This window comes from Heteronotia binoei, chromosome 7 (assembly GCF_032191835.1).
Source record: "Heteronotia binoei isolate CCM8104 ecotype False Entrance Well chromosome 7, APGP_CSIRO_Hbin_v1, whole genome shotgun sequence".
NCBI lineage: Eukaryota > Metazoa > Chordata > Lepidosauria > Squamata > Gekkonidae > Heteronotia > Heteronotia binoei.
In genome coordinates, this window is record NC_083229.1 from 126,682,612 (window position 1) to 126,826,790 (window position 144,179).

Sequence of the window (144,179 nt, forward strand, 5' to 3'; positions counted from 1 at the left end):
CAGCTGCTGTGAGAGTCCTCTCAGCCCCGCCCACTTCACAGGGTGTCTGTTGTGGGGAAGGAAGATAAAGGAGATTGTGAGCCGCTCTGAGACTCTGATTCAGAAAGAAGGGCTGAGTATAAATCCGTAGTCTTCTTCTGGCAGTCCGACCTCCAAGAAAAGGATCCAGCATTAGGACTTGCAAACAAAGAGACAGCTGATAGTAATTTCCACTGGGATCTTAAAATGGTCCAAAAATGGGGAGGCTACTTTAAGAAGTTATGCCATAGAGTTTGGGGCCAATTCTATAGCATTACCCACGACACAATGGTATCGCTTCCCAGTCATGCCAGAAGTGATGTCACAGCACCTCTGGTGACATCGCTGGCAAGGCTCTCCTCTCCAGGCTAAACATCCTCAGATCCTTCAACCTTTCCTCATGGGACTTGGTCTCCAGACCCCTCACCATCTTCGTCACCCTCCTCTGGACCCGTTCCAGCTTGTCTATATCCTTCTTAAAATGTGGTGCCCAAAACTGAACACAATACTTCAGGTGAGGTCTTACCAGAGCAGAGTAAAGCGATACCATCGCATCACGTGATCTGGACGCTATACTTCTGTTGATACAGCCCAAAATTGCATTTGCCTTTTTAGCCACCGCATCACACTGTTGACTCAGGTTCAGCATATGATCTACTAAAACCCCTAGATCCTTTTCCCACATACCGCTGCTAAGACAAGTCTCTCCCATCCTATAACTATGCATGGGATTTTTCCTACCGAACTGTAGAACTTTACATTGTTGAACTTTACATTACATTGTAGAACTTTACATTACATTGTAGAAACTGTACAACTTTACATTACATTGTGTCATTACAATGTTAAGACTGTGTCTTTAAATGATTGCATTTATGTCCTTCTGATGCACGTAGTTTGGGTCTTTTGTACATCAGAGTATGTTTATTGAATATATTTTGTATATGGAAGTGTTTTATTGTTAATATTCCCATTATTTGTTTAAGAATTTCTCTTTCTGAGGCTGGTTGTCACAGAACTTTACTGTTTTCTCCAGTCACACCACGAGGAGATTAGCTACCCCATCCCCAACAGGCAGCTACCATGTGTCTTTGTGGGAGGGGCACAGATGAGCTAATGGGCAGGCTGGATTGGCTTGGGGGGCAGACAGAACCACAAAATGAGAGTACTCTTTGTGGCTAAAAAAGAAAGAAAGAAAATTCCAGAAAGAGATGAGGTAGGCTGATTCATGAATGGTACAGTCATCGTACCATCATATGACAAATTGCACGACCCTTTTCCATCTGCCTCACTTCTGCTTTCAATTTCAACTGAAGATTAGTTTAGAGAACCAAAAGGTGATGACTGAATTTCTTCTTCCCTTCCCCCTTTTTGATCGGTTAACACAGTGGCTTCCAGAGCCACCCTTGCCGGGAATGTAAAAGAAGAGGAGGAGGAGGACCGATTTCCCACTAGCCTTACGCTGCCCTCATGCTCCTCTTCTCCATGAAGCTTCTGTCGGATTTCACACTATCTGCTCTGGGGCTACAACTCGCTTCACCTTTTTCATGCGGCAAACAGAAACCGGTTTCTAGAGGATCTTGTTTGCTGTGCGAAAGAGATGGAGCAAATTGCAGCCCCGGGGCAGATAGTGTGAAATCCGACAGAAGCCCCGCGGAGAAGAGGACAGTGAGAGCGGCATAAGGCTAGTGGGGAATTGGCCTAGGTTTCTATGTTGGAATGTCTGGTGTACAAAGAAAAGAAGAAGATTCTGGAGGCAGCAAGAAAACAATGGGCGTTTTCGCACAGACCTTAATCATCAGCGATGCCCCTCTTCACCGCGCAGTTTCGGCGCGGATTTTGCACTAATTGCCGCGGAGCACCCGGAAGAGCCGGAAAGTCCCGCGGCTTTTGCGGCGCAAATGGAAACCGCCCAAAACCAGTTTCCATTTGCGCCGCAAAAGCCGCGGGACTTTTCGGCTCTTCCGGGTGCTCCGCGGCAATTAGTGCGAAATCCGCGCCGATCCTGCGCAGTAAAGAGGGGCGTCGCTGCTGATTAAGGTCTGTGCGAAAACGCCCAATGAGATACGATAGTGAGGTCAGCACCTTCTCTCCTTTTTAGTGTCGTCCCTCATCTGTCTCCAGATTGCTACACTTAGGACAATTTACTGCTTCTTCTCAGAAGTTTCTACCCTCTCTCTCAGCTAGTGATGTAGTTTGACCCCTATCTATCTTTCTTCTCTTTACTATCAAGTATATTAATTCCTAAATAAACCTTTGTCTACACTTTAATCGAGCTGTGCATTGTTGTTGCGTTAATTACTCCGCCAGCATTTTATACCCTGCCTTATCTACCTCAAAGAGTTTCAAAAAAGATAACAATCACCTTCCCTTCAACTCTTCACAACTGACACCTTGTGGAGTAGGTAGGGCTAAGAGAGTTCAAAGAGACCTTTGACTGGCCCAAGGTCACCCACTTGGCTTCAAGTGGAAGAGAGCGGAAGCAAACAGAGATGGGCACAAACTGGAAAAATGCAGTTTGGTTCATGAAACACAAAGGGTGGTTCCAACTGTGAAATTGACATATCCCATTGCCAGAAAGCCCCATTTGAGTTTGATTCATTTAGGAGGGATCAGACAGCCGCCGTTGAAGCGTCAGGATCCCAGCAGCGGTCCACGATTGCCCATTCACACTACTAACAAACCTCAACCACAGACCCACTGAGGAAAGGGTGTTTTTTTATATTTAAGTCCCCTGGTGTGTGCGCTTGAGCAGAGAAGCACACAAGTGCTCCTCGGAGAGGGATTAAAAAAACAACCATGCAGGAAATGGCTTGGCGCGATCACACAGTTCTTTCACTTATGAGTCATGCCCAGGTGTTCAGATGGCTGCCAATTATGCAACCTAAATGCGATTCAGAGGGAAACTACCTGGAAAATCCAGGTGGCTTTTAAATCCAGATGGGAGGCATCTGGAGACGGGGTGTGAACAGGGGTGGCTCAGAGGGGAGATGTGCTCGTGTGATCATGCACATTTAATCTAGGCAGGGCTAGGTTGGGCCAAATCTCTTGTGTGAAATCACCCAAACTATCATGAACTTTCAAAGGCCAAATGGATTGGTTTGTGAGGTTCATGGTTTGCTAGAATGGCCCCTTGGCATGCTAGAGACACCAAACTCACAGGGCATCTCTGGTTAACTCATCTCTACCTGTCTTCCAGGTCTGGTGAAGACTGGATGTGCAGGGTCTAAGTTAAACCCCCTCCAAAGAAGGTGGACCCAAGAAAGTGCTTTCTGAGGAAAGGGCAGCATGTCATTTCTCCAGAAAGCACATTCCTGGGAGCACCTTTTTTTTTTGGGGGGGGGGGGGTGGGACTCTGCCCCTACAAATCCAATCCGCCCCAATCATGGAATGCAGGTATAGGAGAGTCAGCTGGAGATTCCCTGTGAGTTTGGTGTCTCTAGCTTGCACAAGATCCATTCTGAATACTTCTGAATCTCCTGGATCTGCACCTATCAAAATGACAACCTTTCATTGACTGGCAGTCATTTTGACAAGCACAGGTTCAGGAGAGTATAGAACGTATACTGTGCAAGCTAGAGACATCAGAGCTACAGGGGACCTCTCCTGGATGCTCCTCAATGTGCCCTCCAAGTCATCCTTACCATTGCTTTGAAGTTCCGTAAGAACATTTAGATTGAGCAGAGACAGTCTGTCTGGAAAAGTATCCATTCACAAACCAGCACAAACCTCCATGAACAGTTTGAAAGTTTGTGGAAAGTCCATGTTGGTTCACCTGCCACTAACTTCATGAACAGTGAACCAGCCAAAATTCATCAGTAACAGAAGAAGAAGAAGAAGAAGAAGAAGAAGAAGAAGAAGAAGAAGGAGAAGAAGGAGAAGAGTTGATGATATTGGATTTATATCCCACCCTCCACTCCAATCTCAGAGTGCCTCACAATCTCCTTTATCTTCCTTCCCCACAACAGACACTCTGTGAGGTGGGTGGGGCTGAGAGATCTCTCACAGAAGCTGCATTTTCAAGGACAACTCCTGAGATAGCTATGGCTAACCCAAGGCCTTTCCAGCAGGTGCAAGTGAAGGAGTGGGGAATCAAACCTGGTTCTCTCAGATAAGAGTCCGCGCACTTAACCACTACATCAAATTGGCTTATCTGAGGGAACTGATCTCTGTAGTTTGGAGATGAGCTGTAATTCTGGGAGATCTCCAGCTGGCATTCTTGAGGCAAAAGGTGAAGCTCACTGGATGGATCACTTAGCCACTACACCAAACTGGCTCACTTTAGTTTGTGAGCCAGTTCCTACCCATCCCTAGAATCACACACAGCTCTCCTCTCCTGACTAAAGTCTGCCACTCTTAACAACTACACCTGGCAGAAGCTTTTGCAAAACCTGGCATGCACAAGCTAAGGTTGGCACAGGGGGTGTTATTGGAGACCTACAACAGAATTATGACTCGCTATACAATTTATGTACCTAAAGATGTCACAACATCCATGTGGAGAAACACGATGCTTTATACCTCCTTTCCAGACATGTGAAAAAAGAATTTGTCCTAAAGCTACGGTGGGAGTGAAGGATCACGCTATATGGCAAACCTGCATGCCAAAATGTGCTGCATTGTTTTCAATGCCAGAAATCTCCCATCTCTTCCTTCATCTCAGATGCTTCATGCTGTCATTCCAAGTTGGCAGCAAGTCCCATATCCCACCCACCTTCTGCTAATGCCGGAGCCTCCCACTTCCTCTTGACAATTGCGGGAACACAGTCGGTAGCAAAAAAAATCATTGCTACAACGTTCGCAGCAATAAGGTTCCATTTCAACGGAAAGTATACAACAAAAATCACTCTAAGGCTGATTCCTCACTCACCTTGCTCCGGGGCAGCCTTCCATTTCTGTGCAGAGCAAGCTGACGATTTCGCACCAGTCGCTCCGTGCCACCGTGTTGTGCGGGGCAAACCTGCAGTTTGCCGCGCCACAGTGTAAACCTGTTTTCTCAGGTTTACACTGCGACAAGGCAAAACCTGCAGTTTGCCGTGCCACAGTGTAAACCTGTTTTCCTCAGGTTTTGAACATATGAACATATGAAGCTGCCTTACACTGAATCAGACCCTTGGTCCATCAAAGTCAGACTGGCAGCGGCTCTCCAGGGTCTCAAGCTGAGGTTTTTCACCTATTTGCCTGGACCCTTTTTCGGAGATGCCAGGGATTGAACCTGGGACCTTCTGCTTCCCAAGCAGATGCTCTACCACTGAGCCACCGTCCCTCCCCACACTGCGACGAGGCAAATTGCGGGTTTGCCCCGCTCAAAATGGCGCCGCGGAGCAACTGGTGCGAAATCGCCAGTTTGCTCCAGACAGAAACGGAAGGCTGCCAGGTGAGAGCGGAATCACCCTAAGAGAAGGCAATTGTGTTGATTTCAACATTCCCCTAATGAATGCAACAAATATGCCATCGACTGGATCGTTCGTTTGAATATTCCGTTGATTGAAACTGGGCATGTTCCTATCATCACATTGCATCTACTCAACAAAATCACAGGTTAACACAATGAAGCGTAGAGCTGTCATCCTTGATGCTTTGAAAAAAATATATATACATCCTGAGCAAATTTTCTTTGTCAGGTTGATGCAGTGGTGCTCTGTTCTCATTAGGCCCTGAAGTCATTTTCTTTCTCCAAGGTATGTCGTTTATTAATAATGCAGGCACGGAAAAGCCACATATTTTTTGCTTAACTAGTAGCACTGCAGTTCTTATGTGTTGGGAAAGGAGGGATGATGAGTGTTTGGGTGGGATTTGGTTGGCTAACCAGCTGCATGGAGGATATATTTATAGAAAGCCTACGGAGTTGGTGCGAAAGGTCACTGAGGTCCAGGAACGAAGGATGCCGGTGATTTCATGCCACACATATTCAGCATTCTAATGCACCATCTTCTGCTGTGATGAACAGATGTGAGCCTATCGCTAGGACGACTCAGTTTGATGCCAATCAGGTTTGCATTGGCTATGTTCAAAACCGCCTTCATGGAAATGCATCCACGCCAAAGAGATTGGCGGTCATTAATGTTTCTAAGAACGGCTTTGATGAACCCTGAATAGTAGAATTCCCCCCCCCAAAAAACACAACATTTATTGATGACCGTAAAGCTGCGGTACTGCAGTCGGAGCCCTCTGCTCATGACCAGAGTTTGATCCCAGTGGAAGCTGGTTCAGGTAGCCAGCTCCAGGTTGACTCAGCCTTCCATCCTTCCCAGGTCTGTCAAATGAGTACCCAGCTTGCTGGGGGGAAAGCGTAGATTACTGTGGAAGGCAATGGCAAACCACTCCTTAAAAAAGTCTGCTGTGAAAACATTGTGAAAGCAACTTCACCCCAGAGTCGAAAACGACTGGTGCTTGCACAGGGGACGACCTTTACCTTTTATACCATTTGAGACTGATTTAACTATTTAAACAGTTGCCTGTTTAGCAGAATAGTGATGCAACAAGGGAGGGAGGTAAGGGTTCTATTGAAAGTGACATCATCCCACTCTAGGAATTGTTGTAATGGTAAAACCATAGAGCGCCTGGCAATTTTTAGAGTGGACTAACATCTGTGTTTCCCCGCAAAGTAATGATGATATTTCACTTATTTATTTTCCTTCCACCAGTTGCTAGAGGAACAACACCAGAAGAAGGTCAGAAGATCAGAAGGGATTCTTTATTTATTTGGAACGTCTTTCTATCTTACAGGAACATAAGAACATAAGAGAAGCCATGTTGGATCAGGCCAATGGCCTATCCAGTCCAACACTCTGTGTCACACAGTGGCCAATATATGTGTGCATGTACACACACACATAAGAACATAAGAGAAGCCATGTTAGATCAGGCCAATGGCCCATCCAGTCCAACACTCTATGTCACGTAAGAACATAAGAGAAGCCATGTTGGATCAGGCCAATGGCCCATCCAGTCCAACACTCTGTGTCACATAAGGACATAAGAGAAGCCATGTTGGATCAGGCCAATGGCCCATCCAGTCCAACACTCTGTGTCACATAAGGACATAAGAGAAGCCATGTTGGATCAGGCCAATGGCCCATCCAGTCCAACACTCTGTGTCACATAAGGACATAAGAGAAGCCATGTTGGATCAGGCCAATGGCCCATCCAGTCCAACACTCTGTGTCACATAAGGACATAAGAGAAGCCATGTTGGATCAGGCCAATGGCCTATCCAGTCCAACACTGTGTCACACAGTGGCCAATATATGTGTGCATGTACACACACACATAAGAACATAAGAGAAGCCATGTTAGATCAGGCCAATGGCCCATCCAGTCCAACACTCTATCTCACGTAAGAACATAAAAGAAGCCATGTTGGATCAGGCCAATGGCCCATCCAGTCCAACACTCTGTGTCACATAAGGACATAAGAGAAGCCATGTTGGATCAGGCCAATGGCCCATCCAGTCCAACACTCTGTGTCACATAAGGACATAAGAGAAGCCATGTTGGATCAGGCCAATGGCCCATCCAGTCCAACACTCTGTGTCACATAAGGGCATAAGAGAAGCCATGTTGGATCAGGCCAATGGCCTATCCAGTCCAACACTCTGTGTCACACAGTGGCCAATATATGTGTGCATGTACACACACACATAAGAACATAAGAGAAGCCATGTTAGATCAGGCCAATGGCCCATCCAGTCCAACACTCTATGTCACGTAAGAACATAAGAGAAGCCATGTTGGATCAGGCCAATGGCCCATCCAGTCCAACACTCTGTGTCACATAAGGACATAAGAGAAGCCATGTTGGATCAGGCCAATGGCCCATCCAGTCCAACACTCTGTGTCACATAAGGACATAAGAGAAGCCATGTTGGATCAGGCCAATGGCCCATCCAGTCCAACACTCTGTGTCACACAATGGCCAATATATATATATGCTCAGCAATTTCATCGAATGCCCACGAGTTCTTGTATTGTGAGAAAGGGAGAAAAGTACTTCTTTCTCTACTTTCTCCATCCCATGCATTATCTTTACCCAAGATGTCTTACAATGTAAACAACAAAAAAACACAATAAAATGTATAGAATGTGGAAAAACCATTAGTTTAAGATCAATAATTAAAATGGCTGATAAGCAGAAGAACTGAAGCAAATCAAATGTCATCATTCAGCTGCCTTTTGAAGGTCAAAACTAAGGGTGTTCCAAAATCATGGGGCTGCCACTTAAAAGGCCCTTTCTTGTGTACCCATCAGACAAGTTGATGTACAATTTGGGGAGGGATGGTGGCTCAGTGGTAGAGCATCTGCTTGGTAAGCAGAAGGTCCCAGGTTCAATCCCCGGCATCTCCCACTAAAAAGGGTCCAGGCAAGTAGACGTAAAAAAACCTCAGTTGGAGACCCTAGAGAGCCACTGCCAGACTGAGTAGACAATACTGACTTTGATGGACCGATGGTCTGATTCAGTAGAAAGCAGCTTCATATGTTCATATGTTCAAGTTTCTTTGGTCAATAAGGCAATCATAAGGGTGCTTTTATTCCCAGGCAGGAACATATGGGAGAAGATGGTCCTTTAAATACCCTGGCCTCAAGCCATGAAGGACTTTAAAGCCCAAAACTAACACATGGAAAAATGAATATTTTCTTGGGAGGTTTGAAATGAGCAAAACTTTCATTGAGTTTTAAAAGATTCCTACCCCCTCTTTGGACAGAGAATAGACAGGAAGGGGGGGGGGGAGTCAGTTCAATTGCTTTCCAGATGTATCTCTGACCACCTTCATACATAACATAGAGGAGGGGACCTAATAGATCTAGCAAGAGAGATAATGGATGGGACCAGTTCTCCCCCCTCCTGAAACAGGGAACAGATATTTTTTAACAGGGATAAAAGTAAAGTTCTGCATTTAGGTAGGAAAAATCCAATGCATGGTTATAGGGAGGGGGAGACTTGTCTTACAAGAAGTATGTGTGAAAAGGATCCAGGGGTCTTAGTGGATCATATGCTGAACATGAGTTAGCAGTGTGGTGTGGTGGCTAAAAAGGCAAATGCAATTTTGGGCTGCATCAACAGAAGTATAGTGTCCCAATCATGTGATGTGATGGTATCGCTTTACTCTGCTCTGGTAAGGCCTTACCTGGAGTATTGTGTTCAGTTTTGGGCACCACATTTTAAGAAGGATATAGACGAGCTGGAACAGGTCCAGAGGAGGGCAATGAAGAGGGTGAGGGGTCTGGAGACCAAGTCCTATGAAGAAAGGTTGAAGGAGCTGGGGATGTTTAGCCTGGAGAGGAGGCAGCTGAGAGGTGATGTGATCACCATCTTCAAGTGCTTGAAGGGCTGTCATCTAGAGGATGGTGTGGAACTGTTTTCTGTGGCCCCAGAAGGTAGGACCAGAACCAATGGGTTGAAATCAAATCAAAAGAGTTTCTGACTCTACATTAGGAAGAACTTCCTGACCATTAGAGCAATTCCTCAGTGGAACAGGCTTCCTTGGGAGGTGGTGGGCTCTCCTTCCTTGGAGGTTTTTAGATGGCGATTTGACAGCAATGAAGATCCTGTGAATTTAGCAGGAGGTATTTGTGAGTTTCCTGCATTGTGAAGGGGGTTGGACAAGATGACCCTGAAGGTCCCTTCCAACTCTATGATTCTATGATCTGGAGGAATTAAACACTAGAGAGACATCTGGAAGGAGATTTCTGGAGTCCTCAGGAAAAACTTCCATGATCCTGCTCAGTGGGTGAGGAAAGGAAGAAGAAGAATTGCAGATTTATACTCCGTCCTTCTTTCTGGATTAGAGACTCAGAGCAGTTTACAATCTCCTATATCTTCTCCCTCCCCCTGTGAAGTGGGTGGGACTGAGAGGGCTCTCACAGCAGTTGCCCTTTCAAGGACAACCTCTGCGAGAGCTATGGCTGACCCAAGGCCATGCTAGCAGGTGCAAGTGGAGGAGTTGGGGAATCAAACCCAGTTCTCCCAGATAAGAATCCACACAATTAACCACTACACCACTGGCTCTCTGGAAAGGCGATAAAACTCAGGGAAGTAAGGAGGAAGGGCTTTTCCATGCTGAGCCTATCAGAGCAGACAGAACTCTTAACCGAGGTCTGCAGGAGGTAGCCACCATCTGACCACGCCAAGGTGCCCCTCGTGCAATACATGCGTGCATTGTGCAGGAGCATCTGACCTGGATTCAGCCACTCCGTTTTGGGGTGGCACAGTTTGGGGGCACCTCTGGTGCGTGCAGAACTGCCTGTCTGTACCCAGTTCAGGGTTGGGAAAAACTTGAAGGGGAGGGTGGAAGAGGGCCCGCTGGAAACCGCATTTCGCCACACTTTGAATTGGGCTTAGGATCACATTGGAAGTCCGCATGATTATGGCAATATTGGGCTCACATGATCCCAATAACTAGAAGAGGGATTGTTTAAAAAGGGAGGGAGTTTTTAAAACAGAACCAATTGAAACAGAATGGACCGATGGCTCAAGAGAGCCAGTTTGGTGTAGTGGTTAAGTGTGCGGACTCTTATCTGGGAGAACCGGGTTTGATTTCCCACTCCTCCACTTGCACCTGCTGGCATGGCCTTGGGTCAGCCATAGCTCTGGCAGAGGTTGTCCTTGAAAGGGCAGCTGCTGTGAGAGCCCTCTCCAGCCCCACCCACCTCACAGGTTGTGGGGGAGGAAGGTAAAGGAGATTGTGAGCTGCTCTAAGACTCTGCGGAGTGGAGGGCAGGGTATAAATCCAATATCTTCTTCTTCTCAAGGACTTTCGGAATGGAAGTGTTTTAAACAGGCCTTTTAAAATAACCTCTTCACCCTTTCATCTTCGCTGTTGTCAATATATAAGCCACAACCTAATGGGCGTACACTCTGGTACATCTAATGAAGTCAGATGAGGCTGACAGAAGCTGATGCTGCTGGAATCAGTTTTGTTGGTCTTTAACACTGAAATCCTAAAAACGCTTTCCTGGGAATAAGCTCTATTTAGTAGGATTTTGAGGAGGCCTGCACACAGGGCTTTTATTTTATTTTTATTTTTTTAGCAGGAATGCACAGGAACACCGTTCTGACTGGCTTGGCGGCAGGGGTGTGTGGCCTAATATGCAAATGAGTTCCTGCTGGGCTTTTCCCACAAAAACCCTGTGTGAAACAACGATGATATCAGGGGTGTGTGGCCTACTATGCAAATGAGTTCCTGCCGGGCTTTTTCTACAAAAGCCCTGTATGAAACAATGATGATAGCAGGGGGTGTGACCAAATATGCAAATGAGTTCCCACTGGGCTTTTTCTACAAAAGCCCTGTGTGAAACAACAGTGATGTCAGGGTGTGTGGCCTACTATGCAATTGAATTTCTGCTGTTTTTTTTTCCACAAAAGCCCTGCGTGAAACGATGATGATGTCAGGGGGTGTGGCCTAATATGCAAATGAGTTCCCACTGGGCTTTTTTCCCCTAAAAAAGCCCTGTGAGAAACAATGATGATATCAGAGGGTGTCATCTACTATGCAATTGAATTCCTGCTGGGTTTTTCCAACAAAAGCCCTGTGTAAAATGATGACAATGTCAGGGGGTGTGGCCTAATATGCAAATGAGTTCCTGCTGGGCTTTTCCCCTACAAAAGCCCTGCGTGAGACAGCATTGATGCCAGGGGATGTGGCCTAATATGCAAATGAGTTCCCACTGGGCCTTTTCTATAAAAGCCTTGTGTGACATGATGTCAGAGGGTGTGGCCTAATATGCAAATAAGTTCCTGCTGGGCTTTTTCTACAAAAACCCCCCTGCCTGCACAGAACAGCACTGTCAGGTGCCACTGGTCTCCTATTTTATATCACAGCATATTTAAGATAAAGGCAGTAAATAAAAAGGCTATTAAATAGGAAGTACTTGGGTGAGGGGGAGGGGGGAAGGGGAACATCCTAGTCTTCTTCTAAGGGTTGACTCATCCCTAGATGGGCATTCTTGACACTTCAAACCCTTGACTCTATGAAATAGAAAAGCAGATTGAGGGCAAAGCAAAAATAGACCAATATGAAAAGCTATACGAGAGGCAGTTGCACAGCATCCTGTATTTTAGAAAACTCTTTAAAAAAAAAAATTAAACTCTCTACAAACATTCTTGTAGCTGGCAAATTTGGTTAGCAAGGGCATCTATTTCTGTCCCCGAGTCTCTAGGCTCTATTAAATATGTTTTTCTTTACTTTGGCTGACAAGATGATTGAATGTACAATTTGTGTTTGCGGAATATTGTGTCACAGTAAAACGCCTAGGTTATTTATATAAGTTAATGTTACATGATTGCATTGAGAGTGTGCTGTTTTAAAAGCCTGAAAAAAAAAAAAGAATTCTGCCCAAATCATGGATGTAGAATCCAGGGCCCTTTTGCCTCTCTGTTCATTCTAGATGCTGCAGGCTTTTCACAGCTGCAGGGCTAAGGAACGTGAGTCGTACAATGTGGTCAAGGTACGAGATTCACGGCATTCACGGGACACAGACAGTTTGCCTTTAATCTCCTGAGACAGAAAGCAAGAAGTTCAAAATAAGTGGGCAAACCAGTGGGAAATGAAGAAGGCAACAAATATATACTGTAGGTTGGTCTTGAATGGGTTTCAGGCTTGAAAGCAAGTCTTCTTTTCTGCAGTTTATGAAAGGGGAACATTAATTCCTGCATTATTTACTGAAATTCAAGACTAGGTCCCCCCCCCCACCTCACACCCCCACACAGGTATGCTATCAAGAGAGAGGTCATCTTAAATTGGAATACAAGTTGGTTATGTCCAATAATAATCGTTATGTTTGTATTTAAAGGGTTAAATTCGGGATTGTCTACCTTTCAGGATACAGTGGGAGTTCCCAGAAGGCATTTCCCTCCCCCCGCTTTCTGATAACCCTGAAACAGGGGGCTGGCCTCCAAACCAGGGGACACCCTTCCCTCAACTGGGGATTGACAACACTAGACAGTGACTGGAGGCAGAGGCCTTTGGCATGAACTGGAGGACAAGAAACAAAGGGCTTCAGACCCCTCACTCTTTGCCCGTGGCCAGTTTGGTGTAGTGGTTAAGTGTGCAGACTCTTATCTGGGAGAACCGGGTTTGATTCCCCACGTCTCCACTTGCAGCTGCTGGAATGGCCTTGGGTCAGCCAGAGCTCTCTTATCTGGGAGAACCGGGTTTGATTCCCCACGCCTCCACTTGCAGCTGCTGGAATGGCCTTGGGTCAGCCAGAGCTCTCTTATCTGGGAGAACCGGGTTTGATTCCCCACACCTCCACTTGCAGCTGCTGGAATGGCCTTGGGTCAGCCAGAGCTCTCTTATCTGGGAGAACCGGGTTTGATTCCCCACGCCTCCACTTGCAGCTGCTGAAATGGCCTTGGGTCAGCCAGAGCTCTCTTATCTGGGAGAACCGGGTTTGATTCCCCACTCCTCCACTTGCAGCTGCTGGAATGGCCTTGGGTCAGCCAGAGCTCTCTTATCTGGGAGAACCGGGTTTGATTCCCCATGCCTCCACTTGCAGCTGCTGGAATGGCCTTGGGTCAGCGAGAGCTCTCTTATCTGGGAGAACCGGGTTTGATTCCCCATGCCTCCACTTGCAGCTGCTGAAATGGCCTTGGGTCAGCCAGAGCTCTCTTATCTGGGAGAACCGGGTTTGATTCCCCACGCCTCCACTTGCAGCTGCTGGAATGGCCTGGGTCAGCCAGAGCTCTCTTATCTGGGAGAACTGGGTTTGATTCCCCACACCTCCACTTGCAGCTGCTGGAATGGCCTTGGGTCAGCCACAGCTCTCTTATCTGGGAGAACCGGGTTTGATTCCCCACGCCTCCACTTGCAGCTGCTGAAATGGCCTTGGGTCAGCCATAGCTCTCGCAGAGCAATTCTTGAAAGGGTAGCTTCTGTGAGAGCTCTCTCAGCTGAGACTGAGATTCAGAATGAAGGGCAGGATATGAATCCAATATCCAGGGCTGGCCCTAGACTATCTTGCACCCTAGGCAAGGTTAACTTCTGGTGCCCCCCCCAACACTAACCAATTTTCAAAAACAGATGAATTGTAGTGCCCAATTCAGCACCCCCAGGAAGCCAGCGCCCTAGGCAACTGCTTAGTTTGCCTGCCAATTGGCCCTGCCAATATCTTCTTGTTGTTGCCTGACTCAGTAGATCCAAGATTAACTTGGGACACACACTCCCCTCCTCTACACTTGTTAATTTAAATTGCAATATCGAAAGCCACTTTTCATCCCCACTGGGGGGGGGGGGAGCAGAGTAAACATGCTTAATAAATCCACAGGTGGACAAAATGCTTCTTTAAAAAACGGCATATCTCTTTTTCCGCATAATATATTTTACCGTGGCCGTAATCTTTCCTCCACTTTATTATTTAGCGATGTGCTTATTTTCTCTCCACCCACCCCCCCGCACCTCATTTTGATGGACCACTTCAGAATCACATCTGCTAGGCATATGGAATTATGGAGGTTCACGTATCTTTAAAAAATCTGGAAGAGGGAGAAACAAACTCGCTTTCAAATGAGAAAGCCAAAGGGAAAGAAAAAAAGACAAAGGCCCGGGGAGAGCGATTTGTAAAATAAAAGAAAGCATCAAGATAAACAAAAGGAAGCCAGGCTCGGAAGAAAGAAAGGATCAAATCCAAAGTATGGAGGCAACCCGATAACATGCAAATCAAAAGCAAAATAAAAAGGGATTGCTGAAAAGGCTCGGGATTGAATGGGATGAAATACAAAAGGAAACCCAGAGACGGCAGGAAAACGAACAAATAGAAATTAGACTGATTGAAACAAACAGCATGTTTTATAATACAAAAACAGGGGGGAGCTAAAATATATCCACCCCCCTCCTGAAAAAAACACACACACATCCTTTTCGAAAGTCTGATTCTCAGTTTTAACACTTTAAAAGTTGACATTAGTATCACTGTCATATCGTTTCCACCTTTTCAAAGCATGCACAGTGTTAAAAAACATTTTAACATTTTTCTCCCCCTCCTCTCTTGGGACATTATGTCCTAGTTGCGGCCATTAAAGCAAGAATGAAAGATGGGGTTATAGGTACAAGGAAGCTCTCGTACGTTGAGGGAAGTCTGTGTTTTTGTTTAACCTTTTTATTATATTTTCCATAATCCTATTACACTACAGGGACAAAACAGCCTGTAAGAGAGGAATGATAAAAACAGAAGTGAAACACTAGAGAAAATTAACTGGAGACATCACGAGTGCTTATTTGCTATTGTTTCAATGTGATTCAACAAGCGTGTCCAAGGCTTCATTGCCAATCTTTGTCTGAATTTTGTTATTTTGATTTCATTATGCTTTTTAATGTCCCAGATATTAGTCAGACAATGACGAATAAAAGGTGTATCCAAAACTTTGCAATTGATAGTTTTTGTCACTGTAATACAGACACATTGTTTCCTTTTCCAGACTCTTATCTGGGAGAACTGGGTTTGACTCCCCACTCCTCCACTTGCACCTGCTGGAATGGCCTTGGGTTAGCCATAGTTCTTGCAGAGGAGCTGTCCTTGAACGGGCAGCTTCTATGAGAGTTCTCTCAGCTCCACCCACCTCACAGGGTGTCTGTTGTCAGGGAAGAAGATAAAGGAGATTGTAAAAGGAGATTGGGTGCTTCCAAGGTCTAGTTTTATGGTATGGTGAGAAAAAAAGGTCTTTCTATCTGCTTTCTCCACCCCCCATTCATGATTATATTTATGTATATATTTGTTCCCTTTCAGTCATCTTTTTCCTAAATGGAAAAGTCCCAGATAATTTAGCCTTTCCTCTCAGGAAAGGTGCTTCAACTGCTTAATTAAGTTGGTTGCTGTCTTCGATGCTTTTTCTTCTTGTTCTGCAAGCTCTTATGTGAAATGCGGTGGCCAGAACAGTGCAGAGTGTTCCAAATGAGGCCATGTTATTGATCTATGCCAGGGAGTTACAATATTGGCTGTATTATCTGCAGTTCTTTTCCTGATAATCTCTTGCGCAGAGCTTGCCTGTTTTTTCCACCGCTGTCTCACACTCAGGGTACATTTCCACGGATCCTTATCGAGACGGTGGTGGGGGAGAGGAGGAGAGCCCGAACCTCCAGTGTTTGGGTTCCTGAAGCAGGCAAACAGAAGAGAGTCTCCCCCCACATACAACAACAACCACAACCTTTAATGGCAATGTACGCTAAGAAGTACACAGGAGATAAGGAGTACTTAATACAATTAAAGCAAATCACGCCTTTTTGAAGGCAGATATAAGAAAATTGCCAACATTTCAATAGTTACAGTGTTTTGGGGGGAAAGAAGAAAAAGGGACTTATCGTTATCAGAGTAGCCTATTAAATCCACCAACGCCTGATCTAAATACTTAACACGAATGTAATCACAATACAAGAAGAAGATAGAAGATATTGGATTTATATCCCGCCCTCCCCTCCGAAGAGTCTCAGAGCGGCTCACAATCTCCTTTACCTTCCTCCCCCACAACAGACACCCTGTGAGGTGGGTGGGGCTGGAGAGGGCTCTCACAGCAGCTGCCCTTTCAAGGACAACTCCTACCAGAGCTATGGCTGACCCAAGGTCATGCTAGCAGGTGCAAGTGGAGGAGTGGGGAATCAAACCCGTCTCTCCCAGATAAGAGTCCGCACACTTAACCACTACACCAAACTGGCTCTCCAGATGAACACGTTCAATACTTTCTACTTCCTTTCTTCCACAATCACATAGCCTCTGCTTTCCATGTAGATAGATCCCCGAATAAAACTTAGTTGGTCTTAAAGGTGCACTTGTCTTCGACCGCTTTGTTCTATAGCCTCTGCATGTAAGGGATCTTCGGAAACCTCCCATGAAGTACCACAGAGGGCAGTACGTTTCAGTTAAGAACTCAACTGCATCAACTGTATACATCTAAGCAACTGGCCTTTACACAAAAACGATGGGGACCTCTTCTCCAGGCTGCACGAAGTAATGACACTAGCAAATTTTGGGCAGTGGTATCTGGGCCCTTGGGTCGCAAGCATATCTCCTACAGTCTGATTTCACCTCATGACTGGTTTGACCATTTTTCTTTAGGGAGACTTCTGACCCTAATTTGGCCAATTGCCCAAGGTGGTTACCAGTTCCCCCCGCAGACACACCATAGTCCTTATCAAGCTCAGGTCCTTGTGGCGTTTCTAAGCAGAGGGAATGTCACGCCTCAGATGGTGGCGGCATTGTCAGGCTCTGTTCATTTATGATATTAAGTCTCGACTTGACTTCGCGAACGAAGATTTAAGAAGGGTGCAGTAGTCCATGTCTGCTGCAGGCTCGCTGGTGGCTGACAAGACCAATGCGGGACAGGCAGGTCCGGCCACAGTGGCTGCAGGGAAAAGTCTGATTTGGGGTTGGTGCTGTAGCAGTGCGATTCTTCCTCAATCTCCTTTTGTCCTCAAGACCAGCTATGCGTGCGTTCTCAAAAGAAGAGACAGCCTGGTGGATGGTGTGCCTCCATGCTTTGCGATCTGAGGCTAGGTCAGACCACTGGTGATGGTTGATGCGACAGGTGCCAAGGGATTTCTTCAAGGAGTCCTTGCAACTCTTCTTTGGTGCCCCTCTGTTTCGATGGCCGGTGGAAAGTTCGCCAAACAGAGCAATCTTGGGAAGGCAGTGGTTTTCCATCCTAGAAATATGCCCTGCCCAGCGCAGCTGCGTCTTCAACAGCAGTGCTTCTATGCTTGTAACCTCCGCCCTCTTGAGGACTTCAATGTTGGTCACAAAGTCACTCCAGTGGATGTTGAGGATGGTGCGAAAGCAGCGCTGATGAAATCTACGGCTCCGAATCGTGGGTTTTATACCGTCATCACCTGCGACTCCTTGAGCGCTTTCATCAGCGATATTAAGTAATGCTGTTACTAACCATATTCAATGCTGCATAGAAATGCTAACTAACCTAGAAGCTGGGAGCAACCAGGAGGGAGGGGGGAAGAGTAGAGGCCGCTTCCCATGAATATCAAAGGTTGCCAAGATCCCTTTGAAGCATACCGTATGTGCCAAATTCTCACCTCCTCTCCGGAGGCCCAAGGACATTGCCTCTGGGAATTGTAACCACCAACGGACAAGTTAAGGGGGGGGGGAAGCGTTGGGAAAAGTCTCACATGCAAAGCAACCTTTTGTTTTGGGAATCAGGGCGTAGAAACCATTGCTTTGATGTAGAAGGTTAAATGCCAATCGTTCGAGCTGATCTCCATCAGTTCCAATACCTGCCTTGCTGGAGTAACTCTGAAGTATCCAATAAAGACAACTTTGTTTCAAAATACTAAGTCTGCTTACTTGTGAGCTTCAATGAACCCACGCCTGACAGGCATCCCCACAGTGGACTCAGGGATGCTGCCATGTCACGTCATGTCTAACAGATAGGGTTACCAATCCCCAGGTGGGAGTAGGGGATCCCCTAGTTTTGAGGCCTTCCCCTCTCTTCAGGGTCATCAGAAAGTATGTGTGGGGGGGAGGGAAATGTCTGCTGGGCAGAAGAAGAAGATATTGGATTTATATCCCACCCTCCACTCCGAAGAGTCTCAGAGCGGCTCACAATCTCCTTTACCTTCCTCCCCCACAACAGACACCCTGTGAGGTGGGTGAGGCTGGAGAGGGCTCTCACAGCAGCTGCCCTTTCAAGGACAGAGTCTCAGAGTGGCGCACAATCTCCTTTACCTTCCTCCCCCACAACAGACACCCTGTGAGGTGGGTGGGGCTGGAGAGGGCTCTCACAGCATCTGCCCTTTCAAGGAAAACCTCTGCCAGAGCTATGGCTGACCCAAGGCCATCCCAGCAGATGCAAGTGGAGGAGTGGGGAATCAAACCCGGTTCTCCCAGATAAGAGTCCGCACACTTAACCACTACACCAAACTGGCTCTCCATTATTCCCTATAGAGACCAATTCCTATAGGGTATAATGAGGAATTGATCTATGGGTATCTCAGGGAGCTGTTTTTTTTTTTTTTTTAAGTAGAGACACCAAATTTGCCAAAAAAGATTGGACCAAGGGGTCCAACTCCATGAGCCCCAAAAGAAGGTGCCCCTATTCTTCATTATTTCCAATGGAGGGAAGGCATTTAAAGGCGTGCGGTCCCTTTGAATGTGATGGGCAGAACTCCCTTTGGAGTTCAGCTATGCTAGTCACAATCTTGCTCCTGGCAAAATTTCCAAAAGAAGATAGGACTGTAATTTGGTACTTGCTCTCAGCCGCTAGGACATTGTATGTGCAGTTGTGGAAGCAAGAAAAAATACCAGAGAAATGGGATTGGATTATAAAAGTTATGACATGGAGTGAAAGGGCCACATTAACAAGAATATTAAGAGACTACGATTTAGAAGTTTTTAAGAAAAAGTTTAGAAGATATGTAGAAAAAGAGTGGAAAACAAAAGACATTGGGCAATTTTTGATAAGGATTAAGTTTTAGAAAGAAGAAGAATATAAATTTTTGTTTTAATAGTGAAGGGTACTTTTAAATATTAGCATTTTAAGTAAATAACACCGGCGGGTGTCAAGTAACGGGGGGAGGGGTGGGTAGAAAGTAATATATGGGCTAGATAAAAGAAGTTATTAAGGTGTAAGAAATAGATTTGTTACCATATGTTACCAATAAAATTGTTTTAACAGTACAATCTTCTCCTAGCTCCACCCCCAAAGTCTGATTTTGTGGAATTGCACCCATGATTAAGAAAACATTATCCACCCACCCTCCATACTTAGAGATACTTTTGCCCAGCGCATGAGACCCTTCACAAATGAGGCAGTGAAATGTGCTGAGGGCATATTTTTTTTTAAAAAAAGTTTTTAGTGTTCTTTTATTGGACAGAGATTTTTCTTGCTATATGAAATTTTCATGTACTCGGTAAAGTCTGAAAAGTTCATGAACTCAGTAGTCGTTATAGTTCATTATTCAGAAAATGCCAGGTATTTTATTAATGAAGTAAATTTATTTTGCATTCCAAAAGGCAGACAAATGTATTGCTGTTCTCATGTATGAAGCAGGGGATTACACCGTCCACAAATTATTCAGTGGTGTTGTCTAATTAATGTATGAGATATAGTTTACTTATATCATGAGTGAAGTTGTGACAGACAAGGTAGGTTCTACCTCTTCCTAAGATCAATGAAACATGATGGAATGTTGGGGGAAAGACAGCTGGAAAAACAGAAGTTAAGTGAGCAGTTGGGAGCTAGGGAGTTAAGAAAGAAAATAAGATGTCTGATTGAGTGAAGCTGAGGCAAAGATCAGCTTTAAGCTAGCTGACTAAAAAGAGTCAGTTTGTAACACAAGATCCAAGATACAGGAACAGGGAAATCATTCAAAAGTTCAAGGGGAAAAAAAGTGTTGTTATCTCTAATTTATTTTCTTCCATGTTATGTTTATGTCCATAAATAAAAACTAACTCTTTGTTTCTTTAATCCCATGGCCTTTGTGTCTCAGGGAAAGAAATGCGCATATACACAAGTTAATCTCTCTCTCTCTCTCATCATTATCACCATCACCAATTACCATCATTCAATGTCGCCTATACTGTACTGATGCAGCACCACAGAATGGTTTTAAAAATTGAAATATGTCTTAAAAATTGAAATATGTAAACTATGGTTTTATATGTTTTATTGATTTAATTGTATTGATATGACGTTGTGAGCCGCCCTGAGTCCACTTGCGGAGAGGGCGGGGTATAAGTTGAATGTAATAAATAAATAATAAGTAAATCATCAACATTATAGGATATGAATAAATGTTTGAGCCTCCAACCCCAATACCTCTGTCAAATATTTGAGTGATGGCCTGTTATTAAAGGAGACTGCTGATGTCTTTGTGAGTGAGGGAGAGGACCTGAGAGGTGAAATGGTCATGGCTCTCTGCTGATCTTTAAAAGAGATGAGAAGGGTAGTGATGTGTGGTGGTCTGACTTAGCTGTAATTTGGAATCTGAGAAAGAGTCGTGTAGAAGGTGCTAGACACCCTTTGTGAGTGGAGAAGTAGTTCTTTCAAAAATTTGTATATGAGACGCATTGTGGTGCAATGACTAGAATTTAGGACTTGGAAGACAGTGCTCTAATCTGTAAGTCATCAGGTTCACTCCCTGCCTCAAGTCCACAGTGTGCTAAACCGCGGTTCTGAGTTATTTAGATTAATGGTGATATCTATATGGTAATGATTAATATTGGTTTAATATTGAAAAAGTAATCAAAGGCTGATTTCTAAGAACTGTGAGGAGAAGTCCACTCATGGACTTGCATTTCCCTTTTTGCTGTAGGGATTTTCCTCCAACCATTCCTGAGGGCCAGAGTCATCTTGGAATGATGCACAAACCACCACAGGAGGCTAAAGCTGGAACTGTGAATAGAAGTCCATTCATGGCCTTGCATTTTCCTTCTTGTTGTAGAATTTCTCCTCCAACCACTCCTGAGAGCAAGAGACATCTTGGAATGATGCACAATCCACCACGGGAGGCTAGAGCTGGAACAAAGGGAATCTGCAAAAATCACAGTTCTCTTCCTACGTTGTATTAAGTACCTTCTACTCAAGAGGGAAGGAAGATTTGGGCCCAATCCTATATGTTTCATTTGGAGTGGAAATTAACTTGATGTGTGCCTAACTGGGGAGAAGAATATACGATGCATGTATTCATTTCATTCTATTTTTATGATATTGTTCGCAATGTAGGAGGTTCATGCCCAGTGACAGTTTAATCAAACAGCAATTAATTCAGACAATAATAATAGTAAACCATTAGAGCAGCATAAAAACTAATATAGAATAAAGCATCCAGAAAGCATAATTTCTTTTAAAAAATAGTTTCAAGTTCTAAAATCAAGCCTCTGGAGGGTAGAAGAAGAAGAAGAAGATAGAAGATATTGGATTTCTATCCCGCCCTCCACTCCGAAGAGTCTCAGAGCGGCTCACAATCTCCTTTACCTTCCTCCCCCACAACAGACACCCTGTGAGGTGGGTGGGGCTGGAGAGGGCTCTCACAGCAGCTGCCCTTTCAAGGACAACCTCTGCCAGAGCTATGGCTGACCCAAGGCCATGCCAGCAGGTGCAAGTGGAGGAGTGGGGAATCAAACCTGGTTCTCCCAGATAAGAGTCCGCACACTTAACCACTACACCAAACTGGCTACACCAAAGTTTTGACAAAGGTGAACCATCACAAAAAGGCCCCCTGCATTTACAGGGAGCACTCTTACTTCAGAAAGAGGTGATATACGGACAGCTGGATTGAGAAGGAGAAACAGCCATAGAAAAGGGCCCCACCTACAGCCTGCCCTGCCTCTCCCCCCCCCCCTCAGAAGGTAGGCAGAACCTGCCTAGCTGGTCCAAAGCAGAAGGTTCTTGCCCAATCTGGGTGGTGGGGCAGAACTGTCCAACAGGGATAGGCTGAGCCTCAGTCTGGCGTATGTATCCAGTACCTTTGTGAAGGTGGTCTGTGTGAACACCTCCCGCTCATGTCTGCCCCTCTTTCTAGACTGGGGTGGCCTTAGCGGGAAGGTGGTCTATGGGTTGTGGTGCCTCCATTCTTTCTGTTGGCTTTAATGGCCAAGGTCAAAGTAGGTCTTATCCAGAAGATTTACAGATGTATGGAGACTCACTGAAGAATGCATTTTTTTGAGCAAAGAAATGCATACTTAACTATGCTGGATGGGTGTAGACTGGAGTAAGTCTTTAAAGAACGGTACTGCAAGAAGAATCTTGAGAATCCCTCGGACTGCAAGAAAATCAAATCAGTCAGGCCTAAAGGAAATCAACCCTGACTGTTCCCTGGAAGGTCAGATGCTGAAGCTGAAGCTCAAATACTTTGGCCACCAAATGAGAAGGGAGCACTCCCTGGAGAAGATCCTGATGCTGGGAAAGACAGAAGGCAAAAGAAGAAGGGGACGGCAAACGATGAGATGGCTGGACAGCATTACTGATGTAACAAACACAAATTTGAGCAGACTTCAGAGGATGGTGGAAGACAGGAGGGCCTGGCGTGAGTTGGTCCACGGGGTCGCGAAGAGGAGGACTCGACTGTGCGACTGAACAACAACACTACGGGCGTTTTCGCGCTCACCTTCAGCCGGCGCGACCCCCCTCTTCAACGCGCAGGATCTGCGCGGATTTCGCACTAAACGCCGCGGAGCAGCCGGAAGAGCCGGAAACTCCCGGCGCAAAAGCTGCTCAAACGGAAACTGCTTTTTGGCGGTTTCCGTTTGAGCGGCTTTTGCGCCGGGAGTTTCCGGCTCTTCCGGCTGCTCCGCGGCGTTTAGTGCGAAATCCGCGCAGATCCTGCGTGGTGAAGAGGGGGGTCGCGCCGGCTGAAGGTGAGTGCGAAAACGCCCTACAAGAAGTAAAAAAACAGTTATTTATTCTTCGCCTGTGTCTCTTAGCTGTGCATTAATGTTCAGGGAGAGTCCTTGGTTGAGTCACCCCTTTTAAATCACTGCTCTTGGTTAATTGCAAAGTCCTCTGTCGGCGAGACATTATCCAGATACTGCTCGAATAAGATGCTACGGGGGGCCCATTCTTTAGAGGTCAACATTCTCCCTTTGATCTCTGGATGTTAAAGCTGAGAAGTAGTGGATACATCTTGCTTTTAGTGCACATGCATACAAAGGGATACCTAGGGATAGGGCACAGACTGACACAATGGAGGATGTTTGTATAACAAGATTCAAGAAGCATCGTAAAAAAGCAACAGGATTTTCCAACTTGTGAGCTCACTTTTGTCAGCTGCAAATGAGAATGAAGCTCCATCAGTCCTTCTATGCACATCGGAAGATGGGAGGAGCGCTACAAAGAAGACCCGGTTGGCATCAAGATGCAGAGATGCAATGCAAATTGCAATCAGCTTGGTTAGAGACAGGAGAGATGTACCAAAGTGGGAAACGCAGAAAAAAATATCATCCGTAGTGAGATAAGAATCCTGTGTCCCAATTCAGCCCTGGGAGAGCCACTGTCCTAAACTTGTGAATGAATTCTATCAGTCTCACATTGTAATCTCCCTTTAAAGCTTCTCTTTAGGAGAACTGGCCCTCCTAGATCAGCAACAGAATATCCTGGAAGATCAAAGTACTCTTTGTACTCAGTTTGGCGTAGTGGTTAAGCGTGTGGACTCTTATCTGGGAGAACCGGGTTTGATTCCTCACTCCTCCACGTACAGCTGCTGGAATGACCTTGGGTTAGCCATAGCTATCGCAGGAGTTGTCCTTGAAAGGGCAGCTGCTGTGAGAGCCCTCTCAGCCCCACCCACCTCACAGATTGTCTGTTGTGGGGGGAGAAGATATAGGAGATTGTAAACTGCTCTGAGTCTCTGATTCAGAGAGAAGGGCAGGGTATAAATCTGTAGTCTTCTTCTCTTCTGCTGATCTTCGAGTATTGCGATTTTTAATGGCATATTGGTATTAATTTATTATTTTGTATATGGATTGGCCTCCTGTCCAGTGTCCAATATAAGATGTTTGTGTCATTCCAATATATCTAAATAAAAGAACAATTGCTAGCTTGGGCTTTTTTTGTAGCAGGAACTCCTTTGCATATTAGGCCACACACCCCCGAAGCAGCCAATCCTCCTAGAGCTTACAGTAGGCCCTGTACTAAGAGTCCTGTAAGCTCTAGAAGGAGTGGCTACATCAGGGGGTGTGGTCTAATATGCAAAGGCGTTCCTGTCACCCCCCAAAAAATTCCTGCATGGCACAATTCAAACAGAAGTGTTTCAGGAAATCTGCTAAGCTAATTTTACTTGCATGGATTTTTTTCCCCCCACAACAGAGTTCAAAAATGCAATCCTTGCATCTTCAGTCTCCAATGGCACAATCTCTTCTATCATTTCAAGACTATCCCATCCTCATTCTGTAAATTAAGCCTCATTTGCATGCATACAAAGAGTAATGTGAAGACTTTGCTTTTCCAGCGCTCTCTGAAACATAAAAAAGACCCTTGGTATGTAGTCAATAAAGAGAGTACAATATATGGCCGATGGTTGGGGAACGAAGATTTTACTCCATTAATTCCAGGGCAATCTCCAAACAAATCCTCGGGCCATAGATAAAGCCATTAAACATCTGCTACCCAGACCCTTGAAGCAACTTCGAGGGTTCTACCTGACATATTTCTTTCTTGTTAACTCAATACATTTGACAATTGGTGACATTGTAACAACGTGCCTTACCCAATATATCAACCGTAATGTGGACTGGAAAGCAGAACGGATCTGCCCGTGGGTTGGAATGCAATATAAGTGGTGCATTCAAGTCTATCAATACTGTACATGCTTGGAAAATGGCATGATTTGCCCCTTTATACACAACAAGATGGCCACACATACTGAGAGGATATTGGAACCATGCGTCCAAGGCACAGAAGGATTTTGTGCATTCTTATTTTTGTCACTTTGTTTCATTGTTGCTCCCCACTTGAGTTTGCTCCCTCTAGAGGTTGATTCAATAGTGCATTGCTGTATGTCTGGCATATTGCTCTGCAGATTTAGACTGCCAGTTTTTATGCTAGATATAAATCAAGGTAATATTGAACTGATGAGGAGCCCCGTGGGACAGAGAGGTAAGCTGAAGTACAGCAGTCCAAGCTCTGTTCACGACCTGAGTTCGATCCCGGCGAAAAGTGGGTTCAAATAGCCGACTTAAGGTTGACTCAGCCTTCCATCCTTCTGAGGTCAGTAGAATGAGGACCCAGCTTGCTGGAGGGAAAGTGGAGATGACTGAGGAAGGCAATGGCAAACCACCCCGTAAAAAGTCTATGAAAACATCATGACGTGACATGGGTCAGTAATAGGTTTGCCAGGTCCAATCCAAGAAATATCTGGGGACTTTGGGAGGAGCTAGGAGATTTTGGAGGTGGAGCCAGGAGCAAGGTTATGACAAGTATAATTGAACTCCAAAGGCCATCACATTTAAAAGAACTGCATACCTTTTAAATGCCTTCCCTCCACTGGAAATAATGGAGGATGGGGCACCTTCTTTGGGAGCTCATAGAACTGGACTCCACAGTCCAACTCTTTTGAAACTTGGAGGGTCTTTTGGGGAGAGGCACTGGATGCTGTGCTGCAAATACAGTGCCTCTACCTCAAAAATAGCTCTCCCAGAGACCCAGATACTGGCAGATCAATTCTCCAATATACCCTATGGGAATTGGTCTCCATAGGGAATAATGGAGTGCCCATCAGACATTTCCCTCCCTCCCTCCGCTTTCTGATGACTCTGAAGCGGGGGGAGGGCCTCCAAACCAGGGGATCCCCTGCCCCCACCTGTGGATTGGCAACCCTAGTCTTTGTGGTAACATATCAGTGTTTAATAAACAGTAAATAAGCTGTTCCAATTGTATTTTTCCACTTATTTGGACATTGTGCCTTGATAGCTTTCTCCCTGTGGGAACTGGGAGTGCCAGACGACATAATTTCTTGATACAAGAGATGTCTAATCGTTTTTTGGAAGCAATGTTTTAAAAACCTGCACTTGTGTTAAAAAAAAAAATAGATTTTTTTTTAAATGAGATTTTAATTGTGCACTGGAGAGGTGATTTTATATGCCAGTATAAAGATTTTATTTTTGTATTTAAAAATTCATTACTTCTGCTTGCCATTAGGCTTCAGCCTGCACGGTACGCATTAATGAATTATTAGAACTAAAAAGAAGGATTATGAACTGGAGGACTCGTTCTTAGTTAATCAAAAAGAAAATAGCCCGAGCGCAAGAGTTCTAGAGAGAAGTCATCTCGAAAGAATGCAGTGAACCCACCCTGATCAAACTGGGCCCTTCCAATTAAAAAAAAAAAAAAGTAGCCAGGACAACACAGAAGAAACTGCACTCATTTGGTATGACCCAACTTAAATCTGCCTCATGACAAGAGATCATAGAATCATAGAGTTGGAAAAGACCTCCAGGATCATCTAGTCCAACACCCCTGCACAATGCAGGAAACTCACAAATACCTCCCCCTAAATTCACAGGACCTTCGTTGTTGTCAGGTGGCCATCTAGACTCCGTTTAAAAACCTCCAAGGAAGGAGAGCCCACCACCTCCCGAGGAAGCCTGTTCCACTGAGGATCCACTCTAATGGTCAGGAAGTTCTTCCTAATGTTGAGCCAGAAACTCTTTTGATTTAATTTGAACCCATTGGTTCAGGTCCTACCTTCTGGGACCACAGAAAACAATTCCACACCATCCTCTAGATGACAGCCCTTCAAGTACTTGAAGATGGTGATCCTATCACCTCTCAGCCACCTCCTCTCCAGGCTAAATATCCCCAGCTTAAACTCGTTAAGATTCCTTTTTTGTAAAATACAAAATGAGAGTTTTCAGATTTTTCTGCCCTTTCGGAACAGTTCCCATACATCTCGAAAATCCAGTGGCACCTTACAGACATAACATTTAATCATGGCTTTTTTTTTTTTGTAGGAGGAGGAGGAACTTCTTTTGCATATTTTTTGGCCACACACCCCTGATGTAGCCAATCCTCTAAGCTCTTACAGGATTCTTAGTCCAGGGCCTACTGTAAGCTCCAGGAGGATTGGCTACATCAGGTGTGTGTGGCCTTATATGCAAAGGAGTTCCTGTTACAAAAAGTCCTACATTTATTTCAATGTGAGCTTTTGTTGAATCTTCAAGTTTCCACTGGCAGGGCCGGCACATGGGAGTCAGCGGGGTAGAGGGTGGCCGGGGGCGCTACTCTACTAGGTGCCCCCTTACCCACGCACAGAGCTCCTCAGAGCCTGCATTGAAGGCAGGACCAGAGGAGTGCTGCACAGTGCACTAAGCACTGTTTTAGTGGTGCACTGTTTTAGTAGCGCCAGTCGCTTTCGGGTTGAAAGTGGGCGAGCAACGCCTTCGGAACCAGCTTAGTGCAGGGCGAAAGCAGTGATGTGGTAGCACTCTTGTGCACTGCCCATCGTTCTCTCATCCCCCACTGTCCTGCACAATGAAGTCACTTCTCTACCTCAAAGAACACCTCCCCCCCAGACCACCAGACACCCGTGGATCAATTTCCCATTTGTCCCTATGGGAATCGTTCTCCATAGGGAATAATAGAGTTCCCAGTAGACATTTCCCTCCCTCCCTCGCTTTCTAAAGTGGGGGGGAGGACCTCCAAACTGGGGAATCCCCTGCCCCCACCTGGGGATTGATAACCCTCCCTCTCTCACACACACACTTACTGGATCTGAGCCCACTTCGGTGGGGTAGGGCAGGATATAAATCGAAATAAATAAATCTGGTTACTTGCTCTGAAAATGAAACCATAACAAATTGAATCTGCTCCTGACCCTTCCCCATGAAGTGCTTCCTGTTTCCTGCTTCCTGCTCAACTCTAAAGGCACACTAACAACAGAAACACACACAGTTTAAAATGGGACCTGTTTGCAGGTTTCTAAACCTGCCAGAGCTCTAGAGGTACATGGTAGCTATGGGGGCAGGGCTTCCCCCCACTGGCCAGCTGGCTGGGGGCAGGGGGAAGCCTGTAGAACTGGGGGATCCCCCACTGGGACCTGGGGATTGGGAAGCCTAGACCAGATCCACTTTAAGAAACTCTGTCCAAATTCTCTGTGCCTGTGAATTGGCCTTCCAGTATAGCTAAGGGAATGGAATTTAACTAGGCAAGCATAATTGCTCTTCTATAATGAGGGATTGTTATGTCTTTTATATAGCTCAGGATAGCACAAAGGGAAGGGATGCCAAAGAACACTGGTGAACATACAAGCCATCCCCTGAATAAGGTAAAACGGATAAAAGGAAGTACTTCTTCACCCAAAGGGTGATTAACATGTGGAATTCACTGCCACAGGAGGTGGTGGCGGCCACAAATATAGCCACCTTCAAGAAGGGTTTAGATAAATATATGGAGCACAGGTCCATCAGTGGCTATTAGCCACAGTGTATGTGTGTATATAAAATTTTTTGCCACTGTGTGACACAGAGTGTTGGACTTGATGGGCCGTTGGCCTGATCCAACATGGCTTCTCTTATGTTCTTATGTTCTTAAGGTACTTGTTCTAGCTAAATTCAGTACTGAATGCTATATTTGTTTTATGATGTTCACAATCCTTGCCAGGGCAATTTTGGTGGAAAAAAAGCCCAGCATGAACTCCTTTGCATATTAGGCCACACACCCTTGACCTCACCATTGCTTCACACAGGGCTTTTTTTGTAGAGAAAGCCCAGCAAGAACTCATTGGCATATACTATGCCGCTGAGTACTACCATCCAGCTAGAAGAAGAAGAAGAATTGCAGATTTATACCTCGCCCTTCTCTCTGAATCAGAAACTCAAAGAGGCTTACAATCTCCTATATCTTCTCCCCCCACAACAAACACCTTGTGAGGTGGGTGGGGATGAGAGGGCTCTCACAGCAGCTGCCTCTTCAAGGACAACCTCTGCCAGAGCTATGGCTGACCCAAGGCCATTCCAGCAGCTGCAAGTGGAGGAGTGGGGAATCAAACTCGGTTCTCCCAGAGAAGAGTCCGCACACTTCACCACTATGCCAAACTGGCACCTAATAGAGCAATTAATGTAAGACACCCAATAGAGCAATCACGGAGGATTTAGAACTAAAATGAAACTGGACCGCCTATGTAGGAAATGTTATAGCACCATTTTTAAGTTTAAATTTTCAATTGTTTATATGTGTTTTGATTTTATAATTATAAGGTATTGTTATTGTTGCATTATGACTGTGAGCCACCCAGAATCCGCATGTGGAGTGGGCGCCATATAAATTTAAAGTAAATAAATAAATACAATCAGGCCACACCCCCTGACAGCAAGCCAGCCAGAACTCTTTCTCTGCGTGTTCCTGCTAACAAAAAAAAGCCATATACACATAATGGCTGTGAGAGTTGGACCATAAGGAAGGCCAAGCGCAGAAGAGATGCTTTCGAATTGTGGTGCTGGAGAAGACTCTCGAGAGTTCCTTGGACTGTAAGAAGATCAAATCAGTCAGCCCTAAGGGAAATCAACCCTGACTGTTCCCTGGAAGGCCAGATGCTGAAACTGAAGCTGAAGCTGAGATCCTTTGGCCACCAAATGAGAAGGGAGCACTCCTTGGAGAAGACCCTGATGCTGGGAAAGACAGAAGGCAAAAGAAGAAGGGGACGGCAAAAGATGCAATGGCTGGACAGTGTTACTGATATAACTAACGTGAATCTGAGCAGACTCTGGAGGGTGGTAGAAGACAGGAGGGCCTGGCATGACTTGGCCCACGGGGTCTCAAAGAGTCGGACTTGACTATGTGACTGAACAACAACACATACACATAAATACATATGCACATACATATATTGAGAGAGAGAGAGAGAGAGAGCACACTGCTGCATGTCACCGTCATTTCCATCTAGCAAACCAAGGAAAGCATTAATCCATTTGCTTTGCAGGTGCAGCTATCAAGTTTTATATTGGAGAGATTTGAAGCGGAACCACATTTAAGCTCAAGGACGAGGGCTCCTGATTTACAGAACTGTCGTGCGGTGCTTCAGGCGATGCCTTTCCTCGTGCTGCCCCGCCGCTGCGCGTTCATTACTCACATCATTATGTTGCATTCCCAGCGTGCCCACATATCCTTCCAGTGCATTGATTGGAGGGCTGAAACGGAACAGACTCGTTCAGCAACGATCAGCCCTGGCAGCTGCCCTCTGCTTCAGCGTATTGTCTTCTCTTGAGGGGGAAAAAAAACAACAAATGCATGAGCCTGTGAGAACGGATATCTGACTTATTCAACACAATATTCACCTAAAGGCAAGACATAATGATCACACGCCCGGCTCAACGTCAGTTGTAGTTGGCTGGATTTTAGGAGCACTCAGGTAAAAGTAAGGCAGACTGGAGGCATAAAAGTGAGGCTTTTGTTGTAGCAGGAGCTCCTTTGCATATGAGGCTCCACCCCCCCAATGCAGCCAATCCTCCAAGAGCTTACAGGGCTTTTCTTACAGAGCCTACTATAAACTCTTGGAGGATCGGCTGCATTGGGGGGTGGGGGTGGAGCCTAATATGCAAAGGAGTTCCTGCTACAGAAGAAAAGCCCTGCATAAAAGCAAAACATCCCTAAGAGTGTGGAGAAGGAGAAAGTTGATTATGTGGATAAATGGCTGGAGGAAGGTCAGACAGAGCATAGGCCTTTGTCCTGCTTCCATGAAAAGACCACTGCCTCTTCTGAAGCAGGCGGCCGCATTTGCCAGCCCCACCGCCCATCTCCTCAAAGGAAGCACAAGGCTGGGGACAACCAATTGGAGCTCAGCGCGGGAGTGCTGGCCAATGAGATGTTGGCTCGCCAGCCATGTCTGGCGTCAGCCACCCCTTCAGCATCAGTTTGGTGCAGCACAAGCTCCCCACCCACCCACCCTCTTTTTAGACCATGCGGGATCAGCTAGTTGCTGGTTTAGGGGCTGAGCAGGAATTTTTTGAGCCTCACACAGATTGGCTGGGAGGGAGGTCTTTTTTCGCCTGCTCCGCATGGTCAGAAGGGGTGAGGGATAAATAGGCCTGGCAAAGCTGGAGAGGCCCTAATTGGGAAGGCGGGAAAAGCACGGATTGAAGGGATTTTGAGTTGGCAAGCATCCCGAGATATCAGCAATAAGGGGGGGGGGGGTTCCTCAAACTGGTTACCTATGGGCTTGGCAGTCAGGGTGTCTCAGTTGGGGGCCTCTTCGGGGTTGGGGGAGCATATCACGAGCCTTAAGGCTTGGCAGTCGTGGGCTGGAATGTGCACTCCCTCCCCTCTATGCACTATTGTGCGGGCTGTGTTGGATAAAGTCCAGAGGGATCCTGGACTTGGCTCTGAGCCGGGGTGGGTTTGCCCTGTTAGGTCGCTTGCTCTGCAAGCACAATACAACCTGTGCTTTAATGCATTGCAGATCAGCTTATGTTTAAATAAAACCCCCAGTTTAATCCATAACGTGTTGTGTTTCATTCAAGGGGTGGGTGGGCAATGAAGATTCTCTAGGTACGGGGGTAGGAAACGTTGGCTCTCCAGATGTTTTTTTTGCCTACAACTCCCATCAGCCCCAGCCATTGGCCATGCTGGCTGGGGCTGATGGGAGTTGTAGTCAAAAAACATCTGGAGAGCCAACGTTCCCTATTCCTGCTCTAGGAAGTCTGCTGGATGGCTGAGAAACTCCATGTGCTGGAACAGCAAATAACTTCAGACTGCAAAAGGAAGCTACTCCTTCGGGATGCCACAGCAGAGCCGTGCCCATGGCAGGGTTGCCAATCCCTAGGTGGGGGCAGAGGATCCCCCTGTTTGGAGGCCCTCCCCTTGCTTCAGGGTCATCAGAAAGTGGGTGTGGGGGGAAATGGCTGCTGGGCACGCCATCATTCCCTATGGAGACCGATTCCCATAGGGTATAATGGAGAATTGATCCATGAGTATCTGGGGCCACGAGGGGACTGGTTTTTTCTAGGTAGAGGCACCAGATTTGTAGCATAGCATCCAGTGCCTCTCCCCAAAAGACCCTCCAGGTTTCAAAAGGTTTGGACCAGGGGGTCCAATTCTATGAGCCCCCCCAAAGAAGGTGCCCCATCCATTATTTCCAATGGAGGGAAGGCAATTAAAAGGTGTGCTGTCCCTTTAAATGTGATGGCCGGAACTCCCTTTGGAGTTCAATTATGCTTGTCACAAACTTGCTTCTGGTTCCATCCCCGAAGTCCCCTGGTTCCACCCTCAAAGTCCCCAGATGTTTCTTGAATTAGACTTGGCAACCTTAACAAAGACTTCGCCTTGCATCCTGTCTTAGGCTGGAGGACGTTCTATGGAGGAAGAGCTGCTTAAGTTGGAAAAAGGCTTTAATTCTCACTCAGTGGAGTGGTTGGGTACCTGCCATTGTCCCAGCTAGGGCCATCCTTTCCACTGGGCAAATTAGGCATTTGTCTAGAGCGCTGGCCTTGGGGGGGGTGCCACATTGGGTGCCCCCGCTTGACTCGCAGAGGCCTTCCCCACTCTCGTGCTGGCTTTCTCACTTTCACGCAGCCTCCCCTGCTCTCCAGCTGTCTTCCCCACCTCCATCTCTCCTCCCTTGCTGTGGGGCATGGTGCTGTGGGACACTGCCACAGAGGGGGGCAGCACCAAAGAGGAGAGGGGTGGGCCTGCCTTGGACACCAGAAGCCCTAGGGCAGACCCTGGTCCCAGCACAGACATTCCATGAAATCAAGATTTATTTTAATTATGGTTTTTTTTAGAATTACCAACTCTGGGTTGGGGAATTCTTGGAGATTTTGGGTTGGAGCCTGGGGTCAATGGGATTTGGAAAGGGGAGGGACCACAAAGGGTATAGTACCATAGAATCTACTCTCCAAAGCAGCCATTTTATAATGAGGGACAGATCAGTGTTATCTGAACATAAAAAATGGGAAGATCCCTGGTGGATCAGACCAATAGTCCACCTAGTCTGGCATCCTGTCTCACAAAGTGACCAACCTGTTCCTCTAGATGGCCAACAACAGGGCATAGAGTCTGAGTTCTTCCCCTGATGTTGTCTCCTGGCTGTGGAATTCAGAGTGTTGTGTCTGGCGTTCGTCCCGGAAAGTACAGCACAGTGCACCTGTGGGCGGTGCCTGGAAGGGGCGAACACAGCCCCCCTATGACGATCAGTGGCGGGAAGTTTAACTGGCCAGGATTGGACCTGACTAGGAAGAAGGTTGTTCCGGGAAATGTATATAACAGGGCACCTGGCTGTTTGTTGTCTTTGTGATGTACTTGCTAATAAAGCATGTAGCCATCCGAATGTCTCCGACTTCAGTACATTACACTGGAGACGAAGGTGGGATACCGGTGAGCAGAGAGCAGCCTACAGCATCCAGCGCCCTGAGCTCTTGTGCTTCCACAGCCAAGGCCATGGCTACTGCTCCCAGACAAACCCTGCCGACATTCGACATCACCCGGCCCAATTTATGGGAATCATGGGTGGACCAAATCAACTACTATATAGAGCTGCACAAAATGGAGGCAGCGGCTGAGAAGAAGGCGCTTCTCCTGAGCTTGTGCGGGGTGGAGACCATCCAGCTGATGAAGTGAGTCATCACGCTGACCACCCTCACAAGGGCCACCTACGACCAACTGGTCAAGGCAATGATGAATCACATGGCACCACAGTCATCCCGTCTCACACGCAGGCACGTGTTTGACACGAGACAGCAGAGACAAGCTGAGTCCACCGCTGAGTATCTTGCAGAGCTCAGTGGATTAGCCCTGAGATGCAATTTCATGGAAGACCTGGAAGACATCCTGCTGGACAAATTCGCGGTTAGTGTCCGGGAGGAGAAAATGCACTGAAGGCTGCTAGCATATGAGGACAAAGACATTGACCTTGCAAAAGCACTCTGACAGGCAACCGCCTTTGAACAAACACACACCAGCCCTTCCACGAGGCCAGCAATGCCTCAATGTCGGACAGTTCTGACAATGAAGGGGCACACCAGCTTCATCGCCAGCCACGCAGCAGGCTGAAAACACCAAACTGACCACGGGCAGCGGAGAAGCCAAGCAACAAGGGCTCTAGCTGTGGGGAACCACACGAGCGCCAAGACTGCCCCTACCATAACGCAGACTGCAGAAGCTGTGGAAAAGTGGGCCACATCACCTGAGCTTGCAGGGCCAGAACCAATGACGCGACAGATGCACACACGGCCGCAAACAACATCCAGGTAATGAACTTGCCCCAGAACACCCGCGACAAGGTCAAAGTGCAGGTCTTGATCAAGGGGGGTCCCTGGCTGATGGAATTGGACATGGGATCCTCCATCTCCATTATTTTGGAGGAGACCCTCAGGAAACTCTGCCCCCACAACTGGCTGGCCCTGAGGCCCGCAGAGTTCATATTGCGGGACTTTCAAAAGAATCCAGTGCAGATCATGGGGTGGGCCAGAGTTAGGGTGGAGTTCAAAAATTTTAAAGGGGCCCTGGGCATACTTTTGGTAAAGCACCGGCTCACCACCTTATTGGGATTGGCTTGGTTTAATCCCCTAGGCATCAAAATTGTAGGGGCGGACCACATACAGGCCCACAATTTTGACCAAGAAGTATTCAATGGGGCTCTGGGAAGTATTTCCCAGAAGAACTCAATGGGGCTCTGGGAACATGCAAGGGGCCACCTATCACATTGCAGCTCGACCACATGGTTAGACCCTTAAGGCTGAAGGCTCAGCGGGTTCCATTTGCACTTAAGTCAAAAATCGAAGTTGAACTGGACCGCCTCGTGGCCCAGGGGGTGCTAGAACCTGTCTCTCATGCCAGTTGGGAAACCCCCATAGTCACCCCAGTCAAACCAAATGGGGACGTGCACATCTGTGCAGACTACAAATGCACAATTAATAAAGCACTACAGGACCATACCCTATCCTGGTGGTCAGCCATGTCCTCGCCTCCCTGGCCAATTCAAAGATTTTCGGGAAGCTGGATTTGGCCCAAGCATTCCAACAACTTCTGGTGGATGAGCAAATGACTGAGGCCAAGACCGTCATTATGCACCGGGGTGCTTTCAAGGTGTGGAGGCTACAATTTGGGGTCAGCGTGGCTCCAGGAATTTTCCAAAGCTAAATGGACTCTCTCCTTAAAGGGATTCCCGAAGTACAACTCTTTTTCGATGACGTTTTGATAGCGGCACCCAATGAGTTCTGCCACCACCTTCGAGAGGTGCTCTGCCGTTTCCAGAATGCGAGTCCCAAGGTGAAGCAGGAGAAGTGCTCACTTGGGGTGCCAAGGGTGGAGTTTCTGGGGTTTGCGGTGGACACCGCAGGAATTCACCCAATGGCCGACAAGACCAGGTCGATAGTACAGGCCCTGGCTCCCACATATAAGGCGGAGCTACAAAGTTTTTGGGGGCTCCTGAACTTTTACCACTCATTCTTGCCCCGCAAAGAGCACTGGCCGAACGCCTACACAAACTGCTAGATAAGAGCGCCCCATGGATCTGGAGAAAAAAGCAGGCTGCAGCTTTCCAGGGGGTCAAGGACATCTTGGTTTCAAATGAGGTACTCTACCATTTTGACGAGTCCCTCACCATGTTTTTAGCATGCGATGCTTCCCCTTATGGAGTGGGCGCCATCCTGGGCCACCAACGCTTGGACGGGAGAGAGTTCCCCATGGCTTATTACTCTTTCAGCTTTCTCTTTCAGCTTGCTTTTAAGTTAGAACCTGGCTAAACCGACTTGTAGCCATCTAGCCATCTTATGCATGATTGTGATTTATAGCACCTTATAGTACCTGTTTTATCTATTTTAATTAACTTATGTAGTTGAATTGTATTTTTAAAACTCCTGTTTACATTGTATTTTATCCAACTCATGGTATTCCATGTCTGTGGGCCGCCCTGAGCCCGCCTTTGGCGGGGGAGGGCGGGATAGAAAAATAAATTTACTTACTTACTTACTCTCGTACTTTGACCCAGGCTGAGCGCAACTACGCCCAAACAGATAAGGAGGCATTGGCAATCGTGGTGGGCATATACAAATTCAACGACTACCTGTATGGTAGGTGATTCACAATTGCCACAGACCACAAGCCATTGCTTGGCCTACTCGCCCCAGACCTCCAGACACTGCAGATCCTGTCTCAACAGGTCCTGCGGTGGAACGAGTTCCTCAACTCATACACCTACAAGCTCATCTACCACCCCAGCAAAGCAATGGGCCATGCAGATGCCCTCAGCAGCCTTCCGCTAATGGAGATGGACCCAGATCTGTCCCCAACCCACCACGTGATGCTCCTGGAGTCTCTACCGGAGCAGCCCCTCCATGCAGCGGAGGAAGTCAGGTCCATGGGCAGAGATTGCATCTTTGCACACATTTCAGACTGGGTGGGGAGGGGTTGGCCCATGGGCAAATTGGACGCTGAATTCAGAACGTTTGTTTCCCGCCGGGAAGAACTCTCCTTACACAAAGGGTGTATTCTTTGGGGCAGCAGGGTGGTGGTCCCTCCCCCACTCTGGAAGCAAGTGCTCGAAGCCTTACACGAGACACACCTGGAGGTAGTGTGTTTGAAAGCTCTGGTGCAGAGCTATGTATGGTGGCCGGGAATGGATGAAGAGATAGAGGGGTGGGTTAGGAGGTCCCCGCCCTGCCAAGAGTCCCGGCCAAATCCGCCCTGAGCCCCCGTTCACCGCTGGGTAAGTATTCTTTATCTTGGTGGATGCTTACACGGAGTTGCTGGAGGTCATCCCAGTTGCTTCCACCTCCACCACGGACACAGTCAGAGCCTTACGGAGGGGTTTTTGCACCCACGGAATCCCGGAAACCATAGTGACGGACAACAGCACTGTGTTTACCTCCCGGGAATTCCAGGAATTCCTGAATAGGTACCTCATCCACCACATACGGTCCGCTCCCTTTCACCCGGCCACTAACAGCCAAGCGGAGCACATGGTTCGCACAACCAAGGAGGCCCTGGGTCACATAGGCCATGGGGATTGGGACCACCGACTGTCCGCCTTCCTGTTTGGGAGCAGGATCAACCCCAACCCGGCTACGGGTGTAAGCCCTGCCAAGTTACTCATGGGCAGGCAGTTAAACACCCGGCTCGATAGGTTACATCTCAACCGGGCCCCGGACCTCCACAGCTCCCCTAAGACCAGGGAGGCCACTAGGGGGTTCGTTCCAGGGGGATCTGGTCTGTGCCAAGAACTTTGCGAGTGGGCAGGAGTGGATACCAGCTCGGGTGCTGCTGCTCACCAGGTCCCACTCATACAAGGTCTCATCAGAAGGGGGGGGCAGCTCCTCTGCAGACACATAGACCAACTCTGCTACCACACCCTGCTGGAGGAACCGACAGGGCCAGGGGGAGTGGGGAATGGGGAAAGCACAGGGCCGTCACAAGAAGCAACCCTGCCGAGCTCGCCGCGTTCGCTGACAGAGGAGCAGTACAGGACAGGGGAGATACCTCTGCAGGCTTGAGACAACACTCTGCCAACTGCGGCCCAAAGCGAGGAACCAGCGGTTACAGAACCCCAGACAGAAGCCCCAGCTCCTCAAATCAAACCTCGGCGGTCACTCAGAGAGTAGCGGTCGTCCGCTCATTTGAAAGACTATGTATCTTGAGCTGGGGGGGGGGGGAGGAGTGTTGTGTCTGGCGTTCATCCTGGAAAGTACAGCACATCACACCTGTGGGTGGCGCCTGGAAGGGACGAATGCAGCCCGCCTATGACAATCAGCGACGGGAATTTTAACTGGCCAGGATTGGACTTGACTAGGAAGAAGGTTGTTACGGGAAATGTATATAACAGGGGACCCGGCCCCACCATGTTGTCTTTGTGATGTACTCGCTGATAAAGCATGTTGCCATCTGAACGTCTCTGACTTCAGTACATTACACAGAGTATGAGTATTTCTGAATGTGAATGTACCCCTCAGTCAACATGGCTAGTAGCCATTGATAGACTTATCCTCTATGGATCTAACTTTGTTGTTCAGTCGCACAGTCAAGTCCAACTCTTTGTGACCCCATACACCAAGTCATGCCAGGCCCTCCTATCTTTCACCATCTTCCAAAGTCTGCTCAAATTAATGTTGGTTATATCAGTAACACTGTCCAGCCATCACATCTTTTGCTGTCCCCTTCTTCTTTTGCCTTCTGTCTTTCCCAGCATCAGAGTCTTCTCCAGTGAGTGCTCCCTTCTCATTTGGTGACCAAAGTATTTGAGCTTCAGCTTCAGTATGTGGCCTTCCAGGGAACCGTTTGGGTTGATTTCCCTTAGGACTGACTGATTGGATCTTCTTGCAGTCCAAGGGACTCTCAAGAGTCTTCTCCAGCACCACCATTTGAAAGCATCTTTCCATCTAGTCCCTTTTTAAAGGTTTTTTTTTCCCTGTGGCCATCTCTACACCCTCTGACAGCAAATTCCACATTGTAATCACTCTCTGAGTAAGGTAGTATTTCCTTTTGTCTGTCGTGAAACTACTTTCCCATCAGTTTCATTGGAGGTCTTCCAGTTCCAGTGTTTTGGGAGAGGGACAAAAAACTCTCTTTGTCAAGTTTCTCCATCTCATGCATCATTTTATAAACCTCCATCATGTCCCTTTTAGTTGGCTCTTTTCTAAAATGAAAAGTCCCAGACTCTTCAGCCTTTTCTTATTGCGAAAGTGCTCCAAACTGCTCATCCTCTTGGTTGCCCTTCTCTGAATTTTTTCCAGCTCTGTCAGGGGTGGAATTCTATCGGGAGCTCCTTTGCATATTAGGCCACACACCCCTCATTTAGTCAATCCTCTGAGAGCTTACAGGGCTCTTTTTTGTAAGCTCTTGGAGGATTGGCTACATCAAAAGGGTGTGGCCTAATATGCAAAGGAGCTCCTGCTAGAATTCCACCCCTGAGCCCTGCAATGTCCTTTTTGAAATACAGTGACCAGAACTGTACACTGTATTCCAAACGAGTCTGCACCATATATCTGTACAGGGACACTATAATATCAGCTATTTTATTCTCAGTTCCTTTCCTAATAATCCCTAACATAGAACCTGGAGATCAGTTGTAATACTGGGAGATCTCCAGGCCTCGTATGGAGGTGAAAACCCCTGTGTTGGTTTGTGAAGCCAAGATTCAGCTCTCCGATGACCAGATCAGTCCTGGTTTGCTTCATGAAAGCATTGTCTTTTCACCAGGGAGAAGATTCAGATTAAAACAGGATTAAGCCTGAATGTCTCTGTTCACACTTCCCAAAAAGATGTAATTACATTTAACTGTGGTTAAAAAGGGATGGGCACCAACCAAAACAAAGCAGTTCATTTCAGTTTGGAGTTTGGGGTAGCCCCCAAACCAAACCCTAAACCAACCTAAAAGTGCCCCACCCAAATCAAGCCGGTTCTCTGAGCTCGGTTCCCCCATTCTCCCGGCCACAGCAAGCCACCACCAGGAGAGAGGGGTGGGGACCAGTGTTCCCTCAAAGCTGAGTTAACGTGAACTAGCTCACAGATTTTCAGCCACCAGCTCACACATTTTTTGCCTTGACTCAGGAAGGATGACCCTAGAGCACGCTAATTTATGCAGCAGCTCACAACTATAATGCCAGTAGCTCACCAAGTAGAATTTTTGCTCACGAGACTCTGCAGCTTAGAGGGAACATTGGTGGAGACCACCCTGGAAGGGACTTCCCTTTCTCCTTTCTCCCATCCATGGCTCACCAGTGCCAGAAGAAAGGGAGAGAAATGCCCAGGAAGAGATAAACGTTTGCCAGCCATTTAATCTGTCAGTTTCACTTCCCCCGTTTTGATGGGGGAGAGAAACCATGGAGTTTAATGGCTCTCAGCCATTTTAGCCTAACATTTGTGTGGGTCTGCTGGTCAATAATTAGGTTTAAATGGCTGTGAACCATTTAACCTATCATTTTCACTTATTGTTTTGGGTGGTGGGGGGGACAAAACTGAAGAGTTTAATGGCTTGTTGCCATTTGAACCAAACAGCTTGTGGACCAACCAGTCAGCTGTTAGTTTTAAATGGCTGGCAGGCATTTAACTGTCTGGCCTCCTTCCCCACTTTTGAAGCAAAACCAAAGGGTTAAATGGCTGCCAGTCAGCCATTTAAATCTAACAGCTGACCAATGGACCCTACGCTGCTCAGTTTGTCAGGTTGAAATGATTGGTTCTGAACGGTCAAACTGAACTAGCTGCAAGTCTGGGACATGTTTGAGGAAGGTGCCTTCCCTGACCATCAGTTTGTAAACTCGGAACCGACCCCTGTTCAGACCAGCTTCCGTTTGTGAATCGGTTATTGCCCATCCCTAGAGGTTCATAATCTTTCACACCCTTCTTTCAGAACCTGGTATGATAACTTCTGACAAACCCTACTTAGTGATGTAGCCCACATTTAGTCAATCAACTAAGCAATAGTCCCTCTAAGCTGTGTAGTCTTGTGAGCAAAAATTCTGCTTTGAGTCTTGTGAGCAAAAATTCTAGCATTAAAGTTGTGAGCTACTGCATAAATTGGTTTGCTGTGGGGCCATTTTCCTTGAGCTAAGACAAAAATGAGTGAGCCAGAGGCTAAAAAATGGTGAGCTAGCTCACACTAACTCAGCTTAGAGGGAACACTGCAACTAAGCATGGTTAGTTTAATTAAGCTACGATGTCATGTGACAATCTGAACTGAGCCACCAAATGAAAACACCCTGCCATAAAAAGGAGAAGATTGTCTACCTTTTATCTCTTGGCTGGCAAAACCCACAGAATAACAAGAAACATGAATCAAGACTTCAAGAGGCAAACACTAATTAGAATATTGCTGAAAATGTGTTTCTTTTTTTTAGTTTGGTCCCCCCCCCCCACCAATTTCTGCTTATATAGAATAGTACAGGTAGAAGGAGAGAAACAGGCAAGCATCCAGCCAGTGTTTCATCCTAAACAGCATCTGTCCCTAAAAACAACAGCTTTTCTGCAAACTGCAGGGGAAAGGGGAAAAAAAAGATTTATTTTCCTTCTTTTTCCTAGATTCCAAATGACTACCATGTTTCCTTTCCTTCTGCACGCAGAGCCAAAACGGAATAATTGTCTAACTCTCTAGCAAGGACTTTGACCCTCAATCCTGATTCTAAAAATGCCAAGTAGTCATCATTTAGCATCTACCTCCAGCTGTACATAAATGCCTACAGGCACGGCTGCCTTCTCACTTGGTACCAGGGAAGAATGAGTTCCATTTCTCAGCTTGAGCATTCAGGGAGGCCCCTTTCACATCACCAGACCTCAGATTCAGCAGGAGCTCACAGGAGCACAGCTCCTGAACCTTTCTGAGGGTTCCCCCTCCTCCTCCTCCTCCCCACCTACCTTGTCCATTGAATAGTAGTAGGGTTGCCAAGTCCAATTAAAGAAAAATCTGGGGACTTTGGGGGTGGAGCCAGGAGACTTTGGGGGTGGAGCCAGGAGACTTTGGGGGTGGAGCCAGGAACATTGGGGGTGGAGCCAAGAACAAGGGTGTGACAAGCATAATTGAACTCCAAGGGAGTTCTGGCCATCACATTTAAAGGGACAGCACACCTTTTTAAATGCCTGTCTTCCATAGGAAATGATGGATAGGGGCACCATATTTTGGGGCTCATAGAATTGGACCCTCTGGTCCAATCGTTTTGAAACTTGGGGGGTATTTTTGGGAGAGGCACTAGATGCTATACTAAAAAATTGGTGCCTCTACCTCAAAAAATAGCCTCCCCAGAGCCCCCAATACCCACGGATCAATTCCCTATTATTCCTTAAGGGAATCGTTCTCCATACGGAATAATAGAGTGCCCAGTAGACATTTCCCTCCCCCCCACACTTTCTAAAGGGGGGGAGGGCCTCCAAAGCAGGGAATCCCCTGCCCCCTCCCTCTCTCTCACACGCAATTACTTACTAGATCTTCCTGCAGAACTTTCCTTGCTGTGAAAATGAAAGCAAAAGAAAGGGAGGGGCCGTTCTCCATGGAAACTATTACTGACCCTTTCCAATGAAGCCCTTCCTGTTTCCTGCGCAGCCTTAAGGGTACACTTTTTACAAAGGATCAGGAGCTCTACAACTACATGGTGCCTACACACATGTTCTCCCCCCTCCCCCCCTTCCGGATTTTTGGAGAGCGGGGGAAAAGGCCACAAATTCGGGGGTCCCCCACCAGGGCAGGGGGGGAGAAGCCTAAATAGTAGGTGCAGCTGCATAACAGTCCCTGGATTAGAAGAGTGGGCAGCCAGCCAGCCAGACACCAGGGGCTTTGCCAGATCACCCCTGGAGAAGTCCACACTACCCTTTCTCCACTTCTTATATGATTTTGGGCAGCAGGTTCCTTGCTGGCCTTTTGACTGGGGGGAGAGGGTGGGCCCAGGAGAGCCCTAGGCGAGTGAGGCCTGCTTGGGCTGGCTGGATCTCTAGCCAGCCCAATCAGGCCTTGTTTGCCCGAGGCTCTCCTTTCTTGCAACAGGTTGCTTTTGGCTGGGGGGGGGGCAGCATATGCTAATGAGTTATGCTGATGAGCTCCACCAGCTATTTTTCTACAAAATGGCCCCTGCACATCACTATGCTCAACTGGACATTATCCACTTTTGGTCTGATTCTGGGTAAAGAGACATAGGAGAAGAGGTTTCATACAGAGAACGTCATTCCGTTAATGAGCCATCTCTGAAGCGATTCAGCCATTTTAACCCTGCTCAGGGCTTTTTTTTTTTTGAGCAGGAACACACAGGAATGCTGTTCCAGCTGGCTTGGTGTCAGGGGGTGTGGCCTAATGTGCAAATGAGTTCCTGCTGGGCTTTTTGTACAAAAAAGCCCTGTGTGAAATAATGGTGATGTTAGGGGTGTGGCCTAATATGCAAATGAGTAACTGCTGGGTTTCTACAAAAAAGCTCTGCCCTGCCACCCTTTTTTGCCACACAATTTTCCTCACACTTTTTTTGAATGTTCTAAGTTGAGCGCTATAGGCACTAGACCAATATAGGGGCGCCAAGGCATCCCAATGGTACCTCTGCAGCACTGAAGTGCCATATTGATCTAGTGCTATATTGGTCAACTTAGAACATTTTTTAAAAAAAGTTTGAGGAAGGTCATGCAGTGAAAAAGAGCAGGGGGGAAGCACGGCACTTTTGGAAGCACAGCACCCTCCAGCGATTTAGAAGCACAAAGAAGTGGCAAAAATGGAGGGAAGCCGTTTACCTCAAGAACAGGACGGCCATGCTTTGCTAAATGGACACAAATGGCTTTGCATGAAAAGGTAAATAAAATCTGTTAGCAGCCGGTCGCTAAGATGGTTGTGTCTGAAATGACACGCACACAAAAAATCCATTAGCAACTAGCTATCAAAACAGATTACAAAAGGCTGCCTGAAACGGCACCCACATTCTTGCCTAGTTGTCAAGGACTCGAACGCCTGTTTTTCAGTGCTCCCCGTTCTGTTGACAGATGCATAGGTATCTACAAGACTATGTTGCTCACAAATCAAGGCGCTATTATTATGAAAGAAAGGAGTAAAAACCTCGGGGAAAGACTGGCATAGTGTTGCTGCCGTGGCCTGTGCGCCCCTAGTCTGGTGGCTCAGCAAGGGGGGAACTCATGAAGGAGCTCAAAAAAGTTTCTTACGTATAAGTATGTGTCGCTGGCAACCAAGATCAAATTAATTCATGTCTTACTACGCCTCTTTACTATGTATGGGTGTGAAAGCTGAAACTTGTTTATCTTTGAATTGTGGTGTTGGAGGAGAGATAACTGTCAGGACCTCGAGGCAAGGAATAGCACAGGCCAATATTCCAGCAGTTTATTCCATAAGCATCATAAGGCAGTACACCGTCTTTGCTAAGACTGACGTCTTAGCCCAGTGACTCTCCTTTTAACCGCTTGCCCCAACCGTTACATTTCAAGTGCAAGTGTGGCAAAGTAGAGCAGGAACTGGGGTTTTGGTGAGACCTCCTCCCACCTCAAGTTTTAGAATCCAGGTGTCTAATCTATACTTCACTAGCGCCTGACCTTGAGGCTGGCAGAAACAGCTTGAATAATAAGTTCCCAAGATAAGCATGCAGGAGGATGAGCTAAGCATTAATGCGCCCGGGCAAAACGGTTACATTATAAAAAAAAAGCATGGCAAGAGGAATACAGAGGGGATGACACTTGGCCACCAAAACAAAGAGGTGGTTTTAGATCGAATCAAGCTTGAACTCTCCTTAGAAGTTGAAATGACAAAACTGAGGCTACCATACTTGGGTCACATTGTAAGACAAGACTCACCAGAAAAGACAATAGCACTAGGAAAGTGGAAGTCAGCAGGAAAAGGCCAAATGTGAGATGGGATTAACTCCACAGAAGGAGGAGAAGAAAAAGGAGGAGGAGACTGCAGATTTATACCCTGCCCTTCTCTCTGAATCAGAGACTCAGAGCGGCTTACAATCTCCTATATCTTCTCCCCCCACAACAGACACCCTGTGAGGTGGGTGGGGCTGGAGAGGGCTCTCACAGCAGCTGCCCTTTCAAGGACAGAGTTTCAGAGTGGCCTACAATCTCCTTTACCTTCCTCCCCCACAACAGACACCCTGTGAGGTGAGTGGGGCTGGAGAGGGCTCTCACAGCAGCTGCCCTTTCAAGGACAGAATCTCAGAGCGGCTCACAATCTCCTTTCTCTTCCTCCCCCACAACAGACACCATGTGAGGTGGGTGGGGCTGAGAGGGCTCTCACAGCAGCAGCCCTTTCAAGGACAACTCCTATGAGAGCTATGGCTGACCCAAGGCCATTCCAGCAGCTGCAAGCGGAGGAGTGGGGAATCAAACCCGATTCTCCCAGATAAGAGTCTGTGCACTTAATCACTACGCCAAACTAGCTCAAAAGGATAAAAACTTATAAGCAGTATCCAACGTTAGAGGCAGAGCTGAGCACCAGCTGTAGAATGTCCTTAAAACCCATGGGCAGTTAGAACTGCATCAATAGAAACGTGGCAATATATGCACAGCTTGCTTTGCACAATGACGTTTAAGCCAGTTCTGAAGTGCCGTTCTCTCTTATTGGGTTGTGCCCCTGGAAAGGATCTATATTGTTGCCCGAGGCTCCCTGGTTTTCTTGTTTTATTTATTTATTTTTGTTCACTTCTCTAAAACTGCATAGGCCTCTCTAGCATCTGAGGGCTAAAAGAATGAATTGATTTGACCCTGCGTCCCAGTTACAATGTGCATTTCCTTCCTTAATGGCCATGCTTAGTCTCGGTTGGACAATAAAAGTGTCGTCTCTTTCTTCTGTCCTCTCTGCTTCTCTCCTTCACTGAGTCTATAAATGTCAACTGTGGTGACCCCTGTTCACCCCGCGGTTTCCAGATGCTGTTCAGTCGAATTCAATGGAGGCTGTTTTATGGCTAACCTTGGTTTGCAGCCTGTAACTGGAGTGATGGAATGCACTATTTAGAGACATTTCCTCATATTTTACAGGTGAGAGGAACTGGTAATTTGAGGACTTGCCCTAAGATCACATGGCCTTAAATTGTCCTAGGGCAGCGGTGGCCAAACTTGCTTAATGTAAGAGCCACATAGAAAAAAATGTCAAATGCTTGAGAGCCGCAAGACATGAACATGAGATGTTGAGATGTTTGAGAACAGGAAGGAAGGAAGGAGAAGAAGACCCCAGATTTATACCCCGCCCTTCTCTCTGAATCAGAGACTCAGAGCGGCTTACAATCTCCTATATCTTCTCCCCCAAAAACAGACACCCTGTGAGGTGGGTGGGGCTGGAGAGGGCTCTCACAGCAACTGCCCTTTCAAGGACAACCTCATTGATAGCTATGGCTAACCCAAGGCCATTCCAGCAGGTGCAAGTGGAGAAGTGGGGAACCAAACCCGGTTCTCCCAGATAAGAGTCTGCACACTTAACCACTACACCAAACTGGAAGGAAGGAAGGAAAATGGGGGAGAGGCGAAAAGAAAGCAACTTTAAATGCATTCTCCAAGCTGCCTGCTGGCTTGGCGAAGTGGTTTAAAGAGATAAATGCCTTCTCCAAGCCAACTGATGGGATGGTGTGGACTTTTAGAGTCACACAATATGTGTGAAAGAGTCACATGTGGCTCCTGAGTGACAGATTGGCCACCCCTGTCCTAGGATTTGGTTTCAAGAATGCTGTGGAGCAGGGGTATCAAACATGCGGCGCAAGGGCTGAACCAGGCCCCTGGAGGGCTCCTATCAGCCCCCTGAGCAACTGGCTGTTATCTGCTTCCTTTTCTCTCTGTCTCTCTCTTGCTTCCTTCTACATCACAGCATGCTTTACTAGACTTGCTCAATCGCACAGGAGCTACAGAACAAAGCTTCTGTTTTTTCTCCATTGGCTGAGGCTCCTCCCCTGGGGAGGAAGTGGAGGAGGAGGAATAGCATTTTTGCCAGGCTCTCTCAGTCACACAGCAGAGCTACTGAGCCAAGTCTCTCTTCCGTCTTTGACCACGTCATTATGTCTCCGGAAACAAGGCTCATAGCATTATAAGGAAATCAATTCCAACATTTACACAGGCAAAATGGTTCTCCATTTTGCCTGTGTAAATGTTGGGATTGATTTCCTTATAATGCTATGCGCCTTGGTTCCAGAGACATAACCACGTGGTCAAAGAAGAAGACAAGCGAAACACGCGCATATAAGAAAACCTAGGAAGCGTGTTACCACATTATTGAATCCATGCACATGAATAATCAACAGACAAAACAGTCTTGATTCATTCTTCCAAGCCCACGCTTAATTCATGAACTGTTGTCTTTATTGGTTGAGTATATTGCAAACTTTGCTCGTTGCACACAGAAGTAATTGCTGTTTAAATCTAGCAAACTCTGTATGCTTTCTTCAGAAGTATTGTCGTTAAAAAGTTGACTGTGGTACTTTCCCTTTAAACGCCATTAACATAAATACTAAATATATAGCAGAGTGTGATTAAGCACTGATATAATATTGTGGAGAGTGTGTAATTCTTGTATTAAGCTGTGTTAAAAAGGTAAATGTAGTCCCCCTGTGCAAGCACCAGTCATTTCCATCTCTGGGGTGACGTTGCTTTTGCAACATTTTCACAGCATTTTACGGGGTGATTTGCCATCGCCTTCCCCAGTCCTCCACACTTTCCCCCCCAGCAAGTTGGAGACTCATTTTATTGACCTCGGAAGGATAGAAGGCTGAAACAACCTGGAGCCGGCTACCTGAACCAGCTTCCACAGGGATCAAACTCAGGTTGTGAGCAGAGGGCTCCGACTGCAGGGCTGCAGCTTTACCATTCTGCACCACGGGGCTCTTAATTAATTAAGCTGTGTTGCACTAGCTGTAATTACTGTTTGCATAGTTGTTTTTGAACATATGAAGCTGCCTTCTACTGAATCAGACCTTTGGTCCATCAAAGTCAGTATTGCCTTCTCAGACTGGCAGCGGCTCTCCAAGGTCTCAAGCTGACCCTTTTTTGGAGATGCCAGGGATTGAACCTGGGACCTTCTGCTTCCCAAGCAGATGCTCTACCACTGAGCCACCGTCCCATTTTCACAGCCTCCTACATTTTTTCTCAACCTTGGCTGTGCTTCACTTGTTTCGTTGCCCACCTGGAAGGTGGCAACTCAAGTTACAAGTGGTAGAACTCACAGAAGAACGCCAGATCAAATTGAATGACTACCTTAAATCCTCAAGAGTGAGGCTTGTTCTGTAAGGATGAGATGCACGGCTGCCAGCCAGGGTGGGAAAACACCTGGAGATTTTGGGGGTGGAGCCTGGGGCAGGGGCGGTTTGTGGGGGGGAAGGACTGCAACTGGGTATAATGCCATAAGTCCACCTTCCAGACCAGCCATTTTCTCCAGAGGATACAATATAAATAACTGGTGCCAGTGTATAAATAGGAAAATAATCAAATCACTGGTCAATGGTAAATATTCACATTCTCATTGTGTGTACATGCTATTGATTTAGTGCAAATATAAGACAAAATGAGGAACAAAGAAACAAGGGAGGGACGGTGGCTCAGTGGTAGAGCATCTGCTTGTGAAAGCAGAGGGTCCCAGGTTCAATCCCCGGCATCTCCAACTAAAAAGGGTCCAGGCAAATAGGCATGAAAAAGCTCAGCTTGAAACCCTGGAGAGCCGCTGCCAGTCTGAGTAGACAATACTGACTTTGAAGGAACCAGGGTCTGATTCAGTATAAGGCAGTTTCATATATGTTCATATATAACAATAAGGTATTTGTACTCCCCCAAATTATACACTTAAACATTTCTTCATAGGAACCAGCCTTAACCAAGTCCATAAGTAAGTGTGTTAGGGTGGAGTCCTTAAACATTCCGCTGTGACGTTGCAATAGGGAGAAAAAGGAGGGACTGTATAGAAAGGAGTCCTCACGGTTTCGCCCGTCTCACACTTTGTTAGCTTCTTTTCTCAATGTTTTATGTTACAGACATGGATCAGCGCACACTTTTCTCAGTGTTTTATGTTACGGACATGGATCTGCCGGCAGCAGAGGTTTAAAGCATGCGTTGATCCGTGTCTGTAACATAATTATTGTGGCTCCGAAAAACACTGAGAAAAGAGGCTGAAGAAGAATGAGATGGGTGAAACCGTGAGGACTCCTTTTTATACAGTCCCTCCTTTTTTTTCTCTCTCTCTATTGCAATTTCACAGCGGAATGTTTAAGGACCCCACCCTAAAACACTTACTCATGGACTTGGTTACGGCTGGTTCCTATGTAGAAACATTTAAGTGTATAATTTGGGGGAGTTCAAATACCTTATTGTTCCTTTGTTCTTCATTTTGCCTTATATTTGCACTAAATCAATAGCATGTACGCACAATGAGATTGTGATTATTTATTGTTGACTGGTGATTTGATTATTTTCCTATTTTCTCCAGAGGAACTGTTCTTGTTCATCTGGATATCAGTTATAACATTGGCAAATCTCCAGGTGCTACCCGAAGGTTGGCAACCCTAGATGAGAAAGAGTAGACTCTCACAAACTATGGGACTCAAGGAACACATTTTATGGCTATCGTCTGAGGTGGAGGAGTTGAGTTCTTGCATTCTGAGAGCAATGGGGGAGTGCATTGGCATATCCTCTTCTCCGAGCCTGCCTTCCCTAAGAAGGGAAGGCATGCTCAGAGGAGAGCATGCCCCGCCCCACTGCTCTTGGCTTCCAGGGTCTGTGCAGACCAGGGAGCCAGAGAGCACCAGGGCAGTGCGTCAGTGTGTGCTCTCCTCCAAATCTGTCTTCCTTTTGGTCTGCAGGATGGACTTACGGCATTATACCCAGCTGAGAGTCAGTCTGGTATAGTGGTTAAGTGTGCGGACTCTTATCTGGGAGAACCGGGTTTGATTCCCCACTCCTCCACTTGCAGCTGCTGGAATGGCCTTGGGTCAGCCATAGCTCTAGCAGAGGTTGTCTTTGAAAGGGCAGCTGCTGTGAGAGCTCTCTCAGCCCCACCCCACATCACAGGTTGTGGGGGAAGAAGATAAAGGAGATTGTGAGCTGCTTTGAGACTCTGAGATTCGGAGTGGAGGGCGGGAAATAAATCCAATATCTTCTTCTTTCCTTGCAAGGGAAGGCAGGCTCAGAAGAGAGTACGCCCTGCCCCACCACTCTGCACAGTCCCAGGAAGCCAGGAGCAGGGCGGTGGAGGTGGTGTGTGCACTCCTCGAAGCCCGTCTTCAGTGGGCTCCAAGGAGTGCACAGGACTCCACCCTGCCCTCACCTTCCCAGGTCTGCCTGGGGTGGGGGCAGGGTCTAGGGCACCAAGAACTCTGGTGCCAGCCCTGCCTCCACATGCAACTGCTGGAGTGACCTTGGTTCAGTCATAACTCTCCCAGAGTTGTTCCTCTCAAGAGCAGTTTCTGTCAGAGCTCTCTGAGCCCCACCTACTTCACAGGGTGTCTGTTGTGGGGAGGGGAAAGGAAATGAGATTGTCAGCCACTCTGAGACTCCTTTGGGCAGTGAAGGGCAGGGTACAGATCCAATCTCGTCTTCTTCTTCACAACCTCTTTGAAGCGAGTCCTCCAGAAGTTCAAGAGGTGCTTCAGATGTCCCCAGGAGGGGTAAGACCTTCGGGCCTGCCAGGAGCACTCATTTGGAAAGAGGTGCCCTCATCAGAGGAGGACTTTGAACTGCCCAAAAAATTGTATCTGTGCCACATAAGAGTTATACTGTGATCAATACTCCCTCTAAGGTGTCTTGTGAGCAAAAATTCTACTTTGTGAGCTACTGGCAGGTCCGTAGCTACAGTGGGGCCTGGGTGGGACCAGGCCCATCCTTTCAACCCCTCCTTCTAACTATATGGCCCCTCCGTTGGAGGGTCCCCAATCTCTCTCCTCTGCTCGCTGGCTCAACCAACAGGCTCAACCATACCGAGGACCCCTTTTTTAGAAACATCTCTCTGTCATATGAACATATATGAACATATGAAGCTGCCTTATACTGAATCAGACCTTTGGTCCATCAAAGTCAGTATTGTCTACTCAGACCGGCAGCGGCTCTCCAGGGTCTCAAGCTGAGGTTTTTCACACCTATTTGCCTGGACCCTTTTTTGTAGATGCCAGGGATTGAGCCTGGGACCTTCTGCTTCCCAAGCAGATGCTCTACCACTGAGCCACTGTCCCTCCCTAAATGATGATGATCATCATCATCATCATGAACAAGTAGTAGGTCTTGACCTTTAAAGCCCTTCATGGTCGGGGCCTGTCTATCTACAGGACCGCCTTTCTCCGCATGTTCCCCAGAGAGCACTGCATTCAGAGAGACAAAATATATTGCCCATTCCCGGACCTAAGGAAGCCAGGCTGTGCTCTACACGGGCTAGGGCTTTCTCGGTGGCAGCATCAGAAATGTGAAATGCCCTCCTGGAGGCCATAAGGGCCCTGTGGGACCTTTTGCAATTCCGCAGGGCCTGCAAAATTGAGCTTTTCTGACAGGCCATCAACATCTCACCGGGAGGGAACTGCCACCTCACACCGCTGAGGAGCTATGAACATTATAGGATCGCCAACAGAAAGAGAAAAAGAAGATCCCGCCATATTGAAGTTGCAGGGCACCATATAATGCTTTAAATTGTATTGTATTGGTTTTGAAGTGTTTTATAGAACTGATTGTCAGCTGCCCTGAGTCCACTTGCGGAGAGGGCGGGATAGAAATTTAAAGTAATGAATGAATAAATAAATAAATAAATAAACAAGCAAACAAACGGATAAATGAATAAATAGGTCTTTTTGCTTTTTTTCTCTTCCCTTCCCTAACACACTTTGAAGAGCAAAGGTGGGAAGGATAGTGTCAAGAGGTCTCTGTCTCTCCAAGAGAGGCACACATAAGAAAGGGGTTGTGGGGGGACCAGAGCGCCTGTGACTGCCAAGGCAAAAGGGGCTTAGCTTGTGGAACTCAAGGCAGCTTACGGTTCCAAGAGCTCTGGGCTGCCAAACTGGGTGCCCCCCCAGCCCTCCCCCCCCAACAACAAATCCTGCTGCGGACCCCACCAAACATGAAATCCTGGCTACAGCCTTGGCTACTGGCAATAAAATTGTGAGCTACTGTGCAAATTAGCTTGCTCGGGGGGGCATTTTTCCTGGGCTAAATCAAAAATATGTCATCCGGAGGCTAAAAAAACCTGTGAGCTAGCTCACACTAACTCAGCTTAGAGGGAACATTGACTGGGATGATTGCCTCTGTCCTTTCTCAAAATCCCCAAAAGTACCAACAGGCTCAACCATGCCGAGGACCCCTTTTTTAGAAGCATCTCTCCACCACCACCACCACCACCACCACCACCACCACCATCATCATCATCATCATCATCATCATCATCATCATCATCATCATCATCTTGTTGTTTGTTGTTGTTATTGTTGTTTTTGTTGTTATTATTATTATAGATAGATAGATAGGCAGACATAGATAGATAGATAGATAGATAGATAGATAGATAGATAGATAGATAGATAGATAGATAGATAGATAGATAGATGATAGATAGATGATAGATAGATAGATAGATTTATTGTCATTGTTCTCAAAAAAAGAAAATGAGAGCAACGAAATGAGGTGCTCTTCCACAAACATACCAACACATCAACACCCCCCAAAAAGGACATATACATAGACCATTTAAATGCATCTAAAAACAAATAACCATTCATAACCCTGCATTTAGCCTAACCATGGCCCTTGGATAGAAGCTGCCCTTGAATCTATTTGTCTTAGCCTTCAACACTTAGCCTTCAACACTTATTATTATTCCTCTTCTTCTTCACAGATAGGTACAGCTATGGTAGCTTAAGGGTACGTAGGTACACTAAAGCAAAACAGTAGACAAGTTGCACCTTCATCATACCTGACGAAGTCTGCTTAGAGCATATGAAAGCTTACATTCTGAATAAAACTTAGTTGGTCTTAAAGGTGCCCTTGTCTACTGCTTTGTTTTATTGCTTCAGACCAACATGGCTGCCTACTTGGACCTATAGGTTCACTAAGAGCGGCATGCTCAGGCATTCCAGTTGGGCAGGTCAAGCAAGAAGGAAGGAGCCCCACGATTACCATTTGACAGCAACATAAAGCATTGTAAAGCCGGAGTTGTTTTCGCTGCTTGGCTCAGTTGCCAACGGCATCCCAATCTATCCCCACACACGCTTCAAATACGTGTTTTGGCCCATCAACACCAATCACCTGCGGCCATTCATATTGACATCTCGACAAACTGCAAACAGCGAGTGATTCATCATGCCTCAAAGAAGGGAGTTCAGAATAAGTTCACATGTAGCTCTGCCCATAAACATCTGGGAAGTTTATGTTCATATAACCACTAAACCAGGACCTCTGGGGTTTCTTGTACATTTTTTACCTTCTTGAATTGCAAATGAAATAGCGGCGTGCGAATTGATTCCAGTTTCTGCAACCATACCTTGATAGCTTGAGAATGTATGACTTATCGTCAACTCTACGTTTTCTTCAAACGGCACATTACGCTAATAGTTCCAATGGATAAAAAATGGGAGCACTCAATCCACCAGTCGAGACTGAAATGTGCGGCCTCCTGGGTCTCCTCAAAGAAGGAGATTCATAAACATCCTTGCACAGACCTCAAACTCTGCTCCAGTTTTTAATAGACTTTCTAAGACAGGGGTGGCCAACGGTAGCTCTCCAGATGTCTTTTGCCTACAACTCCCATCAGCCCCAGCCAGCATGGCCAATGGCTGGAGCTGTTGGGAGTTGTAGGCAAAAAAAAACATATAGAGAGCTACTGTTGGCCACCCCTGTTCTAAGATGGTAAGAAAGGATAGACAATTGAGAGGATGCCCCCGGCAATCTATCAAAAGGTGTCACCCTTTTGTTTCCCACCTCCTGAAAGGACTTCTCAACTCAACAACTAACTCAATTATGGCGATGAAATAGCGATGGCTACTGGCATGGACAGCTCTAAAAAGGGATCAGATGGATTTATGGAGAAAGGATTAAAGAGGGATTAGGTAGATTTATGGAGGAGCAGGCCATTAATGGTGACTACCCATGGTGACATTACGGAACTGGCACATTTGGAGACAGGAAGTCTAGTTGTAGGATGTAGGATAAAGGTTTTGATTTCTGTGCCCTGTGTGCTGACCTTCCAGGGAATTGGTTGGCTATGGTGCGCAACCAAATGCTGGACTAGATGGTTGTAGCAGGAACTCCAAACCAGCAGGACTCTTACATTCTTAAAATGAGAGGGGGAAATTCAGCAGTGTGAAGGAGGACAAGAAAGACAGATTAGCAGACAGGGAGGGAGGCTGATGAGCTAGTGTATGGAGAGTGGGGAGGTCGTCTGATTCACAAGATCAGTCGCTGCAATTTAGAACCCAGGCCAAAGTCACAGGCCAAGTTGAACCCCACTGGCTTGTCAGGTAACTTGATGCCTGCTGAACTAGTGGCTGCAGTGTGACCTTTTGGCCAACTGAAATGGTGGTATCTCAGTATGGTTGCCAGCCTCCAGTTGGCAGAGAACAGCTCCCCTGGAGAAAATGACTGCTTTGAAGTGTGGACTCTATGGCCATCATCATCGTCATCATCATCAGCCTTTATTGGCATAAAAGAAAGCTGCTATACAGAATAAAAGGATTAGCCATGAAATACAAAAGGTACAGTTAAAATTTAGAAACATGGTTATCGATTAAAACTACGGCTACAAAATCCTTTGGTGTATCAAGGTGGCCAGAAAAAATGAACTCGGCTACTATTTCAGTGCCTTTCGGGGAGCAACCAGTCAGGAGCCTAAAGACTTTTAAGGCATGCGAACAGCCTCCTGATTTCTCCAAAATGGGACGCAGTGGCGAGTTACGAAGCTGCGAATGTAACAAACAGTGGAGCAAAACGTGAGGGACTGCTTCAACGGCTGTATGGTCACAAGGACAGAACCGAAGAGAGTAGGTCGTCTTGTTAAACCTGCCGGGAAGTATGACAGAGGACAGAGCAAGAGAGAAAGCTCTTCGGTGCCGGGGTGTCAATAAAAGGGGAAAGTATGAAGACTCTACGGCATTGTACCATGCTGAGCACTCTCCCCTCCCCAAACCCCGCCTTATCCCAGCTCCACCCCCCAAAGTCTCCAGGCATTTGCCAACACAGACCTGGCAACCTTATAACTCAGCACAGCAAAGAACAGTATTCTTTTGGTAAAAAGTGCCAGCTAGGGGGTTGACCAGTAGAGACCCCTGTTAGAGATCCCCGTTGGTATTTTACACTCTATGGTATAACAAAGCAGGAGTCAAGTTGTACCTTTAAGACCAAGCAATTTTTATTTAGAACGTCAACTTTCGTGTGCTCTTAAGCACACTTCATCAGATGAGGAATCCAGCACAGTGAGCAAAGCCATACATAGCTGAGCAGAGCCATACATAGCCACTGCCTACCAGCTATGTATGGCTTTGCTCACTGTGCTGGATTCCTCATCTGATGAAGTGTGCTTAAGAGCACCCGAAAGCTTACGTTCTAAATAAAATTGGTTGGTCTTAAAGGTGCCACTTGACTCCTGCTTTGTTCAACCGCTTCAGACCAACACAGCTGCCCGCTTGAATCTAACTCTATGGTATAGTAGGTTAAAGAAAGAAAAAAAACAGTCAAAATTCACACTCTGCTTGGAAATATTAACTTGCCCAGACTGTGACTGTGAAGAAGATAAGAAGATGATATGGAATTTATATCCCACCCTATACTCTGAATCTCAGAGTCTCAGAGCGGTCACAATCTCCTTTACCTCCTCCCACCTCCAACAGACACCCTGTGAGATAGGTGGGGCTGACTTTCAAGGACAACTCCTACAAGAGGTGTGGAGGAGTGGGAAATCAAACCCGGTTCTCCCAGATACTCTCTCTCTATACCAGGGGTGGCCAAACTTGCTTAACATAAGAGGCACGTAGTATAAACATCAGATGGTACACAGCCAGAAGACACAAACATCAGATGTTTGAGAGCTGGGAAGGAAGGAAGGAAGGAAGGAAGGAAGGAAGGAAGGAAGGAAGGAAGGAAGGAAGGAAGGAAGGAAGGAAGGAAGGAAGGAAGGAAGGAAGGGAGGAAGGAAGGAAGGGAGGGAGGGAGGGAGGGAGGGAGGGAGGGAGGGAGGGAGGAAGGAAGGAAGGAAGGAAGGAAGGAAGGAAGGAAGGAAGGAAGGAAGGAAGGGAGGAAGGGAGGGAGGGAGGGAGGGAGGGAGGGAGGGAGGGAGGGAGGAAGGAAAGAAGGAAGGAATTAAGGAAGGAAGGAAGGAAGGAAGGAAGGAAGGAAGGAAGGAAGGAAGGAAGGAAGGAAGGAAGGAAGGAAGGAAGGAAGGAAAATAGATGGGGGAGGGAGCTGTGGAAAGAAAGCAACTTTAACTTTAAATGCATTCTCCAAGTCACCGGTTGGTTTTGCTTAGAGAAGTGATTCAAAGAGACAAGTGCCTTCTCCATGCCAGCTGATGGGGGGGGGGAGAGATGGGGGCTTCAAGAGCCACACAATGGATGATAACAGACGGGCAGTTTGGATTGACTCAGAGATGCCTCTGAAACCGACATGAAAAATCCTTCCAAAGGCTAACACCTGCTGCCCGTCCCTATCCCGTACTCACCCCGTACCCCGGGGTCCTCAGAGCAGCTCAAAAAGCTACCACTTTAGAAGAGGTAGTGAATTTTTGAGCCGCACTCCAGTCGTCTCTTTGGCATCTGGACACAGAAGTGCACAAGCGAGGCGCCTTGGCTTTGTGAACCTGCCAAGCCACCCCAAGCCACTTCTGAACATACGAATATATGAAGCTGCCTTATACCGAATCAGACCCTCTGTCCATCAGAGTCAGGATTGTCTACTCAGATTGGCAGCAGCTCCCCGGGGTCTCAAGCTGAGGTTTTTCACACCTGCTTGCCTGGACCCTTTTTAGTTGGAGATGCCAGGGATTGAACCTGGGACCTTCTGCTTCCCAAGCAGATGCTCTATCACTGAGCCACTGTCCCTCCCCTGACTGGCAGCAGCTCTCTGGGGTCTCAAGCTGAGGTTTTTCACACCTATTTGCCTGGACCCTTTTTAGTTGGAGATGCCAGGGATTGAACCTGGGACCTTCTGCTTCCCAAGCAGATGCTCTACCACCGAGCCACTGTCCCTCCCCTGACTGGCAGCAGCTCTCTGGGGTCTCAAGCTGAGGTTTTTCACACCTATTTGCCTGGACCCTTTTTAGTTGGAGATGCCAGGGATTGAACCTGGGACCTTCTGCTTCCCAAGCAGATGCTCTATCACTGAGCCACTGTCCCTCCCCTGACTGGCAGCAGCTCTCTGGGGTCTCAAGCTGAGGTTTTTCACACCTATTTGCCTGGACCCTTTTTAGTTGGAGATGCCAGGGATTGAACCTGGGACCTTCTGCTTACCAAGCAGATGCTCCACCACTAAGCCACCACCCCATCCCTTCTGGCTTTTTTTTTTTTTTTAAACAAACTTCCCAAAGCACATGAGCGCATGTGCGCATGCCTGCTAAAAATGTGTGGGGAAAAAAGAAAACCAAGGGAATGATGCACTACAGCCGTTGGAACGTGCCAAGGGAATGATGCACTACAGCCGTTGGAACGTGCCAAGGTGCCCTGTGGGTGGGAGAGGGGCACGTTGCGCTCGAGCGTGTGGATGGTTCGGGATGGTTTTTTTCTGAGTCAGCCTGATTTGGGACGCCTCCCATCCGCCTCCCATCGCCCATCTGTTATCAGCCGATATGTAGAGCCACAGTTTGGCCACCTTTGCTCTAGACTCTGGCACTTCTGAATAATGAAGTGATACTCTGTAACTTTTTTTGTATGTGAAATGAAAGGAAAATAAGGGCTGTTAAGTGAACTCATTGTGTGAAGTTCCTCTGGAGACCTCTTGTAGATCTTGAATAGATAACAAGGGAGGGTATTGCTACTCAGACCAGCCAACCTGTCACCATTCATAAGTAATTAACTTCGAGCCAATTTTTCTTTTAAAAAAAAATAATCTCCTCTGGGAAAACTGATGTAAAAAGAAAGTGGCATTTTTCTTCTCCTTGACAGGATTCTCATTAATTGCTGAAGAAGCTTAGAAAAAAGATTGAAGGAAAAAAAAAAGCTATCTGGACTCAGTTTTTTTTATGGTGGAGAGTTAGTGTAGTATAGGCTGACAAAGCACTCTAAAATTTTACCTTTTAACTCCACAATCCCATGGCTTTTTTTAATAGCAGGAACTCCTTTACATATTTGGCCACACACCCCTGATGTAGCCAATCCTTCTGGAGCTTACAATAGGCCCTGTACTAAGAGCCCTGTAAGCTCTTGGAGGATTGGCTACATCAGGGGTGTGTGGCCTAATATGCAAAGGAGTTCCTGCTACAAAAAAAAAAAGCCCTGCACAATTCTATTGCATTTACTCCAAGCCCTGTTCAGCAGTGTATACATGGGCAATCTAGACTGTATATACTTGATCTCTTTATATGCAACTCAAGGACTTTTCATGTTTCATTGAATGGACATGCCACTGACATGCAAGTCATCACTTTAAGTTAGAGTTGGCCTGATGTAACATAGAATCATAGAATCATAAAATCATAGAATCATAGAGTTGGAAGAGGCCTCCAGGATCATCGAGCCCAACCCCCTGCACAATGCAGGAAACTCACAAATACCTCCCCCTAAATTCAAAGGATCTTCATTGCTGTCAGATGGCCATCTAGCCTCTGTTTGAAAACCTCCAAGGAAGGAGAGCCCACCGTTTCCCAAGGAAGCCTGTTCCACTGAGGAACCGCTCTAACGGTCAGGAAGTTCTTCCTAATGTTAAGCAGGAAACTCTTTTGATTTAATTTCAACACATTGGTTCTGGTCTTGCCTACAGCAAACTACAGAGAGGATTGTGAGGAACTCCAAAGGGATCTGTTGAGGCTGGGTGAGTGGGCGTCAATGTGGCAGATGCGGTTCAATGTGGCCAAGTGCAAAGTAATGCACATTGGGGCCAAGAATCCCAGCTACAAATACAAGTTGATGGGGTGTGAACTGGCAGAGACTGACCAAGAGAGAGATCTTGGGGTCATGGTAGATAACTCACTGAAAATGTCAAGACAGTGTGCGTTTGCAATAAAAAAGGCCAACGCCATGCTGGGAATTATTAGGAAGGGAATTGAAAAAAAATCAGCCAGTATCATAATGCCCCTGTATAAATCGATGGTGCGGTCCCATTTGGAGTACTGTGTGCAGTTCTGGTCGCCACACCTCAAAAAGGATATTATAGCATTGGAGAAAGTCCAGAAAAGGGCAACTAGAATGATTAAAGGGCTGGAGCACTTTCCCTATGAAGAAAGGTTGAAACGCTTGGGGCTCTTTAGCTTGGAGAAATGTCGACTGCGGGGTGACATTATAGAGGTTTACAAGATAATGCATGGGATGGAGAAAGTAGAGAAAGAAGTACTTTTCTCCCTTTCTCACAATACAAGAACTCGTGGGCATTCGATGAAATTGCTGAGCAGACAGGTTAAAACGGATAAAAGGAAGTCCTTCTTCACCCCAAGGGTGATTAACATGTGGAATTCACTGCCACAGGAGGTGGTGGCAGCCACAAGTATAGCCACCTTCAAGAGGGGTTTAGATAAAAATATGGAGCACAGGTCCATCAGTGGCTATTAGCCACAGTGTGTGTATATATAAAAATTTTTGCCACTGTGTGACACAGTTGTTGGACTTGATGGGCCATTGGCCTGATCCAACATGGCTTCTCTTATGTTCTTATGTTCTTACAACAAACTGGGCTGGGGTTACAGCAAACAATTTCACACCATCCTCCAGATGACAGCCCTTCAAGTACTTGGAGATGGTGATCCTATCACCTCTCAGCCGCCTCCTCTCCAGGATAAACATGCCTGGCTCCTTCAACCTTTCTTCATAGGACATGGCTTCTCTTATGTTCTTAAAACTTTTCCCAGTACAATTTCCCTGACCTGATATGACCCTGGAGAGCTACATGGCCTGATGACAAAACATATGCACATCTTTTCAATGCATGTGTCCACACAATGGGGCAAGTAGTAGCTCCCTGAAGAATGCCGAGTCGGAAAGATAAGCTCAGGAAACCCCCAATAAATAACATATAAAAGCTTCACAAAATATACATGGTATTCTTTACCATGTAGTAGTATATGGTATTATGTAGTCCAATATCAAACCGACCACTTTCGTAAAGTGGCAGAGCCAGTTTGGTTAGTGGTTAAGTGTGAGGACTCTTATCTGGGAGAACCGGGTTTGATTCCCCACTCCTCCACTTGCACCTGCTAGCATGGCCTTGGGTCAGCCATAGCTCTGGCAGAGGTTGTCCTTGAAATGGCAGCTGCTGGGAGAGCCCTCTCCAGCCCCACCCACCTCACAGGTTGTCTGTTGTGGTGGAGGAAGGTAAAGGAGATTGTGAGCCACTCTGAGACTCTGTCCTTGAATGGGCCACTGCTGTGAGAGCCCTCTCCAGCCCCACCCACCTCACAAGGTGTCTGTTGTGGGGGAGGAAGGGAAAGGAGATTGTGAGCCGCTCTGAGACTCTGTCCTTGAAAGGGCAGCTGCTGTGAGAGCCCTCTCCAGCCCCACCCACCTCACAGGGTGTCTGTTGTGGGGGAGGAAGGGAAAGGAGATTGTGAGCTGCTCTGAGACTCTTCGGAGTGGAGGGCGGGATATAAATCCAATATCTTATTATTATTATAATTATTAAAATATCAAAATACACAGTAAGCAATGAAAATAATGAAATAATCCTTTTTCTTGTAGTAAACTGATATGTTAAGAGGATATTGCTCTATGTGAGAAGTTCAGCTTTGGATCAAGATTCCATAACCGGACCTTTTTTATGGATTACCGGTCAGCTGAATGGATAGTTTTATCATCATGAGTAGCACCACCTGAGACTTTTTAATGTAGCTACCTGGAGAATTTGTAACAGAATTTTGGAGAGCAGTTTTGACTCATGGAAGTACAGATTTGAGAGTATGCTTTGTATGAATCTTGCGTGTAATTTCTGCTTGTGCGATTGAATGTTTTTCATTGCTTTCTGCATATTATGATATTGTATGAGAAGTGTCTGATATTACTATATATTCTCTCTCTCTCTCGGCTTGACTTCGCGAACGAAGATTTAAGAAAGGTGCAGTAGTCCACGTCTGCTGCAGGCTCGCTGGTGGCTGACAAGACCAATGCGGGACAGGCAGGTCCGGCCACAGTGGCTGCAGGGAAAAGTCTGATTTGGGGTTGGTGCTGTAGCAGTGCGATTCTTCCTCAATCTCCTTTTGTCCTCAAGACCAGCTATGCGTGCGTTCTCAAAGGAAGAGACAGCCTGGTGGATGGTGTGCCTCCATGCTTTGCAATCTGAGGCTAGGTCAGACCACTGGTGAGCTATATATTACTACATGGTAAATAGTATTATTTACTAGGGGTTTCCTTAGCTTGTTTTTGATTATCCCCAGGATCCCGTGTGTTTGCTTGGTCAGAAAGATGGCAGAGGTGAGAACTTTAAGTCCCCTCTTCCCATGCTCTGTGGACTCAATCTAAATTGCACCCCCCCACACACACACACCCTATTGTGTTTCACCTCAGAATTTTCAGTGCACATCTGGTTGACCCCACATATCCAGAACCCGGAAACAGAATATAGTGGGTGCAAAATTACCTGGTCTTTCCCCCAAAGAGAACTAATGAGTTTGGGATATTCTACTGTTATTTATTTTATTTTTTTTGTAATCTACCAACATTTACGCAGAACCTACAGCTTTAAAACAGCTCTTAGTATATATGCATCTTTCTTCCCTTGGTTTTACCAATTTGCATGTGCTTGTTAATAAACGGTGCCCATCAGAACGCATGCTGAAATCACACACAAAGAAATTAAGATGACTTCTACCAAGTGTTCCCTCTAAGCTGGGTTAGGGTAAGCAAGCTCATGCTTTTTAAGCCTCCGGTTCACACAGTTTTGTCTTAGCTCAGGCAAAATGGCTCCGGAGCGAACTAATTGATGCAGCAGCTTACAACTTTAATACTGGTTGCTCAGAAAGCAGAATTTTTGCTCACAGAGACTCCACAGCTCAGAGTGAGTATTGTCTCCACCTGATTTTTTGAGAAGTTCAGCTATTGGCTTCCCGATGTTTGTTTAAAAGTTCTTTGTGGCAATTGAACTTTAATCAAAATTTTGGCCCAGCCTGTAAGTTAAAGACTTGGTGAAAGCTGTGAATATACTCGATGGCCCTTACTACAACATCTTGAAGAATCTGGAAAACTTTGCTTTTAGGGTGCTCAGATACCAAACAAGCGAAAACGTGGCCATTGTGTTAACCTAGCAAAAATACCCTGCAATGGTGGATTACAAGAATGCTGGGAGTACTTTTGTCCAAGTGGCTTTTGCTTTTATGAGCAAAATCATTTAAAAACCACATGGGGGGAAATGTATAATAATGTTAAAAGTTCATTAGCATTCTACATCTATGAGAAAAAGACCACTTAGGAGCCAGACAGAAACAAAAGTATCAAAATATATAGTACTGTCGCCACATCAGAACATTAAGCATATGTGATTGACATAATGCCTATATTGTACTAAAACATTATTCATCTATGGTAAGGTGCATTACCAAGAACATTAGTAATGCTTCCTTACCCTTTTTGGGGGGTGGCTGGAAGAAATTAGCTCCCTCGGCATATGATCAATTCCATTATTCCTTTAGCTTTCCCATTCAGTTTTCTTTTATAGTGTATCGTTTTGAAAGCCTTTGTCATTCAAAGCAAAGGAACAATTACCCAAACTATTTTCTAATGCAGTACCTACATGGAGATGGTAAACTGTAAGAACAGAAGCACAGTTTCTTTCCATCTGATTCTTCTTGCTATCTCCGGTCTCTAAAAGCTAGTCCAAATGGAAATTCTTTTTGCTGTTTGAAGATACTCTGAATAAGTGATATAATAGGGCATGTCCATTGTGTTATTGCATTGGACAGGATACCAATATTCTTTAAAGATGTCTCCATGTAAACATGGCCTGCCTCCTTGAATAGAGCCCATATTCGCAGAATCGTTTTGGAGAACCAGAGTAGGGAAAATATCTTCCTTCTGAATCTTTTCATCCTGTTCTGAAGAAGAAGAAGAATTTTTGATATTGGATTTATATCCTACCCTATACTCTGAATCTCAGAGCAGTCACAATCTCCTTTTACCTCCCCCCCACCCTCACAACAGACACCCTGTGAGGCAGGTAAGGCTGAGAGAACTCTTACAGCAGCTGCCCTGTCAAGGACAACACCTACGTGAGCTATGGCTGACCCAAGGCCATTCCAGCATCTGCAAGTGGAGAAGTGGGGATTCAAACTCTGTTCTCCTAGATAAGAGTCCATGCACTTGACCACTACACCAAACTGGCTCTCAAATGGAAAGTCCTTCGGCCCTAGATGTTGGTGTTGGATCAGGGTTGCCAAGTCCCTCTGCCATTGCGGCAGGGGACTTCTTCCTCGTGTGCCCTTTGTGTGCGCAGCATGATGACATCACCCCAAAGCGTGTTTAGCATGAGTCCTAGAGTGCCACAGAGTTTTTAGCACAAGTCCTAGAGTGTTCCCAGAACGATGTCCCCGGCATGATGACATCACTTCTGGGTGACTTCATCGCACCGGGAATGGTGTGCGCCAACGGGGCTCTTTGGGGGCGGGGATCCCCCCAGTGACCTGCTCCCTGCTGGCAGGTTGGGGCCCTCCTGGGCAGGGGATTCCCCACCCGTGGCGGGAACTTGGCAGCCCTTTGCTGGATCAGCTGTTTGAAGGGCACCTGGTGTAATTAGTAGACTGATCAAAGCCACCAAGGAGTACACCGTCTTTCAGTTTGCAAAAAATATATATTACAAGAATTGTGTATAACGCATAATAAACAATACAATAATGGTAAAGGTTGTCGGTGCTAGGACCTTAAAGGAACAGAAACCCCCATCCCCAAATGAATAGATATAAGTCCAAACTTGGAAACAGTCCAACTGTCATTCACAAAGTGGGTGCTCCTTCAGTGTAGCCGCTTTCTTAAAAAGACGTCTCTCTAGATTTTGATGACATTTCACTTCTTCCTTCAGTTTAAAGGCTCAATTATGTAGTTACCCCGTTCTGCATTCTATAGTCACAGCATCAAGCTTCTCATTTCAGTGTGAACATCGGGCTCTTTCCCGAATTGAATTGAAATGTCATCAAAATCTAGAGAGACGTCTTTTTAAGAAAGCACCCTTCTCCCTTCTCATTTGGTGGCCAGAGTCTTTGAGCTTCAGCTTTAGCATCCGACCTTCCAGGGAACAGTCAGGGTTGATTTCTGTTAGGACTGACTGATTGGATCTTCTTGCAGTCCAAGGGACTCTCAAGAGTCTTCTCCAGCACCACAGCTCAAAAGCATCTATTCTTCTGCACTCAGCCTTCCTTATGGTCCAACTCTCACAGCCATACATTACTACCTCTGCATATAACCACTGAATTGGTCAGTGACATTACGTGCTCTGCAGAGAGGATTCCATAGAAACATAAGACGTGTTGTTGTTCAGTCGCACAGTCAAGTCCGACTCTTTGTGACCCCATGAACAAAGTCATGCCAGGCCCTCCTGCTTCCACCATCCTCCGAAGTCTGCTCAAATTCGTGTTTGTTACATTAGAAACGTTGTCCAGCCATCTCATCTTTTGCCGTCCCCTTCTTCTTTTGCCTTCTGTCTTCCCCAGCATCAGGATCTTCTCCAGTGAGTTCTCCCTTCTCATTTGGTGGCCAAAGGATTTGAGCTTCAGCTTCAGCATCTCACCTTCACAGTCTGGGTTGATTTCCCTTAGGACTGACTGATTGGATCTTCTTGCAGTCCAAGGGACTCTCAAGAGTCTTCTCCAGCACCACAGCTCAAAAGCATCTATTCTTCTGCGCTTGGCCTTCCTTATGGTCCAGCTCTCACAGCCATACATTACTACTGGGAATTTTATTTATTTTTATTTGTTTATTTTATTTGATTTATGTCCCACCCTCCCCGCCAAAGCAGGCTCAGGGCGGCTTGCAACATAAAATCCCAGAAACAATAAAATTAATAGGTATTAAAAATTCGGCAATAAAATAACAATGATTAAAACAGCTAAAACAATTAAAACAGAAAAACAAACTATTAAGTTGATGCTATTCCGATGGTGACGGCCTTCTTCCACAGCTCTTAAATACCGGTGCCAGTCAATTGTATGCCAACCGGAAGAGGACAGTCTTGCAAAAGCCTTGAGGAACTGCACCAGGTTCCGCAAGGCCCTCGCCTCATCTGGTTGGTTCCACCAGCAGGGGGCTATGATTGAGAAGGCCCTGTCTCTAGTTGGTTTCAATCGGGCCTCCTTCAGCCCGAAATATCCCCCGAAATACCATCGTTTTGACTATACAGAGTTTTGTTGGCCGGGTGATGTCTCTACTTTTTATTATACTGCCCAGGTTCGCCATAGCTCAGTTTGCTGAGGGGAAATTAATGAAGAGAAATAGGAGGCAAGGGAGCTAACCTTTCTGCAGGCCCAAAGCTACAGTGGAGCCTGGTGGGCCAGTCCAGTCCATTCAAACCTCCCTTACATCTGTATGTCCCCTCCCCTTCCAATCTGCCCCCTTAGCTCACTCCCACTCACCACTGCTGTGATCAAATGCAGCATCGCTACTGCAGCATTGCTGCTGGTCTCCTCTCTGCCACATCACTCAAAACAAGCAGCCACCGCCGCTGCTCAGACCAAGCAGCATTTTCTTCCTGGCTTGTGCTCTGGATATTCTCCAACCAGGCCCTGCAGCTGCTACAGTAGCTGGCCCTCCCCACCGCTCATGCCCCAGTAGGGTTGTCAATCCCCAGGTGGTTACAGGTATACAGCCAAAGGCATCCACGTCAAGAGAAACCTCAATAATTTCAATGATTTCTATAACGAAAAATTATTTGTAGTCAAAACACACATACAGAGAGCATCAATAACGTGCAAGTAGAGACCACTCCCATATACGATTCAAGTACTCATAGCCAATAGTCCATTCTTGCAATTTCAAAATCCAGGATGTGGTATAAAGAGCCTTAGAGCAGAACAGAGTCCAACGCTCCAAGTCCTCTTTTAGCAGTGGGAAGGATGAAAGCAGCAAGGCAAAGGTGCGCAAAAGGGATGTACTATATGCCCTGTTTCACATAAGGCTTCGTCGAGCTTCAAATAATGCTTAACAATTCATAATAGAGACCAACGTTCCTACCATTCTGCAGACAAGAAGCGGCTCTTTATACCACATCCCGGATTTTGAAATTGAAAGAATGGACTATCGGCTATGAGTGCTTGAATCGTACATGGAGGCGGTCTCTACTTGCACTTTATTGATGCTCTTTGTATATATGCTTTGACTACAAAGAATTTTTCATTATAGAAATCATTTAAATGACTGAGGTTTCTCTTGACGTGGATGCCTTTGGCTGCACACCTGTGCTTCATTTCACGCTACTCTTTTTGGGTTGCAATCCCCAGGTGGGTGGCAGGGAACAAACCACACGGGTTCCGTGATGTCCAGCCTCCCAATTGGAACAAAGAAACATCATTTAGACAAAAAAAATGTTATTCTTAATCGCTCTCATACAAAACACTCAAACCAAACATACCCTGACAATAGAACACTCTATGATACAAAAATAAGGACCGAAATTCCCAATATCTCAGTTACAACTCAATGTCCGTAACAGTTACAACTCAGTGTCAGGTGCAGTTTGAGGATACTTACAGGCACGGTGCTACGGATGATGGCAAGAAGTGTTTATTTTTTTTTCTTCCTTTCTGTGCATTGAACAAAGCATGACTTAATTATGTTTTTTTTTTAATTTTTATTCAACACCACAGAAAGACGAACATAAAATAGAATTATATACATACAAAATAGTCAAAAGAATCATTCTTAAATATATGTATGCATACATCCTCAGAAACCGATAAGACAAATTATAACCAAATATTTCAAATTACAACCAAAAGGCCTGCCCCAAACTAACCATATTTACAATAGTAACAGAAATTTATAACTCTCACATTTCAAGAGCGAATTTACATAGTGAGGATCGTTGTCTAACTTCTCAATTATCGGAAACCATTTTGCAATAAACTTTTCATGGGCCATGGAAGGATCTATAGAATTAAGACCTGATGCTATTTTTTGCCGTGGCCATATGGTCCCAAATTTTGGAAAACCATTGATCAACACTTAAATAATCAAGGCTTTTCCATGTGGTAGCTATGACGAATTTCGCTGCTGTCAGCAAAGTTACCATTATTTAATTAGAACAAGGATAGCAGGCATTTGGGGAAGATCTCTGCACACGGTAGACTTTCTGGTCCTTTTCACACTTACCATTCTAAACTGGAAGGGAATCATTTGTGGGTTGTCAAAGAGTAATGCGGAACAGGGATAGACATTTTAGACAGTGGTTTTACTTCTGGCAGGGATCCTGCATGCCATTTCACACAGTTCCACTTTCCTTTCGCTTCCGGGAGTGAGGGTTGTTTTTGTGCCCTTTTTTGCTGGGCAGCATGTGACTTGTGGCATTCCAGATTCATTTCAAGGAGCTATTTATAACCTTTAAAGCTCTATAAGGCCTGGGACCTGTCTACTGGACTGCCTTTCCCCATACATAACCCAGAGAGCACTATACTCAGGGTCCCAAATTTTCCTTAAGATCCCCAGAGTGAAAGAAGTTCAATTATCCACCACCAGAGCCAGAGCATTTTTGACAATAGCCCCCACTCTGTGAAATGCCCTCCTTGAAAACATCAGGGCCCTGTGGGACCTGCCACAGTTCAGCTGGGCCTATAAGACCGAACTGTTTAAACTTGCTTTCAAAGGTTAAGGAGAGGTGGCTATTATTCCACAGCACCGACAATCTCACCAAACTAATAGAACTGAAACCAGAAGCATCGGAATAATCAGAATATCAATGTGCATCTTGGACTTTAATGATTGCAAAATGTATGGAAATGGTTTTATTGCATATTCTGTTTTTAATATTTTATGTTTGTTCCTAACTGTTGTTAGCCACCCTGGGCCCGTCAGGGGAAAGCAAGATATAAATTTAATAAAATAAAAAAAACCCTCTGCTTTAAAAAAAATGTTTAAGAGCAGTAGGATGCTGAAATGGGACAGCAAAACAGTGCCACCGTTGGGATGCCTGGACCCCAATGAGATACATGCCCTGTTGCAGTGTCATAGTGCAATTAAATGAACCTCACCGGGAGTCTTGTGTTCAGTTTTGGGCACCACATTTTAAGAAGGATATAGACAAGCTGGAATGGGTCCAGAGGAGGGTGACGAAGATGGTGAGGGATCTGGAGACCAAGTCCTATGAGGAAAGGTTGAAGGAGCTGGGGATGTTTAGCCTAGAGAGGAGGCGGCTGAGAGGTGATAGGATCACCATCTTCAGGTACTTGAAGGGCTGTCATCTAGAGGATGGGGTGGAATTGTTTTCTGTGGCCCCAGAAGGTAGGAACAGAACCAATAGGTTGGAATTAAGTGAAAAGAGTTTCCGGCTCAACATTAGGAAGAACTTCCTGACCATTAGAGTGATTCCTCAGTGGAACAGGTTTCCTCGGGAGGTGGTGGGCTCTCCTTCCTTGAAGGTTTTTAAAGAGAGGCTAGGTGCCCATCTGACAGCAGTGAGGATCCTGTGAATTTAGGGGGAGGTATTTGTGAGTTTCCTGCATTGTGCAGGGAGTTGGACTAGATGACCCTAGAGGTCCCTTCCAACTTTATGATTCCATGATTCTATAATTCTGTTCTATGATTTTTTAAAAAGTAGCCCTTTCAAGAGAAGCCCAGGACAATAGAAGTGTGGAGCCAGGTTAGATCCACTGGAGATTCAGAGCAGTGCCAGTTGAAATACTTTATCCCTTGGTGAACTTCCTGAGGAAGGATTGATTCCAAAAGTGGATGCAAACAGCGGTCTGGTTGCAGCCACACCTGTTTGGGAATTGCAGCCACACCTACTTGGGAATTATTGGACTTCAAGAAGTCCTACGAACAACGAAAGAAGATTGCACATCATCTTTAAAATGGACTGTGAAATACTTCTTGATTAATATTGAGATATTGGATTAACATCCCGCCTTATACTCTGAATCTCAGAGCGGTCACAATCTCCTTTACCTTCCCCCACTCCCACAGCAGACACCCTGTGAGGTAGGTAGGGCTAAGAGAGGTCTCACAGAAGCTGCCCTTTCAAGGACAACTCTGCGAGAGCTACGACCAATCCAAGACCATTCCAGTAGTTGCAAGTGGAGGAGTGGGGAATCAAACCCGGTTCTCCCTGAGAAGAGTACACACACTTAACCACAACACCAAACTGGCTCTCACTACACCAGACTACATATTGTGGTTAAACATTGTTTTTCAATATAAGTATTAGTAAAAACTCTCATGGAGTGTTTAATAGTCATAATACCTGTGGCCTTGTGCTGAAAGCATTACATTGGTTGCCTGAGACATTCCGGATTTGCTTCAAGATGCTGGTTATAACCTTTAAAACCCTATATGGCCAGGGACCTGTCCACCTTCGGGACCGCCTTTCCCCATATGTACCCCAGAGAGCACTATGCTCAGGGTCTCAAAACCTCCTTAAGATCCCTGGACCGAAAGAAGCTCAGTTGACCAGCACTAGAGCCAGAGCGCTCTTAGTAATAGCACCCACTTTGTGGAATGCCCTCCCCGAAAACATCAGGGCCCTGTGGGACCTACCACAGTTCCACAGGGCCTGTAAGAATGAACTTCCCTTTAATGGTTAGGGGGAGGTGGCTTTTACCTTCAGCATTGACAATCTCACTGAATTAATCTAATGGAAATCAGAAGCTTGCCATCTCAGATTTTTAATATGTATGGAAATGTTTTTATATATCTAATTTTAATATGTTTGTAAATTGCTAATGTTTTTAAACTGTTGTTAGCCGCACTGAGCCTGTCGGGGAAGGGCGGGATAGATAGATAGATAGATAGATAGATAGATAGATAGATAGATAGATAGATAGATAGATAGATAGATAGATAGATAGATAGATAGATAGATAGATAGGCAAGCAAGCAAGCAAGCCAATAGTGATTAGATTCTGATCCGGAAGGAGGAGTTGAAAACTGGATGGAATCAGCAATGCCTCAGGCACGTCTCACCATCAGGACAGCTTTGGGATTGTTTGAAAGGGTAAAAGATGCTGACAGCAGCCAATTACTAAAGCAGTAGAAAATATCAACAGGTTCCAATGTTAGTGAATATTTAGACAAACATCACCGGATAACAATAGCACCTTTACACAAACAGTGTGTATGCAAACTACATTTATCTAAAAATCATGCATAACAACAAACATCACTTATTACTGATAATCACTCATAATTCATAATTCAACAAACACAGCTAGAAATGGATTTCTGTTCATTCCCCCAAACAGTCTGCTGTATAAAGATTACTATGGTCATTTTCACACTTACCTTATTCTGGAGCAACGTCCCTCTTTACCGCGCAGCATCTGCGCGGATTTCGCACTACTTGCTCCGCAGAAGCCGGAAGTCCCGCGGCTTTTGCATCGCAAATGTAAACCGCCAAAAACCAGTTTACATTCGCGACGCAAAAGCCACGGGACTTCCGGCTTCTGCGGAGCAAGTAGTGCGAAATCCGCACAGCCGCTGCACAGTGAAGAGGGACGTCGCTCCGGAATAAGGTAAGTGCGAAAACGACCTATGTATAGTTCCTCAGAGGCAAAAGCCTTCCCATTGTTCCAGCTTGTGTCCAGTGACTTGGGTGAAGTCCTCCCATTTCCAGCAAAGCTTGTCTCCAAGATAGTAAGGGACCTTTTGCCTGCGTTTCCTCACAGTTTCGCAGTTCCGATCCTTCGTCAGCCTTTTCTCTCAATAATTTATCCCTGAGCCTCAGTACAAATTTTACAAACTTGGATCAATGCATGTCAGTTGGTCTTTCTTTTCCTGGTTCTCCTAAAGGTCTGTCTGAAATGACAGAAGAAACCCATTTCTGGCCAGTTGCCATATCACAATATTTACGTTGTGTGAAAAAGACCTCTGTGTCTTCTTCAGGTCTCTGAATGAGCCACTTCCCAGAGTTGAAGGAGAATCATGTGGCCTCTTTGATACACTAGAAGGACCTGCCGTCAAAAGAAGAGGGGCAAAGTCTTGGTTCATCCTCTCAGGAGTGATTGTACTGAGACTGATTTGGCTTTTGGTTTTAACAGAAGTACTTCAAAAGAATGGCATTAAATGACGAACCAAAAGAAGAATTCGGCACAGACTGTTTACCGTCATGAATTTTGCAACTTGAATCTTTATTTGCTGCAAATAATTTCTGTGAAGCCTCTCCAACTGCACCTGTATCTTGTTCTGTTTGTGTCTGTTTCTCAGGAGGAAAAAAAAAGCTTGGGCTAGAGAAATGTGTGTTTGAAGAGCCTTATTGTATGCAAAATGTACTTCACTGAAATGCGGGTTTGGAACGGGTGCAATGACAGATTGCTTGGTGAATAATTAACGAGAGATACGTAGCAAGATAGCAAGTCTGCATTGTCTCCAATTAAAAGCATTTTTCCACAAACAAATCCCATTCCATCTTGACAAGCTTACGCGAGGAGCAAATATATTTTAATTCCCTTTATGATTAATTCCCCTCTTAATTCATCATTGCTAGAGTGGCACCAACATGCACGGCCATCACCCTCGTTCCAAGTAACTATAGGATCTGCTCAGATGCAAAACAGGATTATGTTTCTTAAGCAAAACAGATAATGCACAATAAATTGCACTATGTAAAAAAATAAAAGGAACTGCTGTCCAATAGTATGTGCATTCCACTTCTTGACTCACACACCTTGCCCAACCAAAATTTTAAGTACTAAGTGTAGGAAGAAACCATGCCATGGAACCTACCCAGTGGTAGTTTGGAACGAGAGCAGTGACAGATTGCTTGGTGAATATTTAACAAGAGATACATAGCAAAACAGTGAGTTGGCATAGTCCCCCACCCAACCCCGCCAAATATAAGGAGCCCTGGTGAATCAGACCAGAGGTCCATCTAGTCCATCTAGTCCAGCATCCTGTCTCACGCATTGGCCAGCCAGCTCCTCTGGAGGGCCAACAATGAGGCACAGGGACTGAGGCCTTCCCCTGACATTGCCTCCCATCTGTGGGGCTCAGAGGTTTAGTGCCTCACAAGGCTGAGGTTCCCTGCAGTCACCATGACATAAAAATATATGAACATGACCCCTGAAGCCAGTTTTAAAACACAAAGAAAATAAGTTGCACAAACCCTGCAGCACCATTAGTGGAGCTTTTATGCATATTGTTTTTACTGCCCTTAACTTTGACCTCTAAATACACATATCCTTGTTTTTAGTTCACTGGAAAACAAGAAGTAATTATTTAATCCAATATCCAGTTGTTTTCATATATCTCTGTCATTATGTTCTAATTTAAGTCCTTTGAACTTTGCTCCTCTCTCTCTCTCTTCCCTCCCCCTCACATTCCACAAAACAGGAAGATGTTCAGAATATTGCCTTTGCAATATCCTTGTCTAGCGAATTAATAACTGGAAATTTTATCAATGCAAAAGAAAATGTATCATTTCAGGATATCTCACCGAACACAATATTTTATAAAGTCATAAGTGTAAGCAAATTCCCTGCATACCATGATCCACACTAATTTTTACTTCTGTTTTATTTAGGGTTCTCCAGTGGGGGACATTCACGCGCACGCAACATAATGACATCACCCAGAATTGACATCATCGCACTGGCGATGTCACGTGTGGCTGCTCTAGGCGTTTCCGGGAAAACTCTATGGTTTTCCCAAATGCTCTAGCCATTTGGGAAGGAAAAACTCCATGGTACCTATTGTACCATAAAGTTTTCCCTTCCAAATGGCTAGAGCATCCGGGAAAACCATAGAGTTTTCCTGGAAACACCTAGAGTGGCTGCCGCATGATATCGCCGGTGTGATGATGTCTCTTCCAGGTGACATTATCGCAGCAGTGACATAGGGGGAGGTTCCCCCTGCCAGCCCAATGTGGGAACCTCCCGGGCGGGGGAATCCCCACCCAGAACAGGGGCTTGGCAGCCCTAGTTTTATTATACATTTCCCACCAGAAAATTAGCTTGTGTGAAGTATCAGCTACCTTTGAAGGTCCATTTCTAAAAAGATTAGGAGAAAACTCTCAGTCAGTATGAAACTGATTACTATTTGAGTAGTTGGTGTTCAGAAGACATTGCAAAATTATTAGTTTGCTCCTCATATTTCACAATGCTTCTGAATACAGACCACTCATGCAAGATGATGAAGAAGAAGATGATATTGGATTTATATCCCGCCCTCCACTCGGAAGAGTCTCAGAGCGGCTCATAATCTCCTTTACCTTCCTCCCCCACAACAGACACTTTGTGAGGTGGGTGGGGCTGGAGAGGGCTCTCACAGCAGCTGCCCTTTCAAGGACAACCTCTGCCAGAGCTATGGCTGACCCAAGGCCATTCCAGCAGGTGCAAGTGGAGGAGTGGGGGATCAAACCCGCTTCTCCCAGATAAGAGTCTGCACACTTAACCACTACACCAAACTGGCTCTCCAAGCCAGATGTTATCAAGAGAATCAAGATGTTAAATTCACAGTAGTCATTTCCAAATGTTGCAGTAGTGTGTACCAAAAGTCTATCAACCGTACACATCAGGAGTGCATGTGAGGAAGGAAGGAAGGAAGGAAGGAAGGAAGAATGCACGAAGATGACTCCTATAGTCAAAAGAAATGAAAAGCCTCAATTAAACTCTTTTAAAAGATAGCCAAGAAGCAAAAGTAAAAGGTAGCAGAAATAGAATCAGAAGTCTAAATGCAACATTCCAGCAACTTGTACTTAGAGACAAAGAACTAGTCCAGGGCTCATTTTGTAGCACACCTTGATGTAGCCAATTCTCCAAGAGGTTACAGTAAGAACATAAGAGAAGCCATGTTGGATCAGGCCAATGGCCCATCCAGTCCAACACTCTGTATCACACAGTGGCCAATAATTTATATATATACACACACACACACACACACATATACACACTGTGGCTAATAGCCAACACTGGCAAGTGAAAATAATGCAAAGGAAAACTCAGCAAAGGAATGAAGATCACTTGCTCTCGGTTACATTGCCAGTACCCATAACCTGCTCTCACTGGCTAAGTGATCATGTTTTCCCTGGAAAAGGATTGTGTGTGGGTGTGAAAATGGTACCACTCTGAGGGGACACCAGTCACCTGAGGAGATGGGGTTAGGGGTGTGCATTCGGTTCGGCTGGACCGAATATACCCCAGAAAAACAGCTGCTTTGACTGTATTTATTCTGTATAGAGCCGAATCAGATTCTCTGATCTGATTCAGGAGCTGTATACAGCAGGCATGAATTTTGGCAGCAATTTGGCCCCATTATACCCTATGGGCCATTGAAGACAATGGCAAAATAGGGTATAATGAAGTGCAACTGGGAGGCAGGCAGTTTGAGGTAGAGACTCCAACTTTGCAGGGACGTTTCAGGAGCCTCTCCCTCACAGAACCCCCAAGTTTCAAAAAAGATTGAACCAAGAGGTCTAATTCTAGGGGCACCTAAATAGGGTGCCCCTATCCCTCCATCATACCCTATGGGCTGTTGAAGTCAATGGCAAAATAGGGTATTATGAAGTGCAGCTGGTGGGGGCAGGGGGTTTGAGATAGAGGCTCCAAATTTTCAGGGAAGCTTCAGGATCCTCTCCCCCACAGAACCTCCAAGTTTCAAAAAGAGAGCCACCTCTAGTCAGAACAGGCAATACAGCCCCTCATTCTCTGATTCAGTGTAAGGCAGCTTCATGTGCTGAAAATGTTGGATATTGTAACTCTTCATGCAAGAGAATCTGAGAGGGGAAAAATTAAGGAAATTCTCGCACTGGGGTACATTTGGCAGTTGGCTTCACCTCTCTTCAGTTAGACGTTGAGCCTTTTTGACCTTGCTTGCCTTTTGTTTCATCTTATATAGGGCTACTTTTCTCTCTCTTCATGGGCTTGGAGTAGGGCTGCTGAGTTTCCAGGCTGGGCAAGGGAATCCACATTGGGTCGGCGAGGAGATCCTCCCCGATGTCAGCAGCACAATGACATCACTTGGAAGGGACACCATCATGCCGGTGACATCGCGTATCAGCCACTCTAGGAGTGTCCGGGATAACTCTATGGTTTTCCCGGAAGCTCTAGAAATTTGGGAGGAAAACACTATGGTGCCCTCCCAAATTGCTAGAGCATCCGGGAAAACCATAGAGTTTTCCCAGACACTCCTAGAGTGACCACAACATTGCCAGCATGATGATGTCACTTCCGAGTGATGTCATTGCACCGGCGATGTCAGGGGAGGATCCGGAGACCATGGGGGACTTGGCAACCCTAGTTTAGAGTTGTAGTTCCTTTTTTTAAAAAAGATAATCAGTTCACAATAAGTTAAATGTTCCTACATGAATATGCCATGTTTTTTGTAAGAAGAATTCCGTTATCTTGTTACCATTGGAGTCAAGTCATTTTTGTCACTGTTTCTGAACAGCATTTTTCTCCTTACCTGGGAAATGCGGAGAATCAGGGTTTCTGCATAAAGCTTTTGTTCTTCCAAGTGAAATGGTGTTTTTTTTTCTTTTTTCCCTTAACCCAATGGAAAAGAAATGGCATGGATACTAGGAAAGTGGTGATGCAGCATTCAGTGGTAAACTAATACAGACCAGGGGAGAGAGCATCGAGGAAGCTGTAGTGGGATATTCATTGCTATTATGCCTCTGATACCTTTCCAGAAGGCGCCCTTTTGCTGATTTTGTGAATCTGGGCTTCAGCTTCATTACGGCATTTGGTACTTATCTCAGAAGATAGCGTTTGCAATTAAGAACCACATCGTAGCTGTGAGATATACGGAGACGAGTGTAATGCCAAGGATCCAGGCATTAACCTCTAGAAACCCAGACAGGAGGCCCTCAAACCATCGAGGGGAGGGGGGGGGGGGTGCTCGCTCAGAAAATAAGATCAGAATGTTCAGCAGTATCCTGGAGCACATTCAAATGTGCTTTCAAGATGGAAGGCTGTTTTTCAGGAGAACAATGCTATCCTAGAGGAATAACTGTAAAAAAAAAATAATAAAAAATAGCCGACGCGGCAATAAACTGTTAGAAGTTAGCTGTAAAGGATGCTCTCCTTCGGATGGCAGGACGTCTGCAGGGGCTTATGTTCCGGGAGCATTCGTTCAAAATGAATGGAAATCTATATTACGAAGCGCAGCTTGTTTGGTGTTCTTACCCGTAATCATCTGTTTTGTGCAAAATATTACCTGGGCTTGAGAGCCTAGAGCTTATGTATTCAGCACCTGCCTCGCTCCCTACTCATAAATAACCATGCACCGGAGAAAGAAATTGTATTGTCGAATGTCCACATGCGAGCATCGTTATGTGCGCTTGGGAAAGCAGCGGCAATAGAGGTGTTAGGATCCGCTCCTATGAAAACCAGCTTTTGGGTATTCTGTCACACTGCAGTGGGACCTAGATATGAGATCCCGGATGGAGATATGTGTTGGAGTGAGCAACTCAGCATGCTTGAATATTGGGAGTGGCTACATCTCTCTCTGTAAGTGTTATCTCCTTGAATGGGATGCCTCTCTTTGGCTTAACCTGCCGAGAGCCAACCACTGACCCCTCCTCTCTCTCACTTTGTCCTCTCACTCCATCCACATGGCCTTCCATTGAGACACATGTTAACGCAGGTCTCTCCTGTAGAGACAATGACCTCATAGTCCCATGATTCAATTTTAATTTAATTTAATTTTTAGATTTATACCCCGCCCTATCCCACAAGCGGGCTCAGGGAGGCTCACAACAATAAAACAGCAGAGTTAAAACAATGCCATAAAAACAGACATTACAGAACTGGAGCAGCACAGTAAACAATCTTATAGACCTAGGCAGTAAACAGCTAATGCCTGGTAGCATAACTTAACACCATAATGGTGAGATGCTGGGGGAAGTGATGACTTTCAGAGGACGGCCACTGGATTAATTAAAAGCTCCATCTTACGGGCCCTGCAAAACCTTGATAAGTCTTGCAGGGCCCGGATCTCCAGTGGGAGCTCATTCCACCAGACAGGGGCCTGGACCAAAAAGACCCTGGCCCTTTTTGAAATCAGCCGGGCATCCTTATGAGAAGGGACTATGAGATGTTGAGGAGCAGACCTCAGAGCCCGGTGGAGGGGGTTCATATGGAAAGAGGCGGTCCTGAAGGTATGCAGGCCCCTGGCCGTAAGGGGCCTTAAAGGTAAGGACCGACACATTGAGCCGGATCTGGTACTTGAGAGGTAGCCAGTGCAGTTGGCACAGCACCGGATGTATCTGGGCCTGCATAGGCCTTGATGCCAACAACTGTGCTGGACTAGTGATGCTGGACTAGCTGTCCATTTGTGGTAGGGAAAGTACTCTTTAGATTAGACTTCTCTCTGTCCTCTTGACTGCATATGAACTAGAATAGATGTTGGTTTGGAAAGGAAAGGTCCCCTGTGCAAGCACCAGCCATTTCTGACTCTGGGGTGATGTCGCTTTCACAACGTTTTCACGGCAGACTTTTTATGGGGTGGTTTGCCGTTGCCTTCCCCAGTCATCTACACTTCCCCGCCCTACCCCAGCAAGCTGGGTACTCATTTTACCGCCCTCGGAAAGGGTGGAAGGCTGAGTCAACCTCGAGCTGGCTATCTGAAAGCCCAGCTTCCGCCAGGGATCGAACTGCTTAGGACTGCAGTACTGCAGCTTTAACACTCTGCGCCACAGGGCTCTTTTAGTTTTACCTTTTTCTATAATAAATTTCTTGGGAGATTTATTTACTGTACTCCGTATCACACTTCTATGACAGGGCAAAACTCTGTTGTATTAACCAAATACCTCAATAGTATGCAGATGTAGAACTGGGTGCATGCAGAAGGGAGCAGGGTTCTCTGGGTTCAAGAGAGTTGGGGAGCAGGTTGAGCTCCTTAGCATAACAGCATCCTTGATTGCTGCTTTCTCCTTTTTTTTCCATGCAAGTACCTTTTTTTTTTTTTGTAGCAGGAGCTCCTTTGCATATTAGACCACACACACACACCTAAGGTAGCCAATCCTCCAAGAGTTTACAAGGCTCCTAGTACAAGGCCTACTGTAAGCTCCAGGAGGATTGGCTACATCAGGGGTGTGTGGCCTAATATACAAAGGAGCTCCTGCTACAAAACAAACAAGCAAAAGCCCTGTGGAAATCAATTGTCATTCTGTTGCACCAGAGGACAGTGCTGAAAAGGAAGCACAAAGCATACCTGGCCCTATGTATATATGTATTTATTTATATGTCTATTTTCACTTCATTTACAGCCCATCATTCCCTCTGAGGCTCAAAGTGGATTAATTATTTTTTGAAGAGCTTAGCTGGACTGTAAGGATTCATAATAATGATAGGATGTACAATTATGGGCTTAAATTGCAGGCAGAAAAGTGCCAGCAGGATATTAGGAGTTTGCTTTTAATCAAAAGTAGTTCAGCAGTAGAATCGGCTGCCTAGGGAGGCAGCGACCTCCCTGTCTCTGGCAGACTGGTCCTGAGTTGATGGGTGGATGGACTATATGGTCTGTATGGCCCCTTCCAACTGTATGATTCTGTGACCTCCAATAACTTTGACTTTCCCTATGAAGAAAGGTCAAAAAGCTTGGGGCTCTTTAGCTTGGAGAAACGTCGACTGCGGGGTGACATGATCGAGGTTTACAAGGTTATGCATGGGACAGAGAAGGTAGAGAAAGAAGTACTTTTCTCCCTTTCTCACAATACGAGAACTCGTGGGCACTCAATTAAATTGCTGAGCAGTCGGGTTAGAATGGATAAAAGGAAGTACTTCTTAACTCAAAAGGTGATTAACATGTGGAATTCACTGCCGCAGAAGGTGGTGGCGGCTACAAGCATAGCCAGCTTCAAGAGGGGATTGGATAAGCATATGGAGCAGAGGTCCATTGGTGGCTTTTAGCCACAGCCTATTGTTGGAACTCTCTGTCTGGGGCAGTGATGCTCTGTATTCTTGGTACTTGGGGGGGGGGGGGCACAGTGGGAACTCTCTGTCTGGGGCAGTGATGCTCTGTATTCTTGGTACTTGGTGGGGGGGTGCTTCTAGCCCTACTGGTGGACCTCATGATGGCACTTGGTTTTTTTGGCCACTGTATGACACAGAGTGTTGGACTGGACGGGCTATTGGCTTGATCCAATATGGCTTCTCTTATATTCTTATGTTCTTAAATAATGCGGTAGGATCCAAATGACAGCTACAAACTCCAATAATGCACAAGCAGAATACTGAGTCATAATCCAGAAAGTGGGCGGCGAAGGGATAAGAGGATGGAGCAAAAGGAAAGGTGATGACATTCGACAAAAATGGCAACGGACTACAATCGCTTCATTTACAATGTGCCTTTCATGCCGGTGAGGACCCAAAGTGGCTTACTTTGTTCTCCTCTCTTCTGTTCTACCCTCGCAATAAGCCTGTGAAGTTTGGCTGAGAATGCGAGACTGACCCGAGGTCACCTTGCAAGTTTCCAGAGCAGAGTGGGGATTCCAACCTGATCTGGGTCTCCCAGATCCTAGCTTGCTGCTCTAACTACCACAACCAGAAAACACCAGATATTTCCCTTGTATAATGAAAACGATGTACTAATATCTCCAGTGCATAAATAATACACAAAACGCTAGTATTGCTTATGAGAAAAATTCAAAATGTTGTCACACGCACACCGTTGCCAATAAATGCAATATCCGGGATAACATGGACCAAACCACCAAGTTCCATTACAGTTCCAGGCTTCCAAGGAATACGTAAAGACTTGCACAACACTCAAAAGTGATATGAATATATTCCCCAACTGTGCATAAAGTAGGTTCTCAATGGAATGTTGATCCTTATATTTCCCGTTTCGATTAGCGTCTTTGTCAAGAGGTGCACACATGAATAACTTAAGCCTTTACTCGGAGGCTCTCTAAATCTTATGTCAGCTTTAAAAAATATTTATTTAAATATTTCTTATCTCTGGAAACATTATGTATAACATTATGTACGACATAGTGGCTGTCAAGGTTGCAGTATGTTCCTGATGCTGGAGTGAGCAACTCAGCATGCCTGGAGGGGCATGCTACATCACTTTAAGTGTGTATAGATGTTATCTCCTTGAACAGGATGCTTCTCCTTGTCTTAACCTGGGAGCTGCCCTCTGACCCCTTTGTCCTCCTCTCCCTATCTTCACATGGCCTTCAATGGAGACACATGTCTCTGCAGGTCTCTCCTATAGAAATAATGTCCTTATACTCCCATACATGGGATGCCTATGTTCACAGGATCCACGTTGCTATCAGATGGCCATCTAGCCTCTGTTTAAGAACCCCTAAGGAAGGAGAGCCCACCACCTCCTAAGGAAGCCTGTTCCACTGAGGAACTGCTCCAACTGTCAGGAAGTTCTTCTTAATGTTTAGTCAAAAACTCTTCATTTAATTTCAACCTGTTGGTTTTTGTCCAACCTTCTGGGGCCACAGAAAACAACTCCACACCATCCTCTATATGACAGCCCTTCAAGCACTTGAAGATGGCGATCATATCACCCCTCAGTCATCTCGTCTCCAGGCTAAATATATCCAGTATGTAGTGAAGTCATATGTTTGTGGGAAAACACACAAATTGTGCATTCACACAAAAACGGTAACCATGCAACTGGAAGATAGAGAATAGTGCATGCTTTCATTACATATGGTTGGTGCACAAAATCGGTGTTTGCCTCGGGCTCACGTAATTGTGTTCCGATCTTGGACTGAGGTGGGATATGCTCTCTCCAAGATCAAGAGCTCCAGGAGCTAAACAAATAAGGCATGGATCATGTTCTGCTTTGAGGGCCTGTAGCTGAAAACATGTATAATCCCAAATATCTGAGAATTAAAAGGATCAAGTGGGGTCCCTATGAAGAGTGACTTTCTTCTCCTTTTAGTGAAGGAGCCCTCTCTCTCTCTCTTGTTTTTTTTTAACAGCATTAGAGCTTTTGGTCTTCCTATGACATTGATTGGCAGTAACTTCAGCAGTGTCAAAAAGAAGGACTGCAATATGTAATAAGAATTAAGATATTCAATTCCCTTCCATGTACGTAGCAATGACCACCAGCTTAGTTTTTTTTTAAAGGATCTGGTAGATTCTTGGCAGATCCATCTGTCAATAGCTATTAATCATGCTGTTGAAACAGAAACTCAGGCAGAGTAACCCATTGAATATCAGACACCACGACGTGTCCGATTGAGTCATAACTGACTCATGGCAATCCCATGAAATTCTACACCATGGGGGCTTTCAAGGCAAGAGATGAGCAGAGGCGGATTGTCATTGCTTTCCTCTGCATAGCAACCCCAGTCTTCCATGGTGTTATCCCCTCCCAGTACCACAGTCAACCCTTCTTCGCTTCCAAGCTCTGAAAAGATTAGGTGAGTTTGGGTTATTCGGGCTGCTACACAACATGAGCAGAGGTGGTTCACCATTGCCTTCACAGAGAACACTCAGGCACGTGGTGGCAGTACAAGCAAGGGCCCAACGCCCCTCTCTTGCCCAGCTGGCTGCCTCACTGGCAGGCCACACCCCCTCGGCCAGAAACGGGCCACTGCCGGGCCGCAGCCAAGTTCAGTCCCAACACCCCCTGCAGTGAAGGGGGTGTTGGGACTGAACTCTGGCGGGAGGGAAGGTTTGCTTTTGGCACCTTGAGATCTGAAACGTATAATGGTCAGTCATAAGGTATATGTAGAGGCGCTTTGCCCGCCAACACCAGTTTTCGCAAGAGCTGCCTGCCATGTCTTCTTTCTAATAAACTTAATCCCTTGGACTCGTTTAATGGAAAAGAACTTGCGGAACTTGACAATAACACGTATATAGGCCAAGATGTGTGTGTGTTCCTTTCCCCGAGACACGTAGTCCATAGATTTAAACAAACAAGGAGCTAACTTGCACTTATGGCTTCAACATAACTCTGAAGAAAGTAAGGTAAAAATGACATTTCCCATCCATTGAACTTCTGAACTGTGTTCCTGTTCTCGCAATTGGGATCCTTGATACAAAGTGACTCTTTTCAGCCAGCTCTAAGCAGCCCTTCTCCACAGTTTCAATCAATCAGGCATGCTCTTTTCCCTCTCAGCTGGCTAGCTGCCAACTCCCAACTGCCCTCTTGCCTCCTATTTTTGAGCTGCCTCTCCCCAACATTCCATCAGCTTTTATTGGTCACCCTGACGAAGAGGCAGAACCTAGCCTGTCTATCACAAGTTATAGCAAACTTGTGTACAATTCATGTACAGATGATACTTTATTTTTCTTTATATGTGCATTAAGTAATTATCATGTGATGTTCAATGCATGTACAGCTCAACTTGTTAAACCCATCACTGATCCAGGTACTGGTCCCCCGTTTAATTCATAATATAAGTTTCAGGGGTCATTTAGTAGAAAAAGAGGTGCCAGAGCTCATTAGCACAACTCGTTTGCATGTGTAACACACCCCTGACACAACTGGAAAGTGCACTAAACTATATCAGCTCAGCATCTACCTTAAAATGCTTCTTGAATCGGAATTGCCATAATAAAACCTTACTCCCATCGTACTTTTTAAATTACTTTCTTCTATGTGGCCAAAGATGAATTTTCCATCTGTCTGCTTTATATGTTTTGGTTATTTTCCCTTTTTTTTTGGGGGGGGGGATATTAGAAAGTTTGTCAAATCTTAAGAGTTCAGCAAAATTCTCACAGGGGGGTTGAACGATGGAGCCCAGAAGTAAGTATTTAGGGGGCGGGGGAGAGAAAGAAAGAGCACAATGACATTTAGAGGCTCTGGAGTTCTGCTCCTGTGAGCTCCCGTCCAAAATGAGGCCTAATAAGCATTCATTGGCTCTTTCTTATAAATGAGTGTACGCACTGACATGCACTTTGTACATGCACCCACAGTAACATGTAAACAGCTTTAGAAAGCAAGCAGTGTGAAAAAGTGCATCATTGTTCTCAGGGGTTGTTTTGCAAAAAAAAATAGGTGGTGGAGCTCATTAGCATATGCCACCACCACCCCAGCCAAAAGCAACCCGATACAAGAAAGGAGAGCCCCGGGAGAGCAAGGCCTGCTTGGGCTGGCTAGAGATCCAGCCAGCACAAGCAGGTCTCGCTCACCTGGGGCTCTCCTGGGCTGCACCCCCAGTCAAAGGCCAGCAAGTCACTTGCCACCCAAAATTACATAAGGAGTGGAGAAAGAGTGGTGCGAGCTTTTCCCGGTGTTAACGAGGGCTGCTGGAGGCGTGGCAAAGCCCCTGGTGGATGTCTGGCTGTCCACTCTCCTAATCCAGGGATTCTTATGCAGCTGCACCTCCTATTCAATGGACAAGGTAGGTGGGGAGGAAGAGGGGGGGCCCTCAGAAAGGTTTAGGAGCTGTGCTCCTGTGAGCTCCTGCTGAATCTGAGGCCTGATTGTTCTGAAGAATTATCTAGCATGGCTAGTCACTCCTTGCTGTGCCTCAAAGTTCCTCACCTGTAAATTGAAGCAGATACTTTCTATAAAGCCTTGTGCAAAAGACAAATAAATGTAATTTCTTATCAATAGAGTGCATGCAAAATACGCTCCCTATGTAAGTGCTCGTGGCATATATATATCATCCAGAGAGTGTGGGTTCCCCCTCCCCAGATCCTTGATTATCTGCCAGCCCGCATCCATCCCACTGCTGCTCCACAGGTGGTCAAAAAAATTGACTCCTGGCTCCAGTCAGGCTTTTGTGCACAGGAGCGTATCTGTCTTCCTCTTTGAAACGTTGGCGAGGACGGTTCTTCCACCGATGCAATCATATGTCCTGCGATCCCTAAGGAAATCAGGCTCACAGCATGCAGGAGAACTGCTAGATAAATTGCTTCCAGAGGCACACAGCTAGCTCCTGGAAAGTCTGGTCTGAAGAACTGGCAGAAGGCCTCCAGTGTTGTGTGCATGAGAGAGAGGCATTATCAAAAGCTTCCTCAAAGGTAGACTGGGGTTCTAACAGTGTTTCAGTATCTTGTTCCTGTATTCAGGCCTCGATTTCAGTGGGAGCTCACTGGAGTGCAGCTCCTGAACCTTTCTGAGAGTTCCCCCTCCTCCTTCTGAGAGTTCCACCTCCTTGTCCATTGACTAGTAGGTGCAGCTGCATAACAATCCCTGGATGTGCTCCACCACCTCTTTTTCTACAAAACGACCCCTGCCTGTATTGCACTGCCCTTCTAAATCAGGACAAGCAGGGCGTGTGTGTGTGTGTGTGTGTGTGTAGCAGGAACTCCTTTGCATATTAGGCCACATCCCCTGATGCAGCCAATCCTCCAAGAGCTTACAGGGCCTACTGTAAGCTCCAGGAGGATTGGCTGCATCAGGGGGGGTGGCCTAATATGCAAAAGAGTTCCTGCTACACACACACACACAAAAAGCCCTGGAAACAATTGTAATGTAGGAGGCATATTTGCTCTTCCATTGCACAAGGGGCCAAATTAGACAATATTGTATCCCTGAGTCTGCCAAGGAGACACCGTGCCTTTTTGGAGCCAGGGAGGGGGGCAGAACCTGCTGGGGTCTGTGGATGTGGGGGTAAGAAGGACTCCTGTCTCCCACCTGGTCAATTTCAATAGCTGAAATGGTACCTGGGAAGCAGGGATGCCGGCCTCCATGTTGGACTTGGAGATCCCCCAGAATTACAGTTCATCTCCAGGCTACAGAGATCTGTTCCCCTGGAGAAAATGGCTACTTTGGAGGGTGGATTCTATGGCAGAGCACCCACTGAGGTCCCTGTCTTCCCTAGGGCCCACCCCCATTCTCCAGGAGTTTCCAGACTTGGAGCTGGCAACCCTTCTCCCCCGTCCCTTGCTGGTAACCAGAGAAGACCTGGCAACCCTACCTTTAGGTGAACATATGAAGCTACCTTATACTGAATCAGACCCTCAGTCCATCTAAGTCAGTGTTGTCTTCTCAGACTAGCAGTGGCTCTCCAGGGTCTCTAGCTGAGGTTTTTCATGTCAACTTGCCTGGACACTTTTTAGTTGGAGATGCCGGGGACTGAACCTGGGACCTTCTGCTTACCAAGCAGATGCTCTACCATTGAGCCACCGTCCCTCCCCTAAAGTGCTGAGATCTAGCAACCCTACACTGATGTCTTCTTAGTTTCCCTCTCTCCTTTCACACATCTACTGAAGATGCAGGTTGAGGGAGCCACGTTCGAATCCTGTGCAGCAGAGGAACTGATCACATTTGTTTTGGAGAGAGGAGTGCAAAATTCTCAGCTTTATGTAACAGCAGTTCTGCCTGTGGCCATGGGGACCTGGTAACCCCACAATGGGGGGGGGGGGGGGTATGAGGCCTTCACCACACCCCACATCATAAACTGTGCTCATTGGGAGGATTAGGGCATAGCAACTCTCAAATTAAATTAAATTAAAGGAACAGGCTCTAAAACGATGCAGTGTCCCAGCAGTAGATTTGGGGATGTGGCATCATCTAATTCAAGGGTGTTGAACTCATTTGTTATGAGGGCTGCATCTGACATTTAAACTTTATAAAGGACACAGACACAGAATTAAAGTTTTTTTTTTAAACTTAAAACCTGTTTAAAAGCTTAGCACTAGTTGGTCTTAAAGGTGCTTTCTTTGAGTCTTTCCCATAAGATCCAAGGAATGGGCAAAGGAGGCTCTGCCTCTTTTCTTCCTTCCCCAGCAGACCAGGAGGAGGAGGAGTTTCTGCCAATAAAAGGAGGAGACACTTGGCTCAGTAGCTCTGCTGTGTGATTGAGAGAGCCTGGCAAAGCAAGCTATTCCTTCCCCACTCTTTCCCAAGGGAGGAGCCTCAGCCAATGGAGAAAATAGAGGTTTTGCTCTATAGCTCCTGTTCAATTGAGCAAGCCTGACAAAGCAAGATGTGATGCAGAAGGAAGCAAGAGAGAGAGAAGGAAGCAGACAAAAGCCAGTTGCTCGGGGGCATGATAGGAGTCCTCTGGGGGTCTGATTTGGCCCCTGGGCCACATGTTTGACATCCATGATCTAATTGGATCCTACAGCTCTCGCTAAACCCCTGTGGTTCTACTGCCGAAGCTAAGGCAGTCTGGTGCGGCAGCATCTTCAAAATAATTGCTACTGAACATGCTCTCCTACAAGACAGCACATTGAGTAGCAGAAACTGAAGCCCTTTGCTCTTCTATATACCCCAACCAGGGTTGCTGAAATGTAGGTCAGAGAATTACAGCCGGTCTCCAGACAACAGAGGCCAGTTGACTGCTTTGGAGGGAGGACTTCATGATGTTACACCCAGCTGAGGTCCCTCTCCAAAACCAACCCTTCCCAGTCTCCACCTGTGAAATCTCTAGGTCTTTGCCAACCCAGACCTGGCAACCTTATCCCCAATCCTTACCTGAAAAGTACAGGTAAGTTATGGTAAGCGAATTTTTTAAAGGAAGAATAGAATAAATAACTGTAGGCAGGGCTTTTTTTGAGCAGGAAGACACAGGAACGCAGTTCCGGCTGGCTCAGTGTCACAGGGTGTGGCCTAATATGCAAATGAGCTCCTGCTGGGCTTTTTCTACAAAAAAGGCTTGTGTGAAACAATGGTGGTGTCAGGGGGTGTGGCCTAATATGCAAATGAGTTCCTGCTGATCTCTTTCTTCTTAAAAAATCCCTGACAAAAGACTAGTTTCTTAGGTCTACAGCACTCAGGCTGATTCAGCAGTAACCTTGCTCTGTGCCAGGCTTCCATTTCTCTCTGGAGCAAGCTAGCGATTTCACACCAGTTGCTCCATGCCACCATTTTGTGTGGGGAAAACCCGTGATTTGCCACACCACAGTGCAAACCTGAACAGGTCCAAATTTATGCTGCGGTGTGGGAAATTGTGGGTTTTCCCCACACAAAACGGCGGCCTGGAGCAACTGGTGCGAAATCGCCAGCTTGCTCCGGAGAGAGATGGAAACCTGGCGTGGAGCAAGGTCTAATGCGGAATCAGCCTCAGTTTAGTCACCTGCCATGGAGTTTCTGCTTGCCAGGAGTTTCTGCTGTGTGGCTAGAAGAAGATGATACACTACACCAAACTGGCTCTCCACACCTTCACTCTGAAGAGTCTCAGAGCGGCTCACAATCTCCTTTACCCTCCTCCCCCACAACAGGCACCCTGTGAGGTGGGTGGGGCTGGAGAGGGCTCTCACAGCAGCTGCCCTTTCAAGGACAACCTCTGCCAGAGCTATGACTGACCCAAGGCCATGCTAGCAGGTGCAAGTGGAGGAGTGGGGAATCAAACCCGGTTCTTCCAGATAAGAGTCCGCACACTTAACCACTACACCAAACTGGCTCTCCAGTATAGAATGGAAGTGGCAAGTCAACATAAAAGAAGTGGCCTTGGGGAAGGGATGTCCCATATGTTCAACTATTTGAAGACCCGTATGTTCAACTATTTCTTTTGTAATCATGGGAATCAAGTAGGATTGTCAACTTCCAGGTCATGGCTGTAGATTTCCTGGGGATACAGCTGATTCCCAGATGAAAGAGGTAGCTCCCCTGGAGAAAATGGCCTCTTTGGAAGAGACGGTTTTCTCCAGGGGGGCTACTTCTTTCATCTGGAGATCAGCTGTATCCCCAGGAGATCTACAGCCATGACCTGGAGGTGGACAATCCTACTTGATTCCCATGATTATGGCATTATACCCTGTTGAAGTCCCGCCGATTCTCAAAACCCACCTGCCTTAGGCTCCACCCCCCCTCCCCCAAATCTCCTGGGATTTCCTAACCTAGGAATGGCAACCCTAAGTGAAGGAGAAGGGCAGTGGGTGGAAATGAGAACAGTGTCATTTAGAAAGGAAACCCAAAGAAGCGTGAAGGCTTCTTATTGAGCAGACTACAGAGGCAAAAAAAGACGAGAAAAGTGTGAAGTGACTGTTGAAGACAGCTGACAACGTTGAAAAGAGAACAAGGATAGCCTGCAGCCTTCTCGAAAAGTTATTTTTTTTAAAAGGATTTTGCAATGTTCAAAACTGAAATGTCACTTGGCTCTGACACTGACCGGTATGTGGATCGCTTCTTTGCCTACACTCCGGCTGTTTTGATCCTCCAACTCCTCTCCTTAAACTGAGGTTCGATAAGGCAGCCGTGCAAAAGGATCAATAACACCAATGTCAGAGCGGCATTTGATGAAGCAAATTTCTTTCCCGGCTTATCATTAAGGAATGGATGGAGTCTCATTTCTAGGACTTAATTAATTCCTGTGTTTCTAAGTTGATAACGCTTGCCGATTGGACTTGCATTTTAATTGCCAATGGGAAGTCATTTTCTCCCCTCCCACCCCAAGAGTTGTGGTTTTATCAAGAAGGGCTTCTTAACTTCCTCCCCACCCCCACCCCCACCCCCCAAGAATCTTTCCTTAATAAGGTTCTTTTAAACTTCCTATTTTTATCGTTAAAATGATTTTGTATGGCTGGAGGCCCAATTCCTTTTTCCATTTTGTTTCCACTTATCAGAGACACCCCGTGGAAAAAATAAAAAAAAAAAGATCTGTCGTTTTACAGGAGGGCCCCAAGGAGACATGCCTATTTTATAACTGGCAAATTGCCGATCATTATGAGAGTCTGGATTTGTATGGGTAGAGGGGCTGTCTACTACAGAGACCTTTAGAGGTATACAATCAGGTTATCTGCCAGTAGAGGCCAGGCCATGTACAGTGAGCGTGTTTTGTCCCAGTATGTCATTTCGTGTCAGATAGGGTTGCCAAGTCCCCCGTGGTGTCCGGCGGGGTACTATTTTCATGCACGTGCAGGCCGCTCTAGGCGTTTCTGGGAAAACTCTATGGTACCTATTGTAACGTAGAGTTTTTCCTCCCAAATTGCTAGAGCATCCGGGAAATCCATGGAGTTTTCCTGGAAATGCCTAAAGCGGCTGGTACGCGACATCACTGGTGTAATGATGTCACTTGCAGGTGATGTCATCGTGCCGGTGACATCGGGGGAAGTTCCTCACTGGTTGGGAACCTCCAGCGTGAGAGAACCCCTGCCTGGGGGCTGTCAGACAGTGGAACTTCAAAGCAAGCGGACTTCCATTGGTTACAATATTAAGGCTTTATTTGATAATCCAAAAGTTCTGAACAACGATACATTGGAACTGATACTCTCTGAAGGGAGCATAGATGTTTTAACTAAAAGCACATCAAAGGTTCTCTAAACAAATCTACATTCTCACACTAGAGTGATACATTTGACACCTTCGTTTTCCTCTTATCTTGTTGCGGTTCTCATTCTCACGGAACAGCCCTGCTGGCTTTCCTTGAGGCATTTTATCTTTGAAGGGTTGTTGCTTTTGTTAGTACCAAGGGCAGGAATTTACAACAGGGTTAGTAACATCTTTCCCACTACTTTGATATGCAGGGCTTCAGTTTAGAGTTAGTAGCATCTGTTACAAGATGGAGTCAGTTAGGTCAGGCTATACATTGCAGTTTGAATATATCATCAGGTCATATCAGACCAGGTTCAAGTATCAGACTGTGGAGGGGACTGGGTGTTAAGTCCTTGCAATTTTCTTCATTCTACGCTGTATTACATATGCTTGGATATTTTTTTTCCTGTGTTCTGGGAATGTTGGCGGGGTATGGCCAAACCTGCTTTGCTATCTTTTCAGTAGCATCATAAGTAACAGTTCTTCTCTGCAGTATACACTGGCACCTATTCCTCAAGGCCGTGTTATCGCCTTGCAGAGAATACTTGAACTTAAGAACATACGAGAAGCCATGTTGGATCAGGCCAATGGCCCATCCAGTCCAACACTCTGTGTCACGCAGTGGCCAAAAAACCCAGGTGCCATCAGGAGGTCCATCAGTGGGGCCAGGACACTAGAAGTCCTCACACTGTTGCCCCTCCCAAGCACCAAGAATACAGAGCATCACTGCCCCAGACATAAGAAGAGAAGCCATGTTGGATCAGGCCAATGGCCCATCCAGTCCAACACTCTGTGTCATACAGTGGCCAAAAAACCCAGGTGCCATCAGGAGGTCCATCAGTGGGGCCAGGACACTAGAAGTCCTCACACTGTTGTCCCTCCCAAACACCAAGAATACAGAGCATCACTGCCCCAGACAGAGAGTTCCAATAATACATTGTGGCTAATTGCCACTGATGGACCTCTGCTCCAGATGTTTATCCAATCCCCTCTTGAAGCTGGCTATGCCTCCTGTGGCAGTGAATTTGTAGTTACTGCCCATTGTCTTGTTACTGTGGACTGGGTGAAAAACATTTCATATTCCTTTTCATGGGTTCTGAGCTAGTACTTTTGGCGGGCTATGTAATGACCCTTGAAGGGTATAAAGATCTGGTCTCCCCCAGGTGATCCAACTCTGACACAAACTTTTATGCTTCTTTTACCTAACTATAAACTTTTCTTACAAAAGAAGATAGCCCCAGAGCTGACACTGGGTTCACAACCTCACTTGACCACCAAGTTGGGGGTGCCAGACCATGCCTGGCAACTGGCAGGAGGGCTGTGGATAGAGATATGGGGAGGGCCTGATGCCTGCTGCTGTGTAATGTCACTTCTGGTTTTTAAAAAAACACTGAAATTATATGTAGGTTGCTCTAGGAATTGCTGGAAACACTGTGGTAAAACCATAGAGTTTTGAGTGATTCCTAGATGTACCCTACATCACATCTGTCTGTTTTGTTTAGGAGCAATTGGTACAGATGTCCGTTCCCCTGGAGAAAATGGATGCTCTGGAGAGGGGAAGCTGTGGCACTGTACTCCACTGATGCACCTGTCCTCCCCAGGCTCCGCCACCCCAATCGCCAAGAGTTTTTCAACATGGAGCTGGCGACCCTAATCCTCCCCCATTCTCCACTGGGGGCTGAGGGAACCTGCTAACCCTAAGCAGGATGTTATGTCATGATCTCAGCGATGAATGGTCAGAACTCCTTTTGGGAATCCCTTAGAGATCCTGGTTCAAGCTCCTTTCGGTTTTCATGGCTCGAAACTTGTACAATTCTATGAATTTATTTAGATATTTACACCGTTCTTTTCACCTCAGTGGGGACCCAAAGGATTCCATGAGGTAGGTAAGGCTGAAAAAACAAGTGACTGGCCAAAGGTCATAAGAGAAGCCATGTTGGATCAGGCCAATGGCCCATGCAGTCCAACATGGCAGAGTGGGGGGGGGTTTCGAATCTGGGCCTCCCAGTGACTAATGCAACTCTCTAACCACAGCACCATGCAAATTCTCCTCCTAGCGTTTGTTCCTCTACTTCAGGGGTGTCAAACTCATTTGGTATGAGGGCCGGATCTGACATATATGAGACCTTGTCGGGCCAGGCCATTTCAGACCGGGCCATGTGTGTGTCTATTTAAGATTAGGTAGCAGAGATATAAACTTTATAAAGGACACAAACAAACATAATTAAAGATTTTTTAAAAACCCTTAAAATAAAAATGCTTAAAATATTAGCACTCATTGGTCTTAAAGAGGTGCTTTCTTTGTATATTTCTTCCATGGGATTCAGAGAACTGGGCAAAGGAAGCTCTGGCTCTTTCCTTCCTTCCTCAGGGGACCAGAGGGGGAGGAGCTTCAGCCAATAGAAGGGAGAGAGGTTTGACTCAGTAGCTCTGCTGTGCGATTGAGAGAGCCTGGCAAAGCAAGCTATCCCCCGCTCCTCCCCAAGGGAGGAGCCGCAGTCAATGGCGAAAATAGAGGCTTCACCCTGTAGCTCCTGTGTGATTGAGCTAGCCTGGCAAAGCAAGCTGTGATGCAGAAGGAAGCAAGAAAGAGAGTGAAGGAAGCAGACGACAGCCAGTTGCTAGAGGGGCTGATAGGAGCCCTCCAGGGGCCTGATTCACCCCCCCCCCCAGCCACATGTTTGACACCCTTGCTCTACTTTCTACTGTTTCTTCTCCATTTTTGCATCACGATCCGAGTTCCTGACAGGAGAAAGGGGGGGGGGAGTTCATTAAGGAGTTTGTGCACGAATGGGAGGGAGGCAGAGGGGGGGGATTCCCAGGATTTGGAGGCTTGGCACCTTTCAGGGCGAGCAGCCTGGCAAGACGTCCCCTTTGTTAACGGGCAGGCAGTTTCTTAATCTGATCCACAGCCGGCTAAGTGGGAGCAGTGTGATTTTAAATGGATGCAGTCGACTGTAATAGGTCTGCCTGCTCAAAGAGATGTTGTTTTGGTCTAACTGGATTGTGAAAGATTTCGCACGTGTTGAGAGAGGTTCCTATAGCCCCGATATCCTCCCTCCTTGGAAAGTAAGCCACCTCATTTCCTAAATGAACTTGGATTTCAGGTTCTTCCGTCACTAGATCTTCTGTTTGCTATGTGCAGGAGTCTGGTAATCCCGGAGTACCAAGCTTTAGTCTCTATGTTTTGAAACTTCACTTTAGGCTTTGAAGCCTGGGTAATAGTGAGTGACAAATGGGTTGCAAAGGGGAAAAAAAAACAATCCAGAAATCCAATGACAATCCAGTGCAATATTTTACGAGTACAAAAAAAGAAGGGGAAAAAAGTAAATTCTCCAAACAAGCATCAATGTAATGAATAATGATCAAAACGAAGGTCAAGATGACATCAAGGGTGTGGCCTGATATATAAATGAGTTCCTGCTGGGCTTTTTATATCAATGTAACAATGTTTGCATCAAGGGGTGTTGCCTAATATGCAAATGAGTTCCTGCTGGGCTTTTTTTCTTCAAAAAGCCCTGTGTGCAACAATGGTGACATCAGGGGTGTGTGGTCTAATATGTAAATGAGTTCCTGCGGGGCTTTCTCTATTAAAAAAAGCCCAGTATCAGATATATACTATGTATCAGTGTAGCCCAATCTGCAGAGAGAATAACTCTGTGGATTGGGGCCCCACTGACAGTAAACAGAAAGATCTGCAAACTTGGGGGATTCCTATGCATTTTAGAACCTTTTCAGCTTTTCCTGAGAACGTAGGGGATCCCTCAAGTTTTCAGGGAAAGCTGAAAAGGTTCTAAAATACATTGGGGCTTAAAAGAGTGTTAAAGCTGCAGTACTACAGTCAGAGCTCTCTGCTCCCGACCTGAGTTAGATCCCGGCAGAAGCTGGGTTCAGGTAGCCGGGTCAAGGTTGACCCAGCTTTCCATCCTTTTGAGGTCGGTCAAATGAGTACCCAGCTTGCTGGGGGGGAAGCGTAGATGACTGGGGAAGGCAATGGCAAACCACTCCATAAAAAGTCTGCCATGAAAACGTCGTGATGTGACATCACCCCAGAGTCGGAAATGACTGGTACTTGTACAGGGGACAACCTTTACTTTTTTATTATTATTTTAAAAAGCATTATCTGTGCATATCTGCTAGGCAGTATTGATGTTCTCTCTCTCTCTGTCTTTTTTTAACATATGATAAGTTTATTTTAGAAATTCCAATTTCTACAGAACTTTGTTGGGTGAAGTAGTATCAAGTAGATTAATTCTGTGTATAACAAAATTCTACTATGCCTAAAGTACTATGGGTTATATAACATTGTAGAACAACTTATTTAGCATTTAAGATAACATCCAGTTCACCAATCAATCAATCAATCTATATATCTATATATCTATATCGATAGATAGATAGATAGATAGATAGATAGATAGATAGATAGATAGATAGATAGATAGATAGATAGATAGATAGATAGATAGATAGATAGATAGATATAGAGATATAGATAGATATAGATATAGATATTCATTCTAAGGATAAATTTACTGGTAATTGAGCTAGAATTTTGACTCTTAAACTAAGAATAATGCCTTTCTCCATCCCAAGCCAAACAAAAGGGAATATTTAAATACAAAGAGAAAAAAGGGATAGCATAAGTTAGAAAGAATTCTAGTGAGAGAAACTGAAGGTAAGTTGTGTTAATAGGTAAGATTTTTTTTTTTTTAAAGTATAGGTAGTCCCCTGTGCAAGGACCAGTCATTTCCAACTCTGGGGTGACGTTGCTTTCACAAGGTTTTCACGGCAGACTTTTTACGGGGTGGTTTGCCATTGCTTTCCCCAGTCATCTACACTCCCCCCCCCCCCAACAAGCTGGGGACTCATTTTACCAACCTCGGAAGGATGGAAGGCTGAGTCGACCTGGAGCCGGCTACCTGAACCCAGCTTCCGCTGGGATCGAACTCAGGTCATGAGCAGAGGGCTCCGGCTGCAGTATTGCAGCTTTACCACTCTGCGCCACGCGGCTCTTAAGATGTTTTTAGATTCAGTATATTCCAGAAACGGAAGTTGGTGTTCTCTTTGACCAAGAGAGAAAGACGTTTTGGCAAGCTGTATGGCTGGGAGCCGCACTGGTCTCACTGACTCCATTGCCGTTGATGGTGGGAGGAGAAACTTTGGTGGGCCCAAAGTCTGGGCACTTCATGGGGCTTGCTGTCATGATTAATTAAAGGGAGAGAAGCCTTAGCAGGCATGACAGCCAGGAAGGGTTGCCAATCCCCAGGTGGGGGCAGGGGATCCCCCAGTTTGGAGGCCCTCTCCCGCTTCAGGGTCATCAGAAAGCAGGGAGAGGAGAGGGAAATGTCTGCTGGGCACTCCATGATTCCCTATGGAGACTTATTCCCATAGGAAATAATGGAGGATTGATCTGCGGGTACCTGTGGCTCTGGGGTGGGGGTTGTCTTTTGAGGTGGAAGCACCAAATTTTCAGTATAGCATCCGGTACCTCTCCCCAAAATACCCCTCCAGGTTTCAAAAGATTTGGACCAGAAGGTCCAATTCTTTGAGCTGCCAAAGAAGGTGCCCCAATCCATTATTTCCTATGGAAGGAAGGCATTTTAAAAGGTGTGCAGTCCCTTTAAATGTGATGGCCAGAACTCCATTTGATTTGAGTTTGATTATGCCTGTCACACCCTTGCTCCTGGCTCCACCCCCAAAGTCTCCTGGCTCCACCCCCAAAGTCCCCAGATCTTTCTTGAATTGGACTTGGCAACCCTACAGCCAGGAAATGTGTGGGACTTGCTGCAAATGACGGTGGATGAGGGGAAGCCTTGGCGGGCCCAGTGTGGGGCTCGACTGTGTCAGGGGAGAGAAGCCCCAGTGGACCTCATGGCAGAGGCTTGAAGCGGAGTCAGGTCCAGCAATAGTGATGGGGGAGGGAGATAAAGGTAAGAGGCAGACGAGATCGCCCTGCAATTATCATTGTGGTTGCCAGGTCTTCTATGAATGTATTGTAAAGATTGGGTTCCAGTGATAAATAAACCTCCAAACCAGGGGTTGTTTTGTAGAAAAAGAGGTGGTGGAGCTCATCCAGGGATTGTTATGCAGCTGCAACACTATTCAATGGACAAGGAATTGGAACTCTAAGAAGGAGGAGGCGGAACTCTCAGAAAGGTTCAGGAGCTATGCTCCTGTGAGTTCCCACTGAATCGGAGGCCTGCTCCAAACTGAAGAAAGTCGGATGAAACGTCTTGATATCTAGAACAGACGTATGTGGAAGGGCTTCCTTTCGTTCTATGAACTAAATACTGGAATATTATTACTCCTTTGTGATTGGAAAGACTGTTTTTGAACTGTCTTCTGGGAATATCTTTTTTGCTACATGGTCTTGTTTATTTGAAGTTCTATGTGCAAACTTGGTCAGAAGACCACTGACCTCTACATTACACTGTCTGGTTGTTTAAAATTTATGGTGTCTCTTAGCGGTTTTTTTTATTTACCCACCTGGGATTGGCATGTGTCTCTATTTTGCCCAATTTTATTTCTCAGTGAAGGAAGAACACCAAGGCAGGCATGTGCCTGAAATAGTCTTTTATAAGGGAATTATTTTTTTTCTTGGTGTAGGCTAGGGTTGCCAAGTCCAATTCAAAAAATTTCTGGAGACTTTGGGGGTGGGGCCAGGAGACATTAGGGGTGGAGCCAAGATCAAGGCCACGTGCCCCATCCCGAACCTGTGTTAGAGCCCCCTTCCTCCCACCTCCCCTGCCGGGGAGATTCACTTGAGGTTATCGAGGGAGCAGACGTTGTGGGTGGCGCTCCTGTGCCCGCCGCCCCAGCTGCGCAACCGCCCGAACATGCCGGCGGCTGCATCGCCTCGCCTCTGCTCTCTGGCTACGGCCTGGCTCCCCTCATCGGCATCGCCTCTGCCGGCCCCACACTGCCATTCGGCCGCCACACACAGCTGCCCAGCCGTGGAAGGAGCCGCGCGGGACACACCGAGAAACGTAGTCCCCGAGGAGATGCCGCCCGACAGCCGGAGAGGACGCAAGGACTACGAGTCCCAGCGTGCACCTCGCGAAGGGAGGCCAGACTGGAGCAAATAGCAGGCTGGCGGTGGGCAGGTCTTTGTGACCTGGAGGAAGGGAGGAGCCTGAAGCCTGCGAGGGAGGCAGGCAGGGAAAGATTGTCTCTGTTTGAGAAAGTGGCACCAAAATTGGTGCCGTTTCCCCCCCCCCCCGCTTCCGGATTTTTAGAGAGCGGGGAAGAGGCTGATAATTCGGGAGTCCCCGCCAGGGCGGGGGGGGTTGGGAGGCCTAGTGTAGGCAAATTTGCAAAAGTAGGGCAACTTGTCCTTAAAAAGAGGGACATTTTCTTTGTAAATAAAAGTGCAAATTTAGATTTTGCCAGGGCTATTTTTGTAGCAGGAACTCCTTTGCATATTAGGCTACACTCCCCTGATGTAGCCAATCCTCCAAGAGCTTACAGTAAGCCCTGTAAGAAGAGCCCTGTAAGCTCTTGGAGCATTGGCTACATCAGGGGTGTGCGGCCTAATATGCAAAGGAGTTCCTGCTACAAAAAAAGCCCTGGGTTTTGCAAAGAAATTTTGTTTGCTTTATTTGCATAAAAAGGGTAGTCCCCTGTGCAAGCACCAGTCATTTTTCGACTCTGAGGTGACGTTGCTTTCACAAAGTTTTCACAGCAGACTTTTTTACGGGGTGGTTTGCTATTGCCTTCCCCAGTCATCTACACTTTCCTCCTAGCAAGCTGGGTACTCATTTGACTGACCTCGGAAGGATGAGTCAACCTGGAGCCAGCTACCTGAACCAGCTTCCGCTGGGATCGAACTCAGATAATTAGCAGAGGGCTCTAACTGCAGTACTGCAGTTTTACCACTCTGTGCCACGGGGCTCTTTCCTTTATTTGCATAGGGCTCCAAAAAGTATTCTGAGTGAGGGCTATTAATTTACAATATGCCAAGCTTCCTTTTTCTCTCTGCTTCTTTTACACAATTGTCATATCTAAGAATTGGCTCCCCTCAGACTGAAAGGCTCTTCTGCTAGAAGGGTGAGCAGGTGTGTTTAGCTAATGGCTTATGGTATGGGTTACACGGGTCATATGTGTGTGTGTGTGTTCCTGATTAGTGTGTTTCTATAGAAAATCTGCTTCTGATGACCTCAAAATGTGTCTGGAGAGAGGCGTTGTTCCTGAAATAGAACCACATTTTCCTCAAGCAAAGACTGTAGTCACAGTCAGACAGCCTTTCAATGTGTTGAACTCAGCTTGATGATGAAATGCACACATTTATATGATCATCTTATGTGTTTGAATAATTTTTTTAAAAAAATGAGTCAGACAAATCAAGTCATTATCATGACTTTGTGCCAGCCATCTTAGAAACTATCAGCAAACACCATCTGTTTGGTGCTTGGGAGGGACAACAGTGTGAGGGCTTCTAGTGTCCTGCCTCTACTGATGGACCTCCTGATGTCACCTGGGGTTTTTTGGCCACTGTGCGACACAGAGTGTTGGACTGGATGGGCCATTGGCCTGATCCAACATGGCTTCTCTTATGTTCTTATGTCTGGGGCAGTGATGCTCTGTATTCTTGGTGCTTAAGGGGGCACAGTGGAGGGCTTCTAGTGTCTTGGCCCCACTGATGGACCTCCTGGTAGCACTTGGGGGTTTTTGGCCACTGTGTGACACAAAGTGTTGGACAGGATGGGCCATTGGCCTGATCCAACATGTCTTCTTTTATGTTCTTATGTGACACAGAGTGTTGGACTGGATGGGCCATTGGTCTGATCCAACATGGCTTCTCTTATGTTCTTATAGTGAATTTGTGGTAGCTAATTTGTGTGTAAATGAGTATGAGACAACACTCCTTTTACCTGAAAGGAAAACTAGGATTTTTTCCATTGCGGCTTCCATAATAAAAGAGATGGGGGAGGGAACCTCGATTTACATACAGGTTACAGTTGTGTACAGTAATGTGAAACCCTTTTGTGTATAACCTTTGAGATAGGTATTTTCTTACATTCAGGATCATCTTTCCATTGGGTAAATTCAGACTAGGGCCTTGAATTCCCATTCTGCTGTGGAGACTCACTGGGAGAGCTTTGGCCGGTTTTGCAGTCTCAGCCTAATGTGCCTCGCATGTTGGGGGGAGGGAAATGGTAAAACCTGGCCAAGCCCCAAACAAGGCTCTTGCACAAGGTGAGGCTTACGGTGCTCAACTAAGCCCTGTGTGAGGTGAGGCAGGAGGTGGTACCCTGCACAGCTGAGCCCCGCACAAAGTGAGGGAGATGATGGCGCCCACCATGGCCAATAGTTTTCCTGGGCAGAGGGTGCCAGGGGTAGAACATGGGGAGGAAATAAAGGTAGGTCTGTTGGCAAATGGGAATGAGAGAAGGAAGCAAGAAAGGAGGAGAGGCTATGGGGGCGATCAGGGAAAGGAAAGAGGAAATAATGAGGAAGAAGGAGATAAGATTTATCCCACAGGTCCTTGTGTATTCTTGCTTCTAGTCAGTTTGGTGTAGTGCACAGACTCTTATCTGGGAGAACCAGTTTGATTCCCCACTCCTCCACTTGCAGCTGTTGGAAAGGCCTTGGGGCAGCCATAGCTCTGGTAGTTGTCCTTGAAAGGGCAGCTGCTGTAAGAGCTCTCTCACCCCCACCTACCTCACAGGGTGTCTGTTGTGGGGGATGGAGGTAAAGGAGGCGGTGACTGCTCTGAGATTCAGAGTATAGGATGGGATATAAATCCAATAGCATCATCTTCTTCTTCTTGAAATCTTATAAAGCAGGGGTGGCCAACGGTAGCTCTCCCGATGTTTTTTGCCTACAAATCCCACCAGCCCCAGCCAGCAAGGCCAATGGCTGGGGCTGATGGGAGTTGTAGGCAAAAAAACATCGGGAGAGCTACCGCTGGCCACCCCTGTTATAAAGTAATAGTTCCTGAGAAGATAGATGTGCAGGAAAGAGAGGCCCCATGTTTCAAACAGAAAGAAACTGTTGGGTCCTCCACCATTATGCTTTGCAACACATTTGTGCTTCATGGCCATCGGAAGTAGCAGGGCCGGCGCTATGGCTTCTGCTGCTGGAGGCAGTCCCCTGCGCAGTGCTCCCCCCCCAGCTCCTTTAAGAAAACAAATTGTGCGCATGCAGCACAATGACGTCACATAAGTGACACCATCAAGCAGGCAGGGGGAGGCGATACTCGCATCCAGCGTGCCTTGCAAGGCACGTGGGACGCAAACCCCAGGCCCGATCCGGCTTCCTGCCTTGCAGGAAGTCTGATCGGGGGGGGGGGGTGCAATGCTCGCACCTTCCCCCTCCAGCGCCACCACAGCCTTCCGGCCGCAGGGCCACCGCCCTGACTGCATGCCGCCTTCCAAGCAGGGCTGCCAGCGCTTTCGTACTCTCTGGCCCCCGCCCACCCCCTGCCCCAGCTTCCTCACCACCGCAGCTGAGCAACGAAGGCTAGAGGGAGGTTAGGGTTGCCAAGTCCAATTCAAGAAATACCTGGGGACTTTGGGGGTGGAGCCAGGAGGCTTTGGGGTGGAGCCAGGAGACATAGGGGCAGAGCCAGGAACAAAGGTGTGACAAGCAGAAATAAACTCCAGGGGAGTTCCGGCCATCACATTTAAAGGGACAGCACACCTTTTTTTGAATGCCTTCCTTCCATAGGAAATAATGAAGGATAGGGGCACCTTCTTTTGGGACTCATAGAATTGAACCCCCTAGTCCAATCGTTTTGAAACTTGGGGGGTACTTTGGGGAGAGGCACTAAATACTATACTGAAAATTTGGTGCCCCTATCTCAAAAACCAGCTCCCCCAGAGCCCCTGAAAACTCTAGATCAATTCCTCATTATAGCCTATGAGAATCGATCTCCACATAGGGAATAATGAAGTGCTCAGCAGACGTTTCCCACCGTGTTTCTGGAGACTCTGAAGTGAGGGATTGGCCTCTCTACTCATGAGTTGCTGTCAACTTCTTCAAAGTAACACAGGCACACCATCCCAAGAGGAAGGCTTTCAATCGGAGACTGAAGCCTCTGGAGGTGGAAAGGCACATGGTCCTCTGGGGGCGGGGCTTCCCCCTGCCGGCCAGCTGACTGGGAGCGGGAAGGAGCCTGGGAAAGCGGAAGAACCCCCGCTGGGACCTGGGGATTGGCAAGCCTAAGTGAGGTGGGCCTGCTGCTGCACAGGGCTTCATCCCTGTCAGCATTCTGTAGACTTCGGGGAGATCCCCCAACAGTGCTCACCTTCGCTCCTCCACCAAAGATATGACCCGGGCAAAGAAGGCCATGGGCAGGGCAGGTGTCCTGGCATGATGGAAGGGCTGCTGTCCTGGGGCGCTCTCTGAACTCGAAGAGCACTCAGAATGGAAGGTGCCACGTTGTTTCTGGGCTTGCAGGGGGTGGGAGAGTTCTTCCGGGCCCTGCATGCCCAGAAACAATGCCTCCCCCGAGAGCTGGTGCCCGAGGCAACTGCCGAATATTGCCTTAAGGACGCGCCAGCTCTGGGAAGGAGTTATCTTGGCTTTACAATGATTCTTCAGCACTCTGAGTCACCAACACGTGCCCAGCTTTCGCCTGGTGACTGCACGGGTTGGGCACAGACCAGCTTGCAACCTAAATGTCATGATGCATTGCGAATCCTCCTGCGGTTCATACTTTCTCAGTCATTTGTTTCTTTGCTTCGCAACGTGTTTTTGTAATGTGATCTGAGGAGAAGGGGTTATGGGAAGAAAAAATGTAAACCCCCCCCCCAAAAAAGGCCAAACACACTCAAGACCTTTTCCTCACTTCAAGAAAATACCAATCACATTGCTTTTTTCCTTTATTTGCTTTCCACTTTGTTAGTGATTAGCTGAGCTCAGTGGTAGAACATATGCTTGGCATGTACAAGGTCTCAGGCTTAATTCCCAGCACCTCCAGTTGTGGAGGTGGCAGTAAGTGATGTGAAAGACCTCAGCCTGAGACCCTGGAGGACCACTGCCAGTTTGATGGACCAAGGGTCTGATTCAATGGAAGGCAGATTCACGTCTTCACGTGAGCATCACATTGTGACATTACAGTAGCTCATATGGACATGAATCTGCCTTCCATTGAATCAGACCCTTGGTCCATCAAACTGGCAGTGGCTGGGAAGGTGAAAGGGTTTCTGGCTGCCTTGTGTGAAGGTCCTTAGAGCCCATATAGCAGGGGTGTCAAACATGTGGCCCGGGGACCAAATCGGGCCCCTGGAGGGCTCCTATCAAGCCCCCAAACAACTGGCTGTCATCTGCTTCCTCCTCTCTCTCTCTTGCTTCCTTCTGCATCACAGCTTGCTTTGCCAGGCTTGCTCAATTGCACAGGAGCTACAAAGCAAAGCCTCTATTTTCTGCACTGGCTGAGGCTCCTCCCTTGGGGAGGAGGGGGGGGAGGAGGCAGAGCTTCCTTTGCCAGGCTCTCTCTATTGCACAGCACAGCTACTGAGCCAAGCCTCTCTTCCTCTCCCTCTCTCTTGGTCCCGTGGAGGGAAGGAGCCAGAGCTCTCTTTGCTCAGTTCCCTGGATCCCACTGTAGAAGAAAGCACCTTTAAGATCAACTAGTGCTAATGTCTTAAGCATGTCTTTGTTTTGAGTTTTTTTTTTTAAAAAAAATATTTAATTGTGCTTGTCTGTGTCCTTTATAAAGTTTATATCTCTGCTACCTAATCTTAAATAGGGACACACGCCTGGCCCAACTCGACAAGGTCTCATTTGTGTCAGATCTGGCCCATATAAGAAATGAGATCGACACCCCTGCCATACAGAGACAGAGGGATAACATCTTGAAAACGGCCTGTGGGAGGAGACAGGACACCCTCATTTTCCAGCACTCAGGACCGCAACAGGAAAGGGTCCCTCAGCATTTTGGAAAGGTAGGCAAAGCTCTAAAGCGGGGCCATGTCCCCATGTCTGAATTGGAGACACCAAAATGTGTAATCGTCAGGGGAAAAGCTATCAATAATTGTAACAAATACGCAATTGCATTTATTGCAGCATTCAATATTACAATATTTTGTTTCTGGAATAAATGGATTGCATTTTTGTTACAATTATTGACAGTTTCCCCCCTGACAATTAAATATTTTGGTGGCTACTCTCACACGGGGATTCCCTTCTTTGTGGACAGAATTGGGGACATGGCATCTTCTGGTTTGGCCCGGAGACTTGATAGCGTTCCAGGTCTGACTCAAGAAATATCTGGAGACTTTGGGGGTGGAGCCAGGAGCAAGGGTGTGACAAGCACGATTGAACTCCAAAGCGAGTTCTGGTCATCACGTTTAAAGGGATCACACACCTTTTAAATGCCTTCTTCCTACTAGAAATAATGGATAGGGACACCTTTTTGGCTCATAGAAGTGGACTCCCTGCTCCAATATTTTTTGGGGGAAACTTTGGGGGTGGGGGTGTTTTGAGGAAAGGCGTGAGATGCTATGCTGAAAATTTGATGCCTCTAGCTCAAAAAAATGCCTCCCTCAGAGCCCCAGATACACATGGATCAATTCTCCATTATACCCTATGGGTATTGGCCTCCATAAAGTATAATGGAATGAACCCTTATGAATGTGTTGTGTGTGAGAGTGTGTGAATGTTTAAATGAGGCATCACACCTTCAGCATGACTTCTCCCCCCAGAACAGACACCCTGTGAGGTGGGTGGGGCTGAGAGGGCTCTCCCTGCAGCTGCCCTTTCAAGGACAACTCCTGTGATAGCTATGGCTAACTAACCCAAGGCCATTCCAGCAGCTGCAAATGGAGGAGTGGGGAATCAAACCCGGTTCTCCCAGATAAAAGTCCACACACTTAACCACTACACCAAACTGGCTCTTGCAATAATCTGTCTCTTGTAATATTCTAATATTCTAGTAATATTCTAATGTTCCATTTTCATATCTGAGAAACGAAAGCCAGGGCAACTATTTTGACAAAATCTTCTAGTTTCAGAATCAGTATAAATTGTGACCACGGAAGGGTGCCATAGGGGAGGAACATACTCCAAAAGCTGAAATTTCGGAGTCTGTGTTAAGTTTATTTTAAAAAAAAGTGTATCGGGGCAAACTTCAAAGGAGATCAGAATAACTCTTTGAAGTTTCATGCTGCTTTGACCTTTTTTTTTTAAGGCTGGAAAAGGAATGGGAAGCTCAGTTTTAAGCAAAATCTCAAGCACGGCCGTTCTTATAGTGCAGGAGTCTTTCTCCTAACACACGGCTGCGCTAACAGTAATAGGGAGAGTAATCGCTACATTAAATTAGAAAGGCCGCTGCCGGCTTTTGTTGTTCAAGCTGCAATATTTTAGACTTCCATTTTTACCCAAAGGTATAAATAAATAAATAAATAAATAAATAAATAAATAAATAAAACCAGCAAACCCCCAGAAGCTCATTCGTCTTGGGGTGCTCAAAGAGCCAACCACGCACAGCTGTTTGCTTTTGCCAATAACGCTTCACAGTATGTGTTAATGAAGTAATATTTCCTCTCGTGGAATCGGGGGATGTTAATATACTTGAAGGCCATCGGTATGGAACAAGATATCACCGGCTGTGATTTTCTCGAGCCAGAAGAGTGCCCGGCTGCTCCGGGGTTACAGCGGGAGTTAGCCTTCCTCGGCACCCGGAGAGATTTTGCACCTGAAGCAAAGTAATCACTGCGATGTTCTTTTGCTCTGGAATGCAGCTCATTTTTTTAAAAAAAGAATGGCGCAGGTAGCGGACAGAGGCAGAAAAAATATAGGGATGCGCAAGGATGCCCTGGGCTGGATGCCACACATCCGTTTTACTAGCAGCGTCACTTCCAGGAGAACAAGCCTGGCTTGGATGTAGGCATCTTGCAATGCAGGAAGGCACCTTCTACCAAGGAAAGAAGTCCCGGCTCTGGTCACCTGGTACCTCACGTCTAGGGTTGCCAAGCCCAATCCAAGAAATATCTGGGGACTTTGGGGGTGTAGCCAGGAGACTTTGGGAGTGGAGTCAGGAGCAAAGGTGCGGCAAACACAATTGAACTCTGAAGGGAGTCCTGGCCGTCACACTGAAAGGGACTGCAAACTTTTAAAGTGCCTTCCCTCCTTTGGAAATAATGAAGGATAGGGGTACCTCTTTGGGGGGCTCATAGAATTGGACCCCTGTTCCAATCCTTTTGAAACTTAGAGGGTGCTTTGGGGAGAAATATTGGATGCTATGCTGAAAATCTGGTGCCTCTACATTAAAAAAAAAAACAAAAAAACAGTCCCCCAGAGTCCCAGATATTCGTAGATCTACTCTCCATTATACCCATTGGGAATCAGTCTTCATAGAGAATAATAGAGTTCCCAGCAGACACCCCCCCCCTGCTTTCTGATGACCCTGAAATGGGAGGAAGGCCTCCAAACCGGGGGTTTCTGTGCCCCCAACTGGGGATTGAGCAAGCAACAAAGAGTTATGTGAATAACAAAGCAGGGAAATAGGGGAAAACCCTCCAAGAAAACCAGCCTCACAATTATAAGCAAATCTTGTGTTTCATTGATAATTCCGAAAATACCAATTCACAAATTATCAACATAACAAGAAAAGTGCATAAGGAACAAAAGTGAACACCCAAAGTCACTCCAAAGGCAATAACTGTCTGCTATTCTTCCAAAGCTGGGTGTCAAAAAGAATTCCAATGGAGAAATCCTGTAAGAAGAGAGCCACGCTCCGAAGAGTAATATTCCCGTAAGGCAGTCTTTCAAGGAGACCTGTGCTCCATAAAATTCTTCTTCTGTACAGCAAGGCACAGACAGTAGAAAGCAACGCGGCAGGACTTTATCCAGTGTTTCGCTTTTGCTTCTACGAGCTTTCAAGAAAAAGATAGAGTCTCATTCAAATGCTGATGCTTACAATAATTTCTAGTTGAGACTTATTCATACCAACTAGAAATTATTGTAAGCATCAGCATCTGAATGAGACTACAATTGCCATTACCCTGCCTTCCGTCCCCTTTCCTTGCTCTGGTGAACAGCAGGAGGAAAATGGGGGAGGGAGGAATATCACTGTTGCTCTTTTGATATCATTTCCTGTTGAAGAACCGGATGTGACAACATTGGCCTCTCCCCCCAAGCTTCAGGAAGTGACCCAACCACTATGGTATTTAGCACAGAGTTTTGGCCCTGTTTCCCACCAGTTTCTGGGAAGCACTGTCCTAGCATCTCTAAAAAGGTAAAGGTAAAGGTAGTCCCCTGTGCAAGCACCAGTCATTTCAAACTCTGGGGTGACATCGCATCACAACATTTTCATAGCAGACTTTTTACGGGGTGGTTTGCCGTTGCCTTCCCCAGTCATCTACACTTCCCCCACAGCAAGCTGGGGACTCATTTTACCGACCTCGGAAGGATGGAAGGCTGAATCAGCCTTGAGCCAGCTACCTGAACCCAGCTTTTATGGCCAACTTCAAGAGAATATTGGATAAACATGCGTAGCAGAGACCCATCAGTGACTATTAGCCACAGCATATTGTTGGAACTCTCTGGGGCAAGTGATGCTCTGTATTCTTGGTGCTTGGTGGGAGGGGGGCAACAGTGTGAGGACTTCTACAGTCCTGGCCCCACTGACGGACCTCCTGATGGCACCTGGGGTCTTTTTGGCCACTGTGTGACACAGAGTGTTGGACTGGATGGGCCATTGGCCTGATCCAACATGGCTTCTCTTATCGTCTTATGTGTGACACAGAGTGTTGGACTGGATGGGCCATTGGCCTGATCCAACATGGCTTCTCTTATGTTCTTATGTGACATAGAGTGTTGGACTGGATGCGCCATTGGCCTGATCCAACATGGCTTCTCTTATGTTCTTATGTGACACAGAGTGTTGGACTGGATGGGCCGTTGGCCTGATCCAACATGGCTCCTCTTATGTTCTTATGTGACACAGAGTGTGGGACTGGATGGGCCATTGGCCTGATCCAACATGGCTTCTCTTATGTTCTTTTAGCTTCCACTGGGATCGAACTCAGGTCGTGAGCAGAGCGTTGGACTTCAGTACTGCAGCTTACCACTCTGCACCACAGGGCTACATTTTAGCATCCCTACTTGAGGCTTAACTGGCCTCTTTTTTACCAAGGCTTTTAATTCAGGGGCTGATCTTTAATATTATTTTAATATTGAAATTCAATAAACTGTTTTTTTAAAAATAACTGTTTCATGAGATTCTTTTAAAAGTGTCGCTGTTTTACGTTGTCTTTATGGCCTCTTTGGGTTTTTAATTAATAATTTCATCGTGCTTTGTTTTGGTTTTTTCTTGTTGTATTTTGTCATCTGTTTCACACAGGTTCTCTGGTTCTCAAAGAGGAACAAAAAAAAGAAAAAAAACAACTAAAAAGGGAATACGAAGGGCTGAGAAACTGAGTCATATCCCGCCAAAAAGCGTCACCCTCTCTGGAATTTTCTGGAGACAGCAGCAAGGTGGGTGTGAGTGGGAAATAAAATCCCTTTTTTTTTTCCTCTGAAATTCCTTTTCTCTTATTGTACATTAAAATGAGTTGCTAATACGTGTTATTCCTGCACCCACCTTCATATTGTTGTGGATAAGGGTCTAGATTTGTGAAAAATAGTGGTGCCTAGGTATGCACAGTTAAGTCAGTTGTACACGTGGGAGGCAACAATGCATCATACTACTTACCGTGATTCATTTGAGTGGGAAAGATGATGTGCAATTACACTCTTGCCGGATATTTTTTTTTCTTTCTTTTGCCATCAAGTCACAGCTGAGATCTGTCGGCCCTGTGGAGTTCTCAAGGCCAGAGACGTTCCAATGTGGTTTTTCATTGCCTCTCTCCAGGTCACAACCAGTGTTCCCTCCAGATCACAACCAGTGAGTTAGTGTGAGATAGCCAGGGGTGGGATTCTAGCAGGAGCTCCTTTGCATATTAGGCCATACCCCCCTGATGTAGCTAATCCTCCAAGACAGTGCAGCCCAACACTTTTTTGCACCAGGGACCAGTTTTGTGGAAGACATTTTTCCATATACCGGGGCAGGGGGGAGGCAATGGTTTCAGGATGATACAATTGTGCATTTTATTTCTATTAGCTTCGTGTGGTGGTTAAGTGTGTTGAAGAAGAAGATGATGATGATAAAGAAGATATTGGATTTATATCCCACCCTACACTTTGAATCTCAGAGTCTCAGAGCGGTCACCATCTCCTTTACCTTTCACCTCCTCCCCCAACACAATAGACAAACTGTGAGGTAGGTAGGGCTAAGAGAGCTTTTACAGCAGCTGCCCTTTCAAGGACAACTCCTGTGAAAGCTACGATTGACCCAAAGTAATTCCAACAGCTGCAAATGAAGGAGTGGGGAATCAAACCCAGTTCTCCCAGATAAGCGTCCGTGCAGTTAACTACTACACCAAACTGGCTCTTGGTTTCTGCATTGTGTTGCATGTACTACAGTAACGTTCCTGTTTTTTTAAAAGTCAACCATTCAAATCCTTAAGGGACACACACACAGTTTGCTGCCTGGTCCAATACTCCAGAGAGTTGAGTGGGTTTTTAGAGAGGTTTTCCTTTTATCCCCTGAGGTAAAAGAAGAGATGGCTGAGTAAAGGTTCGCAAACCTTCTTGTGGAATTTTGCTGTTCATCTATTTTTTTCCTCTAGCCTGCTTCAGGAATTTTGTTCCTTGTTTCCTCTTTGACAGTCATGAAAATCCTATCTTGCCATTGACTTCCTCTGGATTCTGACACTTTATAGCTATTGCATCCAGTGCTTGAATAATGCCTACAATGTTCCAGCAAATTCAGTTGTTTTGCTCTTAGGGGCACAGATGGGGAGGAGCCATGACTCAGTGGGAAAACATTTGCTTTGCTTGCAGAAGGTCCCAGGATCAATCTCTGGCATCAACAGTTAAAGAATCAGGTGATACAAAAGAGGCCTGAGACCCTGGAGGACCATAAGAACATAAGAGAAGTCATGTTGGATTAAGCCAATGGCCCATCGAGTCCAACATGTTGTGGGGGAGGAAGGTAAAGGAGATTGTGAGCCACTCAGACTCTTCAGAGTGAAGGGCAGGATATAAATCCAATATCTTCATCTACCTCACAGGGTGTCTGTTGTGGGGGAGGAAGGGAAAGGAGATTGTGAGCCGCTCTGAGACTCTTCGGAGTGGAGAGCGGGATATAAATCCAATAACTTCTATCTTCTTCTTTTTGCCTACAACTCCCATCAGCCATGTTGGCTGGGGCTGATGGGAGTTGTAGGCAAAAAACATCTGGAGAGCTACCGTTGGCCACCCCTGCTATAATATCTTTTTTTCAGGAGTGGTGACCAGGATTGTACACAGTATTCCAAATGAGGCTGCACCATTGATTTATACAGGGGCATTTATGGCTGATTTATTTGATTTATGTATGGGGATGTGCAGACCTTGATTGAGGAATTTCATGATGGATGCTACTTTAGCATCCTTTAAAATGCCTACCCCCCACCTTCAAGCCCTCCCCCAATTTTTACTTTCAACTATACTGAGAACCAGCGTGGTGAAGCTAACCTGTCAAATGAGGATCCCTGTTTGAATCCCCATTTGTAACACGGAAGCTTTCTGGGGAACCTTGGTCAGGTCACGCAGGCCATTTTCCCACTAAGCTTACCTCGGAGCGACGTCCCTCTTCACCGCGCAGCGTCTGCACGGATTTCCCACCAACTGTTCCGAGGAACCTGGAAGTTCCCGACCTTTTGCGTCGCAAATTGAAACCGCTAAAAACCAGTTTACATCTGCGACGCAAAAGCCGCAGCTCTTCCTGGTTGTGCGCAGCAGTTGGTGGGAAATCCGCGCAGACGCTGTGCGGTGAAGAGGGACGTCGCTCCGGAGTAAGGTCGGTGGGAAAACGGCCTATCTCTCAGCCTAACCTACATCACGGGGTTGTTTGGAGGATAAAATGGACAAGAGGAGAACAAGGTATGCTGCTTTGGATACCTGCTGGGGAGAAAGGCAAGGTACAAATTCAGTAGTAAATAAATATCTATAGCTGTGCTAGAAATTAAGCACTCGGGAGGCAGGGATTGTGTGTGTGTGCATGTAATGTGTGTGTGGATGGATTGGTGGGTGGGGAGAAGAAGAAGAAGAAGAAGAAGAAGAAGAAGAAGAAGAAGAAGAAGAAGAAGAAGAAGAAGAAGAAGAAGAAGAAGAAGAAGAAGAAGAATTGCAGATTTATACCCCGCCCTTCTCCCTGAATCAGAGACTCAGAGCAGCTTACAATCTCCTATGTCTTCTCCCCCCACAACAGACACCCTGTGAGATGGATGGGGCTGAGAGGGTTCTCACAGCAGCTGCCCTTTCAAGGACAACTCCTGCAATAGCTATGGCTAACCCAAGGCCATTCCAGCAGGTGCAAGTGGAGGAGTGGGGAATCAAACCCGGTTCTCCCAGATAAGAGTCCGCACACTTAACCACTACACCAAACTGGCTCTCCTACTCGCAGTAGGAAAAAGGGTTCAACGAAGCTCTTCCTCTCGACATTGCTTCTTATCTTCTGCACTCCAAATGTAAAGTCCCCTGGTTTGGCAACCCAGCTAATTGTTTTGCCTTTGGAGCACTTTAATCACAGACGGATTTCGCACTCACCCTATGCCGCTCTCACGGTCATCTTCTTTCTCTGCGTAGTGTCCATCCGATTTCCCACTCTCTGCCCCGGGGCTGCAGCAAAGATCGGAGTTTTCGTGTAGCAAACAGAAATGGCTAAAAACCAGTTTTTGTTTGCTGCGTGAAAACGCCGATCCTTGCTGCAGCCCCAGGGCAGATAGTGGGAAATTGAACGGACATCACGCTGAGAAGACGAACGTGAGAGCGGCGTAAGGTGAGTGCGAAATCGGTCATAATCTGCATTTGAGGACATGGCTCCTCTGCTGACATATCTAATTCTGCCTTGATCCTTTCCTTTCCTAACCCAGTTCCTGGGCAGTGAAGAAGATCTCAAGGAAGCTTGTGCCACCAGAGGCTTCTGAATGGGACAAGAAGAGCCACCTTTCAGCCACCAATTAACCTCAGCTGTGAGATCAGTGTGTGAGCCCATCTTGCTAGAACCTACATTGTCTGAAGTTAGAAGAAGAAAAGAAGAATTGCAGATTTATACCCACCCTTCTCTCTGAATCAGGAACTCAGAGTGGCTTACAATCTCCTATATCTTCTCCCCCACAACAGACACCCTGTGAGGTGGGTGGGGCTGAGGTGGCTCTCACAGCAGCTGCCCTTTCAAGGACAACCTCTGTGAGAGCTATGGCTAACTCAAGGCCATTCCAGCAGGTGCAGGTGGAGGAGTGGGGAATCAAACCTGATTCTCCCAGTTAACAGTTTGCACACTTAACCACTACACCAAACTGGCTCTCAGGAAGTTAGGAAGCCAGGGTAGTGTTCCCATTGCCCAAGTGTGGGAGGGGGGAGGGGATCTCCCAATTTGGGGGGCTTCTGCCCACCACCAGCCAGTTGGCCAGTGGGGAAACCCCACCCCAAGACAGTGACATCCCCAAAGTGATGATGTCATAGGGAAGTGATATTATCACATCAGGATGTTGTGTGGCAACACTCTAATTTTACCATTGAGGACATCACTGTTTGAGGACAGAGCCCCATCTCTGTCCTGGAATGCTCTCTCCTACCCCCCCCCCACCAGTGAGTCACAGGGACCTGGCAACCCTATGGCAGGGACTTACCACGTAGGCTTCTCAGCTAACGCTGGGTCAGGAAATTCCTGGAGATTTGGGGGCAGAGCCTGAGGAGTGTGGGATCTGGGGAGGAGGAAAAAAAGATCTGCTGGCTTAATGCCATAGAGTCCACACTCCAAAGCAGCCAGTTGCTCCGTGAGAATTGATCTTTGTCGTCTGGAGACCTGTCATCGTTCCAAGAGATCTCCAGGCTAGACCTGAGGGTTAACAACCATGTCAGTGGAAGCCCTACTCTCTGAAGGGATGTTTGCCTGAAGGACACTGCTGAGGAAGCACATGCTTTCCAATGGGGGAAAAAAACAGAATTGATGCCATAGTGTGGGCTTAGAAGTAATTCCAGGGCACCATCCAAGACACAAAGGCCGGCTCTACCACTAGGCAAACTAGGCAATTGCCTAGGGCCCCAGCCTTCTTGGGGTGCCAAATTAGTTGCCTCCATGTTTATTTGCAGGCCCTGAGGGATCTCTCTGTCAAGCACGGCTAATTCCGATAAATAAATGATAGGTTTCTGGTCTGACATAAGCAGGCCTGGGTAAGATCATACAGAACCAAATGCTGCTAGTTTATTATCCTTCCATGGCCCCTCTTTGTTTTATGACTGTTAATTACAGGGACCAAAGCAATCAGCACCTTCCCATGAATCCTCCTGCGGGAGGAAGCGCCATCTGGGCGATACAAGGCCGAGTGCCTGATAACGCCCTGGGAATGTATGTAGTTTTGATACTTTATGTGTGAACGCTCCCTTGCTTCCCCTCCCCGTAGGAATCCCTTTGAAGTGTATCTTAAAACTTGTGTATCAATGTATTGGTTTCATTCTTCTCAAGCCAAAGCTTGAGCCAAAGTGGCGGTCCAACAATAAACGTAGTCTTTGTATCAACCTCGACTTGTCAATGAATCCGCCGGCTTGACACTCTCTACCTTCCACAGGGCCTGCAAAACAAAAGTATTCCAACAGGCCTTTACCGTCTGAGTCGGGAGAGGACTGCCGCCCCACATCTCTAAAGAGCTATGATTATTATATGATCACCATCAGGAAAAAGAACCCGCCTGTATTGAAGACTGCACCATAGTATGTTTTAGAATGTTTTAATTGTAATTGTATTTTATGGGTTTTTAAACTGAAAGTGCAAACATCTGAACTGACTGTTAGCTGCCCTGAGTCCACTTGCGGAGAGGGCAGGGTAGAAATTTAAGGTAAATAAGTCAATAAAAAGAAATATTTCTATTTATATCCTGCCGTCCCCATCAAAAGTAGGCCCAGGGCGTCTCACATATTGGTGAGACACAAAATACAATTAAGACATAAAAACATACAATCATTAAAAAAAAACATTTCAAGTGCTATTGATCTTTAGATGGTAACCTTTTAAATAGAATGGATGGCTGCCTATTCTGTTTTATATTAAGTTTTAACTATTCTGCTGTTCCCACTGGATGTTCTATATACAACAGATCTCAGGTTCGTGCTAGAGGTGGTCCAGATGTTTTAAAGTCTGTCATGGTCTCAGTGGTGTTAGCACCAGAAGTCAGGCTTGCCTATGGTGCCCAACAGTCTAGGGCCAGCCTTACAAGGCACCTTCAGTGAGTATTAAAATCCTTATTTTCTGACTAGTAGGGTGAGTGAAACTTTGAGTGATCATGAATCCGGGCAAACTGGCAGAACCCAAGTGGCTAGATTCGAACCCCCCATCCTTCCATTCAGCTATCCATTTTGCAAAGAATGCTTTGGCCTATTCATGAATTTTTTTCTCCCAGGACATAAGTGGTTCATATCGTTGACTGTACCATCAGCCACAGCAACGCACAATCGCAAAACTTAAACGTAGCAATCAAATGCACTCACCCAAATCTTCACAAATTAAGATGCTAATGTCTAATAATTTGTGGGTCTGCAATGAGTGGAGGAAAGTTATTCAAGTGGCGTAGATCACTTCAATTTCCCCCCTGTCTTGTAGATGAACACTTCAGTGGAAAATAAAAGTCTTGCATCGACCCTGCATTTCTTTATTACTTTTGCAAGTCAATGTTTAAGCAATTGCTTGAGAAAACTCTCTCTCTCTCTCTCTCTCCCTGTGTATGTATGTGAGTGTGTGTAGCCTCAATTCCCGGAAAAACGTATATTTGTGCTGGGACATAAAATTGGTTTTGTAGAATATTGAACTGCAGCTTCAGCTGATCTGCGATATAAAGAAGGCATTTTTTGCTGACTTTTAACAAAAAGAATAGACTGGCTTGGTTTATCTCCCCCCACCCCCAAGTTACATTTTCCTAAGCATATCAAACATTCTGTTCACTGTCTACTACACTCAAACACAACTTTACGCTCATTCTCAAAGAAACAAATGAGAAGTAGAGGGGAGGGGAGGGAGAAAGAGATGGAGATGAAGATGATGACGATGACAGATAGATGACTGATAGATGACTGATAGATAGATGGTGATGGTGATGATGATGATGATGATGAAGATAGATAGATAGATAGACAGACAGACAGACAGTTAATTGGATAGCTAGATGGATAGCTAGACAGACAGACAAGCAGATAGACAGACAGACAGACAGTTGGATAGCTAAATGGATAGCTACACAGGCAAAGAGATAGATGATGATGATGATGATGATGATGATGATGATGATGATGATGATAGATAGATAGATAGATAGATAGATAGATAGATAGATAGATAGATAGATAGATGATGGGTGGGTGGGTGGGTGGGTGGGTGGGTGGGTGGATGGATAGATAGATAATAGATAGATAGATAGATAGATAGATAGATAGATAGATAGATAGATAGATAGATAGATAGATAGATAGATAGATAGATAGATAGATAGATAGATAGATGGTAGGTAGGTAGACAGACAGACAGGTAGATTGATAGGTGATTATGCAGGTGCTGAACGTCACCATCTGTGAGATCATCATCATTCTATGATGTCACAGCAAGTTGATTCTGAGTGCCCAAGAGCCTCTTCCTAGAGCCCATTGTGTTTATTCTCAGAACCGGCAACAACAGACTGCTTAAAATTCAGCATTAAAAAGTCGCCCAGCATAAAAACATAGGCCACAAAAGCAGACCACAGGGAGCTTAAAACTACAGTTTCCAGACTAAAATAGTGTTAAAAGCTCAACCCCTGGATGAAAAGTCTCAGCTATGGAACAGGTAGGCCCAGAAGGAAGGCACGCTTCCACTCTCCCATTCACTCCTCTAACTGCATAGGGCTGTGTGTTGTCTGATCACAGTGACGTGTTAGTTAGATCTAATTCTATTGAGCACAACTGTAATTGGGAACTCTTGTTACAGAGAGGGGAATTTCTTTTTCCATAGTTCAGGTTTTAAAGATATAGCCATCGATTCCTCTTATTCTCTTTTGAACGAGGCCATTCTCTTTGAAGAGAAATCAACAAACCCTTTTGGAAATTTCAGCAAAAGTTTTACATTACACACCACATGGTGGGGCTCAAGGAAGAGGACAGGGAAGTTAGGGAGGACCCGAATTACCTCTGAGCATGTACAAAATGAAATTCTGAACTTTTGTTACTCCTGTCTTCAAATTCCTTTTTGTTCAAAATGGAATTTATTAGTAACCAAGTCCTAATTCCTAAAAAAAATGTGTACAGAGGAATTAAGATAATTGTTCTACTTGGGACCCATTATAAATAATTTCCCCCTTGCCAGATGCATGAATTAACCCCCATCCCAGCAAAATAGACCCTGAATTTGAGGACAATGTTGTAGTAGAAGCTAGACTTGCTCATCAATGTCAGGTTACCTTCCTGTGCACACTAGCAGTATTTTAATCCTCACAATATTTTTGCTCCCATTTCCTCTCAATACATTGTAGAATGACTTGAACAAGTAATGAAGAATATATTTTATGGGAAAGTGTATGTATATGCATTATAGGTAACTGGAAACCTGAAAAAAAGACCAGATGAGTTGCTCTATACTGTTCTAAGAGTTATCAAAGATTTCAGGTTTTCACGGCTGGTAACATCATTAGGGTTTGTAGAATCTTTCGGGATCAAGTGCCGTGTTCTACTGGAGAAAGTTTTCCTTCCAGACGTTTCGTTCTCAGCTGCGGAGAACATCCTCAGTGGCTCAATGCACAGCAGCCAAGAAGGTCTGAGCACCTGTTCCGGCTGCAACGCCACTGAGGATGTTCTCCGCAGCTGAGAACGAAACGTCTGGAAGGAAAACTTTCTCCAGTAGAACACGGCACTTGATCCCGAAAGATTCTACAAACCCTAATGTTCTAAGAGTTGTTCTATACCAGAGTTGTTCTGTACTGGAGAGCCAGTTTGGTGTAGCGGTTAAGTGCACGGACTCTTATCAGAGAGAACCAGGTTTGATTCCCTACTCCTCCACTGGAACCTGGTGGAATGGCCTTGGGTTAGCCATAGTTCTCGTAGGAGTTGTCCTTGAAAGGGCAGCTGCTGTAAAAAGCTTTCTCAGCTCCACCCACCTCACAGGGTGTCCGTTGTGGAGGGGAGGGAAAGGTAAAGCAGATTGTGACCACTCTGAGACTCTGAGATTCAGAGTATAGGGCAGGATATAAATCCAATATCATCATCATCATCATCTACTTCTTCTTCTATTTCTACTTCTACTTCTTCTAATGGACAGTTTCAGGGTTTGAAGAGTGAAGCAAATGGGAAGAAACAGATAGCTTCATCGGGGCTTTTTTTGTAAAAAAAAAAGCCCAGCAGGAACTCATTTGCATATTAGGCCTCACCCCGTGACATCACCATTGTTCCACACAAAGCTTTTTTTGTAGAAAAAGCCCAGCAGGAACTTATTTGCATGTTAGGCCACACACCCTGATGCAAAGCCAGCTGGGTCTGAGTTCTTGCTCAAAAAAGCCCTGAGCTTCATCATTCCATAGAGTGTTTTCTGTTCTGCAAAGGCTTTCCGGGGGTAACGTCCACATTGAGGGGACCCTTCTCCTAGACAGATATTGCTTTCAGGTCAGGAGCAGACCTCCTGACTTTGCAGCCTTGAGAAATATATATTTCCCCATTATAGGTGTCCGTGTTAAAAGCTGTGGCTGGTTGGATAAAAAAAAAACGCCATACTGTTTATCTTCTCCCTGTCATAAGGACAAAATCTTTTTTTTTTCGTAGTCCTACGTGAACAACCTTCAGCAGATGGTGTTGCGGTGCGCAAAAAAGAAAAAAATATGTTGACACCTTGTACAATTTCCTCCCACTTCTGGAACGACACGGCTCCCAAGTGAACCGAAATGCCCGAGAGCCTGCTAATGGCTGGGATGACAATGTCAGCAGTAGCCTAGAAAACTTCACATTAATATGAGGACCAGTGACCTGTCTGAGCTATTAGGGACATATCAGGAGAATGGACAGGAATTGTTTTAGGTCCTAGTAAACACTCGGTGCACACTTTACTAACTCAGTGCCTCATATAGGAGCACTAGGATGCTTAGCAGACCTTGAATTCAGCAGGAGCTCACAGGAGCACAGCTCCCGAACCTTTCTGAGGGTTCCCCCTCTTCCTCCCCACCTACCTTATCCATTGAATAGGAGGTGCAGCTGCATAACAATCCCTGGATTAGGAGAGCAGGCAGCCAGTCAGCCCCCAGGGGTTTTGCCACATCCCCAGCAGCCTTATTAACCCCCAGAGAAGCCCACACCACCCTTTCTCCACTTCTTATGTGATTTTGGGCAGTGGGTGGCTTGCTGGCCTTTTGACTGTGTATGGGGGGGTGGACAAGGAGAGCCCCAGGTGAGCGTGTTTCTCTAGTCAGTCCAAGCAGACCTCACTCCCCCAGGGCTCTCCTTTCTTGTGTCAGGTTGCTTTTGGCTGGTGGGGGGGCAGTGTATGCTAATGAGCTCCACCACCTATTTTTCAACAAAACGACCCCTGATGCTTAGCATTTTATAGGTGCACATAATATTTTCAGAGCAGCTCTCTCTCTTTTCCAGCTATGTAGGCTACAACCTCAATCTCTGTACTACACAGCTGTAATAAAATGGGGGGGGGCATACTTTTGGGACAGCCTTGCCATGGGATAGAAGAAAAATGTTCCATTAAAAATTAAAAAAAAATCCAAGAGTGGTTAATTCAGTTGCTGGGAAAGGGGGACATACCATGCGTAGGGAAAGGTGATTTTAAAGAAATGTGGTTTCCCACATTCTCATTTGCCTCCCTTGTAAGTTGTTGTTGTAATAATAATAATAATAATAATAATAATAATAATAATAATAATAATAATTATTATTATTATTATTATTATTATTATTATTATTATTATTATTATTATTATTATTATTATTATTATTAATTGTATTTGATGAATCGCCCTATCCTGGCCAGTGCCAAGCTCATGTACAACAGTAAAATCAGTTGCCCCCCCCCCCAAGTCAAAATGAAGAGGCTGACGCATTGTGTTGGAATAAAAACCGGGCCACTTTATTGGAAATAAACTTGAACAAACTTAAAACAACAAGGGGTATGGCCTAACAGGACAAGCCCTGGGGTCATCTCCATGACCCCGACTTGTCCTGGGAGGGCGAGCCACCCTGCCCCCAGCACAAGCCCCATATTCTGGCTGGTACTGAGTGGCCAGGCCCAAACTCCACCTGGGCCAGCATCAATCCCTGTGGAAAGATCTGCCCCGGTGAGGCTTTGCCGTGATCTGCACTCCCCACATTGAGCCATACAGCGCAACTGCAGTTCATACAGACCACCCGCACCAACTGGTGCTGAGCCATAGGTGCTCCCCTGCAAGCACTGTGGCCAATACCTCATCCTGCCTAGCGACCAACTAACAAAACTCCTTCCAACTTCCTAACACTAACAAGCAGTACAAGGTAGGCAAAAAACAACTCCACATAGGCCAATTCTGTGAAGATGAAAAATTTCCTACCTGGCCCCTAAAAAGGTGACCAGTAATCAACCTGTACTGCCAAAGGGACGGGCGGGCGGGCAGAGAGCCGAAAAGAACTGCGTGCTTCTTGGCTGGTCTGGGGCTTATATAGCCCCGACGCCTTGCCCAGAGCAAACTCCCGGATGCCCGGGACAAATGGCACGTCCCTTCTCCTGGGCAGGCAACTGGCCCCCCAGCCTATCGCTGGTGATGCCAGCTTGGCTGGGAAGAGCCGATTTAAATAAAAAATATATATATTTTTCCTGTCTCTTTCCTTTTTGGTTGTCCCCCCACCCCGTTTACTATGTTTTACGCCCTCTAATCTTGGCTCAGGCTGAGTCGACTGAAGTTGAAGCCGATGAAGACAAAAGTTCTCTATCTAAGATCCCATTGCCAGCTTTTGATGGAGTGCCACTGTTATCAACTCCTCTCTAACTATGGAGGCCCAGGTAGCAGCCACTGCCAAATCTGCCTTTTTCTTTCATTAACATCTTTTGAGTTTATTGCTTAGAAATCCTTCATACATTACATCTTTGTGTATTACATCCTGATAATTATATCCTAATTCATAACCCAATTAAAAAGAATAAAAAAACCCCTCACAAAATTATTAAAAACAGAGAACAAAGGTAGTTATTTCATAAATTCCTACATTACTTAATATCCTTATACCATCCGTCCATTCATTTTAATTTATTTATCCTCTAGAGATCATTTCTTTCAGTTTTTAACCCATTACTTGCATTGTATTCCTCATCTTTAACTCTATTTTGTATCCGATCATATAATTTCCCTCAATTTTTTTGGTTTCCCATTGACTATTGCCGTAAGTATATCTGCTTCTGCAACTTGAAAAATCTTTTCTATTAATTCTCCCATGTTTGGAGTTTTCTCCAGTCTCCAGTATTTTGCATATAACATTCTCGCGGCAGTGAGGACATGTATTACTAAGTGAACATTTTCTTTTGCCACCGTCTTTCTTAACCAGACTTAATAATTTCGGGCTTAAGCTGAATTACCGTTTTCAGCATTCCTTGAAGGAGCTCATGAACTTTAACCCAATATTTTTTCGCCCTTCTGCATGTCCACCACAAATGGTAGAACGTGCCTATATTCTCACCACATTTCCAACACTTTGGCGATACTCCTGGGAATATCTTCGCTAACCGAACTGGTGTGATATGCCACCTTTGAAACATCTTAAATAGATTTTCTCTAAAATTTACCGCCTTCGTTATCTTACAGTTAATCTGTTATAATTGTGCCCATTGCTCTAAATCTATGTTTTGTCCCAGATTTTGTGACCATTTTATCATTACTTCTTTAACGGTCTCATCCTCCAATTTCAGTTGCATAAGATAGTCAAGAGCCTGGAAATCTCCTGGAGTCCTCTCTAACTACGGAGGCCCAGGTAACAGCCACTGCCAAATCTGCCTTTTTTCATTTGCAGCGGATATGTCCCTTTCCTGGAGCGTAGCAACTTAGCAATGGTGATCCATGCTACAGTCACCTCGAGAGTTGACTACTGTAAAACTCTCTACATGGGGCTGCCCTTGACTCTGGTCAGGAGGCTGCAGCTGGTGCAAAATTCCACAGCACTGTTGTTAATGGGCCTCCCTCAACAGGAGCACATTCAACTGGTGCTAAAAGAACTGCACTGGCTGCCTATTGCATTCTGAATCTGCTTCAAGGTGTTGGTACTGACCTATAAAGCCCTATATGGCCAAGGGCCTGTCTATGGGACCACCTTTCCCCACATGTTCTCCAGAGAGAACTACGCTCAGGAGGGCAAAATCTTCTTTCCATCCCCAGGCCAAGGGAGGCTAGAGTGAGCTCTACAAGCACCAAAGCCTTCTTGGTGGCAGCACCGATACCGTGGAACACCCTCCCGGAGGCTATACGGGCCTTGCGGGATCTTTCCCAATTACGCAGGGCATGCAAAACAGAATTATTCAGACTAACCTATGACATCTGAGTGGGAGAATCCTGCCACCTAATTGAGCAAATACTAGCTATAAACAATTACATAATGTCTCAGGGATTATCAATGGAAAGATCAACTGAGACATCAACAGAAATTAAATCAGCCTACTGAAGAAGTTGTGAACCGCCGTGGAAGATGTGATTAGCATCATAGTGATGTATGATGGTTTTAGTTTTGCTTTGTTAGCAATTTTAATGTAATCTCTGTCAGTAAATGTATTTTTTTAGTTGTTAATGTAATTTGTAGCTGTTACCCGCCCTGAGTCCGCTTGCAGAGAGGGCAGGATACAAATTTAAAGTAAATAAATAAAAATAAAACAATATAACGACTGATTCAATATTACACCAGTTTGTGTCTGTGTAAGGTTTTGCCCAGATACTATCATAACCAGTCTTTTTTGCTAGCATGAACTCCTCTGCATAATAGGCCATGCCCCCTGATGTAGCCAAACCTCCTGGAGCTTACAGTAGGCCCTGTACTAAGAGCCCTATAAGCTCTTGAACGATTGGCTACATCAAAGGTGTGTGGCCTAATATGCAAAGGAGTTCCTGCTACAAAAAAAAAACCCCTGATCATAAAACCCCTTGAGAAGAAACATTATTAATAGATCAGGTAGCAAACACTATTAGCATGCATTCACAAGGCTATGCCTTGCCAGACTAAAAAACAAGAGAAAGTTACAGCTCAAATACAGTCTACCACTAATAGCTCGACACCTTTTCCTGCCGAACCCACTTCCATGAAAAGTCTTTGAATGATATCCCCAGACTTCTGTGGCCATCTCCTTCAAGGCCACATTCCAATGGCTCAGACATCTCCGGTTGGTATCAGTCCTTGTTGCCAGGGAGACTGAATCAGGCAAGGCTCTCCCTCCCTGCAACTGGATCTCCTCCTTTCCAAAGTGAACAGACAATGCCCATTAATATGCCTACAATACAGGTTGAATGAGTATGATCTGAAGGTTCCCCGTAAGGACCTGTGTCAGCCACATTCTGGATCAGTTGGAGCTTCTGGGCCCTCTGGTATAAAAACCTGCAGATTTATTGATATAGTCTAGAGTGTTGATATAGTCTAGAGTGTTTTATTATAGAAAAAGTCCAGCAGGAACTCATTTGCGTATTAGGCCACACCCATTCAGCAGGCTACTTTCCACATATTGACACAGAACAATCCATTGCCATCAGCTGCATTTCATGGGTGTGTGTTCTCGCATGCCCCAATGAGAGACTTTGTTTGCCCCCCCGCCACCAACACGGCTGGAGAGAGAACTACATGCAGTGGAGTGGGCAGCAGCAATCCCAGCTTCTCCTGTGTTCCTGTGTGTTCCTTTGTGGGCTTGCAAACAGAGTGACACAAGCACCTCTCTGGGAGAAGCTGGGATTGCTGCATGTAGTTCTCTCTTCAGCCATGTTGTGGCGGGGGGGGGGCAAACAAAGTCTCTCATTGGGGTATTCTCTGCCTGGGAATATCTGTGTCTTGTGGGATTTGTTACCTTTTCATAGGGTTTGCAAGGCAGAGATGTCCCACCAGGTATTTGCTTAAGGATAGCAGCAGTCTGGCACTCTCATACCCCACAACCTTCCTCTTTATTCCTTCATAAGAACATAAGAGAAGCCATGTTGGATCAGGCCAATGGTCCATCCAGTCCAACACCCTGTGTCACACAGTGGCCAAAAAATTATATATGTATATACACACATATATATATATACACACGGTGGCTAATAGCCACTGATGGACTTCTGCTCCATATTTATATCTAACCCCCTCTTGAAGCTGTCTATGCTTGTAGCCGCCACCACCTCCTGTGGCAGTGAATTCCACATGTTAATCACCCTTTGGGTGAAGAAGGACTTCCTTTTATCTGTTTTAACCTGACTGCTCAGCAATTTCATCGAATGCCCACAAGTTCTTGTATTGTGAGAAAGGGAGAAAAGAACTTCTTTCTCTACTTTCTCCATCCCATGCATAATCTTGTAAACCTCTATCATGTCACCCCGCAATCGACGTTTCTCCAAGCTAAATAGCCCAAGCGTTTTAACCTTTCTTCATAGGGAAAGTGTTCCAACCCTTTAATCATTCTAGTTGCCCTTTTCTGCACTTTTTCCAATGCTATAATATCCTTTTTGAGGTGCAGTGACCAGAATTGCACACAGTATTCCAAATGAGACTGCACCATCGATTTATACAGGGGCATTATGATACTGGCTGATTTGTTCTCGATTCCCTTCCTAATAATTCCCAGCATGGTGCTGGCCTTTTTTATTGCAATCGCACACTGTCTTGACATTTTCAGTGAGTTATCTACCACGACCCCAAGATCTCTCTCTTGGTCAGTCTCTGCCAGTTCTCACCCCATCAACTTGTATTTGTAGCTGGGATTCTTAGCCCCAATGTGTATTACTTTGTACTTGGCCACATTAAACCTCATCTGCCACGCTGATGCCCACTCACCCATCCTCAACAGATCCCTTTGGAGTGCCTCACAATCCTCTCTGGTTCTCACCACCCTGAACAATTTAGTGTCATCTGCAAACTTAGCCGCTTCACTGCTCACTCCCAACTCCAAATCATTTATGAAAAAGTTAAAGAGCATGGGACCCAGTACTGAACCCTGCGGTACCTCACTGCTTACCATCCTCCACTGCAAAGACTGCCCATTTATACTCACTCTCTGCTTCCTATTAATTAGCCAGTTTTTGATCCACAAGAGGAACTGTCCTTTTACTCCACGACTCTCAAGCTTTCTAAGGAGCCTTTGATTAGGAACTTTATCAAAAGCTTTCTGGAAGTCAAGGTAAACAACATCTATTGGGTCGCCTTTGTCCACATGTTTGGTCACCCCCTCAAAGAAATGTAACAGGTTAGTGTCAGCGAAGGTTCATTGAAGTTTCCAAATGAGCAGACTTGTTATTTGAAACAAAGTTGCATTTATTGTATTCTCCAAAGTTACTTCAGCATGAAAGACATTGGAACTGATGGCGAGCAGTTCGAGTAGTTGGTATTTAACATTATACATCAAAGCAATGGTAACTAACCCCCAATTCCCAAAACAAAGGCTGCTTTTGCATGTGAGACTTTTCACACGGCTCCCCCTTATCTTCTACAGTCGGTGGTTACATTTTTCGGCAGCAATGTCCTTGCTGCCTCTAGGGGGGAGGTGAGAATCTGCCAGGCATTCTCTACTTCAAAGACTGCCTAACAACCTTTGATATTCTTGGGAAGCTACTCCTTGGCTATTCCCTACTTGGCCCCCTTCCACTATTTTACTACTACAGGTTAGTGAGCATCTATATTTATTAATCAATCTGGTTAGTAATCAGCATACAGAAATCAGCATTCAGAAATAGTATCAATGAACAGAGTCTGACAGTTAGTGAGGCAAGATCTTCCCTTATAGAACCAAAGCTGAGTCTTCCTCAATAACCCATGTTCATCAATGTGCCTACTCATTCTGTCCTTGATAATGGTTTCTACCAACTTTCCCGGTATTGAAGTCAGACTGACTGGCCTGTAATTTCCCAGATCTCCTCTGGAACCCTTTTTAAAGATGGGGGTGACATTTGCTACCTTCCAGTCCTCAGGAACGGAGGCAGATTTTAATGAAATATTACATATTTTTATCAGAAGATCCACAAGTTCAACTTTGAGTTCTTTCAGAACTCTTGGATGTATGCCATCCGGACCTGGTGACTTAGTTTTTAATTCGTCTATCAGTTGTAGGACCTCCTCTCTTGTCACCTCAATCTGACTCAGGTCCTTCAACACCCCTTCCAAAATTAGTGGTTCTGGAGCGGACAAACACTTCTCATCTTCCACAGTGAAGACGGAGGCAATAACCTTATTCCTTATTACCTTATTCCTTCCCAATAGCCTTATTCCTAATTACCTTATTCCTTATATTCCCAGGGGTAGGTGGGTACTGATTTTTTTTCTCTGCCATTTGGACTTCATATTGATGTATTATTGATGTTTTTCTATTCTTTCATTTATTGTATATGTTCCTGATGTAAGTTGCCCTGAGCCCTATCCTTAGAGAAGGGCAGCTACATTGAATCTAATAAGTTAATAAACAATATAAACGTGAGGAAAATGAGACTGTGGAAATGCCCTACTATAGTGGAAAAAATAAGTTCCTATTTAATGAGAGCTTTTGGAGTGAGATGGATAAACTAACTAGAACTTTAAGAGACTATGATTTGGAAGTGTTTAAAAGGGAATAGAAGAAATTTAGAGGATATATAGAAAAAGAGTGGAATTTGAAAGGACATTGGGCAATTTTTTTAACAATGAATTTAAGAAAAGAGAGAAACTGAACCTTGATGGGTTAAGGGTACCTTTATAAGTGAACTTAAGTATATAACATCGGCGGAAGTCTAGTAAAGCAGGGAGGGGGGATTAGAAAAAAAATATCATATGGGTTAGGGATAGTAATGATATCATTAGATATTGTTGCCGTATGTTATTAATAAATTGTTTTAAAACCAATTTAATGAGAGCTTTTATACACACCTTTTCATTTCCCCTCAGAATGTTGTATAGATATTTTATGGGCATTAGTTGTACACCTTTAGGTGTTCTTAGACTTCAATATGACCTCCATTTTTTTTCCCTTTTATTACCACAATTTGTGTCATGATAAAGAAGGAGCATATTTGTATCTCCGTTTTGGCCCAAGCTTGCTAGTGGTATCTACTTGTAAAAAGCCAATGGGGTTGATGGGGTGCCACAGAAGACTCTTTGGAAATTGTTCTGTATTCTGTCGAGTGCTTGACAATGTAAGTTACAGCAACAACATAAATGTCTTCAGAATAATGCATTATATCAAGTACGGTTTACTCCTCTTTCTCTCTCGTAACCATGTATTTATGCTTTATTCCCATTCCTACTTAGGATAAATGATATCCTTTCTTTCCTACCCCTTCTCTCTCCAGGTGTCCAGGTAACACAATTTGCGCTGCTTGTCTTCTCTGAATACACATCATCAGGTCAGACTTTTTAGATAAAGCACATTGTTCCCTATCACGTATTGTCTATCTGCTCGAAAAACAATATATTTATATTGGTGATTTGTACTTTGGACATGACTACTATCAGCAGAACCATTTTCTGGCATTCCTGCTAATATGAGATTCTAATAACAGCTGATGTGACAAAAATTGTGGAAAATTAATTTACACCGTAAAGCTGCCTTCATACCAATCTTTTTTTAAACGAATGTTCTGAGGGATTATTGAACTATATGAAGAAATGCTGAATGTGCTATGATCAGCAGGTTTCACATGAATGGGTTTTTACCTTTGGAACTCTTTAGAGTATTATGATCCACTAAATATGGCGGGACTTCCAACTAGCCACAAGCAAACATCCCCCTCCTCTCCCCCCCCAAAATCCAACCACCTTGATCTGGTCTGCTTCTTTTCACAGTCAGTGGATTCAACCTTAAATAGCATGGAGATAAGAAGGACTTTTTTTTTTGAACAGGAATGCACTGGGACTCAGTTCTGGCTGGCTTGGGATCAGGAGTGTGGCCTAATATGCAAATGGCATATTTTTTCTACAAAAAACCCTGCATGAAACAATGGTGTGTCCCCAGGGGGTGTGGCCTAATATGCAAATGAGTCCCTGCTGGACTTTTTTGCAGAAAAAGCCCCACGTGAAACAATGGTGTGTCCCCCGGTGTGTGTGGCCTAATATGCAAATGAGTTCCTGCTGGGCTTTTTCTACAAAAAAGCCCAGCGTGAAACAATGGTGAGTCCCCCAAGGGGTGTGATCTAATATGCAAATGAGTTCCTGCTGGGCTTTTTCTACAAAAAAGTCCTGCATGAAACAATGGTGAGTCCCCCCAAGGGGTGTGGCCTAATATGTAAATGAGTTCGTGCTGGGCTGTTTCTACAAAAAAGCTCAGTGTGAAACAATGGTGAGTCCCTCAAGGGGTGTGATCTAATATGCAAATGCGTTCCTGCTTGGCTTTTTTCTACCCCAAAAGCCCTGGGTGTTTTGTCCCCTTCCTTTCCTCATTGCCCACAAACATCTCAAGGAATGTTTTTATATGGCATTAAGACCTATTGAACGAAACAGGATTCAAGCCCAGGTAAGTGCCTCGGATTTCGGCTGCAGGAGTAAATTAAAAACTAGGTTCGTGCCGTGATGCTGAAATGAGAAAATACCAGATTTTTTTTTATGGCAGATTTCTCCAAATCCCATATAGTCTGTTCTTGTGGGGTGAACAGCCCGGATTCCATCCAACATATATTGCTGGGCTGCCAGTTATATTCTAATCCCCGGAGATAATTGTTTGGAAATCTTTCTCTCCTTCCCTGTAACTTAGTGAATGGGATTGATTACCGCCCCCTGCTGAAAGATAACGAAATAGAAATCACAAGGACTGTTAGTAAATTTCTTAAGAAGTCCATTAAAATCTATGCAGGGCAGGTTTCACTATAAATTTCATTAATTTATTGTTCTTAATTTTAGACTCTCCTTATTTCATGTTATGCCTGAGTATGCCAATAAAAGGGATGATGATGAAATACCACTGGGGAGGGGTAGAAATATTTCCCCACGAACCTATTCAAGATAAGATTACCTTTTTAAATATCTTGTTCACTGCCAGTTTTCCTAGAAGGTCCTTCAACACTTTTTTTTTTTAACTTGCTGGGAGGTTTTTTATTGGTGTGTATGTGTTCTTCCTCTGTAAGTGACTCTAGCTATCCAGGGATCATGTATTGAATGGGACAATGCCACAAAGCTACATGACACCATTACAGAGGGCAAATGAACCCGTCGAGAGGAACAGCCAAGACAGCAATGTAAATGAATAGGGGAAAAAAACAAAACACTTTTGTAGGCATTGTTGGAAGGGGAAAAAAGGCCAAAGATGGACTTAATGATGCTGCCAACTATATCCCTGTGAATCCTCTCTGGGTAACCCTATTAAAATCTCTGGGGGACTTTTTTTCAAAAAATGTGGCATGATCCAGTCATGCTAAAGCAATTGTCAAGCATGCTGTTTCTAAGCGTTGACTCTCTCCCCCAGATTCACGCAGCCATGCCTTATCAGCTAGCAGAGAATGTGTGAGAAATGGAGATGTGAACATTCCGTAGCCATAAAAAGAGATACTAGACAGTAGCTTTTGAACCTTCAACTCAATTTGCATCTTTATGTCATTCTTTTGAAGTTATCTGTAACCCTTCCTTTTGAAGTTTGTCTATACTCTTCAATGCTATGTAAGCCATTACTTCCAAGGAATCCATCCTTGGAGCAAGTCATGGAGTTTTCAATAAAACAAGTCTTTGATTAAGCTTGATTATTGCGAAATATCAAAGCTTGATTATTGCGAAATATCGATGCTTGATGGCAATGGCATATAACTATTATAACTGGGAAACATAAAGGTTTTTTTTTTAAAAAAGACAGGAGAATCATAACTGGACCTTCTTAACCTTGTAGAATGCCACCAGCAGCTGTGCAGTGTCAAATTCAAGTTGGGGCTGCAGAGATGTTAGCCTTCTACCCTTGCAGAGCTTCTCTTCTTGAAACTGCTTTCCAGCCTTGGACTGTTAGTAGCCTAAGAAAGGAAAGAAGATGAGTATCCCCTTCATAGAATCATAGAGTTGGAAGGGACCTCCAGGGTCATCTAGTCCAACCCCCTACACAATTCAGGAAACTCACAAATACCTCCCCCTCAATTCACAGAATCCTCAATGCTGTCAGATGGCCATCTAGCCTCTGTTTCAAAGCCTTCAAGGAAGGAGAGCCCACCACCTCCTGAGGAAGCCTGTTCCACTGAGGAGGCACTCTAAAGGTCACGAAGTTCTTCCTAATGTTAAGCTGGAAACTCTTTTGATTTAATTTCAACCCATTGGTTCTGGACCTTCCGGGGCCACAGAAAACAATTCCACACCCTCCTTTAGATGACAGCCCTTCAAGTACTCGAAGATGGGGATCATATCACCTCTCAGCCGCCTCCTCTCCAGGCTAAACATCCCCAGCTCCTTCAACCTTTCCTCATAGGACTTGGTCTCCAGACCCCTCACCATCTTCGTCGCCCTCCTCTGGACCCGTTCCAGCTTGTCTATATCCTTCTTAAAATGCGGTGCCCCAAACTGAACAGCCTGGGCCTGTCTCTTTCTCCAGGTAAGTCCCCACACCAGCCAGCTGATCCGTGCCTGGAAGCCAGGGCTTGTCAGTGGGGGACCCCTGCCTCTACTTTGGTGTCTGGTGGCAACCCTAGGCTGCAATCACACACACTAAATAATGCACTTTCAATCCACTTTCAGTGCACTTTCCAACTGGATTTTGCCAGTTCAGACAAGTAAAACCCAGTTGGAAAGTGCATTGAAAGTGGATTGAAAGCGCATTATTTAGTGTGGGTGATCACACAGCATAAGACTACTATACTGGGCCACCAAATAATGCACTTTCAATCCACTTTCAGTGCACTTTCCAACTGGATTTTGCCAGTTCAGACAAGTAAAACTGAGTTGGAAACTGCATTGAAAGTGGATTGCAAGTGCCTTATTTAATGTGTGTGATCCCAGTCCTAATGTGAGACTTCTTAGGATAGAGAAAAAAGCGGGATATAAAACCACTCCCTCCTCTTCTAGTTAAGGCCCTAAGAATTAATCTGTCCGATTTAAATTTGTGGAATTGTAATCACTGTTCCCTCTAAGCTGAGCTAGTGTGAGCTAGCTCACAGGTTTTTAGCCTCCTGCTCACACATTTTTTTTTCTTAGCATGGGGAAAATGGGCCCAGAGCAAACTAAGTTATGCAGTTGCTTAGAGCTTTAATGCCAGTAGCTCACAAAGTAGAATGTTTGCTCGCAAGACTCCACAGTTTAGGGGGAGCATTGATTGTAACGTTCCCCTTTACTTGTAGGTCAGGAAAAGTATTAAGAGTTGCCAGCTCCAGTGTGGGAAATACTTGGAGATTTCAGGGGTGGAACCGAAGGAGGCTGGGGTTTGGGGAGGGGAGGGACTTTGGTGGTGCACAGTGCCATAGAGTCCACCTTCCAAGGTGGCCATTTTCTCCAAGGGAACTGATCTCTGTCAGCAGGAGTTCGATTGTAATCCCGGGAGATATCTGGCTGCGGCTGGAGACTAGTAACCCTAATTTGGATACTTGCTCAGGTTCATACAGCAGAGACTGGGGTGCTCAGAATAACCTCCATTTGTCAACAAGGAGGTACGAAGATGCAGTGGGGTGGGGAGAGGGACTTCAAGGCACTGCAGTTCATTGACGGGAAAGTTCAACGGAAGTTTGGTGCCTGTAAAGAAGAAGAAGATGATATTGGATTTATATCCCGCCCTCCACTCCGAAGAGTCTCAGAGCGGCTCACAATCTCCTTTCCCTTCCTCCCCCACAACAGACACCCTGTGAGGTGGGTGGGGCTGGAGAGGGCTCTCACAGCAGCTGCCCTTTCAAGGACAACCTCTGCCAGAGCTATGGCTGACCCAAGGCCATTCCAGAAAGTGCAAGTGGAGGAGTGGGGAATCAAACCCGGTTCTCCCAGATAAGAGTCCGCACACTTAACCACTACACCAAACAGGCTCTCTCCACCAAACTGGCTCTCCAAACTGGTAAAAAGGTAAAGGTAGTCCCCTGTGCAAGCGGCAAGTCTTTACCAACCTATGGGGTAACATCACATCAGGAAGTTTTCATGGCAGACATTTTACGGGGTGGTTTGCCATTGCTTTCCCCAGTCGTCTACACTTTCCCCCCAGCACGATGGGTACTTGTTAAATAGTGAGTTTGATGCAGCGTTCCACGCAGAACATGCTTTATTGCGACTGCATGCTCAAAGACAACATGGCTGGCCCGAGAGCCCGCTTATATTCATGCCATAGAAACACCCCCCCCCCCAGATTTCCATACCAAATCACGACAGTCAAGTTTCGCCCCAAGACCGCTCATTGGTTGGTGTTCTAAGTTCAAATCTATCAGCGTCTACAGCATTTCCCGCATGGCATGAAGCTACTGTGAAGCAGTAAATTCAATACATAACAGTACTCATTTTACCAGCCTTGGAAGGAGGAAAGGCTGAGTCAACTTTGAGCTGGCTACCTGAACCCAGCTTCCACCGGGATCAAACTCAGGTCCACCCTGCACCATGGGGCTCCTTCGTGCCCGTAGAAAGCTTTAAATGGGTAAACGAATTTTTTGTCATGACTCTGGGGTAAAATATACTCCCAATTCCTTGGGGGGGTGGGGCTAACTCATGTTCACATCCTCTCTCTTCCCCACCCAGCATTTCTTTCTTATCATCAGCGAGTCTACGAGAAATGCTATGGAGACGTTCAGTTAGTAAAGATGACAGCTGCATAATCTAAACAAAAAGCTCACTGTGAGCGGGGAGAAGAATATCAGCCTGGATGGTTAAATTGACCTTGATTAAATTTAAAATAGCGCTGTAACTTATTAATAAGGGGTCTGTGATTTGTCGTATTAGAAGGTAACAGAAAATGATCCCTTTACAAATTCACCGCAGGCCTAATTATCTAGTGGGGAATAGACAAGCGATAGTGGAGAAGAGCTGTGAACCGTCATCGCTTCTCCTAGGCTGAGAGCATGGACGGTGCACGGTGTTCAAATCCACTCCAATAGCTTCCAATAACTATTGGGGGAGGTAGGGTTTTTTTGTTTTTGTTTTGGTCTTTTTGGTCCTAACTGGTGCAATAATTTAATCAAAATTATTCTCTTCTTGTTTTTCCTCATGATTAGTATTTGTTTTCATCCTCATTTGCAGATGATACTAAATTGGGAGGGGTTGCAAATAAAGTAGAAGACAGAAACAGGATCCAGGATGACCTTGACAGGCTGAAAAAATGGGCTAAAACCAATAACCTGAATTTTAACAGAGATAAAAGCAAAGTTCTGCATTTAGGTAGGAAAAATCCAATGCATGGTTATAGGATGGGGGAGACTTGTCTAAGCAGTAGTATGTGCAAAAAGGGTTTGGGGTCTTAGTGGACCATACGCTGAGCATGAGTTGATGCGGTGGCTAAAAAGGCAAATGCAATTTTGGGCTGTATCAACAGAAGTATAGTGTCCAGATCATGTGAAATGATGATATTGTTTTACGCTGCTCTGGTAAGACCACACCTGGAATATTGTGTTCAGTTTTGGGCACCACATTTTAAGAAGGACAAGCTGGAATGGGTCCAGAGGAGGGTGACAAAGATGGTGCGGGATCTGGAGACCAAGTCCTATGAAGAAAGGTTGAAGGAGTTGGGCGTGTTTAACCTGAAGAGGAGGTGGCTGAGAGGTGATATGATCACCATCTTCGAGTAGTTGAAGGGCTGTCATATAGAGGATGGGGTGGAATTGTTTTCTGTGGCCCCAGAAGGTAGGATCAGAACCAATGGGTTGAAGTTAAATCAAAAGAGTTTCCGGCTCAAAATTGGGAAGAGCTTCCTGACTGTTAGAGCGGTTCCTCAGTGAAACAGGCTTCCTCAGGAGGTGGTGGGCTTTTCTTCCTTGGAGTTTTTTAAACAGAGGCTACATGGTCATCTGACAGCAATGAAGATCCTGTGAATTTAGGGGGAGGTATTTGTGAGTTTCCTGCATTGTGCAGGGGATTGGACTAGATGACCCTGGAGGTCCTTTCCAGCTCTATGATTCTATTTTTCATACTAGCTCATATAGATCTCTTGAACAAACCACAGCTTGTTTGCACAAGGGGAGATGGCAGAAGACAGGCAGGTTGCCAACGTCTAGGTGAAGCCTGGAGATCGACTGCTATTGCAGTTTCTCTCTGGTTGATGGAGATCAACTCCAGAAGAGTTGCCATATTGTCCACCTTCCAAAGGAGCCATTTTCTCCAGAAGAGGGTGGGCAATATGGCATTGTACCCTGCTAGGACTCCTTCTCTCCCCAAACTACACCTTCCCCAGGCTCTATCAGGTTTCCGCCCACCCAGCGCTGACAACTCTATAATTTAGAGACTGAATCTCTTTTGCCACAACTCACAATATTACCCTGTCCCCTGCTTGATGGGAATTAGGCATGAAAAATAGTCGTAGGAGTACAGGGAATTTTCTGCATGTCTGACGTGCAGTGATGGGAAAGCTAGGTTGTTAAACATAGACATAGGGCCAGCGCCAGGGTTTTTGGTGCCCTTCTTCTCCCCCCACCCACAGGCAAGGCCAGGCCAGTCCCACCCCCCAATCCGCTCCTGCTCCACAGCTGCCCACCCACAGCACTCCTGACCAGGCTTGGACGGCAAGGCGGAGACGGGCAGCGGTGAGGGCAGGTGGGATGGCGCAGCAAGGGTGAGCAGGCTCTGAGCACCTCCAATCACACATGCTGCCCGCCCGCCCCCGCTCAGCCTTCCCAGGTCAGAGTTCACATACATTGGAACATAAATTGGATTACAGTTTCCCTCTGGCTCTTTGACATGGGAGTTGTCATGTCTGCCTTTCGCACTTTAGTATGGTAAATATTGCTGTAACCCACAATCAGGGCTGGCCCGTCCACTAGGCAAACATAGGCGGCTGCCTAGGGCACAGGCTAGGGGAGGTTGCCATTTTCTTCATCGGAACTGATCTCTGTCTCCTGGAGACCAGTTCTAATCCTGAGCGATCTCCAAACTCCGCCTGTTGCCAGGGAAGAGTCACAATTAGCCTACCCTCCTGCAAGCAGCTAATATTGAAAGCAGTGTTCTACTACAGTTGCCAACCTCCAGGTGAAGCTTGGTCTCCAGGTGACGGAGATCAGTGCCCCTGAAGAAAATGGCTGTTTGGGGAGTAGACTGTTACAATTGATCTTTCCAGACAACCAAGATCAGTCCTCTTAGAGAAAATGGCTGCTTTGGAGGGTGGACTGTATGGCATTAGATCCTGGTGAGGGCCCTCCCTTTACCCAACCCCACCCTCCCCAGGATTCACTTCCCCCAAAATCTCCAGGTATTTCCCAGCTCACAGTGGGCAACCCTACGATGATGCTGGGAGAGCTCTCTCAGCCCCACCCACCTCATAGGAAGAAGATAAAGGAGATTGTGAGCTGCTCTGAGACTCTGATTCAGAGAGAAGGGCAGGGTATAAATCTACAGTCTTCTTCTTCTTTGACCTAAAGTTATCAATCTTCTTCTTCCTCCTTCTTTCTTCTTCTTCCTCCTCCTTCTTCTTTCTTCTTCTTCTTCTTCTTCCTCCTCCTCCTTCTTCTTTTTCTTCCCCCTCCTTCTTTCTTCTTCTTCTTCTTCCTCTTCTCCTCCTCCTTTCAGTTCTGAGTTCTCCATTTTTACATTATCTTCCAGGGTGACAGCAACCTTGAGACATAAGTTATACACCCCCCCCCCCCACACTGCCTGTCATCCAGAGTGAAGGATGGTTGGAAGTTCCTCACAGGGTTCCTTGCAGAGCCCTGACCAGGCTTCTGTGGGGTGGATGCCTCCCTTTCCTTCTTGAGCAACACAGGAGGGGGAGAACTAAAGGAGGCCACCACTTCCTACCTGCCAGATGGTATCTTTGGGGAACGGCAAGGCCTCTGACAAGAAATTTGCTGAAATGCTCAGACAAAAGATGAGTTGAGGAGTTGTTGAAGCCTTCTGGAATGAGAGGGAGGAATCTCAGGATGTAAAGATAGCGGGGGGTCCGTGAATATAGACTTCATTAGGGCTCAAAGTATGTCAGGAGGCCTGTATATCTTATACCTGCTGAGAACTCCTTGAAAACTAAGCACCTATATTTAGTTTTCTTCTCTGCTGATCACTGTATCTCTTTCTTCTCCTTTAGCGGGGGGAAAAAAACTCATCTTGAAGGAAGAAAAATGACAGAATTGAGAGACTGGCAACAGAGGAGAGGGGCGTTGAGATTCATAACATGCTGGGAAATGAAACTGTGCCTAATTGTACCAATAATCTACCTTGCATACATTTTCATGATCTAAAAATGCATTGATCTGAGCTTACCTTTTCAGCCCTCTGAAGTTTTTTGGATTTTTTAAAAGCCGTTCCTCCAAAGGCAAGATGCAAGCCCCGCACAACCTCCATTGCACACACACACAAAAAAAATCACAAAATTAGCTGCAAACTGAAAGGTTATTACATTATCCACTTAACATGCAGGATAAACAGATCAGCTCAATGTAGCAGGAAACCTCAGCAGAGCACACACACCCCTCCCCGAAACTGTCAGATTTACACATTTGAAGTAGGATTTGTATTCACCTGAGAAGAAATTCCAGAAGGAAGCCGCATTAGCGTAAACAGCTTTCTTAATAATAGGAAAGGAATGGCATTGACGCATTAAGCCAGATTTAGCAAATATCTTCCTCTAAATCATACGCCGGACTCCAAACGGATCAGCTTTAATCTAAGCAATTGTGCACAAATCATCAGGCACTCCCGGACATTTTAAAATTAAATCAATAACGAAGCTTCTCACTTGGAAAGCATAATTGCTTGCTGACAAAATGGCCCAACCGGCTGGCCGCTAGTAAATCTGGCCCGTCTCTCGTTCTGTTGTGAAGGAAACAGCCTGTGCGAAATGACTCAGGAAAGGACAAACTGATGCGGCAGGGGGTCCATGGAACGGGGCCTCTGTGCTGAAAATAAAAATGAAGTGTCAATAATAGATCAATTTTATGATTCCGGATAAAGCATACGAATGAAGCCAATATGCATAATTTCATATTTTTTTTTTCTTTTTTGGCTTGCAAGTGGAAAGATACAAAAAAAAAAAAAAAAGGAATACAGGACTCTGAAGTATTGCATCTTTGCGATGCAAGGGTGATTCAGTCACCCTTCTGAGGTTTGACTTGGGTTTCTAGCCTCCAGACGGGGCCTAGAGACAGGGCCAGTCCTAGGCTGTCTGGCACCCTAGGCAAGGCAAACTTTTGTGTAGTGGTTAAGTGTGTAGACTCTTATCTGCGAGACCCAGGTTTGTTTCCCCACTCCTTCACATACACCTGCTGATGTGACCTTGGGTTAGTCACTATTCTCATAGAGCTATTCCTCTCAAGAGCAGTTCTGGGAGAGCTTGCTCAGCCCCACTTACCTCACAGTGTGTCTGTTGTGAGGAGGGGAAGGGAAAGGAGATTGTAAGCCGCACTGAGACTCTTTTGGATAGTGAAGGACGGGGGACAAATTAATTCTCTTCTTCCAGACTTTTATCTGGGAGAACCGGATTCGAATCCCACATGTAACTGCTGGAGTGACCTTGGGTCGGTTATAACTGTCAGAGCTGTTTCTCAGGAGCAATTTCTGTCAGTTCTCTCAGCCCCACTTACCTCACTAGGTGTCTGTTCTGGGGAGGGGAAGGGAAAGGGGAAGGTAAACTACTTGAGATGTAAATCCAATCTCCTTCTCCTCCTGCATGTGTCAAGCATGGTTGAATATTATTGTCAATTGACTGTTTTAGGGTCCTGCCTAAATCTGATCTGTGAATTGTCATGGAGGACCCAAGTCTATTTGTTTGTTATTCTTTCCCCTATCCTTGTCCCGCTTTATAGCTGTTAATTAAGAGTAGTGTGAAAGGAACAAAGTAATCAGCACCTTCCCATATATCCGCCAGAGGGAGGATGAGACATCTGGTGAAAGAAAGGACAAAGTCCTGATACACGTCCTGGGAAAGGAGACAGTCTGCTAGTTTAGGTGTGAACGCTTCCCCGCAGCCCCCTCCCTTGGAATCCTTTTGAAGTATGCCTTAAAAGTATTGTATCAATGTATCAGTCTCATTACTCTCAAGAAATGGCTTCAGCTAAAGTATCAGTCTATCAATAAACGTAGTCTTTGTATCAACTTCGATTCGTCATTGAACCCGCATGCTTGACACCATGTGCCCCTATTTGCAGAAACAAGTTGGGAATTAAGCATACAGATAGTTTCCCCTGGAGAAAATGGTTGGTTGGAGTCTATAGATCCAAGCGGGCAGCCGTGTTGATCTGAAGCAGTTGAATAAAGCAGGAGTCAAGTTGCACCTTTAAGTTTTATTCAGAACGTAAGCTTTCGTGTGCTCTCTAAGCACACTTCATCAGACGAGGGGAGTCTTTGTCATTGTACCCTAAAGATATCCCTCCCCTCCCCAAACCCTGGCCTCCCCAGGATCTACCCCAAAATCTCCAGATATTTCCCAACCTGGAACTAGCAACCTTACACTGACTCACTGTGAATCTTAGCCCTAGCAGAAATTCTATACTGAAATCTGAAATGGCTGGAAGGGGGGGGGGGTCCTTCCTCGACCTTGCCAGTGGGATGACATCATTTGCAATGATGCAATCATGCTGGTGATGTCATGTGCCAGCCGCTCTAGGAGCTTCTGGGGAAACTGTTGACACAAGAAGTCACCTTCTACTGAATCACACCCTCTTTCCATCAAGGTCGGTATTGTCTACTCAGACTGGTAGCTGCTCGCCAGGGTTTCAGGCTGTTATGTATTGGGACTGGAGTTTGGCCTTAGGGCCAGCAGAGACTTGGCTGAGCTGGAGACCCCAAAACAAGAGCCACCTGCATTCAGGAAGGAGGCCCATCAGGGATCGTTAGGCCAGCTATTAACTTATAGTTGTGTGTAATGGGATGATGGTAATGGGTTTTTGGGTGGGGAGGTTTGCCTGCATATAAGCAGGGCCGTTGATCCTGCCAGACAATTCTTTTCCTATCTCACTATGCTGAATCACTGAATAAAGAGCTGAACTCACTATCTCTTGGGCGTCCTCATGCTTTGAACCCAGTACATTATACAGGCAGAGGTCTTTCACATCACATTTCACATTTGGGGAGGGATGGTGGCTCAGTGGTAGAGCATCTGCTTGGTAAGCAGAAGGTCCCAGGTTCAATCCCCGGCATCTCCAACTAAAAAGGGTCCAGGCAAATAGGCATGAGAAACCTCAGCTTGAGACCCTGGAGAGCCACTGCCGGTCTGAGTAGACAAGACTGGCTTTGACGGACCGAGGGTTTCATTCAGTAGAAGGCAGCTTCATATGTTCACCTCCTTCTGGATTTTTTAAACTGAAGATACTGGGGATTGAACCTGGGACCTTCTGCATGCAAAACAGAGACAGTTCCACTGAGCCGTGGCAACCCTAGTGACAGTCTCCTATACCAGTCAAGGTAGGGCTGCCAAGTTCCTGGGCCTGGTGGGGTTTTCCCCACACTGGAGGTTCCCAACCCACCAGCCTGCATTGGGCTGGCGGGAAGAGAGGGTCCTTCCTCGATGTTGCCAGTGGGATGACATCACTTGCAATGATGCAATCATGCCAGTGATGTCATGTGCCAGCCGCTCTAGGAGCTTCTGGGAAAATTCTATAATTTTCCAGGTTCTCTAGCAATTTGGGAGGGAAAACTCTATAGTACAATTTGGGAGGGGAAACTCTATGGTACCTATTGTACTATATTTGGGAGGGAAAACTCTATAGTACAATTTAGGAGGGGAAACTCTATGGTACCTATTGTACTATAGAGTTTTCCCTCCCAAATTGCTAGAGCATCTGGGAAAACCCTAGAGTTTTCCCAGGAGTTCCTAGAGCAGCCGGCATTCGATGTCACTGGTGCGATGACATCACTTGCAAGAGACATCATTGTGCCGTGTGCATTTGTAGCAGGAAAGACCCCTGAAGTAGCCAATTGATGGTTGGTTCAGTGACAGATGAGGCCTGAGGCAGGATCACGAAAACAGCTTTTTATTGAAATAACATGTGCATGGATCAGACCCATATGGTTCATGCCAGGAAAGATGAGTCTGACCTCGATTAAAGGAAGAACACAAGGTTTTATACTGTTTAATGTCATACATCAGCAGAATCAACCAAACTGGGAACACGTCAAGACGCATGCGGGACACAATTGGTCCCTTTAGGTACTTTCCATACATGGCATTGTATGGCAGCATTACTTGCACTCACAAGACAAGCTAAACTGCAGCTTTCCGGGTCAGTAAAGAGCAACTTTGGGATTCTCTAGGAATCTTCTCCCGGGGTGCAATACATATACTCATGTTTCATCAAGCCACGTGTTGTAACATCAGTTTGCTAGCTAGCTAACCAGTTTCATTTCCTGGGTTTCTTTGGGACTTTCCAAGCAAGGCCAACCTTACGCAACACAACGTATTTCACACTACTGCAGTACCTTTTACACTGCCCTGCAAGAAACCTTTCTGCTTCTCTTGACCTAATCAATTTGATCTCAATCTTTTACCAATCAATAGCCAATTTTATTTTGATCCTTAATTAACATCTGCCACACGATCGGTGCATACACGAAAATAGTCCCCTGCTAGAGGCTGCAGGGTACTTAGCAATTCTAAGTCAAAGTCAGCTCTGTGGGTGTCTCCATACGGCAACCATTTGCACCACTAAAGGATCCCTTTTCCACCGTTCTGGGCAAGTATCATCAAAATGAGGCTTTGGCACAACATTGTATTCCCCTTAAGATGCCTGCCTCAAAGCGCTAGAGCCTCCTACATCTATTTGAAAAATAAACTTCCAATGATACCTGCTGTCCATTCATTTTTCTTTTCATTTTACATTAGGCGTTCTTTAATTTCAGCTCGCTAATTGTCTCCTGGTTGGTCATGTCTTTCATGCCGCTTGCGAATAAACGGTAATTAATTATCAGCTCTGAGATGGAGAGCTTAAGTACGGTAAAATCGGAGGATTAACCAGGCCTCAGATTCAGCAGGAGCTCACAGGAGCACAGCTCCTGAACCTTTCTGAGGGTTCCCCCTCCTCCTCCCCACCTACCTCATCTATTGAATAGTAGGTGCAGCTGCATAAAAATCTCTGGATTAGGAGAGCAGCCAGCCAGCCAGCCACCTGGAGCTTTGCCACACCCCCAGCAGCCCTCATGAACCCCTGGAGAAGCCCACACCGCCCTTTCTCCACTTCTTATGTGATTTTGGGTGGCGGGTGGCTTGCTGGCATTGACTGGGGGGGGGCAGGAGAGCCCCAGGACAGCAAGGTCTGCTTGGGTTGGCTGGATCTCGAGCCAGCCCAAGTAGGCCTCGCTCACCCATCGTGTTGCTTTTGGCTCTTGCAGGGTGGCGGCAGATGCTAATGAGATGCTAATGAGCTCCACCACCTATTTTTCTACAAAACGATCCTTGTGATTGACCATTTATTCATGAGAGCCAAGAGAGAAATCCCGAACAACAAATTGGCAGAGAACAGAAGCAACTAATTGGACTAGAAGAAGGATTATAAAGGGAGAGTGGCCTTGAGAAGTCTCAATAGTGCTTTGACTATCCCCATGGGGAAATGTAATGCCTGTATTCCTCCCCCCCCCCACCACCTGTAAAAAAAAAAAATCAACACAAACCAGGTCTGAAAAACACTTGGAGGAAACTGCCAAATACTGAAATGTAACAGGCTGACCACGGCATCGTATGGATTATCTGTTAGAAATGAGGGAAAGGAATGTTCATGTTTCCAGACTAAATAGCTGGTGTAGAACAAGCCTGTGAGATAATAAATGAACTGGGGCTTTTGTCATTATTAAAGCAGTAATTTCTTTCAGAAGCATGCACCTTTAAAGTTTGTGCCATTCTGGGGTTTGTTTGTTTTTTGTGAAATTTCATATGTGAAACTGTTCAACCCACCAGTTCCGAGCTTCCTCATTAGCCAGGCCCTGTAGGTTTGCTAACCTCCAGGTAGTATGTGTAGGCTACCCGACTTTTAAAATAAAACCACTTATGAATTTACAAATATAAAGTGAAATAATTTAGAGATAAAGTTTTGAATTCATCCCAGGGTTCCAAAAAGGCATCCTATCATGAAGTCTCCGAGCTTGTATCCATGGAGAGTGTTTTGGCCAGCAATGAAATGGAAGGCTTTGTCCATGCTTATAAAAATACACTGGCTTGCTCCTTTACAGCTCAATAGGAGGAAGGCATTAAGAATACTGATGAAGTGGCAATAGGGTTGGCAAGTCCCCAGCTTCCCGCAGTGGGGGGGCTCTCTCACTCACGCGCGGAGAGTACGCGCGATGCGATGCTGTCACCTGGAAGTGACACCATCAAAATGGTGGCGCCCATGTGGGACCGCTGTATGGTTTTCCCAGATGATCTAGCCATATGGGAGGTAAAAACCCCCATGGTACCTATGCACCATAGAGTTTTTCTCTCCCAAATAGCTAGAGCGTCCAGGAAAACCATAGAGTTTTCCTGAAAATGCCTAGAGCGCCACCATTTTGATGATATCACTTCCAAGTGACATCATTGTGCCAGAGATATTGGGAACCTCCCAGGCGGGAGAACCCCCTCCCGGACCTGGGTCGTGGTAGCCCTAAGTGGCAACATGAAACATGTCTTTAACTAGTTACTTGTGCTGTATCACTAAACAAGAATGAGCTCTGTTGAAAATGATTTAATTCCTTTTTTATTCTTGTCAGTGTCAATTTTTGTGTAAATGACTTTGTAAATTCATAAGTAGTTTTATTTTTTAAAGTATGGTAGCCTATATATATATATATATATGTGTGTGTGTGTGTGTGTGTGTGTGTGTGTGTGTATGTATATATATATCTCATAGTTATGTTTCATGGATCTTGCATTGTATGTATACTGTGATCTCAATCGTTGGTTTTTTTAACCTCCAGGTAGTGGCTGGAGATCTCTTGGGATGACAGAGATCAGTTTGTCTGGAGAAAATGGCTGCTTCGGTATTGAGTTAGATGTATGTATACATGTGTATACAGGGCTTTTTTGTAGCAGGAACTCCTTCGCATATTAGACCACACCCCCCTGATGTAGCCAATCCTCCTGGAGCTTACAGTAGGCTCTGTAAGAAGAGCCCTGTAAGCTCTCGGAGGATTGGCTACATCAGGGGTGTGTGGCCTAATATGTAAAGGAATTCCAGCTACAAAAAAAGCCTTGTGTGTATATATATAATTTGCTTTGGGAACAAAGAAGCTTTTCACAGTATCCCTGATCCTCTATATTTTCTGGTTTCAAACCAATTACAAAGATGATCTGACTCCAATAGTAACAAGGCAAAGAAATTTTGCTTACAAAACCGGAAACACATCTTGCATGATATATTCATTCCTTTTCATTTTCATGTATTGTGACTACAGTTTTGAGCAGTTCAACAACAAAGCAGCAATAGTAATAATAAGAATAAGAACAATAAATAATGGTAATGGTAATAATAGTGACAGCAATAATAACAATAACAGCAATGAATACACCACGAACGACAATAGATACAGTAAATGCACCTAGGGCAGCTAAAACATCAAGTTATCCAAATCCAATTATCAGTTAGATTTGATTACATAAGATAAAACCTCAGCCACAGCCAAGGTAGTTTCTTGATTCCCGCAGTAAGAATCTGAAGCTTACAATGAGCTGGAAAACTAGCCAGGACCTTTAAGCAGGGGTGGGGTGGGGGGGGATAAACATGATTCTGTACCTCTGAACTTTTGGACAATCCAATAGACAATGAAGTAAGGTATCAAGACTCCTGGTATCACAGCTATAGAGTATATCAGCTAATGGAACCTTACCAAAATGGCTAAGAAGTTTGCTTGTGGAGTTATGATATCCACTGTTTGGAAGGTGGCGTCTACGGCACTCCACTGAAATCACTCTCCTCCGCAAACGCTACCTTCTTCAGGCTCCACTCCCAAAATCTCTATGTATTTCCCAGCTGGCAACTCCAGCACTGTGCCACCATTTGCAGAAGCGAGGTGGGTAGCGATACGTGACAGGGCTTTTTCAGTGGTGGCACCTTGCCTGCGGAATGCCATTCCCCTTGAATCGCTGGGTGCCTACCTCTTCCAGGTCAAAACATTTCTTTGTATCCGGGCTTCGAACTAAAAGGTTTGTTCTTTTCAAATTGTTTTACTGTCTGCTTTTAACTTGAGGACTTATATGATGCGCCAACTTAGGCTGCTAAATACGTGTGTTCTTTTTGTGTGTTGACTGGGGTTTTAGTACCTTAACATTTTGCTAATGTAATGATTTCATGCTGTATTAATGATTTCATTATGGTTACTTTTGGAACACCCTTCAATAGACTTTCTGAATAGGTGGCATATAAATGTTCTAAGTAAGTAACTTGCTTTTACATTATAAATCTAACATTTTCACTCAAAATGGAAATGCCTTTGCTTGAGGAGGAGGAGGAAGAAGAAGAAGAAGAAGAAGAAGAAGAAGAAGAAGAAGAAGAAGAAGAAGAAGAAGAAGAAGAAGAAGAAGAAGAAGAAGAAGAAGAAGAAGAAGAAGAAGAAGAAGAAGAGAGGAGGAGGAGCATGGGGAGGGACGGTGGCTCAGTGGTAGAGCATCTGCTTGGGAAGCAGAAGGTCCCAGGTTCAACCCCTGGCATCTCCAAAAAGGGTCCAGGCAAGTAGGCGTGGAAATCCTCAGCTTGAGACCCTGGAGAGCTGCTGCCAGTCTGAGAAGACAATACTGACTTTGATGGACTGAGGGTCTGATTCAGTATAAGGCAGTTTCATATGTTCATGATACTGGATTTATACACCCCCCTTCACTCTGAATCCCAGCATCTCAGAGCAGCTTACAATCACCTTTACCTTCCCCTCCCTACAACAGACACCCTGCTAGGTAGGCGGGGCTGAGAGAGCTGTCAAAGAAGCAGCCCTTTCAAGGACAACTCCACGAAAGCTACAGCTGGCCCAAGGCCATTCCAGCAGCTGCAAGTGGAGGACTGGGGAATCAAACTCAGTTCTCTCAGATAAGAGTCTGTGCACTTTGCTACACCAGACTAGAAATCGTTGGCAGTGGCACCTCATGATCGTGTTGATTTTGGCAAGTATCAGCTGTTAGATGTTCTCAAATTCCATTGCGTCTGGGGCTTCAAATACTGTCAGATCCTCAGTATCATTCCCTATCAAAAATTAAATACTCAGTCCTAGAATTAATAATCATTCTATACATTTTTTCCCAAAAAAAACCCCCCAAACCCAATATCAAATATTCAGTGTCCTACATTTACTTGTTCAGAGAATTTTTGGCATTAACATTTGCAGAAAAGCATTCTGAGCAAAGCTTTTGGGAGCAAATTTGCTTTAGCTTTAATGCTGTGATGGAAGACAGTTCTACTTATGGGCAGGGCTTTTTTCTGTAGCAGGTACTCTTTTTGCATATTAGGCCACACTGGAGAGCCAGTTTGGTGTGGAGAGCCAGTTTGGTGTAGTGGTTAAGTATGCAGACTCTTATCTGGGAGAACTGGGTTTGATTCCCCACTCCTCCACTTGCAGCTGCTGGAATGGCCTTGGGTCAGCCATAGCTCTGGCAGAGGTTGTCCTTGAAAGGGCAGCTGCTGTGAGAGCCCTCTCCAGCCCCACCCACCTCACAGGGTGTCTGTTGTGGGGGAGGAAGGTAAAGGAGATTGTGAGCCGCTCTGAGACTCTTCAGAGTGGAGGTGTGGAGAGCCAGTTTGGTGTAATGGTTAAGTGTGCGGACTCTTATCTGGGAGAACCGGGTTTGATTCCCCACTCCTCCACTTGCAGCTGCTGGAATGGCCTTGGGTCAGCCATAGCTCTGGCAGAGGTTGTCCTTGAAAGAGCAGCTGCTGGGAGAGCCCTCTCCAGCCCCACCCACCTCACAGTGTGTCTGTTGTGGGGAGGAAGGTAAAGGAGATTGTGAGCTGCTCTGAGACTCTTCGGAGTAGAGGGCGGGATATAAATCCAATATCTTCTTCTTCACACATCCCAGATGCTGCCAATTCTCCAAGAGTTTACAGGGCTCTTAGTTCAGAGCCTACTGTAAGCTCTTGGAGGACTGGCTACATCAGGGGCATGTGGCCTAATATGCAAAGGAGTTCCTGCTACAAAAAAAGCCCTGGTTATGGTAGTCTGGAGTGTACAAAAGTCCATTAGGAGTGTGGAAACCCCCCCCCCAAAAGAAAAGAAATAGAGGACAAACACTTCCCCTTCTGCCATCTGCAACTGGAGGATGCTTGATGGGAGCAGAAAATATCTGATAATTCCCCCCCCGCCCCCTCAAATGTAAATTTCCGTAGTGAGCATTAAAATACCGAACTGCAGAGGTCCTTTTGCGGAGGATGAGAAATAAAAGCGAACGGATTACGACTGCTTGACTTGCAAATCTCTGGTGCTCGTAGCCAAAGGAATTAGGGCGATAGTTTTCCATGTACAGTGCAAGGAGCATGTAGGGTCTGCGTTTTCAAAAAAGTGGGAGATGGTAATAAAAGCACTTGGCAAGCAAAAGAGACGGAAGCATTTTATCAGAGTGCAATTTCAACTCTGACTTGTCAGGAAACTCAAAAAATAAATCAATAAATGTATTCACTTTTGTCTTCTTCTTCTTCATCATCATCATTTTCTTTTTCATGTTATCATGGATATAGTCAGAATGTTTTTTTGTAGCAGGAGCTCCTTTGCATATTAGGCCACACACCCCTGATGTAGCCAGTCCTCCAAGAGGTTACCATAGTCCCGGTACGAAGAGTCCCGTAAGCTCTTGGAGGATTGGTGTCAGCTCTGAAGCTATCCTCAATAAAAGAAACTATCCAAGTTGTCTGGATAAGTTCCTGTATTGATAGACAAGGAAATGTCAGAACTAAGGAACCTGGTGCAGGTTACAGTACTGGACTACTGCAACGCTC